At 29.8% G+C, this 105,934-nt stretch overlaps 1 protein-coding gene across 2 annotated transcripts; it reads left to right on the plus strand.

The window, feature by feature from the left end:
• The first annotated feature begins 4,970 nt into the window (after positions 1-4,970).
• On the plus strand, positions 4,971-103,814 carry LOC129960837 (tetratricopeptide repeat protein 21B-like). 2 transcript variants are annotated; one of them, XM_056074506.1, is made up of 37 exons: positions 4,971-5,145; positions 8,861-8,990; positions 9,549-9,659; positions 11,521-11,573; positions 13,178-13,279; positions 14,367-14,455; positions 15,060-15,245; positions 15,849-15,933; positions 16,659-16,757; positions 17,404-17,581; positions 20,671-20,762; positions 21,510-21,617; positions 26,259-26,351; positions 31,904-32,039; positions 37,410-37,567; positions 37,735-37,861; positions 46,694-46,785; positions 48,205-48,443; positions 59,509-59,581; positions 59,661-59,771; positions 64,317-64,369; positions 64,462-64,550; positions 67,443-67,569; positions 68,402-68,464; positions 68,547-68,649; positions 69,620-69,730; positions 71,023-71,104; positions 72,696-72,846; positions 72,944-73,102; positions 73,771-73,831; positions 74,924-75,058; positions 78,250-78,363; positions 78,499-78,552; positions 79,786-79,842; positions 80,018-80,138; positions 103,231-103,298; positions 103,385-103,814. In XM_056074506.1, exons 1-37 carry the CDS (start codon positions 5,119-5,121, stop codon positions 103,460-103,462), a joined length of 3,915 nt encoding a protein of 1,304 aa, XP_055930481.1. In that variant the 5' UTR covers positions 4,971-5,118; the 3' UTR covers positions 103,463-103,814. The 2 variants fall into 2 exon arrangements, with proteins under 2 accessions (XP_055930481.1, XP_055930482.1); XM_056074507.1 differs by lacking the exons at positions 103,231-103,298; positions 103,385-103,814 and adding an exon at positions 102,994-103,184.
• The last annotated feature ends 2,120 nt before the right edge of the window (positions 103,815-105,934 follow it).

The following is a 105,934-nucleotide window of genomic DNA, read 5'->3' on the forward strand; positions in this document are numbered from 1 at the left end:
CGACAAATAATTCAAATTTCGAAAGTAATAAAGTGTTTTTCCGAAATAAAGTTAAAAATTATTCTTAAAATAGCACTATGAATGTAGAAATATCATTGATGTAGAGAAGAAAGTTGAATTTGACTTTTTAGTTATCATTTAACATTTACATTCATTTCAAATATAACCTTGTAAATCTAAAAACAAAGGTCAAATGTTTCACTTACACTTTGAGTAATGGTACAAAAAAAATAATTTGTTCGTATATTTTCCCTTTAGAAGGATTACCAAAAATTAAATATCGACCTACTCAATATTTAATTTTTAGTAATTTCTTTTAATTTTTGATACAATACAATTAACTTAAAAAGTAATAGAAACAATTTGCCAAGTCAACTTAAATTATCAATCAACTTTCAAGATATGTTAAACACTGTTAATTCATTTTTATTTTCACACATTTCTTATTTGATTTCAAAATGTATATATATATATATATATATATATATATATATATATAGATTTTTTGGGGGATGTGAAAATCGAAAGCAGATATAATTAAATATCTATCACTGTCATTTCAAAAGAAACACCAGGAAAATTTTGAATTAAAATATGAAATAAATATCTAACATGTGAAAAAAAAAACGAATTCAAAATTTATTTTTAAAAAATTTCACTAAACATTTTTATAAGTGTCAAAAAAATAAACGACTAACTATTACTCGAAAATTAGCCATGCAACAGAAAAATTTATTTTAACACACAATAATTTTATTTTATGAAATTGTTAAAACACTTCGTTCTGAAAAGAATACTAGAAAGCATTTTTGAAAGTGTAATAACAATTTTCTGATAATTCGTAGTTAGAGTGCCTATCATTTATATTTTTTTCAATAGAATTGCAAAGGTCCGAATTTGATCGCATTTGTATTTTTAGAGAAGGTTTACATTTTTCACTCAACTATTAATTTTGTTTATTTACTTATCTTGAGTAAGTTGTTAATTATATTAATTATTTATAGTTAATTATGCTACATGCTCATATATTCGGATGTGAGAGAAAATTTTTACAACAAATTAGGATTGTTAGTAGAAGAAACTTAAGAAATATCATTTGATTATGCGAATCTAAGTTTTATTCTATCCTCCTAACAGAGATTAACCACTTTTTGTGAAATGGATAAGGAGAGTTTTTTTAAAAAATGTCTTATTTAATGTATAAGCCCAAAAATTCAAAAGGGGGAAAAATGACCCTTTTTATGAAAAAGATGGAAATTCTGCGTATAAAACTGTTACAGATTCAGAGGAAAATTCTATATAATGGTGAACAGTAAAATAATAATAAAATTTCGATACTAATAAAGAATAAAATAAAAATTCTTAAGAGTAATAATTTAATTAGAAAAGTAAACAAATATACTCCCAAAATGAGTCACCTAGATAATTGTATGGCATAACTCACACTATTAGAAAGAAACGAGCCACTGATTCTGAAAAATTTGAAAAACAAACAAACAAAAAACAATCCTTTTAAAATACTTGGGTTACTAAAACAATACATTTAGATTTTAATCAATTATTAAATTAAATGCTGATATTAAATATATTATCTAGTAGAATTTTTTCGGAATATTCAATAACCATAAAACGATACAGAATGGCTATAATAGCAACAACGTCTCACTTTAAAAAGAAATCTTGCACTCCAACTAAAGTAACAAATTTCGGTCAAAGCCAAAATTTTCTGTTGGTCGAGACAAAATGGCGCAAATAGAGTTGTGAGTTAACTTAAGTGTCTGGGCATATAATGTCAAAATGATGAACTGGTTTCTATTGTCCGAATGATGTACTGCTTTTATGCACAACCAGGATTCCCCTTACCTACTCTTCATAGAGCGGTTTCTTTTTTGTGCCTTTTGTAGAAAGCATTCATATACTTTTTTTTTCTATTTTGTGAATCGTACGTGAAAGATGTTATTTATTCGAACCCCCCTCCCCTCTATTCCAAACCCATTCTTTAGCGATTTCCTTGAAATTAGGTATAGGCAAATATGTGGCTCACAATACTCAAGCTTTTGAGGTTCTGTTAGTTATGCTTTTAATATTTGTAAATAGTTTTTAAAATTTAATGAGTATAAAAATAAAGAAAGAGCAAGTACTTACTTCATTTTTTCATTTCTTCTATACACAAGACTGGAATGCTTAGACTCAGAAACCCTCAATTGAACCTCACTCATTAGTTGCTTTTACTTCATACGCGAAACAATTAATATATATATTTGGAATGACTAAATATAATGTGGTCTTGTGACTGTCATTCTCTCAATATTCCCTAAGAGCACAAATGCTATGAATATTTTCTTTTCCCTTTGTCCCCGGACTATTGGAAATAGGCCTGAAATAATATAAGAGTGACCATCATGATAATGCATACAAAATACATGCAATTTACATAAAAAGTAACGAAATAAAGTGCTTAGTAAAAGCTACTCATGGTTTTATGATTACTTTGTTTTTTCATGGTATGAAATTTCATAAAATAAATAACACCAGGTGTTTTGTCCCTAGTCAGAAAAAAAATTCATACTTTTTTTATTTACGTAGTTTACAAAAAAGATTTTAAAAAGAAAAATGATTATTTTTTCAACAATATAAGTGTTCAGTGGTTAGCTAAATATTTATTCTCAATATGACTAATATTGTGCTAAATGCTTAAATATCTTCCATTTGAATGCACAACAGAAAGGGATGGATAATGAACAAGCAAATACCTTCAATTCAAAAATGAATCGAATAAAAATTTGATGTATGTATTATTATTTCATCAAAATTAAGTATAGTACCATTCACCAGACTATTTAATACTTAATTCTCCTTTTGAAACGCTGCCAGTTAAATAATTATCTTTCTTCAAAGTATGCTCAACATAAAAATTATCTCAAATAAAAAAACTCATGATTTCCTTCAACAGTTTTTTTTTTTTTTACTTTGATATATAAAAATTTATGCCCTGTATTTATATAAAAAAAGAGGCGAATGTTCTTGAAGGTATTCACCTCTAATCGTGTCTATTTAATAGGATTGAGATAAACATTTATTATATTTTACCATACAAGTTATGAACTATGCGTAGAAAGAAAAAATAAATTTAGGTTAATTGATTCCATTTAAATGTTTTGATAAATCAAAAGTACAATGTATAATATGGAAAAAAAAAAAAGTATGCTTAAGTGCATTTCGTCATTTTATAAACAACATCACGCATCTAAAATTTTAAAATTGTAGTAAAAAAAATCACAAGGCTATTTCTGATTTTTTTTTTTTAGCATCTTATATGGGCAGAAGATCGCATGCTCAGATCAGATGTGGGAAGGGAAAAAAAAAGTAAAAACCCAGAAGAAATATTTACTATAGGCTGCGAAAAATTTAATTTTTAATTCTTCTTGTAAAATTTTTTAAACTGAGAGAGATGGTGTTACTTGTCAAGCAATGATTTCAGTAGGAAGTATATGCACAAGATTTATAGATATAAAAAATGAGCTAATTTCTTTCAGTTTAAGTATGTGTAACGGGCTGGAAATTTTTGTTTTTTTTCTTTAACTGGAAGGTATTTAACCGAATTTAAATCTTAGCATAAAAGAATCTATTCCAATAATAATTACACAACTGTTTTAGAATTTAACAAAATAGTCTCTGCGAAGCATGATAATTATAACTTAGAAGTACAAATAAGCACAAGGATATACGTATTATTAAGCCCATGTTTTCCTAATTTACTCATTTTCTTAATTGTTAAAGTTTTAGTTTGTTAAAAACTTTAAATTAAAACTTAACGGTATAATTGAGCAATTGCTTATATTTCCATTTATTAGGAGCTGAATGAAAACATAATAATGCTGTTTATAAAAAAATAACTATTAACTATTTCAGTTATTTAACATTAACTTAATCAATTGTTCAGTCATTGTTATTTTAATTCATTTTTATTATTTATAATTAAAAAATATTTCAGTTTTGATATAAGAATTTGTGAATAAGAAGAAATATATATATATATATATATATTTTTGTAAGTAATGGTGCATTTACATTAAGAAAAAGGATTTTTTTAACGGGAAAAAATATCATTTTAGGTCTGAAGCTTGAAATTTAAATGAATACTTAACACTGAAGATGCAGGAGAGACGTTAAGAATATCAACCCATGTACAAATTGCTGGCCTTTCTTGTCTCAATATTATCAGCAATTTTTTATTTATAGTTTATTAATCGAATACGTTAGATTACATTTAATATTGTAAAATATGTGCAACTTATTGTATTTTGGATCATTACATTCTAATGAAATTTCCTAGACTTTATCAAATATCTGGCTTCCGCATATTACAGATGGTGGGTGAGACATGGGTGATAAATTTTGTTAATCCAAGGAGCTAAAATGTGATAGAGCATTCAGCAAAGTTTCAACCAAGTTAAACGAATTTTAGTAGCCGGCTAACTCGTGGCGCCATCTCCTGATACAGTTAGTAAAAAAGGAGTTTCTTTTACTGCAATGAATTTATTAAAATAAATTTAATACGCTCTTAAGAAACTACTAAAATATATACCCATTGTTAATTTCTATAATTTCCATTGCTAACTTTTCAAGCGTATTTAATTACCAAAAATGGAAGGTTTTTTTTTTTTTTTTTACGTTATCAAGCAGCCTCTTAAGAAATCGGTCATCGCTTTTAATGGCCAATCATTCTCCTCCGATCCGACAGTGACTCCAATACTATCATGTAGTTTATTTTTTCAGCCAAGATATATAAAAAAAATTTCTTTAAAATTACCAGAAAAACTAAGCACAGATATTCTCATTTTTTTTTCTCTTGGTCTTCTGTTGAATTCATCTAGAGAAGTTTCTTGCGGTCGTTTAAAATATGGCATCATCAACTTTGTAGCCAATCAAAATCTAAGATTCATCCTATCTTCCTGCGAGTGCGTTGCCTTAGTTACCAGTTTCAAAGCGGTATAATTCTACTGATAAATGTAAACAAAGGATATCCTTAGTTTTACAAGATTATAAATATTTTAGAGGTAGTTAAATCGGTATTTTTTTTCTCCTATTAAAGGGGAAATAGTAAATCTTTCCGAGATGGCTGATCGTTCTGTTTATATTGAAGTAAGTAGTTTAGCCTGATAGATGATCAGAAATATATTTTAATAAATATTGTATTTTATTTTTTATCAGTTGTTTACTTTTAATTTGATAATTTTTTATATCTCAGTTCTAATTTTTAAATGTTCCTGAAAGATGAAAACACTTACACTCACTGAAAGAAATATTGATTAATACTGATTGAAATTAGTGACAATTAGTGAGCAAATTTTTATCTTATATTTTAATCGATAGTAAATTATTGCTCAGATTTTACTTATGGGTATACTTAGTACATAATTAACAGATAGAGATATATATAATTGCTTAACAGGCAACATTATCTATCTCAGTTTTAGTTGAGGAAGCTAAAGCTGTTATTTAAAACTGGATGGATAATAAATAATGAATAAGGCAGATTCTTATTTCACATTTGTATATCATGTGTGGTCATCTATTACTTCCCATTGTGGTAAAATATTTGCCATATTCGTTATTAGTTTTCTTCTTATTGTAAAATTGCTATGTGCGATAAGCTGAAAAACTGATCTATATTTTGGTACGTTGATTTTGTTTTTGAAGATAATTTCAACATTATTAATTTTGAGATTTACCATAACATTGGAAAAAAATAGCAATAAACTAATGTTGAAGCATATTGAGTAATTTAACTGAAATATTTATTCTCTGCTTTCAGAATTATTTCATGAAATGTGTATTTATTTTTTATAATACATAACATGAGCTTTTTATTCTTTAAGCAATGCAAAATTATCTTGAAATTCAAATATTTCTTATTATAAATAATGTGTTAAATGCATATAAATTGCTATGTTACTTTTACTATGTTAAATAAAAACACAATTATTATATTCAATATATTAGTGTTAATTTTGTGTATAATATGTCAATTTTGTTGAGTGAAAGCTTTCATATAAATGCACTTCTTCTTATAACCTTGCGAATCAACCCATTTTTGTTTGTGGATGAATATACAAATTGTTTTTGATGTTTCATCAAACATTTATTGAATTCTTGTAGAAATAGTTACCAAGCTTATTCTTTCATGAATGTGAAATGTTTTATTATATTATAAACTTTTATTCTTGTGAATATTGTGTGAAGTGTAAAGATATGCTTATAGCTTAATAAATACAATCACACAATTTTATATTCAATATATTAATGCATAAAAGTGTTATTTTCAACTATATTTTGTGTATATGCTGTATTTCTTAATATAATATATTTACAATCAAAGATTGCATGAATTTGTTTTAATGTTTCATAAAGTATCTATATTATTATGTTCAGTTGTTAAGTGTTCAGTTTGTTATTCTTCATCTTTACTTAATGTGAAATGTTTCCTCATATTGCTAATTGTTTTTAAAATTTAATGTTGTAGGAAATGCAATGAAATACTTACATAATGTTGAATCAAACATATAGTTTGTAGATCCAACACATAGATGCATATTATTTGGTGAAAAAAGTTATATAATAGATAGTAGTTATATGAAGAATGCTTATTCATTAATCAATGTGTAATGTTACTTTACATTGTAACTGTAGCCTTCTTTTAATATTAATGTTGTGTCTATGTAATGCATTTCATTAATGTGAGTACATTACATAGACACAAAGCATTAAAGTTTCATTATTTATTGATATAACATTCTATGAAATATATTGACATACATATATTGTGTTAAATATAAACATAGCAGCTTATATATTCAACATATGAATTATTAATTCCAGCTGCATCTAATATGTAGGATTTTATTTCGTTATATAACTTTTGCAATCCATCAATGTGTATTCATGAATGCATAGATTGCTTATCATGTTTCATCAAGTTTTTAATTTATTATTAATCTTTATCTTTTATCCATGTGAAATTTTCCTTTATATAACAAGTTTTTTTTTTCTTACAATTAGTGCTGTATGAAATATAGGTACAAATTACTTGTCGAAATATACAAATATATAATAGCTCTGTGCAATGCTTGGTCTTTAATCAATGTGAAATGTTACCCTACATTGTAATTGTCTCTTTTTTTTTCTAATTTTAATAGGAAATACTTATAATCTGCTAAATACAAACATTTAGTTAGTTAGCTCAACATATCAGTGAATATGCTTTTCATAATAATCTTCAATATGAAACTATAGCAGTTATATGTAGGTTCTGCTCATTTAAATAACTCTTAAAAAGTATTAACTCTCCTTGTTATTTAAATAAGAACTCTTAGCTTTTTTTTTTTTTTTTTTTTAAATTCCAAATGTTAATGTATCAAATATTTTTTCTATCCATTTAAGTCATATGTTCAATAATGTCAAGAAGACCAAGGCTAATGTGTTATCTAAATATTATAAAAATCATTTGAATGCTGCATTATTCCCCATCCTCTGTTTGCTTATTTAGGAATTTAAAATTAGATTTGTATATACAAACATTTAGCATATAGTTATGATATTATATAGTTATTTTATATATCTTGACACACAAAGTCATTTTGTTTTCATTATGGAATCTATATGATGTCACTCTCACAAGACTAACTTAACTATGCATGTCATCTAACATCTATTTGCATTTTATTTAGCTTTGCACTGTGATGTCATGCCTAATTTGTTTGTACAGTGTGTTCCAAAATCAAATTGTGTGATATATGTATTACATAAGCATGAGTTGATTCCATTCTGTTACTTGAAATTTCTCTTATTTTTTCCATTTATTCAAATTTTTTCTGCTACTTCATGGATTGTTATTGTTTCATCAAAAATATTAAGTTATGATAGTATTATAGTCAGGTTGAATATCTTAAAGCAGGTCTGTTTATGCTCTTATGCAGTTTGTTTGATGAAACTAAATGAAGTGAAATTATGTGTGATGTGTTGCATGTTTTATTTTATAAAATTCATCATTCATCCATAATATTTCCTGGAAAATACCTTGGCTACCATTTATTATATTGATTTTAAATTATATGTAGATGGGCCAAAGTAAGTGATACCTGAAACATCATCTAATATTTCTGCCCCTTGCTGTTATTATTTGTGTAGCATATGTAAATGACATCCATTCATGGAATTAGTTTTTTTTTTTTTTTTTTTGCCTTTTTATCATATTTGGCTTTAAAAAAATGGCATAAGTGTATTAATGTTTTTTTCTTTATTTTGCTCCCTAAAATTGGCCTCTGTTCATCTGCACCCTTGCTGAATAGTAAATTAAATGCTGTTTTTCCTGTATACCGGAAGTTTTTATTTTTATGACATTAAATTACACTGTTGTACAATGAATGGATGTCATTTACATATGCTTACATAGTTCTTGTAACTCCAAATCAAAGACTAATTTTGTAAAATCAGACAGTCAATGTATTTATATGGCACTGCTTTTATTTTTATCCATGTTATAACTAATGAAAATATATCTAATTTTAAATTGTAGCTATATTCATTCTTTTCAGATTTTAATTCAAATAGAAGTTTTATAATACTATTGGATTTAATAAATGTACACTAGGATATCACAATAAATTTATGTTTTTTAAAAATAACACTTAGTACCATGTCTTTTTATTTAATATCAAATTATGCCAAACTTTCTCTGCATGTAAATGTGTTTTAACTTTTTATTACATTTCATCTCTTACGAGATACGTTATTTACTTATTTTCTGATTATTCATATTCACAAATATTATTTTTATTTATTAATTTTTAATTTTCAGGATTCTTTAATATATTATTGTAGAGCTAGAATGTACCGTACTATGCAGATCGCAGCTGTTGAAGGAATAAAGAGATATCCAGAAGATCCTGTATATAAACTATATTACTGTGTTTCGCTTATATATGAAGGTAATTTTCTGATATTGGAATGTAAAAAAAAAATAGCATTTGTTTTACTTCATTTTCATTAGATATAAATGAAGGTAATTTTCTGGTATTGGAATGTGAAAAAAATACTACAATTTATTTTACTTCATTTTTATTAAAAAAATTATGTTTTGTATCACAAAATACCCACCACTCATTCAAACTTTGTATACTTGATAAACTACTGCATATACAAATGAAGGGTATTTTATTAAATCTTTGTCTTAATACATCTTCATCTGTGATGCTGTCATTTTTTATATACTTATTAATTGTATATTTTATTAAAACCCTTATTATGCCGCATACCTACGTTTAATCTTTAAGTGATAGATGCTGGAATCAATTTCAATTTTAATCATTCAAAGACGAATCATTATTATTCTTAAGTTTCTTGAAAAATATGCATCTTTATATTTTGATAAGTGATGATTTGATTTAAAATTTTATTTATGATAAATTTTTATTTAAATTAAAAAAAAATCACTTTACTATTATTGCTTGCAATTTTCATTATTTTTGAAAAAAAAATCACGACAGATCGAAATGGAGAGGCCGAAGAAGGTTTAAACGAAATTGAAGATTTTCCTGATGTTTCACTGGCCTGCAGCATTCTTCTGGGGCACATTCAACAACCTCAAGAATCATTTGGTATATTATTTATATTGAAGTATTTTACGAAGTTAATTTTATTTATGTGCATTTTAAAATGAATTTATGTTGCTGAGCACAATAAATACATTGTTTAAAAAGTTTTTTTTAAAAAATCTTTTTGTAATTGGAATTTTTCTCATTGTTCTTTTTTTATTAATTTATGCTAAAATAAAGTTATTATATGGAACATTTTGACATTCATTTGAATTTAATTTAGTTTGGGGGATATTTGTAAGTCTTGAGTTGTAATACAATAATAAATCCGAGTAATTTTTTTTTATGATGATACTTATGAAGAATCTCTTATCAAAATTAACTCATACTTGCATGGTACCTAAAGAAAATTGTCTACATAATATTACTACTGGATAAAAAATTTGGCTGAAATGAATAAATTATCGATTTATTTATTATTTTTTAAGCGGACCAAAATTGGACTTTGAATTGTTTTTATTTAATGCAGTTTGAGTTAAATATTTCTAACAAGTACTATGCAGTCATTTTTCTTAGTGGGATCTCAAGCCATTTTCTTTTAGTTAAACCTGCATTCATGTTTTTGTATATTTTGCAAATGAAATTATCAAATCTATATTGGAAGTAAAATTTAATATTTATCGGAAATACTTCTACAGATAATTTTGAACATTCAGGTGCATTGTACAATTCTGTATATAGCAGTGCAACACTATTTCAGATGCCTGTTGGTATGATAAATAAATAAAATAACCTTGATCATATTATAGCATATCTTTTTAAGATTTCAGTGTCTAATATGGACATCATAATTGAATTAGATGTTTATATATTTAAATTATAAAAATGATGTGAATAATAGTTTATTAATTTATGAAGTGCTTGATCCTTAAAAATTATTTTGAAATAACTTGTTTATTTATATTGTATATGTTAACTGTAAAATTTAATTCATGCTTATTTATTTAATTAAACTCAGATTTTGCTAGTCAAACACATATAAATTTGCTTGTCACACATGTATATGTGTATATGCAGAGTGTCATGGGACAAATCATATTTGATGATGTTTACACAAAATTATTTTTACAAAAGAATATGTTACAATTACAATGAGAGGCCACTACTGGAATCTTTTAGATATTAAATAACAGTGGGATTATGATAAAAGACTTTATTCATTTGTGACATCTTTATGCATAGTGACACTTTTAACAGACATGGAAAATTTGTAAAACATTATAAAATGTTTTTCTATTTCTTTTTTGTCTTTATTGGCTGTTTCCCCATTTTTCTTATTTGTTTCTGCTCTATAGCTGGCATTTTTCTTTGTGCTGCAGATACCGTTTTCAAACCATGTTTCTTTAATGTTTTTTATAGTGAGGATTACCAATTAAAAAAAATTAAGAGCATTGCCATTTAAAATTTTGTCATTGTAACCTAAATTGTAAGAATTTAAAAGTTGTTTTTCACATCAATATTGAGTGCATATCTTAAAGCGCACCTAAAATTTCATTCTGTTCTTTAAATGGAATAATCATCAGGAACTCATTTATCAACAAATATATTTATAATCACCTGTAATTTGTTGATCGCCTCTCAAGTGTAGTGGTCGCCCCCTATTGTTTTTGACACCATGTTCTATAGTAAAAAGGACTTATTTCTATATGTTTAACCTATCTTAAAGTGTGTACTCAATAATTAAAAAAAAAAATCCTATATTTAGAATAAGGTGCTTATGAAATTTTTCGAGCTATGGAACCTATTGTAATAAATATTGCTACATGATTTTTCATTCATAGGTGAAAGCATGTATTTTTAGAATTCATTATCGCTATTTTCTTACATTAATGATGCATTTATGCCCATATTTTTTATTTACTAGACAATATACTCAGAGGAAAAGCCAAAGAACATCTTGAGGTGGGTGGTGAAATGGTAAGTTCATGTGATCATTTGGGCATTTCTTATACATTTTCGTTTGTAAGTATCGGTAATGAAATAATTATGAAGAAACATAGAGTTTCCATGATTTATATCTATGCTTTTCTTAGACAAATAGGTTTTCAGTCATTGTTTCTTTCTTTTTAAAGATGGATATTCATTTCTTTTCTTGCTAATTATGTTTTTAAAACTTAACACTTAAATATTTCTAGTCCTCATTTGACATAAAATCATTTTTAATATTTTGTGTATTTCATTGAAAAAACAAAAATTTGAATTCGTTTTCCTAATTATGTGTACTTTTCTAACAAAAAATATGGTTTTAATGTTAAAATAAAATAGATTCTCATTAGGGTTTGACGGCTTTTCAAACCCGGTTTTAAAAAACCGGTTTTCTTAATGTAAATTTGTCACATTTGAAAACCGGTTTTCCAGAACACCTGGATATTCCTATTCTTCTTCTTCTTCTTCAAAGAAAAAAAAAAAAATATTGGTCGAGACCGATTTATCTAGCAGCTGAAGGCTTAGAGCGAAAACATGCCAATTTATTAACAAGTGAAGGTATATTTGAATTTCTGTTAAATGAATTAAAAAATTTAAACAGTGAAATAAGTTTGAAATTATTATATGCTTTAGAAGAACGAATTCAAGAAAGAAGACAAGTAGAATTAGCAACTCTTTTGCTGTGTTTGGAATATCCAGAAAACATTTTCAGTTCAGCGAAGAAGTCTTTTTTAGCTTCAAAAACCGAAATTATTAAGTTATCAGGAAAGATATTGTCTAGAATATTTCCAAATTCTTACGTGGAAAACAATTCTGATGAAGAGTAAATCGAAGAAACTACTCATCAGAGTAATGCTTTTTTAAAAGAAGCCATGGAAAAATCAGCTCATAAATTTCTTGAAGACCCTGAAGAAAAACTTACAAATACAAAGACACTGAAAACTGAATTTTCATTATTTGAGGTAACAAATAAAAGAACAATAAATAAATAGATTCGTTATTTGATGCCATGAAAACTATAAAATCAAGCTTAGTAGCTAGTAAATATTTTCTATTTCAGGCAATATTGTGTCCAAAAGAAGAACAAAACTTAGCCACCGTCCAGTGGATATTTTAAGTTTATTAAAATCCTATTTTCTTAGGAGAAATTAAAATTAGTGAAATAATATAAATATTATTTGAAATTTTTGCTTGAGTTTTCGTCGTTTTGTGTAAATAATATGTATTTGTAATCCTTAATTTTGTTTTTTTATATTTTGACTTTGATATCGATTTCGTTTTTCGTTATTTTATATAAATTAAATAAAATATTTTTCCTTATTTTATTTTTTTGACAAAAAATCGAAAACCGGCTAAAACCGGTTTTTTGGAAATTTTGAATTCGAAAGCCGGTTTTTCAAAAAGTCGGTTTTTGTATAAACCCTAATTCTCATATAATTTGTTTTAAGAATTTATAGTAAGAAAATGATTTATTTTCATGTCAAATATTACCTCTTTTTAATTTATTTCTTCTTGTGTATAAAACTTTCCTTACTAATGAATTCTGTACATATTATTAATATATTAATGAATATTTTGTATATTTTGCTCTTTAGGCTATGTATATTGCTGGCATTCTTTTTGTTCTCTTGAACAAGCCAGAGAAAGCAAAGCAATTTATTAAAAGAGTACTGAAAGTTCCCTCTTTAAGTAAAAAAGTAAGCATTTGATTAAATTTTTGCCTTAGGTGATTTTATTTATATGTGTTATTGTGCTTTTGTTAAGATATAGGTTTGTGTGCTCAAGAATTTTTAGTACACTTTTTTTTTTTTTCAATCAGACATTTTAAGATTTTTTTATTATAAAATTTTTTGAAATTCCTACAAATTTTGATTTACTAAATTTCTTTTTTTTCATATATATATAAAAAGTGATTTTTTAAATTATTGCTTTACATTTTTGATTATTTGCATTATTGCTTTGCACTTTATTTGGTATTTTTTTATATGCCAAATTTAATTTTTAAGCTGAAAAGTATTTCAGACATCCATTTTACTACATTTGATTGACTTCAGTGAATTGCAATTAGAATTTTTTATTACCATTTAATCTCTTTTCTTTTTGATTTTTTCTTTTCTGAAATTTTATTTTTATGAAGTTTTATAACATTGTACAAAACTACGACATTACATTGTACTACGATTTCTTATATTTGATAATGAATTATTTTTCTTATAAAGCTCTCTCCTTTACTTTTCTGTTTTTCCAATAAACATTTTTGAATTTAAATTTATCAAAAATAATCTATTGCTAATCTAATTTTAAAAAATTTGCCTTTTAAAATTTAATTTTCATCATTTTTAGCTGTTAATGTACAATTGCTTTTAAACTCATTACTTCATTATTGGACTTTTACTTCTATTTTTTTTTGATAACTCCCCATGTATTCATATAGATTATTGTCATTTACATACACTTTTATTGTCATTATATTTTTATTGTATATTGTAAATGTTATTCAAGTTTTTTGTTTTGTAATTTTCAGTATCTATGTTATAATTAATTTTTTTTTCCATTTTGTGTTGCTTTATACATATGTCCATGAAATATTCGATGGTTTTAATTTTATATTTCAATATATTATTACAAAAACCTTGTAAGTGTTTTATTGTTTAGGTTCAAATTTCAAATGCGTTGATTTCATTAATTTGAAAAGATATTCCAAAGTCTCATATATTAAAATAATGCTTATATACAAAATAGTTTTAAGTAACTTCCTCGTTTAATTTTTGTATTTAATTAAAGGCTGCAGTTCTAATGGGTTGGATTGATTTACTTACTCATGATGGTTCTCCTTCTAAGGATGTTTGGAAATATTTTGAGAGTTCAGATAAGTAAAGATTCGTTTCATTTCAGTTTTTCTTAGCTTTAAAGAATTATTTCAGAGCTCATGTATTATGAAATAATTCACGTTATGATTATAGACATTTTTATTTTATTATTTTTAAAAATAAAAAATGACTCTTATCTACATTATCATGAATCAATGAACTATGAAATCTCTCTTTAGTATCTGATGTTCGTATTGGTACAGGAATTGCAGGTTTTTTTTAAAGCCTGTTTGCTTACTTCCTTACATAAGATTTCATTAATTGCAAATGTGTAATTCAAAACATTTTTTAACTTATATCAGCAACCCTATCTTTTATCGTGAATTACTTGTCTTTGAAATCAAAATCTTATAACTTCAAATTTATGATGCTTTAAACAATTAAATGTGGAGAATTTTAGCCAAAAGCATTATAGCGTTTTCAATGTTACTAAATAAAAAACTTGTTATCTACGTTTTTCCATATGAAAAGACCACTGTAATATATTAAGGCAATAAAAAATGCATTAAAAATTGTTTTATGCTGTTCTCCATTAAGATGAATTAATTTGATAAATTTCATTGATATTTTAATTAATTTATTTAGTAAACTTTATTTTAAAATATAGCTCATCACCCGAGGCTGTATTTGGTCGTGCTAAATACTATGAAAGACAAGAAAATTACACTAAAGCATTAGAATACTTAAATCAAGCCATTGTTCTTTTTCCAAAATATCCACCAGCATTTGTTGAGAAAATGAAAATCCATTTAGCTCTAGAAGATTGGGATCAAACTTTAGTTGCTGCACAGAGGTAAAGCATTTTCATCCACGTTTCATAAGTTTTTAATCCAAAACCATATTAAGTGTTCTATTCATTTTGTAATGAAAGGAAATAAATATTTCATCTTATAGATTCAGGATGACTTTAGTTTTCAAAATGCATTTTTTATTATTTTCTTCTTATTGAAACATATGTGATAAAGAGAAAGAATGGTTGATACTTATTTTTTAGTATCTTATTTTATTGCTTTCAATATTTTTATTTTTTAAGAATATAATGAATGAAATTCATATCTTTTATTTTATGGAATTCACTTCAATATATTATAAAATATAATGTAAGATTTTGGATATATAAGTAGTTAATTACAGTGTATTGACATTCAGTATTGTTTTTTTTTTATCTTTGAATCACTTATTTATCACTGTGATAGCATTTTAGTTAAAACAATGAGTTGTTTCTAAAGATATTATGCATGTAACTTTATTACTATAACCATCCCATACAGGTTAGATTTTAAAATTATTTCTAAATGTGGGTTTCATATGATCAATAATTTATAAATAAAGATATATTTTATGGAAATTTTAATATAATGAGTTTTTTTTTTCAAATGGTGTTCTTTATTCACAGAGCAATGCTTCTTGATGGGAATAATATAGAAGCTTCAAGGTTCAAACTTATGCACTTATTAACACAAGGAGGCAAGATTGATGAGGTAAGTGCATTTTTAAAAGTTTCTTTATTTTGGAATACAGTTTTAAACATATTTATTTTTCATGCATTTTATTTTTCATGCAATTAAATGTTGTTTAACTATGCGCCTTTTCTAAAAGTATTTTTAGACTAATATTAGACTACACTATTGTCTTTAAGTTATTTATGCGATGCGTTCATACAGTTATATATAAAAAAAAAGAATTGTTCATGTTCCCACTGGAAACATTTGGAAATATTTTTTGATGATGTTAAGTAATATAATATCAATCTATCAATGAAGAATTATTTTTTTAAATATAAAAGATGCATTTCTTTGGGGAAATTCACCTTCCATATGGAGGGAGAATGTTAATAAATAGAAATTTGAGACATGTGTTGCTGTCCATCTGCTTTAGTCAAAGAGTTACCTCGAATACTATTATGAAAAGGCAGTTTTACGGTTCCAATGGTAATCCATGTAAGGGTTGGGTGCATGTGATATTTATAATGCTCTATGTGTCTATTTCATTAGGTTCATAGTCTCTGTATTATTATAAGCAGCAGTCTGATCATGTTGCTTCATTTTGTCCATGTTTGTATCTGATTTTTATCATACTGTTGAATAAAAAGGTAGATGGCACACATTTTTGATATTTGCTCTTTTTTGTTTTTTCTGTTAATAATGCTTTTTTTAATTATTTATTATGTGTAACCATTTCTTTAATGTTATTTTTCTTTTTTTAGATTGAGGAAGCTGTAAAAACATTGTATGTAACCATGATGAAATGCGAACCAAAAAATGCAGAATTATTTTTTGAAACTGCTCAACTTTTATCTAGATTAGTAAGACAAGTTTATTTACTGTAAAAATATTTTCTTCAAAATATTCTTCTTCAATATATTCTTTGAAAATTTCAATACTTAATTCGTTAACTTTGTTAATTCTTTATGCTAATTTAATATTTTATTTTCAAGTTTATGGAAACTCTTTGTATAAGTGCTGAATTGTGTATTTCTTGGACATTAATATTTTAATTTGGAAAGAAACGAAGTATATTTATCTCTGAAAGAATATTGACAATTAAAAATATAGTTTTGAATTTACTTTCTTTTATAGATTTTTTTCCAATCGATAATTTTTTTAAAAGTATTATACAGCATTTATAATTAAGAAAGTCAGTGGTGTGCACAGGGCATTTATTATGTGTTCATTATTGTTTATTTCATTCCTTTATTGTATTTAAAATTTGAAATAGTTACTTAATGTAGTTCTGTATCAATTCTGTTTATAGCTGGTAAATGAATTTTTAAAATTTTTTTGGTCGAGTTTCGGCCTCTCTGAACGTTGCTTATAAATCCTCGACCTTATAAATCCTGCATTAACGTTGCTGTCTTGAACTTCTGTGATGGAACTGAATTGCACAATTTTTTACCAAAGTTTATATCCTGTAATAACACTTCAGGCTTTAATTTTTCCTCTTTCTTTAAGTCTGGATTACAAAAGCAAGTCATCGAAGCAACTTTTTCAATGGCAAAGAAAGCGTCAGAATTGAAACCAAACGATCCTGATATCAATGCAGAATATGGATATCAATATCTCTACTTAGGCAAGGCTGCTAAAGCTCTTTCAGTATTTAAAACTCATGCTTGTGACAGATCTGTTACAGGTAAAATGATTTAATAGGTTTATATATATAGATTTTAAATCGCATAACTTTTCATGTGAAACTGAATTTTAATAACTGAAAATTGAAACTGCAAAAACGTATTAAAATTTAGAAAAAAATTGTCGTTAATTGCCTAGTTGAGGAAATAACTTTTGAATATGATTTGCAGAGTAATATAGAGAATTTTCTGTGTTTTAACAAGTTTGTTCTGAAATGGTGTTCTATTAGATCAATTTCTTCTCTTGAAGATAAAATGTTTAATTTTTTTAAATGCTGTTGTAACAACAAGCAGTTCGTCTTGATTGCTGTAACTGCAAATATTGTAGTTTTTATTAGTAGAAATGCAAGTTAATACAATGCAATGTAAATGCTAAGAAAAAGTACATTTTAATCCATTAAATGACTTTTATATAATCTATAATTAGAATTAGTAACACTTTGTAAGATTAAGTGTACTAACAGAGCCATGCAAAATATTCATTTTTTTTAACGTTGTTTAAAGAAAAGAAGTTAATGCTTAAAAATTTTAAATTTTAATATTGACCATTTATTAAATGGGTTGTATTAAAACTTAGGAGAACACGAAAAAAGTTTAAAAGTGTTGAATTCACAATTAGTGCTGCGAAACTGCCGTCTTATTCCTAGAAATAATTAAAAACATATTAAATAAAACAACTACCATTCTCAGAGAGCCCATGGGAATGCTTTTCTCAAGATTTACTTATGGATTTTGTATTAATTAATCTACACTTTTCGCTGTGCTCAGTTTGATATGTTAATTAATTTTATGGCATGGTTTTTTTTTCCGGAAATTTAGAGTTCAGATAAAAAATGCGTTGAAATTCCTACAAAAAGTTTGCCATTTAACTTCAAACTCTTGCAAAAATTGTTATTTTTTTTTTGCAAGAACTAAATTTTTTAACTAAAACACATAGTCGATTATTCATCAGCTGGTAACGTTTCCTCTTTCTCCTCACATGGCAATTTTCATTCCAGCCAGAGGTAACGTCATCCGTTTTCCCACACATAGTTAAGTGCCTACGAACCGCCAGATGTGGATCCTTTTCACTAGTCGGAGTCATTGTGTCTGGTCATTTGTTACTATCCAGATACGGCAAAACAGATGTGTAGCCCATCGTTTCAAATAGATCCATCATGGCTTCAAAGAAAAGGAACGTCAAAACATCCAGATTTTTTTTCCATTGTGAAGAGACTACTCAAGACATCAAGAAAGGATCAATCACCAGCAACCGTTGTCCTTAAGTGACGAACTCAGGTGAACTTCCGCTGGTGTTAGTTGTGAATTAATTATAACTAACATGTGTTTGGGAGGAGTGAGCTACAAAGATGGTTCTGTAACATCCCCAAGATCAATGGAGACCATTTAGGAAGCATTACTGAGTAGCTATTGGGTAATAGTGAACTCAAGGTCACCAATGAGAAAATAAAAGAGATCTGACAGAAATAAAATACAGTATTTTTGTTTGTTTTGAGAGCAGAGAGAAGAGAGGAGAGCAGTGAGAGGCTTCGAATTGAAATTCAGAGAGACGTTGGTGTCCGAAGTTGTTCCTGATTTTTTTTAGCTCTTCGTGATTCGGGTTTCTGTGTTAGGATACACCCGATAAAGATCGGTGGATTTCTGGAGCGCCCTTGGACTAGCTGTTTAAGGCTAATAGTCTGTCAGAGTCTTTTTGTTCTCCGGTGACTTATTCTCCGATTTGATCGAGGAACTAGTTCTTGGTTCAATTTTCATCTGTTATGTGATTTTTATAAATAATTTTAACTTAGATGAGAACAAGTTGTTTTTTGTACATATATAACGCTGTAAATAAAAAAAAAATGCTTTGTTACACTACTGTCTTATTTGATTGATCTGGATCAAGATATTACAGTCTATATCGTTTGAACATCATTACAACATCGATTATTTTAGAAGCGAATTAAATGCAATGTTTACAGATTAACTTTTTCAATCCAATGGTTATTAAATACATCTGCATCTGATTTAATATGCATCTGATTAAAAGTATTCTAAATTTTGATTTTTATTCAACATTATGAATTAAAAGTAATTTTAAAATGTCGGCGAATAAAAGGTATGTATAGATGTAACGCTTTTTTAGAAATGGAACAAGATGTTTTGGGTTGTTTATGAGTTATATTTCTGAAGTCTTCTTATAAAATTTGCTTCAACTTTCCTTTACCACATTCTAATTTCATAAATTAAGTGATTTAATATTCTTACTAGCTAAATTTTCATGACAAAAGAAATTTAATATTATTGTTTTAGTTATTTAGATCTCAAAACATCAATTATAATTGTGAACTCAGTACATTCAAAATATGTTTAACCGTAGTGTACAGCATAGTAATCTTGTATCAATCAATATAATAAAGGTCCAGGTAGAAGCTGATGATGTGTATTAAAACAGCTATAAATTTGATACTGAAATCTGAATTTAATTATTTCATTTGAGATAACAATTTTACAGTTTAGTTTAGTTATATTAACGTCCTGTTTTAAAGAAACACCAGGGCTATTTTGGGACGGACCTCGTAATTTTGAATCGCGGTCAGATGACGAGAACGATACCTGAGCTGGCATCCCTCCTCTTCACACCACACCAACGGGAGGAGGTTTGGCCCTTGCAGATTTAACTTGCACCAGACTCGCTTACACGACGACGGTTCTTCGGTGGAATCGGGTCTCGAACTTGAAACCCACCATTTCCGAAGCCGAGACCTTGCCACCAGGCCACCGCGGGCCAACAATTTTGCCAATCCTCTGTGGGGATCACTGTTTTTGTTTAAGTTGGTGATTTAATGAGATATCGTATAACGAAGTATATGAACGCAAGTTGTGGATATACAGTGTACTACATTGCCTAAGGCATATATTTGTAATTATATCCTTTTATGTGAAATAATAAAAAGGCATAATTACAAACCTTATATTTCACAGAAGAATTCGCTATTCCTTACTTCTCCTCTAGATCTGAATGATTAATTGAGAATCATTTTGCATATATTACATTTTGTTTATTTTTTGTTTTTGATTTTAAACTTTTGTAAACATTTACTTTATTTAGGTTCTATACAGTGTCTTATATCACAGGGAGAGTATATTCGGGCTAGTGAACAAGTACAAGTTTTCGAAGAATGTGGAACTGATTTTTCACCGGTACGAATTTATATTCAGTTTTTTCTTCCACATAGTTTTAATATTTCTGTAATATAAGAAAATTTATTTTGTTACAGACAACAAAATGTTGCCTTTGTAATGCATGAAACTCATATCTTTATTTTTGTTTTGAATATATTTAGTAAAAACGTAATTTCCAAATATATTTTTGCTTATTTAACAAATCTATGTGCTTATTTTCTAATATGTGGAAACAAATTACAGGATCTTGAGAAAAAGTTAAAAATTATGTTTTTGAAATAATAATTTGCTTAAAATTATTGAAAACCGTGGCCTTGTTTATTGAATAGAAGTTAAAACAATACCCAGGTGATAAGATGGTATAAAATAATAATAATAATAAAAATAAATTGAAAATTGTTGTATAATTAGTAAACAGTAGTTACAAAATTAATTTGTATTTGTTAGTTGATTAAATTGTATATTATTTAATAACTACTGCCAAACATATATGATTTTTAAAATTTTATCAAAGAAGGATTTATTTAAAAGATACTTATTATGAATTTGTTCGCATAAGATGTACTTATTAATGTTATAGAGTATTTCCTTTCATTCTTTTTTATAAAGTGTATAACTGTTTTATAATTGGAAATGGAATTTTTCTTGTTAAGAGTATTGATTCTGCATACTTTGCATGTAATTGCATTCTTTTTTCGTTTTAGTTTTCATTGTTTGCTACACATACACACACATATATATATATATATATTTCTACTCTTTCAGGAAACTTTATATTTATCAGCTTTCCTGTCAGACTACATGACGAGTTCTTCAGAAACTGTTATTAATTACTTAAATAATGCCGTGAAACTACATTTAAATGCTTTAAAGGTATTTGTTTATCATTAAAATTACTTAAAGTTTGTTTAAAAACAAAAAAATGTCTAAGGTTTTAATGTCTTATGTATGACATATATAATGTATTTTGATCAATTAACAGGTATTTTAGTTATGAAAGCTGAGATTTTAGTATATATTTTCTTGGTGGCACAGAATAAAGATTTTTTTCGCCCTTATCATGCAATATTTTAAGATGTTCAGTTTAATTAGTTTCCTGAGGTTTCTAATTTTAGGAAGATTATAAAATTATATTAATTATACTCTAGTGTGTTGTGTGGAGTATTTTTAACATTGAAAATCTTAACAGGATTTGGTAAGAAGTATCATTCTTTATGTATAAGCAATGAAACAATTTATGCAACAAAAATGTAATTATCTTTTTTTTTCTCTTCATGTAATGATTCTTTTTATATTTAGAATTATAGTTGCTATTATTCTAAATAATGTTCATGCATTAATATAGAATATTTATTAAACGTAAAATAATGTTGTACCATCCTCAGAAAACGCCCAATAAAAAGCATTTTTATTATTGTTATTGCTAGATTGTATTCAGAAATGCATGTATCTTGTTTATAAGATACTTTCAACCAGACTGTTAATCTTCCATGTATGAAATTTTTGTATGCAAAATAATGCCAATTAGTTTTCATTATCTTCTGTACATAATACATTTTTTATCTCTCAATTAAATGCAACATCTTCAAGTATCTGCTGGCAACTTTTACATATTCACTAAAACATTCAAGAAACTTTTAAAGTGACACTTCAAGAATAAATACATGCTTTTCATTGAAATAAAATATAACTCTAAAATTTAGGTTCTTTATACTAAAAATAATTATTTTGATTTTAGATGTATTTAAATATTGATGAATGACAGATGTTTCGAGATTGAGATACTTTCATTCTTATCTACAGAATATTTATTATTTGTAGATCAAATGATTATTTGTTGATTAGAAGTAATCTTATTATAACAAGAATTTTTTGACATATTCACAAATGAATTGCATTTGAAGTGTTTTAATTACACATATTTTCGGAACTTTCATATAAGGCTAATCATCGCTAGTAAACGATCTGATAGGATTTAGAAATAGAAATTGAAGAAATATGTATGTAAGAAAATTACTTTTCCTATTAATTATGTTCTCGAAAATGAAATCTTCATCTTGTGACAGTTGCTTAAATTAATCCAGTAAAATGCCATATGTGGCAATTTTTTAATTTCAATTTAATATTAGGTCACAAATATGATTTCAAATTATACTGTTTGTCATCACTGAAATCTGCAAAGTTTCTTCAAAAGAGAAATTTTAAAAGCCAATTAGCTGGATTTGAATTTATTTCTTGTTACCAAAAAGCAATATCAAATTGAAACATATGTATGATCTATCAAAGATTTTCTATGGTAATATGTCCATTCAAAATCCAAGTACTACAAAAGATATTTCTGGAGGCATGAAATACTCTTCCCCTATTTCTAAAACATACTATTAAATTTTATTAAACAAAAATTCTTATTTCAGTGTAGAATGTATAATTTTTTCTTTTTCATTTTCGTAAATATGAACATATAAAATATTGTAATTGTTAAAATATTGAATTCGAAGATTTTGTTGAATTACGTCTTTTAAGAAGACGTTTTTGGAATTTTATCTCCCTGTGCGTAAGTGAATAAGATAACTTAAAGAACATGCAAAGTTCAAGAGGAATGAATGTTTGCATTTGCTCATATGTCCAAAATCATAGATCTGTATCAAATTTTGATTATAAGTGGAAGACAACTTCCAAACACCTACTCTACTTTCCCCACTACAGTATAAAAGTGTAAAAAAAGACCATAGGTACAAAAATTATGCGTTGCCATCTATTATGAATCAAAATTTTGTGTACATTTTTAATTACAGCATTTATCTGACTAGGCAATGAAAATACTATGTATTTTAGGCATTGCACATATATTTACATGTGCGATGTTATTCCATCCAGTTAAAATATGAAATACATTTATTTGTATGTAAATAATGATAAATAAAATGCTGAAAAATGTAGAACCTAGGAAGAAATTGTTCAGTAATTAACACTTATATCCTTTAACAAATAATTAAGATGATGTAAATATTGCTTTCTTTGGATAATTTTTTCTGTATTTTCTGCTCGATAACAATAAGTTACAAAATCAGGTCCAAAAGTGAAACAATCCATCAACTCACAAGATAATTTAGAATGTTTTTTCAACGATTTTTTTCGTACCATATTTGAACGTTTGATTGCATTATACATGGGGACAGTAATTTCGCATCATACTTCGTAAGTGATATCCTTATCTTGGACTATGCGCGAAAGTTAAGTTTATAGTTCTTATGATATAAAGTATTTGAGAAGCATTTGAGCCATGTTTAATCCAGTCACTCTGAAAGAGAATTATATTTAAGTGAGCATATTGTAAAGATAATAATTGTTGCGTATAAATCATAGAGCGAGTTCGCGATTAAAGCAACAAGGTGAATATACAAAGATACTTCAAAATGAGCTTTTACCGACAATATAAAAATCCATTTATCTGAATAATTGTTTGATAAAAAGAACATTTGAATAACTTATGCCAAGTAAGAAATGATATGATTATTGAGATAATAATGTGATTATTATCTGCATGTGATTATTAACGGGATAATAATAAATGAAACTAAGGAAAGGGATTAAATATGAGATAGAGGAAAAAAAGAATTAAGAGAATCTGTGTGTGAATAGAAAATGTATGTAACTATGCTCTGTGATGAGGCGAAGTCTACTAGTGGCTCCTGCAAAATTTACTAGAGGTACAAAAGTATAATATTTTCCTGAATGTAATATTTTTCCATGACTACTAAGCGTTTTTGGACAGAGATTCCACGTCATTCAATGGCGTATATCCTACAACCAACATTTTAAATTTTCATTCGCGTTTGAGCGGCAATTTGTTTTTATATTTCAATCGCTGTTTCAAAATTTAATTGATAAATGATTTTGCATGTACTAGGTGTTCTGAGAATAACAGCAAAAGTAAAAATCTATCTATTTGAAATGTATAAGCAGGGACATGAGTCAGTTTTCACTAAAATGCGAGTACGCACGCGCAGACACTCACTCATACATTCATTTAGGATTACAAATATACAATATGATAATCATTCGACATGTCACGACAGTCTGTGCAGCACTTTAGAACTTCAGCTCTAATTCCTACCTTATGATAGCAAATAGAGCGGTGAATGATCACGGCTGACTTCTGTACACTTGTGCCTTCAGATAATCTCATAACAAAATGTCATCAAGCCTCATACTTTCCTAAACCAGAACTTTTATGGACGGAGGAAGTCGTTATCTATGGCATTTGCTATATTGAAAGAACTGTTTGCCATCATGTGACTGATGGCAAACTGACATGGGTCACATAATGGCTTCAAGGAATCCTGTTACAAAAAGCCCCATAATGAAAAGTTAACCGCTGTTATCGACAATGTAGAAAACAGCTGGTTGTCTTTATTTTCTTGGAGTTATAGAGAAAATTCTTCTATGTTGAATAGTGTCATTCCACTTCTAATGATCATCATATTGTGTACTTTGCTTTTCTACAATCCAAACACAGATAAATAGTTCCTTTCCAATGAAAAATATAACCTTGGTGCTATTTTTTTAAAAAAAAATTCTTAAGTGAAATGAGCTTTGTTTGATATATGATCATTTACTTTTTCTGTCAATAGTCTTCACCAATTTCCTATGGCTAATGTGTGTTTTAAAATTATGGCAGTTTTTACCAGATAGATCATACCTTCAGTTGATCTCTTATAGGGTTTCTGATTTTCAAAACTCTCTTGACTGTCTTCAGTCAAGCATTAGAAAAAATAATCGTAACAATATTTTCCTCTACTGATGCGAAATTAGTTTTCTCTTTTAGGGTTTCTGGATTAGTAACTTCTGTTCATTTGTTGGTACAATTGATTTGCCTTGTAATTCTAAGATTCATCCTAAATTTATTTGAAGGATATTTCAATCTATGTAATGGATGCAATACATCATGAGCTACTTTAAATAAATATGATTGTTAGATATTCTCTTCTTGCATTATGGGCAATAATTATTGTTCAGAACTGAATAATAGTACTTATTATTTATGTTAGATTATTTTTCTCCTTTTTATTTCTAAAATAACATTTCTGATTCCTTAAACAATGCGGCGAAATTTGTATTCCAGTCGGAGAATTTCTGCTATGCTGTTCATGATTAGAAATCAAAATGTTCTTGAAATATTAAAGTCTGCTTCTATTCTAAAAACTTTGAACGGTCTTTCAATGATGTTTGGAGAAGTCGAGTTTGGTACTAGAAATTCTTGGAATGAAAATATCACATTTAAATATCTAAAACACAGAGTGGTTTAATTTTCTTCTTAATCTTTGGGATTCAAAATTCTCACAGTTTGGATTTTTTTTTGTTTTAATATTACATATTTACTTATAAAGCAACTTATTCATATTATAGGTGAAATATTAAAATTATATGAACTTTGTGTTAATGCAAAACAGCATCGACATTAAAGTATTTTAAACCTCTGTTCCTTATTTAATTCATCATTCGATTTTTTAGGGAATTCCATGGAGTGTCCAGTTTTACATATCACTGCAACCTCTTTTAGTTCGTGATATTTGTCAATTAATAATTTTACATGCTCCCAGCCAGGTAATTAGCTTTTTTGTATTCTTAACTTTTTTTCACGCACTTTTAACAATGTTTTGTTCTTCTAAATTTTTAATATTAATTCTCTTTGCTTAATATATTGCGAAAAAGTTTTAAACTCAATATTTATACTCAGTGATTTTTGCACACTGCTCAAAACAATAAGGGGATATTGTGATTTTGGAGATAAACTGCGGACGAGGAAATGTTTTCGTGACTAATTGATTATGTATAGATGTTGTAAGGTATGAGAAAAGGAAAAGGAACAACAATCAAGGAATAATTAAATTTTATTGATGATATTTAGCGTTAAAATAAAAAAAAAAAATGCACAATTCGTGCAAAATATACAAAGAAACAAAATGGATAGAAATGAGTTTTAATAAGGGGTCTGGTTTCCCTTGACCGAAAGCAATGTGGCACACCTATGAGGCATCAATGAGGTTATTAATAAGGGATGGGGTATACTGTTCCAGTACTGTTGAAGAGAGCTTTCTAGCTGCTGTATTGCTTCTGGAAATGATGAGCGACTAACAACCCTTCTCCACAGAATGTCCCAAATGTGTTCTATTGGGTTTATATCTGGGGAATATGCTGGCCAATCCATTCAAAGAATTCCTTCGGCGGAAAGGAAATTGTTCACCAGCCAGCCCGATATGGCCTGGCGTAATCATTCATGATTTCGACAGCGTAAAAGACCACAGCATGTCAGAGAATCTCATTCCTATATCTCTGAGCCGTTGGGGCTCCATTTCTGATGATGTACAGGTCGGTGCGGCCACTGATTAAAATACTGGCCCAGACCATCACTCCGCCTCCACCAAATCGGACTCTTTCATGCAAAAATGCAGGATTATACCTCGTTCCAATTTTTCTCCATATGAGAATCCGCCTATTGTCAGGTTATACACTAAAATGGAACTCGTCCTTGAAGAGTACATTGCTTCACTCATCTCGTCCCCTTCAGAGATGTTTCTATACCCACAACACTGCAGGCAGCACGGTGCGCCACTGTTAACGAAACGGAAAACATAGGTCTGCGAGCATATAAGCCCACATTCCGAAGTCGGTTTCAAATAGTTTGAGTCGAAACGCTGGTGCCAGTAGCGCTCTGAAGGTGCTGTTGCAATAAAGTGGTATTCATAGCGCGGTTTCTTCAGGCCGTTAATTTTACATATAGATTTTCCTTTTGTGTTTTAGCAGGAGTCCGACTTACCTTAATCTTTGGTGAACACTTCCAAAAACCGATTCCGTTGTCTTGTTATCACACTTTGAGGAACTCCTAACGCTTGCGCTACAACGGATTGTATTTGACCCGCCTCTAAACGTCCGATAGCCTTCTAAGCTACTGAATTGTCTAAGTTATGTTGATGGGACATAACATTCACTGTTACAAAACATTCAGCACATATCAATTGTTTTTAATCACCTCTTACTGAAGGAATACCACAGGTCACTATTCACTCCTAATCTAAAATGCGTAGTTTTCTACGTCACAGAAATAAATTTGCATATTCCCAAATTCGTAAACATTATAAATTTCCTTTTGAACCTGTTCTTTTTCAGTTTTGTTAAAAAGAGTTGTAGTATATGTAGTTCATTCATATTGAACTCGCAATATCCCCTAATATTTTGAGCAGTGTATGATCGTATGAAAATCGATTTGTTTCATAATTTACCTTGCTTCTTTAGACTATTCATCTGAATGTTTGTTACCAATTTCATTGCTCTTGAAAATGGTCTTTCTTGTAATAACTGCTAGTTTGAAGTTTCGTTAAAACAATTTGCATAATTTCTTTTACTAAAATTTTATTTCGATTTAAACTTATTCGTTCAAAAGTCGGAATGAGGATAAATATAGTAATAGCAAATAGGTAAACTTGTAAAATTCAGAATTTTACTTTATTTAATTAATTAATTACTAGAAAATTGGAAGCTGTATAACTTTTCATGATGCCAATGAATTTACAGATTTAACTTTTTCATTATGTTATCAGATAACTTTACATTGCATTGGAACAATATTTCTATTTTATTAATTTTGGATTTAATGAGAAAAATCGAAAAGCCCTTTTTCTTCGATTTTTATGTCTCGAAAATACTTTGAAAACAAATAAATTCGAGAAATTCTGTATTGCAATGATGATCGTTTTTTTTTTTTTTTTCTTAGCGACGTATAAAACTATATTTAATGTGCGTTGATGCATAGTGCTATTGAGTTTTTTAGTTAATCTGTTAATGAAATTAACAGACCAGATGAACGTCACTTAAAAAAGATTACAGAATTTGAACTTTTTTGTAAAGGAGATGAAAATGATTTTAATGTTTCGCTCGAAATTAAAATCAAATATATTTGATGATAACTTAAATTAGAATGCTTCTGTATTTAGCTGCTGATAACGAAATAGAAAACTCGTGCGTTTATTTGTATATTAATTAATTCAGAGAAGAGTATGAAAAAAAAAAAAAAAAGGCACGAGGAATGATTCATCCTCTATTTCACTGCATACATTGAATTAATGATATCATAATTAATCTATATTTTATGCAGTACAAAGGTGATTAATATTTGTCATTCTAGAAATAGACTGCAAATACTTCCCGTCCACGTTTTTTCTTCAGACTTTCCCCTATTTACAGGAAGATAGAATAAAAATAATTTTTATGAAAGCATTATGAAGTTATTCTGTGAAACTGAAATTTCACGATTAATTTAAAATTATAACTTTTATGCTTTATTTTTTTGCAAAACAGTTTTAAGCGTGTTGTTTGTAAATAATTATTGTAATGCATGAAAAGGAGCTAAAATCGATTCGTGATCTTATGATACACGTAAAGGGCGTCATGTCATTTCAAATAAAAAATTCATTGTACTGTTCCCCCCCCCCCAAAAAAAAAAAAAAAGAAATCACACTAGCTTTATTCTGTTGTCGACTATCTAACATTAGTTGTGAGATCTAAAAATACTATTTTAATGGTAATAATGTGTGCTAAAAGTTGGCATGTCTAAAATTTTCGTAGAGGTAAAAATATTACTCTATATTTAATAATACTCTATATTTAAAATTGTACATACTTTGAAATTTCCTATTTCAACACACTTTTTTTATATCCTAAATAGATTTCACATGAAAAAATTATTTAGAGTAAAAATTTTAGTTAATACACCATGATTAAGCGGAAGATATTTTGACATTTTCTATTAAGGGATCATTTCCATATGTAGATATATAAGATTTGGATATTATCTTCACGCCGGTAATAGTATTTTTATTCTATACTTTAAAAACATCTGTAAAATTACAATCTACATCTTAAAATTGTCTACTATTTCATGCATGACAAAATATTTAATAGGAAAATTTCTGGGAGAAGTTTGATTCTTTTCTGCAATGAAACATTCTAGAGCACTGAAAGTTTTGTTTAAATTGCATCTGATACTGAATTGTCATTATACTGGAAGTCACAAAATGGAAAGTTTTATTATAAAAAAGAAGAAAAAATAATAAAATTCACTATTTTTTATTGTGTAAAAGAAATACTAATTATAGTTAAAAATAATATCTTATCGATTAAACAGAGAAAAATTTAATTTTTTGCGCTTTATTTTTGCATTAATTTATTCTTATATACTGTTTTATCGTCATTGGTTACTATTCATAAATAAGTATAATACTACTCATAGATTGAAATGATATTTTATTTTACGAGCACCTAAAGAACACTTGGACATTTCATTCACTGATAAATGTAAATTATTTTACCGTCAACTTAGTACTATACTGTATAAATGCTTTTTGATTGTGACAGATTTTATTGTATGAAAACATGTGTACAGGATGTGCGTGTTACAGATGTGGAAAGCAAATCGCAGAATATCTCTAAATGTTCACTAACTTATTCTACATAGCATTACTTTTCATTATTGTTGCACTTTTTTAAGCCATTATTCATCATATATTTTAATATATTCATCATATACTTTTTTAATGAATAGAAATCTGAAAGCAGGTATAATTATAGGAATAATTGTTATGTATATAATTAGGAGAATAATTATTCCATAGGATGTCTTTAAGAAGTAACTAGCTTACTTATCGCAAAATTATATTAGAACGCTTTTGATGAAACATAACAATGTTAATTTAATTAAATTTGCACAGCATTTTTGCATTTATCAACCAAATATATAAAATGAAGTAATAAAATCAATAAAAGTATTACAAATCGTAATAATATATCTAAATGTAATTTATATAAAAATGTCATTTATGTATAAAAGTTTGAAAATATAAAGGATTAATTTTTACATTCGTTCTTAAAAATTTGAATTATTAAAAAAAAAAGGATATAAGAGCAATGTTATTTAACAACATTATTTAACATTCACGATTGTTTACATAACTGAGGCCAAAGAGAAAATAACTTCAAATATTTTAAAAGTCAATTTTAATCTCTCTTCTACTCTGTAAGTATCAAGTTTTTAATATAACTAATAATTTAAAATGATTTTTATTCGAAATTTCCATCAATATTTTGTAATAAACATTTTTATCAGAAGAAACTCTTACAAAACTTTATTTTCCAGTTATTTCATTTCGTTCTCCCATTTTTAAGTTTATTCATTTCTATAATAGATTGAAATTCATTTATTTGTTTTTAAAAAATTATTTGATCTGCCTCTACCCTTCATATAAATATTAAATAATAAATGCATAATATTATACTGAAAAAAATATTAGTAAACTGAAATATTAATCAATACTTCATGAATGATTGAAATTCTTTAAAATTCTTGCATCCAAAAATTAATTCTAAATGCTTTATCGAAAAATGTTTTGATGTCTAATTTTTTTATTCCAGTGATTATATAAAGTATTATAATAACTGAAATTGTGACAACTTAATTTTTAAAAATTTGTAACATTTGTACTGGCTAGAAAAAATTAATGTGTTATGCTGTATTTGTAATTAAGTTATAAGAAACCTAAACCAAAACTCACCCCAACAACTACCGATGGAAGAACAGGAAATACCATTTCCGCTAACGGCTTTTATTTGACTCATCACTGACACACAGACACAACTCGAATGATACATTTCTAAAAATCGGGATTATATGGGAGACGACGCAGCGCCCTCTTTCGGAAAAAGAATAATTCTTAACATATGCGCAGAAAAAAAAAAAAAGGAGAAATTATTACAAGACAACAATTTTTGTTCAAAGGATGGAATTGTTATTTAGAAAAATGTTTTATTCATAATTACATTGAATAATTTTTTTTTGTTTTTCATCATAAAATATAACTTTTTATACACGGTTCATTTGACTTGTGGTAGAATAGATGTAGATGAAATTTCGGTAGGTTTAGTGTAAAAATATGCTATATATTGCCATTATTATGTATTTAGATGACAAGCAAATTGTGTTTGTCGTATGATTCTGATGTCGCATGCATTGGCGACTTCCAAAATGAATGATACAGTAAATATGTTTGCAGCATGACTCTTTCACTTTATAAATGTATGCTTAATTATAATGAATTCATTTTTAGGCCCCAAATTCTAAATCTGTGTTTGGGGAGTGCTTGAAATTATGTAAAACAGTTGTTCAGACTATTCACACATCTTGTCCTGGTTTTCGTGGATTTTCAACTGCTGTGATGTTAGCTAACTTAAAAATGCTTGAAGGTAATGAATAGCTTTTCTTTATTACCATCTGATTTTTTAAAAAAGTTAGAAACATTTCAAATAAATCTTATTTTTATAAAAATATTGTGAGAAAGTACTATATATTCTCGATGAGAAGTTTCAAGGTAGATTTATCACTCGCAGAAATTTACAATTATCGTGCTTAGTTACACTTTAATTTTACTCTTTTTTTTTGGCTGTGTTAGATTTCCTTATTTGCTAATTATTCAGTGTTTTCTTTTTCTTTATGGGTCTTTGGGATCATTTCCTCAATGATTAATATTTTCAATATTGAAAAATCTACAATATCTGCTTTGACAGTCTTTATAATTTCCTTTTTCGTTGAACTAATTTGACATCTAGACTTCTTTGCTTTCAACACTGCCATCAATGCATTATTTTTCTCGATTAATTTCCATATTTTTTCGATGTTATTTCTTGAACTTTTGCAACACTTGTAATCATACTAACCCAGCTTCACCAATGATAATAATTACAATGATGGAAACTTCAACTGAAGTCTGTAGTAGTTGGATTTAATTCATTTAAAATCTGTTGTTAACATAAATGCTATATTTGCAGTTTATAATAATGATTTACAATTAGATTTTATTGTTGCTACCATAGTTAATTTTTTAGACTAAATATATATATAGACTATATATATATATATATATATATATACAAATTCAAAAAGGTGGCAGTAGGCATCAAGAGGATAAAAAATCACCATACAACATAGTGTCCCAAACGACGTTTAGTAGGTAAAAATCACAAAAATATAGAGTGTTCGAGAATTGTTTGAAACTGTAAAAAAATTAATAAAAAAATAACAAATGATGTTGCAACTACGAATTTTTTTTTAAGTGAAAGCATATTCTTAAAAGTTTATTTATTTATTTTTTTCATGTAGGTAACATGCCGATTTGAGATCGAGAGAATCGTAAATTACTGAAAACGAAAAAGTAGTTTGGAACTCTTATATACAAAAGTATTAAAAATTTAAGAAAAATAAAAGCATGAAAATGTTAAGAATTTTATTCTCTTTAATTTGATATAAACATATAGTGTGAAAACTGAAGAGTTTATAAGATATTCAAGAAAAACTAAAATGGGCAGCAGAAAACACGAATTGGCGTCTGCTGATCGGTAGCAACATCGCTAGCGATGTTTCCAGAGGGTGTTGTAAAATTCGAAAGATAAAATCAAAGAGGTGATAGTAGGCATTAAGAAGATGAAAAATTACCATAAAATATAGGATCGCAGGTGACGTTTATTCGATGAAAATCGCAAATATAGACATCTAGAAGACAATAGGCGTGGCGAATAGAATGGCCCTATGAATGCGAGGATTAGGAATAAAGTAGTCGAGAAGAAGAAGCCTTCTCGTATGTAAATTTTCCATGCGTTCAAGGAAAATAAAAGTGGCGAGCAAGTATTAAGATTCATTCGTGAACAACATGTCAGATTTCACGAATGACTGTTCATATTTCACTCGGATATGTTACTTACAGCCGTGCGGAGGGCAATGGACTCCCAATACAAAGAACATACGAAGAACAATATCCGAGGAGGCGTTGTCTTCACCATACGACCTTTGCAAACATCGATGGACCCCTGCGGGAGACAGAATTCTTCAAAACAACGAAGCCAAATGCTGGGCAAGAACACAGTGTGCGCACACTTAATACAGAAAAAAGAGTTTTGCAGCACTTGGCCGATATCCCATCGACAAGCACAGGATCAGTTTCAGCTGAACTGGGTATTCGGCACGAAACGGTGTGGATGCTTGTGGAAAACATCAGCCCCTTCCACTTGCAGAAAGTCCTACTCTTTTGCGATGATGATTAGTCATGTCGGGTGGAGTTCGCACGCTGGATGCTTGATGCCACACAAGATGATGCAAAATTTCCTGTGAGAGTTCGAGAGATGGCAACACGCATAATGCGCATATTTCGTCATCCTAAAATCCCCACATCACTATCACCTTCGAACGTACAACACAAGTTTAATATTAACATTTGGGTAGAGATTCTCGGAAATCATCTGTTGGGACCTTATCTCCCACCTGTAGGCCTCAGTGGCTCAAAGCATCTTGTTTTCTTGCAGCACGCCCTTCTGGATTTGCTGCAGGGAATACCGACCATTGTACACCAGAACATATGTTTAATGCATGATGCTGCACCAGCGCATTTTTCAATCATTACATGTTACTGCCTCCATGTTACATATCCTGGGAGGTGGAGTGGACGCGGCGGAACCTGTTGTTTGCCCTCCATGTTCTCTGGATCTCAATTTCTTGGATTTCTTCTCACGGATCGTCGTCGCTGATGGAGATAACGCAAGAACACCTAGCATGTTTGAACGCGTTCGGCTATCCTTTAAATGTCAATGACCTTCGCGGTCGCGGTTTTATAAAAGCTTTTCATCATCTTATTTGTGACGTTAAAATGTCTGTCCTATAATTGTATATGTAGTATCTGTATTATGATCTGCACCAAATAAGCGTCGCTTGTAACCTTATGTTCGTTGGAAATTCTTATCTCCTTGATGCTCCTCTGAATTTTTCTGTAGAATTCGGCAGCACCCTCTGGATGCATCGGTAGCAATGTTGCTTTCGATCAGCAGACGCCATGTTTTCTGTTGCCAATTTTAATTTTTCTTGAATATCTCAAAAACTCTTCAGTTTTCACTGTACATGTTTATATCAAATTAAAGAGAGTAAAATTTCTGACATTTTCATGTTTTTTTTTCATGTTTTAATATTTTTGCGTATAAATGTTCCAAACTACATTTTTGTTTGCAGTAATTTATGACCCCCTAAATCATCAAATCGGCATATAACATACATGAAAAAAAAAAAAAAAAAAGAAGAAGAAGAAGAATTTTCACCAAAGACAAAATTCGTAATTGAAACCTTGTTATTTTTCTATTAATTTTTTTTCAGTTACCAACAATTTTCGGACACCTTATATTTTTGCGATTTTTGCCAATTAAACGTCGTTTGGGGCCCTATGTTGTATGATGTCTTTTTGTACTCTTGATCTTGTCCTACTGTCCTACCTCTTTGAATTTGCGGCCGAATTCGGCAACATTCTGTTTATATAATGATATTTTAAATTCTTAATTTAATCCAAATTAATTTCCAAAGCTTTATCTTAATTTAGCCCATAGTAATTTCATTCTCTTATTTCCTGATCCAATTCCACTTTCTCTACTTAATTAATTCAAGGGAAGCTTTATAAAATTGCTGCATCGGCTAAACGCCGACATTTTCACACGCTCCGCGTGAAGAGCTAGAAAAATGTCCAATAAGCATATTCTTTTTTAAAAGATCTCTTTGTTTCCCTTACTTGTGATTGACATGCTTTAGAAATCCCTATCAGAATCTTAACAATATATTAGTACTGTAATAATACATAAGCACTCGTCTTATATATCTCATGTTATATAAGACGGGGGATAATTTATTTCCCTCTCTTCTCCACTTCTTGTCTAATCTGTTACTGTGGGCGGACGTGCCTTGTCCGTGCTTGTAAATAATTATGCCTTCCCGGGATGGATTAAAGCGAATTTAAAAATTTCAAAGTCTTTTCAATGTCTTCGAAACTGCATTCTGCTTCAAACAAAATAATGCTTACATATTATTTAGTCGACAGGATAGTTTCCTGTGCAAAATTGTCAAATGAATGAAAAGAATTAAAATTAAATACACGGGTGAGGCTTCGACGTTGCATTGCGCCTCCGCAGCTCGCCGTGCTCCAAAGACGCACTGTCTCACTCGACGTTGAAAGTCCATGCAGCCGATGCAAAATCCTCTGTCGTCCGTACTCCAGGGTCCGGTGCAGTTCCCGTTGAATTACCCTGCTGCTCATCGCTATGCCTTCTGATTAAAAAATTATATATATATATACTGCATGGTATGATTAATCCGAGCATATTTCGCAATGATTGCATGCAATGGAAATATGTTTACAGTGTAATAAAGTTGTAATATCTTAATCCAGATCGATTAAATAAGAGAGTTGCTTAACAAAACAATTTAATTTACAGATTTATATATATACCAAAAACAACTTGTTCTAGTCTAGATTAATATTATTTACAAAAATCGCATAACAATTGAAAGTTTAATCATGAAATAGTTCCTTGATCAAATCGGAGAATAAATAAATAAATAAATAAATAATAATAAAAAACGCTAACAGGCTGTAACAGAGGTTTCGAATCCCAATTCGAAACCTCTCACTGCTCTCCTCTCTTCTGTCTGTTCTCAAAACAAACAAAAATACCGCATTTTTTCCGTCAGATATCCTCCCCCGAGTTTCTCATTGGTGAAATTGATTTCCCTTTTACCCTATAGTTGCTCAACCATTCTTCCTGAATGGTCTCCAGGTGATTGTGGGATGTCTGTTAAGGATCCATCTTTGTAGCCGACCCCTCCCAAATACATGTTAATTATAATCAATTCTCCGCTAACACCGGCGGAAGTCCACCTGAGTTCGACACTTCATGATAACGGTAGCTGGTGATTGATCGTTTCTTGAAGATCTGAGGAGTTTCTTGATAAAGGGAAAAAATTTTACCTCTGGATATTTTGACGTTCTTCTCTTTTGAAGACATAATGGATCTATTTGAAACGAGGAGACACACATATGTGGCCCTTCATTGGATATAACAAATGGTCAGACACAATGACTCTACTATTGAAAAGAATCCACATCTGACGGTCCGTAGGCACATAACTATGTGTAGGAAAACGAGTGATGTTACATCTGGCCGGAATGACAATTACCATGTGAGGAGAAAGGGGAAACGTTACAGCAAGTTGTCAGATGGAATCTTTTTTTTTCTTCCATGTTTTACCTTAGACATTTTGCTAATGTGAAAAAAGAAACTACCGAGTACCGAAATAAGAATCCTAGCTTTAGCTTTTGTTTAATAAAATGTAAAAGAAATGTGAGAAATTTCTTCGAGTTTAAAATGCGTAGTAAACTGGATACAATTATACAATTAGGAAACAACTCTAAAATGCATTTATGCTTTTAAAGCATGACAGGAAAAATTCAAAGGCTGTATCGTTTCTAAATTAATCATTATTTTATAAGTAATTTGCTTCGCAATTTGTAAAGTTAGCTTTGCGTAAGAAAATGCACACACTTAGATACAATTTAACATTGAGGGCATCTTACATCTAATGCTATTTAAAAAATCTATAAAGTTTTCATAGCTAATTTTTATAACTTATTTGTCTCGATTATAATCTAAAAACATTTTGAACCTCTATTAATTCTCTTATCTCGATGTACCAGATAAATTCTACCTTGTTTAACGGCATATTTATTATTATTATTATCTATTTATTTAAAGGTGATTATTCCACTGCAAAATCTCTTTTATACCAGTCAGTGGATAAAGAAGATAGCAATCCAGAAGGACGAATAGTCATGGCTGAACTACATTTAAAAGAAGGAAATTTATATGCTGCCAGTCACTGTTTGGAAGTAGCATTGAGTTTTAATTTTGAAGTAAGTTTTTTTTGGGGGGGGGGGAGGGGGGGATTGCAATGATTGAAATTTATGAATAGAATACGCTCAATTTTAGTTTTCCAAATAGTTTCGTGATGTCATCTTTACGTTTAAATGATATTTTTGTTATTTGTAATTTATGGACGATTTTAATTCATTTTTTTTAGGTTAGAGAAAATTTTGATTATCTGATGATAAAAGCAGAGATTCAAAGACAGCAAGGATTATTGACGGATGCAGCTGAAACATTGAATTTTGCCAAAACCGTAGCTTTTCCTGTAAATAAAAAAGAAGGTAAGCTATTTTTTCACTATTAAAAGTTTGAATTTAATCGTGAAATATGACTTTCGGTATTTAAATCTTTGTAAGATGCCACTGCAAGGTTTCAAAAAGTCGTGCTTTAAAGTTATTTGTTATTGCACATAGCACTGATGTTTCTGTGTCAGTAAGATTTATGTTGATAGCGAAAAATAACAGTTTAAATTTTAAATTCTAAAAAATAAGTTTAAATAAAAAAATAAAAAAAAACTTTATCTAATCTTTAATAACAATTGATTAGATGTCTACTTGCATGTTTATTTTAAAATTTATTATATTTTCCAATATTTTGTGCATACGAGGCAAAAGAGTAAGAAGATATATATATATATATATATATATATATATATATATATATATATATGTTATATATATATATATATATAACATTTTTAATATATAACATTTTTTGTTGTGAAGCAGGATGCAGTTTGAAGACAGTGAAGAGATTTTTTACATTTTTAAATTCTTTTTAATCCATCCGGAAAGCATAATTATTTACAAGCAGAAACGCGGACAACACGTCCGCCACAGCGCAAACAAAAGCGGAAGTCGGGAAAAAGGTCCCTCGGGAAAAGGAAAAGGTCGGGAAAAAGGAAGTTGGGAAATAAATTATCCCTCGCCTTATATAACCTTAGATTTTGATAGGGAAAATATTTCTTCATTGTGCTAATATATTATGAGATTTTGATAGGGATTTTCGTTATACGGGTGGACAAGGTAGGGGAAACACAGGGAGATTTTAAAAAAGAATTTGCTTGATCAGCGGTATGTTATCTCTTCACGCGTAGTGTGGGAAAGTTAGGTTTTAGCTGACTAAGCAATTTTATAAAGCTTCTCTTGACTTAATTAAGTAGAGAAAGTGGAATTGGATCACGAAATAAGAGAATGAACTTACTATGGGCTAAATTAAGATAAAATCTTAGAAATTAATTAAATTGAAATTAGAGTTAAAATATCATTACATATATATAGGACTCAGAAATCACTACTATTTTAGAACGCACATTTAATTACATTTAGGATATATATACATTAACATAAAAGAATTGAACATTCAGTAGATTTCGTCGAATACGTCGCTTCTCGTCTCGTCTTTACTTTCCTCCAGATCCGTCTGATCTGACTCGTCTTTACTCTCGTCTAGATCCGTCTGATCTGACACGTCTTTACTCTCGTCCAGATCCGTCTGATCTGCTCTCCGTCTAACAACCAGCAGATGGCGCTCGCCAACAGGCGCTCGTCACTACATTCGGCGATCCTGACGTCTCTTTCGTCCTCAAAAGTTATATCAAAGTAGAGAAATCTGAAAGAATAAAAAAAAAAGAAAGAAAAGAAAACAGTATATGGATAAACCAATAAACATTTTTTTTTCTTTTAATCTGAAGACCATGCTTTCATGAAATGAGCTGCTGTTGAAGTTGTATTTGGTCCGTCATAACATCCAACTTTTTCAACGTCATACCGATCCTTAGGTTTAACCTTGACAATCCGATACGGTCCATGAAACTTTGGTCTTAGTTTGAGTCCAGTTCCAAACTGCGTCCGTTGTATGGCCACTAATTCACCCAGTTTGTAGATGCGCGCCACTTTTTTTCGTTTGTTGAAACTTTTGCGATTCTCTTCTTGCATCTTCAAAATGTTTTCCCTTGCTTCTTCTCTCATATTATTTCGATCTTCCATCATTGCTTTTGTGTATTCTTCCAATATTTCCTTTAAATGTAAATCAGTTGTATCTTTTAATTGTACTCCAGTTAAAAGCTAAAACTGGGTAAACTTTGTACTCCTCGAGACAGTACTATTGATTATTTTTTGCACTGATGCAACATGTTTATACCATTTGGTAGGGCCTGATATTGAGAGTTTTGATAGAATGGGTATTAAAATTTTATGCATTATTTCAATTTGCCCATTTCCGCGAGGAATTCCAGTGCTAATTTTGAAATGTTCAATATTTTCATCCTGACAGTATGTTTCAAATTCTTTTGAGGTAAAAGCTGAACCTCTGTATGTTATTATTCTCGTCGGATTTCCAAAAGTAAATTGTTGAAGTTTAAGTTTAGTTATTGCATCCTGAGTAGATGTTGATTTAACCGGATACAACCAGACAAATTTTGTAAAAGCGTCGACTATTGAAAAAATATGCTGATAGTTCTTATTTGTAGAAGGCATAGGGCCAATGAAATCTATGTGATATGTACTTAAAGGCAAATTTTCTTTTGGGATGGGGTTAAGGAAACCTTCACCTTTCCCACGTTTCTTATTACAAAGAATACACTCCACGCAATTGGCAATCACACTTTCTATTTTTGACCTCAACTTTGGTATGTAAAATTCCTGTTTTAAAATTTCTTCCGTTTTAGCCACAGCGTAATGTCCTTTATTGTGAATTTCTCGAATAATTTCTCTTTGTAATGCTTCTGGGACTATGAGCAATTCTCTACCATTATCGTATTTGTATAAAACTCCATTTCTCACAATGTGTTCACCGTCTTCTTGCTTATCTATCAAAGCTTTTAATTTCTTAAGGATTTCGTCCTGATTTTGAGCATTGGCTATTTTAGTGGTCACTTCACTATATGAACGAGTAACAACAAGTACTGCGTTTCGACTAAGAGAATCTACGTGTGCCATTTATTTTCCTGATCTGTGAACAATTTGGTAATCAAATTCCTCTAACTGTAAAGCCCATCTCGCGACTTTTGGTGTAAGATCTCCTTTACTCATAGTTTGTTGAAAAGCGGAACAATCAGTCACAATTTTAAATTTAGAACCCAGTAAATAATGTCTAAATTTTTTCAATGCTTCGATTACAGCCAAAACTTCTAACTCATAGCTACTATATTTTTCTTGTTGTGGAGATGTTTTTCGACTAAAATAATGAATAGGATAAAACTTATTGTCGGTGCCCTGTTGCAGCAGCACTGCTCCGAATCCCTGACTGCTAGCATCTGTATGAAGTTCTAAAACTGATCCCTGTTGATAGAGATGAAAATTGGCTCCTGAGTTAAAATATCTTTAAGTTTTTGAAAAGCTTCCTTTTGTTCAGATTCAAACTTAAATGCAATGTCTTTTCTTAGTAGATCCCTAAGCGGTTTTGCGATTTTTGAATAGTGGGGTATGAATTTCCGAAAATAACTAGTAAGGCCTAAAAAGCTTTGTACTTGTTTAACAGTTTGTGGTTGTGGAAATTTTTGTACAGCTACCGTTTTAGATACAGAGGGCTGTATAGTTCCGTTTTGGATTCTATAGCTTAAAAATTCTATTTGTGGTTTTAAAAACTGACACTTCTTAAAATTAAACTCCAAACCATACTCTGATGCAACCTGTAGAACACGTTGCAATTTTTCTAGTCCTTCTTCCTCGGTTTTGGATGGTACAATAATGTCATCCATATAAATCAGTACAGTTCCATCTAGCATCAAATTCCTGAATATCACATTAATATAACGCTGAAATACACTCGGACTATTGGAAAGTCCAAATGGTACTTTAAGAAATTCCCACTGGCCATGATGTGTTACAAAAGACGTAAATTTTGTGCTATCTTTCTCTACGTCTACATGAAAAAATCCGTTTTTCAAGTCCAAAGTAGTAAATATTTTTGATTGCTCAAGTTTGTCGATCAAATCTTCTATGAGGGGTAAAGGGTACCGATCTTTAATCATCTTTTTATTTAGCTTACGATAATCAATGCATAACCTATAACTGTCATCCTTCTTCTTACATAAAACCACAGGTGAAGAGAAATTTGAACAACTGGGTTTTATTATCCCTTCCTGTAACCATTTATCAATCTGAGTTTCAACGAATTTTTGTTCTTTAAAAAGCAGCCTTCGAGGGTTATGACTAATCGGAATATCATCGCTCAATATTATTTTCATTTGCAAATCCGTACTTTTTATTTTGTTTGGCCAATACTTATTTAATAGACGATTTATTTCCTGTCTCAACGGTTTTTTTACATGATTCATGTCGATTTCATCATAGTTTATCGAATCCGCTAAATGAATGAAGTATGGGAGAGGATGTGTATTTATTTTATTGCAAGTCTCAGCAAAAATAGGTGCCTGACTGTCTCTTTTCAGCTCCGAGGAACGTAGTGATACGACCTTGACCTCGTTTCTCACCAGCCGTGTGTAATTTATTTGGGCTCTTTTTTCATGAATGATAATTTGATTTTCTTGGAATGAAAAGCTTAGGTTATTTAATACCTCCATGCCGATGATTATTTCGTTCGGCATTATTTCTAACACATACACATTAGTTGATATTACATATTCATCAATTAATATATCACAATAAAAAAAACCTAGAGAAGTAATGCTATCTCCACTTATACCAGCTAATTTCACATTATCAGTCGTTAAATTAGGTTTACCAATTTTCAAATAAAAATCATAATTAATCATAGTAATATCACTTCCAGTATCAATTAATGCATCACAATTTACACCATTTATTTCAACATTTTTACTAAGCTTATTTACAGTTTTTGGAGAGTTACGAGTATATACTTTATTAGAGAGAGACACTTTAAAATCTCTTTGCGGGCAGTTACTGGCTTTGTGGCCAAAGTTACCACATTGGAAACATTTCAATCCTTTGTTTTTAAACTTGCAATTAATTGATTTATGGCCAGTCTCATTACAATGAAAACATTTATTATTACTCTTGTTATAGTAATTATCATCATCATAATTCTTTTGAGCACGAACGAACGGCAATGGTGAATTTTTAGCTTCTTTCGCGATATCAAATTTACTTCTGTTTTCGGAAACACGCCAATTTCTGTTTGTTTCCTTTTTAAGGTGACTTCGTGCAGCTTCATATTCGTCCAGTTTATTAACCAAATCTTCTATTTTCTTTATTTTGGGCAAATCATCGAGAAAATGATCGCGTACGTCATTTGGTATTTTACTCTTTAACTGGTCAACGACCATTAGCTGCTTTAAATCTTCAAAATCGGTTATTTCTAAACAATTTATCCATTCCTCAAAAAAGTTATTCAGTTCAAAACCGAAATCCCGCCATGATGAAGAAGAATCTCGTTTGTGAGTAAAGAACTTCTGCCTGAGATGTTCGGAAGTTAATTTAAATCTTTTAAGCAACAGTTTTTTTATGTAATCATAGTCATTAGCTGATGGATCAGGTTCGCGAGCAATTAAATTGACTATATCCAATGGTAATAACCCGAATAAATAAGAAATCCAGTTTTCTTTTGCAATGTTAGCCCTACTTATTTGTTTCTCAAATAACGGAAGGTAAACACTTATGTCTCCGCTATTATCATAATTCTTTAGAAATTTTAATATATCAGTCTTAGGCATATCTGATACAGTTAAAGTATTTTCTCTACTTTTTAACTCAAGTTCTAACTTTTTCAAAGTATATTCACGCTCATTCTTTTCGGCTTCTGCCTTGGCCTTTTCGGCTTTTCAGCATCTAACCTTTCGCGCTCCTGAGTGATAGTTAAAAGTAAGTTTTTTACGAACTCTTCGTCATAGTCTTTCGACTCTGTTATCATTGTAACTAACTGTCGCACTTTGGCATCCTGTGGTGCCGTAGTTCTAATTCGTCTACTAAAGTTAGTAAGTCGCTCTTTCGTGCTCGTGTAAGAAATGCCATACTTGAGAATAAATCAAAATTGTACTCACAATTTCTTCAACGTCGATCCACACTGCGTCAGTCCACAAGGAGGTGGTATCCAAAAGGTTTATTGTAGCACGTCAAATTTGACTCCTGTTTGGCTCTTCTTTCGTCTGTGTGCCGGTCTTCATTAATATCTCGGCCGAACCCCCATATTTGTAGGACTCAGAAATCACTACTATTTTAGAACGCACATTTAATTACATTTAGGACGATTAGGACATTTAGGATATATATACATTAACATAAAAGAATTGAACATTCAGTAGATTTCGTCGAATACGTCGCTTCTCGTCTCGTCTTTACTTTCGTCCAGATCCGTCTGATCTGACTCGTCTTTACTCTCGTCCAGATCCGTCTGATCTGACACGTCTTTACTCTCGTCCAGATCCGTCTGATCTGCTCTCCGTCTGATCTGCTCTCCGTCTAACCAGCGTCAACTCCGTCTAACAACCAGCAGATGGCGCTCGCCAACAGGCGCTCGTCACTACATATATATACAGTGGTGGCCAAAAGTGTGGACATTTTTTGAAAGTTTCATTTTTTTCAACTTTGCGTGCTTCTAGAATATATTAATTTTCACTTAAATATAAATGTTTATATATCAAATTGAAGGTAATTTAATGTAGAATTTAATAACAATAACAGTATTACAATATCTGTATTACAAAAAATGTTGCGCTCATTTTAGTAGAACAAACAAACACAAATCGTTTTGAATAATAACGTGTTTTGTAATAAAAGCGTACTAGCCAATCACAAACACTGTTCTGAGGATCCATCAAATGTCTGTAACTATAGTTTAGGTTATTTGGATGGTAAAAGAGTTATTGTTGTGGAAATATTTTGCGGAATGATGTATACTAGTACAATTAAATAGAGTATTGTTGTTTTTGAATATTTTAAGTCCTTTTGTTTTAATTAAACTAACTTTAAACAATGTCACCAACAAGAAGAACTGATTGGACATCTACAAAAAGAAGTCGAATTGTCATATTGAGAGAAAATGGCCTCTCTTATGCTGAAATTGCAAGACAAGTTGCTGGTTCAGTGACTTGTTCTGGTGTACGAAAGTTCTGTTTACGTAATGAAAAAACGAAATCAGTGGAAAATAAGGCCAAATCAGGCCGAAAAAAATGCACAAGTGCTACTGCCGATAGAAAAATTAAACGGCTATGCCTTCAAGATAGAAAAATTTCATCAGATGCTATTAGATGTTAAACGAATGCAGCGGGTATTGCAGTAAGTTCAATAACAATAAGAAGAAGGTTATCAGGATTTGGACTACAAGCTAGAATTCCAAGGAAAAAACCATATTTAAATCAAAAGCAACGCGAAAAACGAGTTAAGTGGGCAAAAGAACACATTAAATGGACAGAAAATCAATGGAAGCAAGTAATCTGGAGCGATGAGACTAAAATATCGCTCTTTGGTAGTGATGGTAGAAAATACGTGAGACGTAGAGTAGGTGAAGCGCTTCATCCTGATTGCATTGAAGCAACTATAAATACAACAACAAATGCCATGATTTGGGCATGTATGTCTGCAGATGGTGTGGGCCGAATTCAAGTGATTGATGGCATCCCGAATGCCAAAAAATACATCGAAACTGTCCTGGAACCAAAATTGATACCTTCCATCGGGGATTTCTTCCCCAACAAATCACCATTTATTTTTCAGCAGGATTCAGCTCCATGCCACACAGCAAAAGTATGCAAAGCATGGTTTCAAAATAAAGGCATAGATGTATTACCATGGCCAGGAAACAGCCCTGATCCCAAGCCAATTGAAAATTTGTGGCAACGTTTGAAAATTCTACGTCCATCCAATAAAAGACAACTTATTGAATCTATAATTGATTCTTGGCACCATGTGATTACGAAAGATGAACTCCAAACACTCGTTCACTCGATGAAAAGACGCTGTGAAGCTGTCTTAAAAAACAAGAGTTATCCTACTAAGTACTGATCGTGTAAGTATCACTTTAAAAAAATGCAAATCTAAGATAGATCTTACTAAAATGAGCGTAACTTTTTTTTTGTAATACAGATATTGTAATACTGTTTTTGTTTTTAAATTTTACATTAAATTACCTTCAATTTGATATATAAACATTTGTATTTAAGTGAAAATTAATATATTCTACAAGCACGCAAAGTTGAAAAACATGAAACTTTCAAAAAATGTCCACACTTTTGGCCACCACTGTATATATATATATGCACATGTATGTGTGTGATCCATTGAAAATTCTGTTTTTATTTTAACGACTCAAACCTTTTTTTTTTCCAGTAGATTACTTTTCAATATTTAAATAACTGAATATAACTCTTTATCATTGCTTTTCAATGTATCTGTTTTAGGAATTAATATTCTTTCTCTTTTCTTAACTTACTAACTACATAGTTTGTATTTACTATTAATTTTATTGAATATAGCTTTATCCCACTATTAAATTCATATAATTATTTATTTCTTGTTTACAAACCACCAAGCAATTAAAAAGAGGTTGCAAATTGAAATATATTGGCGTCATAATTAAATGGAAAACGCTTCGAGTAATCACGGTGTCATCTGTGGAAAGGGGTGAAATAATTTCGGTGATCTTTATGCACCTGAAAGTCAAATAGAGGGCAAAAGGAATAAGAGTTGCAAACAAAATTTTAATATTTCATGCAGAGGAGGATAATTTATTACATTTGGTTAATTCCATACCTGTTTTATGAAAGAAAACCAAATTAAAACAATATACTGCACAAAATATTAACTTTCTTGTCAATGGATAAACACAATTACAAAAGAACAGTAATATTTCCGATCAGTTTTTGGTAAATATTTGAGTTAAATGCTTGGAATATGAACATATTAATGATAAATATTAACAATGGGCAGTTTGAAGCATTTACCTCTTTTCTTGATCAATTTAACCTCTGTTCCCTTTAAAAGTATAAAAATGGAGTTATATTGTATATTCATTTTTGAACGATTTTATTTTGTTTCGCCAAACTTGAGGAAAGGGTACTTAAATACATTTAGTGAAAGTATCTGTATAACAAAATTTTTCTTTTACTAGAATTACATTCATTTTACTCTTCTACTCTTGATTTATGTTTTAAATTAATAGCGTCTTTTCATTGAATCTTTTTGCATCGTTTTCAGATGATTTGAAAAATGAAAAAAGAATACCACTTTCTAAAAAGATAAACTTATATGTTCAACTTATTAAAATATATTGTGATCTGAACAAGCAAGTAAGTTATTTTTAATTCTGAATTTTTCTTAATTATATTTAAAACTACAACCGAATGTTTTCTGTTATAGATGACGATATCTGAGATAACATGTGGGATACCGGATGAGGTATCATCCATTTCTTTCGATATTGGTTCAAAATTGTGCCATTCATTTCAAAATATCCTTCGTATGGCTTCCACGAATTCAACCAAATTAGATTGAATTAAAGTGCAAAAGCAATTACGCACTTTATCTCTCAGTAAAATAATTTTTAGCACAATGATCAAATATTGAAATTAGGAAAACAAAAATTTAATATTTTAAATATTATTTTCTTTTTAAATAGATGAATTTTGCCATCTCTCAGAGCTGGTATAGTTTAATAAAATTAGAATGTTTTGTTGTTTTTAGTTATTACTGTAATATATCAAGTTTCTGTTCTTTTGTTATTTTTAGAAATTTTTTATAATTGATGTGACATCCTCAGAAATAATTTTCTTCTACCTCAAAAAAGTTAAAAGTTTTCGTTAAAAATAAGTTTAAGATCGTATTTAGGAAAAGTATTTTTTTATTGACATATAAGTACTCTTGTGAAAATTGTTAATATTCTTAAAACTTCATGTGGAATCATTGATTATTCCTTTTTTTAACAACAAAAAATGTCAATGTGCATCATTAACGAGCATATTATTTGGAAAGTAAAAATGTAAGAAGTATACATCTTTTGATTTATAATGAAATGAAGTACTGCCCTGGTGACTAGAAGCCGGTCAGAAAATTAGTCCTTTAAGATTTAAATGAATTTTTTTTCTATATATAGTTCATTTTAAATAAAGCTAAGAGTACAATGGAATAAATTATTTGAGGAATTGGTTTTCAGTTAAATCTTATATATCTGGTATTGGAATTTCTTGATATTGTCTGGATAGGATATTAAATTATTTCATTTATATCGGATTATTTTTTCTGTTATGCACATATGATTGAAATCAAAAGTGCATTGTGTAATAAACAAAATATTTCAGTACTAGATATTATTTTGTCCATTCATTTTGCATTTAAACAAAAGATACCCTTTAAAAGGAAAAAAGTTCTCTAAAGTTTGAATAATAAAAATTTAAGGGGCATTTTGCATGTTGAGAAATATACTAAAAATGTGATTGTTTCAAAGGCAGTTTTTATCCTTTTTTGGAAGCATTAATCTTGTAATAATAGCATAAAAAGAATAATTTCATTTCAAATATAATCTTTAAATCATTTTTGCATTGTTTTGAATTTTTATAATTACAATTGTATTATCTGCTTGTGAGATATATCTATGAATTTTACAAATTTATTTTAGATTGTTTGTTTCTTTCATTATTGTTGATGAATTGAATTTTAATGTAGTAAAGAATTCAATTTTTGTTAGCATATTAAAGCTGTTCATTTTGTAGGATGCTGCAAATGCTGCTATACATGAAGCTAACACGATTTTCCGTGACACTCCAGAGTTTGATCGCCTTCGATTTGCAGTTGCTTATTTTGCATTATCTCGTAATGATATCAATTGTGCATTAAAGATTTTAGAAGAGATTAAGCCGGACAAAGCATGTTACTTTGAAGCTTTACAGCAAAGAGCAGAAATACATCTAAATCAACGAAAAAATCGAATAAAATACATTAATTGCTATAAGTATGTTCAATATATTTTTCTTAAATATTTAATAATCTTCATCTGTATATATCTGTTTGAGTAATATTGTTATTTTTTTCATGTCACATCTAAGTTGCTTAACATATTTCGTATATCAAAGATCAGAACCGGCCTTCTCTACAAAAGGGCCTCGATGCAAGAAACCATTTAGAGCCCTAAATTTTTTGTAAAATAAAAGAAAAAAATAATTATAAATATGAACATATTACAGATATGAATATATATTACTATTGCATGTTTATTTATTACGTGATTTTCTTTTTGCTACTTATTACTTCATAATTTTTTTATTTTTTTTCGATGTTTAGTATAGCATGCGCTTTTAAGCGTTCTGCACACATGCTTGACCAAAGACAATTCTTTGTTAGTTTTAATTCGTTGAAAGAGGGCTCAGCTTTTGCTATGGTAACTGGCAACGTAACAAAAGGTTTTAATGCTGTTAATACATTTAGAAATAACTCATCATAATTATAATTTAGTAAGTATTGCAGTATGTCTTGTACGTTATTTCCATCCCTTTCATTCAAAATCAAATCCGATAGCAAACCAATTTCTTAGATTAGGTTTTCATCTACATTTTTGTTATAAAAATGTACAAAGTTTATGGAACATTTTTCTAATTCATGTTTTTCAGATTCAAAGTTTTTATATCAGTGATTAATTTGAAATACTTTTAAATCTATCTTCTATCTCTATAATAACAATATCAATTCTAGTGTTATAAAATAACATCTAAATTTCTCTGCCGGTTTTTTTATAACTTCGGGACAGCTTGATATTTCGGAATATTATCTTTTTCTTTTTCGAATACATTTTGTTGGAAAATGTTCTGAAATATTCAAATTACGTTTTATCACTTTTGCTTCGTCTAAAAATGTATTAAATTTTGTTCTTAAATTTTGGATTTCAGTTTTAACTTTATTGATTAAATTAAAAGCAGAGTCAGGAGCATTTGTTTTTGCTTGAAATGGTTTATTGATAGCATTAATTTTGGACAATATTGCAGACCCTACTATTAAACATAAAATAAATGGCATTTCTTGTATTGCATCCAATAGAATTTTAGCTTCGGATACCATCGTATTTTCGTTATTTGGGTTAATAAATTCTTCTAGGGCATTACAAATTTTTTCAAACTATGCATACACTGCTTTAACCGAATCTATATTTTGTCCTTCTAAAGAGTATCGGATAAAGGTTTAAGAGTAATGTTAAAATGTTTTTGCAGAATTTCCCATCTTATTCTAGATGTAGAAAATAGGCAATATAAACGTTGCAATATCAAAAAAAAAAAAAGACCTTCAATCATGTTGTTCCGGTGCATAGCAGCCTCTGCACCCCCCAGATGGCCGGTACTATCAAAGATATTACGAAATGTATTAAGATTTCCGCTTTGAATTGTCATAAATTTAAAACATAGGATGTCCATAATTAAAACTTCTATTCAGTGCTGCCTACAGCTGTAAAAATGAGCAATAGGGTGGAACGAAAAAACGAACTTTTGATTTTTAATTTGGAATAACGCGGAAAAGTTGCCTTATGGTGTAGATAAAATAAATCATAAATATGAACAATATTAGAGTACGTCTTGAGGTCGCAAGTGCCGCAAGAGCGTTAAAGTTTCATAAAATTGAAATTTTTGCTACATTTTAAAGTTTTTTTACGAAATAATCAACTTTTGATTTTTAATTTGTAATAGCGTGGAAAAGATGTCTTTTGGTATAGATAAGATAAATAAAAATTATAAAAAAAATATTGGTGTACATCTTGTGGTGCCACAAGGACGTTAAATTTTCATAAAAACACATTTTTTGCAACTTTTTAAAGATTTTTGCGAGCCGCGATTAGGAAATAAAAAGTTTTAAATAGGCTTTATAATATGAATAGAAATATAAAAACAATTTTGTCTTGCATTGGTATGACATCCAGGAAAATGAGTCATCACTGATGTAGATGCTATTGAGGGGAGGCGGATTTTTGTCTGATGGTGAGTGAACTGTTCATTTGGTGGTGACATCAGAACTGGTGCTGAATTCTGTTAAGTTTGAATCTCCGCTCCGTCTGTTATGTAATGATTAACATAACTGATTTGTGAATTTATGCGCTTGCGTACTTTGTAGTTAGTAAAAATGGCTCAAGTTAAGTTAGTGAAGACAAGACAAATGTCAGAATGTCATATTTTTGGTAAATTTAGCGATTTGCTTGAACTGCCTACTTAAGAATCTGTTATGAAGTGCTATTGTTACATTAGACATAACCTCAAAATTGCTTCAGAGAAGGATCCTACTCTAAGCGAAGTATTTGACACTTTAGTTCGCAAAATAGAACAAATATGGTCCAGAACTTCTATTCCCGTTATTTCTAGCAAAGGAATTTTACACATGAGAAAATCTTTTCATGCTAAATACAAGAATTTATTAAAGTCTGAAAGCAGGAAAGGTTCTAATAAGTTTGATTCCAACCTCAGAAAATTTAGAGGAGAAGCTAAACGTTTATTTGATATTACTGCCTGTAAATGTGTACATTTTAATACTTGCACTTGCATAAAAGAAAGCATAGTACCAGTTATGAAAAAAGAGTTTCTAAACGATCAATGCTCTAAAAAGAAAATGGTTACAGGCAACATTGATGTAGCTACCACAAGTGCTTTGCCGAAGAGAGAATGAAGAAGATGTAAATAACTACAGAGAATAGTTAAGTTTAATCAAGAACGGGTAAAAATTACTAGGGTGCCAGAAAGGGTTATTGACAGAACTGAAGAACAACAGTGTTCCTTAAGAGAGCACACACAAGAAGAGACAGACCAACCAGGTCCATCAAATAGATAAGAAGAGATAAAACTACCAGACCCTTCGAATCTGAACGAAGAGAAAAGCTCTCAAATGCGTATTAAATTGTCATCTGTAGCTTCCATTGCTGACCGTATCGGAATATCAGATAGAGTTGCTGCAGCTATAGCTAGTGCTTCTTTACAGGACTTGGGTGTAATCACAGAAGAAGACAAAACCTATGTAATTGACAGGATGAAAATTAGAGCAGCTAGATCAACAAATCGAAGAATTCTCATTAACGACAATCAATATACTCAGATAACTGAAAATAGAGGATTGTTTTTTGATGGGAGAAAAGACATAACAATTGTTTAAGAAAAGAGAGGTAGTAAGTTGTATAAAAAAATTTATTTCAGAAGTCACGTTTTACTAATAGAGGAACCAAACTCAAAGTTTTTAGGCCATGTAACATCTAAATCTGACACCGGAGAAGACACAGCAGACAGTATACTGGAATTTCTTAAAGATAGAGAACACAACAAACAACTTTTGAACTTTACCGCTGTTGGGTGCGATGGAACCTTTGTAAACACTGGGTATAATAATGGTGTGATTCCTTTGATGGAAAAGGAAATAGGAAGACCTTTACAATGGTTAATCGGTTTGTTCCATTGTAATGAGCTACCATTGTGAAATCTTTTTTGTCATTTAGATGGTAAAACGAAAGGACCCAATGAGTTTAAAGGCGAAATAGGTGAGCGGCTAGAAAACTGTGCTAGCCTTCCTGTGGTTACCTTTTTGCCAATTGAAAATAACTTCCTCTTCTGGAAGACAAAAATGATTTAAGTACAGATCAAAAATATTTATTGAATATGAGTATCGCTGTATCAAGTGGAAATTACTGCTAGATTTATTAGAGATTTATCTTTAAGAAACCCTGGAAAATTTGCTATACTCCAGGTGATTGGCATTAGCCAATCGCTTGCTTTGATTGTATGTGGCAACTGAAAATCTTAAGATTCTGGCTGAGTACATTTTGAAAGTGTATGTGCCTGTGTGGTTTAATATTAAGTTAAAACCAGCATGTACGTATGTTTCCAGACATCTGTTTAATCTTATCTCATATACACGCTATCTCTCTGATGATCTTAAGAACGTTATAGACCCGATTATTCAAAGAAATTGGACTTTGTTGCTCCAGAAAATATCCTTTTATCCATGCGAAGTGATGAACGTAAAATTCAAATAGAACTTGGTTTACAACCTGTTTTAAAAGCAAGAACAGAAAATCGAGACATAGTTAGGAAGTTCAAATTTCCAAAGATAAACTTCGATGCAAAGGATTACATGAACATGATCTCATGATCTAAAATGACTAATAGAGACCCCTTGTTAAAACATGTTTCCAGTGACTCTCTCAAAGAGTTTATACTGAAGGCATCTAAAGTTGAACCAAATAATATAGTGGAATTAGTTATCGACTTTCTCCGGCTTCCTTGTCACCCGCACGCTGTGGAAATAACTGTAAGCCTGGTGACCGAATCGGCCCAGAATGTCTGCAGTTCAGTTGCAAGAGAAGGATACATAAGAGCAAAAATTGAGTCAAGTGTGAATATTCCAAAATTTAATACAAAAACAAACAAACACCCAGTTTAATGTGGCAATGAAGTAGAAGAAAAGATTTTGAACTGTAGCATTTGTAATTATTAAGGATACAAAAGTAAGAAACAAAATTTAACATTCAATATATTTTCTTATTATTATATTTTGTAATTAAGAATGTTTCGAGTTGTAGTGCTTATATATATATTTAAAACCATCTTTTGTAACATCATATCCACGAAAAATTCATAAAATTCTTTTTATTAAAGTTTATAATTTTTCAATTTTTTACAAACTGTAAGTTCTTTGCGGCACCTGAAGATGTTATAGTATTGAAACCAAACTGAAAAAAAAAAAAAATGAACCTGAAAGGCACCTTTTTCTCTCTATTACCAAACTGAAATCGAAAAAATAAATTTAAAGGCCCATTTTAAAATTTGTCAGTTTTTTCAATTTTTTTTTTCAAATTTCAAGGTTTTTGAAGCACCTCAAGATGTTGCAATATTGCAACCAAATTTTCAATTATTCTTTATGAACCTAAAAGGCAACTTTTCCCCATTATTTCCAAACTAAAATCGAAAAAAAAAAAAAAAAAATTTTTTTAAGGCCGTTTTCGTTTCACCATAGTGTGCAACTTTATGGATGATTTAATACAAAATTGAGAAAAACATTCGGTGAAAAAAGAATTTTAAATGTGTCTTCAAGAAAAACTTTTCGTTTACTACTTTTTTTTACATGTACAATTTTGATTACAGCAAAACATATTTCACATCATAGCCGTCATTGTCAGCTATCATCTGAAATTGCAAGACGTCACGTTTCACAACTGACCGAAGTGTGTGTGAACATGACGTCTTGCAAGTTAGAATACTGAGTTGTCAAAACTCGCTAGATGCTTGAAATTCGTAAAGCAAAAAAAAAAAAAAAAAAAAAAAAAAGACTGATAGATTAAAGTCTGCAGATTCAGATGGTCATACAAGATGAAAGGGCCGGCTAATGGCTTCTTATTTTTTTAAAAATGTCTTTCCGTAGCAAACGTAATACAACATATAATGTTCGGAGGAGCCCGGTGCTGCATAAAAATTGTGGATCCAAGACATTGCCATGCAGAGGCAATTTTCCAACAGGGAAGCAAGACATCTGAGATGGGGGACAAGCAAAATTTCTTCAGATTAGTTTCAAAATACCATTTAATAATTAATTCTGTGATAAAATCATTGTAATTAAGTATTTAAGAGCTAATTTAATTATAATCAATTAAAATGATAATTACTCTTTTATAATTAATAATTATTTACAATAATTAGCTATTTGTATGATGTCGAAAAATAAGAATTGCACGACTAAATGACAAAAAATAATAAAAAATTAAGAATCAGTAACCTATTCTCAAATGCCATGTAGGTACCACTCTGATTATGTAAAATAACATTATTATTTAAATTGTATCACAAAATAAAATAATAGCCGAAACAAAAGAAGATAATTATTAACTTATTATTATAGATTGTTGAACAATATATAACGCTAATTCTATTAAATTTATCTTAATTAAATAGATGTTTCATGAAACGAAATCAATCAAATCAAATATTTAAAATTTTCTAAATCAAATTTGTTTTGTTCACCAAAGTATAAATTATAGTTATTACTGCCATTTTTGGTGAGGTATATAAATATTTATTTAAAATAATGTTAAAAATAAAATAATGTTATCAAGAAACATTTTAATAATAATGAAACAATCATAATGTTTAAAATAATGTTATCAATAAAAATAAATTATTTTTTTAAAATTAAAAATAATTTTTGGAAGAATATTACTTCTGATCAATTTCTTATTGGAAAAGTATTTTTAACCCTTTCTAGGGTCGTGGGAAGTATGCTTCCCACCAAATTTATCAATCTTTGTATGAAATTATGTAGATTGGCATAAGTTCTGACAAATCTTTTTAGTAAGTCAGAAACTTAGATGCTTCAGTTCTTTATCTCAGACAAAATGATGTGTCTTGATATGTTACTTAATTATTAATTAACCAAATTAATTAATTAATAAAATTAAATTTATCTAATAAGCTAAATGAATCCCTTTTCTTATTCTAATTTCAAGCCTAAAAATATTTTAACATAATATGACTAGAAAAAAATGGTCCTTTAAAGGGTTAACTAAAGCATCATATTTTTCAATTCTTCAAAAACAAAAAAAAAAAAAAAAACATCCTTATAAATTTTAAGAAATAAGAATTATGTTGAACAACACGGATAGGTATTCATATACTGTAAAATTCATGCGAAACTTAAACATTCTAACTGTTTAAAAATATTTTTCCACAAATTTGACGTGCGTTGACAAGAAACAGTAGAAATTGTTTAGTTTAAAAACATAAACTTCAGTGCTGACATTAAATTATGTAATACAAAAATAGTTTCAATTAAAATTTTTAAACATGAAGAAACTTAAAATTGACTTGAACTATAATTACTCACTTTAGGTTGTCCCTTTCTTTTAACCGAAAAAGTGTGTTCAAGTGTATCTGGAGCAATACACGCTTTAAGCGTTGTTAATATAAATTTTTTTTTTTGCCATTTGTTGTATTTAAGAATCGGAAATTTAGAGCTCTCTGAGAAATTATCGACTTCTTGTCCACTTGATACACTAGTTACTTTTTTAAACGGATCTTTAATAAAAATTTTCAAAACCAGAAAGACTCTTAATGTACTTTTTTAGAAAAATAATTAATATTTATATCTTTATTTTGCAATGATATTTTATATAAAGTTGATTAAAATGATTAAAAAAATTTTAACTGGAAAATTTGAATTTATTGAATTATTATTCTATAATAAATTTATTCAAAAACATGAAATCTGTTCTTGAATTCAAACTTGTCAGCCTTCATTATTTAAATGTAAGGGTTGATTTTCAAGAACTTTTTTCTTGGATCTATTGAAAGCTTGAATTTCTGCAAAAATCCTGAGTTTTTGCTCACTTTTAAGCACTGATTTTTCTCAATGTGGTAAATACTTATATTAATATTCTGTCTGCAGTAAATATAGTTTTAAAATTGATCATCATTTTAACACTTTTATCCATATGCCTTTAAAGCAACTATGTGGGTGAATATATTTTTTGTATTGAAATAAGTGGCAGAAGTGTGAAAAAAATAGCATTCCGATTTCATATTTATAATGTTGAATATGGTACCTGAATAATTTTAGTTTGAATTCATTCAACAAGTTTGGTACGTTCTTGGATATATTCTTTGATTGTGGATAATAGTTTACCATATTATATATATATTTACTTTTTGTTTACCAAATTATAATTGGTAATATTTTATTAGTGAAATAATTATAGCTTAAAAAATTAAATCGCAAAAAATATACTTTAAATTTCAGTAATTTTAACTTCCATTTACGTATTTTACTAACACCACCGTTTGAAGTTGAATTCATATCATTTGTCTGATACAGCGCGTGTTTTCTGGGCAAACCTATATTACAAGAGAGGGGTGGTAGCAATGGTAGCAACTGTCTTTATTTTTACTAGATTGATATTAACCCTTCACCAAACGAGGAGATATCACGAAGAAGTAAAATGTTATAAATAAAAAAATCTTGACATTTATTGCTGCTAAAAAAACTATTGAATAAATAAAATGTTTTTTTAAGTGTTTAGTGAAATGTGAACTAAATATTTGAGAAAACAAGCCGAAAGGCGCTCATTCATTCTCTATATTAGCCTAATGTGCCAATCTTATATAATACTGATATTTTCATTTTCTCTAACAACTTCACTGACAAGAGATCAAAGCAATCGGTGGAAGTAGCAGTCCATGCAATTTTTCCTCCTTCGTGTTGATTTCTTAGCTGACCGACCAAAAAAAAAAAAAAAGTCGGCAAAACGCAATATCTGATTTACTTATCACCATGTCGGTTATTCTGCCAAATGAAATGCAAACGACAGGCCGGATGGACGACAACAGAATCAGATGTCCGACATTCTGCTGACTTAACTGTTGTTAACAGAATAGTCAAATTTGGACAAAACTCCCTATATTTTGCTTATTTGCTATGTAATAACTTTAAGATAGGACAGATTATCATATTTGTTGATATTTAGCACTCTACAATTTTTTCTCTAAACAGTAAAGAGTTTTGGCGACGAAACGCTTTATTTTTCGGTGATGGAAGGAGAAGTGCACAAGCAGTCGAGGCACAAGCAGTCAGGCACAAGCAATTATTCCTCCTCCCTAGCCGCCGTTACTGCTATGCTTTCAGAATCCGGGGAAATTCATTCTTAAATAGTGATGCATATCACTCCTCGGTGAGTGAATATATCGTTAAACCTATTGAAGAAAATAGAAGATACTGCTCTAGATAGAAGATACTCTTAGAAGTAAGATACTGCTGAGTATCCAAATCATACTATCACTTTCAAGGAATGGGGCGGAGCATATAGAATCGAGCGCGGATTGTGAAAATTGATAGTTGTGGTATTCACTGAATCATCCATACGAATGCTTTGTCTGCCCAAGTGTTCCAAGTCCATTCTGAATCGTACTCGCACTGTAGAAAAAACTGTAATGAAAATTGAAATCGTGCGTGAGAATAATGTAGGAATAACTATTGCACAAGTGAAAGTTTCTACCGATAATATCGGAACAAATTCCACAAAATGTTATCTAGAAATCATATCATGACCTACTCAAGGCTACAGAGCGGGCATAAGTGCTGGTTTAAATATTTGGATTTTTGTTATCCTATTCTACCTTTACAGAAATAATTTTCCCTCTTCCAACAAGGGGAAGGGCACGAGGTTGAAAATTGAGTTCGGGATGAGATTTAGTATAATGGTAGTATACATTTAGAATGCTATATTAATCGAGTGCTCGGCAATGGTGACACATTATTAGCATATAAATCATCTTGTATATGGAATGTGTTTTGTTGAATTTTCTGTGTTCCATTTAAATATGTTTTTGAGAAGCAAATTTTGTGCGTTAAAGATGTTTAAGATTTGCAAAAGAGCTGAATTCTTAGACTTGCAGAAGAGTTAAGGGTATAGATTATAGATTCCATGTATAATTGTTTTAAATATGCACTTTTTTTTTTTTAGATAAGCGATATGACTAATGGAAATTAAAATGAGCAACAATGGAGCGTCAAATAATTAATTTTGAGAGATTCATGTATAAATATCTATATGCTGAAAGCATTGGATTTTACATTTAAATTTCGCTCCTTTAAACCCTTATGTTCATTTTGTATAGTATAACATACATACAACTTTATAAAAATATACTACCACTATAAAATAATTTTTAACTTAGTTTTATTAAACACATGACATTTCTAGACGTTTATTTATACTTCAAAAATAAAAAGAAGAATAAAGAAGCTACCTATATACATGTTTTTTTTGCTTTTCTTCAAAAAAGCAATATTGCCATGATAAGGGTTAAAATACTACGACGGTTAAACAATACTTGCAATTAATACTAATTAATTTGTTTCTATGGTCCATATTTTTTTTAATATGCACGATCCAAATGCTTTACATGCATTGACATATTTCTGAATTGGATTTTAATTAGCTATATTTTTTTGTTTATTTATTATGCATTAGATTTTATCTAATAACTGTTAGTTGTATAAAAATAATATTCATTATACAGTATGATTGCTTTTTACTCTAACATCTAGTTTTCTAAATACTTTTTTTGATCTTCAATATTTGATTATAATTTTTTCCCTTGTAATATTTGCCTTTTTATATTTTCACTTATACCAAACATAGAGGAAACATTGTTATCGTCAAAAAATTCGAACTTGAGATTTTGACGAATCTTCATTGTGCAGACTTCCCTAAGTCTGAAAAATACATTTTTGACATGATGCCTGTTACACAAACAGTCAAAAAAACATTTGACTGTCAAACTATTTGACTGTGTGACTACACACAGTCAAAAACACATTTTGGTTGTTTGTGAACACAATAACTCAAAAACGCTTTGCGAATGATGATTAAAATTTGTATATGAAATTATGACCAAATGTTTTGATTCATATGAAGTTTTGAACGAAATCCATTCACAGGAAGTCTGTCTGGCCGGCTGTTTGAGTACAAATGAACTCGATAACTACAAAACACAAAGAGCTAGTTGAATAAAATTTGATGCACATATTTGGCATTTAATATATAGATACTTATTAAATTTTGAACCAACTTCAATAAAGCAATAACTTATGAACGAAATGTTTTAAATCAATGAAATTCAGTTTGTGATTTTATGACTACAGCTGTAGTTTCACGTCAAATTTTGGTGTTAATTGGTAGGTAAAAAGACTTCCAAAATAGATACTCTCGCGATACAATCAGTAAAAATATTAGATTCAATCCAGAGATCTATATTTCGTAACTTCACCAATGTCGTGCAAGGCATTCGCGATCTTATCCAAGGTCCACAATTTTATGTGGAAGAAGGGGGATAAGACCTTTATTGAAGAGTACACGAGAAAGTTTAGAGAAGACCACTTCCGCTGTTTCATATATGTAATGTTAGTTTGAGATTTAAAAATATATATATAATCTTCTTTCTTGTTGTTCTGTAATAGCATGCTTTTCTAAAATGTATTCAGTATGTAATTATATTTATGTACGCTTTTAGAGAAGCTGTGAAAGAAATGAATACTCCAGAAACGCTGAACCTACTAGGAGATGCATATATGAAAATTCAAGAAGTATGATTTATTGCATTAATAATTTTTTTTAAATGTGGTTCTCCAAATTATATATTTTCTGGAACCATTTTTTTATTAGCCTGAAAAAGCAGTTGAGTCTTATGAACAAGCTCTTAAACAGAATCCAAAAGATAGTGATTTAGCAAGCAAAATAGGTACAGCTTTAGTCAAAACGCACAATTATGAAAAGGTGAGTAGCTTGTTTTATGCCTTTTTTGTACACATCTTCATGTTTGTATTTGAATTTATTAAAAAGTGACATTTAAATTTGCAGGGTTAATCTAATTGTAATAATTTTTTTTTAATTGCGCTAAAATAATCTTTTTTATGAAGTTATTTCTAATGGATGGCTATGACAAAACTAAGACATTCAAATTTATATGAGAAATAGATTGGTTGGGTGTTGTTGAGGAAGGAGCCATGCTTGGTCATATTGTCCCAAGCTTATAGTGATGAATAGGATCATAGTGTTAAAATATATGGTGATGTAGTATAAAAATAGGTAAAATTCTAAAAACATTTTGAAATTACTCAAGTTGAAATTTAAACATAATAAAATATATTTTATCAAAACTAAGAATAAACCGTAAAGGAAGATTGCAATTACAAATTATAAAATTTTAGATTTAAAATATATCTAAAACAGCAAGTAAAAGAAAGAATAATCTATTAACAGAGACATAAATGATCTAGATAAAATGCTAAAACACTGTAAAAGTTAACTAGTTAGAATTTTATTTTAAAAATTTACTCAACTTTTTTTAAAATTGAAAATCACAGGAAATAACAAGAAATAAGAAATTTAATTTTGAAAAGAAAAGGTAAACAAATAAAAAGATGTAAGATTGCTGCATGTTTTTATATTTTGCAAGAAGAATATATTTATTTACTTTTTTCCCTTTTACGTTTTGTAGAGGGAGGATATCTATTAACTTCTTGCGAGTCTTCTAAGCCCTCAGACATGTATTATAATGCGTTCTCTTTCGATGCTGAGGAAGAACTCGTCTCGACGTCAGCAACATATTTCTGAGATAGTTGCGTCCTGAAGAGAAAACAGCAATAGATTGCAGCGCAATTCAGCAGAAGAAAGTAATTTAACTTGAGCCAAGGTATTTGGCTTAGTTTTCGGTGTTGACTGCACAGTGAAGACAATATATTTGCAATGAAACTGTGGTGGGAATTTAACGAGATGAGATAATATAAAATTTCGAAATTTTTTCAGCATTAATAATTTTTTTTTTTTAACCGAAGAGGCCTTTCGCATGTATCACATGTTGAAAATTAGTTAAGTCAGATAAAGCAAAGCATCTTCACATACTGGTGCATTAGATAGATTTGGCAAGTTAACTGGACTAGATATTACTATAATGGATTCAGAAGGTTTCAAACTAATACCAGTTGAAATATCAACTAAGACCCATTGCTTGAATATAGTAGTAGATTTTTTAATTTGGTTTTTGGATTTTGTTCAGACAATTTTTATTTCCTCTTCCAGGCTGGAGAATTTTAGGAGAATAAAGTTTGTTCGTCCTTGCGATTAGCACACTTCTCTTTAGCAGTGCAGTTAGTCTTATTATGAACGACTTCTGCACAGCGGGCGAATGCCAGCATCCCAAAGGATACATTATATATATTCTAATAGATAGATGCATATATTCTGCTTTAATGTTCTCCAGCAATATATCGGAACTGAAAGTTAAAACAAGATGTTTAGTGTTCAGAAACTGGCCATCCCTCTGTATAGTAATAAGCCGCACATTCCCGACTTTTTAGCTTTTTAATAATTTCTTCAAATGGAGTATTGATTATTTTACCAAAGGGTATACACTCCTTTAGCATATATTATTGGGTAGGGACTAACTAAAATAGGAATTGTTAACAATAATTTCAGATTTAAAATTAGTTTCACTTGTTTAAAAGATTCAATTCGACAAGCAGATAATCAGATCAAAGTTTCTTTGTGGATTTCATCTCGTCAGTAATTTTAGAAATTGCCATGAAATGATTCTTTAGTATCTGATATTCTTTGAATTAGAAAAAACGTTGGAAATTTCTGTTGAAAGATTGATGCATTGTGTTGCCCCACATAAGGAAGCACGTTCGGATTTGCATGTATGACATTGCTGGAATTTCAGGTTCGACGTGTCCTTTCACCATGGAGCCCAACAAGGAAGGCATCCACTTGCTCTGTACATTTTCAGCCTCGGCACTTTCCTTAATGCTAGCCTGAATTTATACATTCGGTGTCACCCTTAAAGCCAAACCTAAGAGTGTGACTTTTTCGCTTTATCCTTAGTAGATTAACCATTCATATGGCTAATTAACGACCGAATGGATACGCCGAGGACCACAATGCACCACACGTCTAATGACATGCAGGGTCAACATGTTTTTGCTGTCCATGAAAAGCGATAAGGAAACAAAATGGTAACAGCTTCTCCTAGAGAGCTCCCTCTCTTGCCGTCAAAGGATGAAAGAATCCAGCGAAAAGGAGAAATTGAAAGGGAGGTTAAACCAAAAGAGAATAAAAATCCTTGGGAACTTCGGGATTGTGGCATCCGTATCACTCTGACGATACCTACCCCTAAAAGGTATGTGTGAGTGGATCAAACTTTTTGAAGCATTAACCCTTGTTCTGAAAGGTTCAAAGAGAGATTCTTAAAGGAATTAAACAAAAAAAAAATGACCTGGAAGTAACAACGCACTATCTAATAATAACGAAAGTCACGTTTAAAGGTATAATATATTTTACTTTCAGTGTATCATTTGTTACATAAATAAATATTTCACAGGTACCAGAGGTAAAATCACTATGAGTTGTGCAATGACCTGAAAGATTCATAATAAGATTCTAAAGGGGGGGGGAAGAGAGAAATTACTACTAAGACGCAACAAAGAACAGTCAGACAGTAGTGAGAGGCACATTTTAACATGTAATAAATTCTACTTTTAATATATCAGTTGTACAACGTACGATAGGCACAACGTATCTATCGGGCATTTTAGACTGTCAGCGATATACACATCCATCTGAATTAATTGGCGACATTCTCAGATGAACGAGAAAAGCAAATGGTTATTTCCACCACACCTCAAGCGAATGCTTGGTCTCGGGGAGGAATAAAAAGTCCGAATTGAGTCTCCACAGTGCTCACGTTCCGTCACGTTACCAATTCACTTTAATGAAGAAAATAATATTATATCTTTGTATTTATTCAGTTTATGTAAAATATATTTAAGAAATTCTTACTAGATCGAAGAAATATTCGAATAAGGTTACAATAACAAAAAAATATTTCACAAATTGGATTATTTATTTGAAAGAAATTAATATATTTGGTTCCTAAAAAGGAAAGAAATTTTACTCGAAATAAGTGGGTTGATTAATTTCATTAAAAGAATCTATTCACATCTTGGAAAAATTCTTAAATGGGAAAGATAAGTTTATGAAAATGAATATAAAGATATTCCGACAGTACCAAATGGATAGCTTCCTGTCATAGAATAGTGATACAAAATAAATAAATGATGTAATAAAATGACTAATTAAACTAATCAAAGAATTAAGGTTTTTTTTTTTTCGCTTCTCGGTTTTATGAATGTGAAAAGTTTCATGCCATTTTTTTTTTATTTTTTTACTTAAATTGTGCTTTTGACTTTTCGTTCGGCGCAGTATATATCGGATCATCAGCCAGATTAAGTTGATGCATTTTTTTTTTTTTTTCATTTTTAATGCATTGCCAGTTTTCTTACAAAATACTCGCTTGTTTTCTTCTTAGGACTAATCATTATTGCTCTGAAAGAAAAATTATCGAAATTGAATGGATACACTATAGAATAGTTTTTTTATCAGTTGCAGCCATTTAAAGATGATAAATAATTTTAACTGATGATAAACAAGAGGAGTGTTAAATTATTATTATTTGAAGTCATACTGATATTCGCAGCTTTCCTTTCTGTTTTTTCCGAAAATTTTTAGAAAAGAATTGAGAATTGACTCAGTTCATGAGAACTGCAGTTTTCTTGTAAGTCATTTATCAATCTATTTTTCACTGTATAGCAAAGTTGTCTTTTTGGCTACAAAACTGATATGATCATTGTCGCTTCGACAGTACTTTATACTTGTTCCCATTTCTAAGAATTCGGTTTCCTTTTTTGGATCCATATTTTAGTTTAATTTCATATTTAAAAATTGATTTTTATTTCCCTGAAAGCAACAGAACCTATTTCCATTCTTAATTATTGTCAAGCAATTACTAGGGTTGACATAGTTTAATCTCTCAAATGCCTTAACTATATTCAGATGTTGTTGATTCCTAACTGAATGTTTTATAAGTTTTATTATTTCTAATCAAATATTCGCTTGTGTTTTGAAGTATTAACTGTCGTATTATTAATTCGCAACCTCCAAGTTAAATTGTTTTCAGGATTTTCTTTGAATTTTAATCTCTTCAGGCATTTGGAATATTTTCAAGTGTATATCGCATCCAAAATTGCTGCATTTATTTTCTCCTTTACTTTAAAATAGTGTAACTCATTCTTTCTCTGATGTAGTTTCTATATAACTGTTTTATTGAATGAAAAAACAAATCAGTTCTAATTTATGTTTTGAATGACCTTCCGAAATGACACTTAACTCATGTGTGAAAGAGTGGAGATATTTAAAGGTCCGAAATTGTATTTCTGTTGCTTACCTTATAGACATATTCCAATTCATTACTGATTTTTTTTTCAGGCTGTAACTTACTATAAAGCAGCTATTAAGAGTGGTGGACAAGAAAATTTAAGGTAAAATGAATGTAATTTAATTAAAGTATCAGTTTTATTGAATTGCCAGTCAAAAATTTAAAGAAACGTATTTTTATTAAAAAACTTTGTAGGTTTGATTTGTGTTCCTTATTGTGTGTGATAAAGCGCTACAAAGAAGCTGAGGAGCTGATTAATGCTGCTCTCGAGAGTGGCCGTGGAGGTTTGTTTTTTATTCCACTTAATCACTATTTTTACCTTTATGTTTGTTTCCATGAACCAATAGAATTTCTTATTGTGGTGAGATGGGATGAAAGATAATTTTCAAAGTCAGGTTTTAGAAGACGTTGAAAAATGTATACCTTATTAGAGAATTGTGGAGTGTGAGAGTGTGTGGAATTATTAGAATTTGAAGTCAAGTCCTACTACAAGATCTTAATTAATGTTAACTATAACTTCTGCAACTACACTGAGGTGACACAAGTCATGGAATACCTCTTAATAACTTGTTGAACCTCCTTTTGCCCGGCGAAGTGCAGTAACTCGACGTGGTCGACCTGTTGAAATAGTAAACCATGCTACCTCAATAGACTCCCATAATTGTGAAAGTATTGCCGGTGCAGGATTTTGTGCACGAATTAAACTCTGGATTACGTCCTATAAATGTTCGATGGAATTCATGGTGGGCGAACTAGATGATCAAATCATTCGCTGAAATTGCACAGGATGTTCTTAACATCAATCAGCTGTACCCCGATGAAATGGCGCATTGTCATCCATAAAAAAAATCCATCACTGAACATGAAGTCCATGAATGGCTGCAAATGATCTCCAAGTAAATGAACATAACCATTTTCAGTCAATGATCGATTCATTTAGACCAGAGGACCCAGTCTATTTCATTCAAAAACGGTCCACGCTATTATGGAGCCGCCACCAGCTTGCACAATACCTTGTAGACAAATTGGGTTCATTGTTTCGTGGGGTCTGCTCTACACTTGAACCCTGCCAGCAGCTCTTACCAACTAAAATTGTGACTCATCTGACTAAGCCACGGTTTTCGAATCGTCTAGGTCCAACCGATATAGTCACGATCCGAGGAGAGGTGCTACAGGCGTTGTCGTGCCATTAATAAAGGTACTCGAATGGGTCTTCTGCTACTATAGCCCGTTAAAGCCAAATTTCATCGCATTGTCCTAACATAACGTCCTTTGTATGTCCCACATTGATTCCTGCGGTTATTTCACTCTGTGTTGCCTGTCTGTTAAACAGACAATTCTATGCTATGCTTCTATGCTGTCTCGGTCATTAAGTGTAAACGGTTGGCCGTTTTCCATGGTGGGAGGTTGTTGGATATTCTCGGGACACTCTTGACACTATGGATCTCGGATATGGATCCCCAACGATTTCTGAAATGGAATGTCCCATGCGTCTAGCTCCAACTATCACTCCGCGTTCAAAGTCGTGCTGCCATAATCACATCAGAAACCTTTTCACATGAATCACTTGAGTACAAATGAAAGCCCTGCCAATACCCTGCTCATTTATACATTTTGCACGCGATACTACTGCTATGTGCGTATTTGCATATTGCTATCCCATGACTTGTCATCTAGAGTATTTCATTAGCTGCACATAATATTTATTAAAAATTTTCAGGAAAGGAATTAAACTACATTACTTGGTTAGATTAAACTACATTATCGGGTACATTTCTTAGCATTATTTATTATTTTTTAATTAGATATGATATACGTATGTTATCTGGCAAGTCTTTTTATTTTTGTGCAAAGTCAGTTAAAATCCATCATGGATATACTGATAGCGTTAAGATTTTTTTTTTTAGTAAAAATATTGCGTTTAGCGATGACTTGTGATCTTAGGTCGAAACCATATGAAGAACAATTATTTTTTATCGTCTTTAAGAAAACTATTAGACAGCTCTTGGCAAACGTAATAAAGTTACTTCCCTAAGCCAGAATTGTTGTAAATAGACTTTGGCTGCAATGTCAAAGCTGAAGCAGTTTTTTCGAATAACTTGTAACAAGGTGTTGAGTAACTTGTTGAAGATGTTGTTAAAGTGTAACAAGATGTTGTTTTTGTTTTATAAATTGCTTTTCTTTATATGAGACAAAAAGATGGTATATCAGCAACTGGTATGGGATCGATTTAAAGTAGAAGTATAGCATACTTCTACTCTAATGGGAAACATTTTTTACTATCATAACACAATATATATATTAATATCACAGCAACATAGGGCCTTTCATATAAAGACACCAGATTTAATATGCACCAGAAAGTATAATGTTGTGTGGAAAGTTGAAAAGTGAGGTGCCATCTCATATATCGTCCTTGCTTTCTAACCATGGATTATATTATTCACCCACACTGTTGGCTCTATCATACTGAAAATATTATTTTCAATATTACGTCCTTCTTTGAATATTTTTTTCTGTATTATTAATACGAGAGTATATAGACATCGATTAATTGTTTTGCTAACAAACTCTGAAAATCCTTGTTATTCCCTTCCTGATTTCAAATGTAGGTAACGATTTAGAAGTGGAGTCATGATGAATGTGTATTTGAGATTAAGTATTACAATAATCTGCTTTGTTTTTTAGGTTTAGTGTGAGTAGTCTCATGTCATTTGATAAAATGCCTATATTGTTCTGATGTGGAAATTCGGAGAGTGTCAGTACACATATCGTTCTTGCGTTTGATAATGAATTAGAATAACGACGTTTGTACCTAATATCTCTTGTTTAGCTTCAAAAGGAACGTTATTCTAACAAATCAAATGATAGCCAAATGCCACTTAGTCACCTTGCGCACTATTTCAACGTACATATTTTCTTATAACCATATAAATTATATCAGGTATACGTCGATCTGCTTGTTAAGTAATTGTCTGAAAACTGTCACAATCAGGATTTTTACTTTTGGTATTGGGGAAGCTTTGGATTTGGGGGAATTTGAAAAAATTTAATTTAAGCATAATTAATACACGAAAAATGTTAAAAAAGTAAAGAGTATTTCATGCTATTTTTCAGCTCTCTTATTGATTTTTTGCATATATATGTAAACGAATTAAAGACCTTTTTCTTTGTAGCTGATAATCTCAATTGGTTAGCTATGGAATCCAAATATTTGTGCCTCTTATCCGAAGTTTATTCCAAAATGGAAATGGAAGATCAGGCTATGAGTACACTTCAAAAAGCATGGGGTGTCCAAACTCGGTAATTTAAAATTATAAATAATTAATTTGTTAACAATCTTTACATGTGTATAATACTGCAAGAAACAAATTCTCGACTTTAGTGGGGAAATTTCATATTTATCATGAAATTTAAAATTAATAAAACAATAGATTTTGCGGAAGATTTTCTACATTATAGTTTTTTTTAAAATTCATTAATTTTATTTAAATTTTAAAGGTTAAAATATAAAATCACTTCTGAATTTTTATTTTATTTAAATTATAATTTAATTATTTATTTTAAAATGGGAATTCGAAATGGAATCTCTAATTATTTGGCAATATATCAAATTTTTGCATTGTCGAAAAAGCAAGGCTGAATTTGTTTACCGCCTCATAATTTGCTCGACCATACTTCTGATCGAATTTGTTTCTTTGATGACTTAGTATAAAGATCTTTAGATATTTAGATGATTTTTTGGTACTTATTTTGTATCATTTAATACCTAAGTTAACCAGCATTAGGAATCAGAGAAACAGCCAGTTACTGTTTGTAGCATCTAAAGTAATCTAAATTATAGGATAAGATGATTTACTGCCCTTTCCGAATAATTCGCCGTATCTTGTAATTTGAAAAATTAATTTTTAAGATGAAATTTCATTATATGTTGCATTCTGAATTCTCATTAGCACAGTTGTCCAATTGCAAACTTATTTTCAAAAACATCTTTCTAGATAAGTTATGTACTAAGCCTTTTTTCAATTCTATAACCTTTTGAAGGAAATCCGAAGCGAAAAGGAAAATTTATTTTAAATTCAAATTAATGTTAAAGATAATGTTGAAGATCTTTCGTTTTTTATTTTTATTATAGAGTGTTAAGAAAAGTTCATATGGAACAAGCAGATGCTGATGAACACCGGAAAAAAGCCAAAGAGTTAGTTACAAATTTTATATTTAAGATTTTTTCTTGTTTATTAGAAAGAAAAAACATGACTGATTATTTATATTCATTTCAGGATTTGTTGCCAGTTAGCAATTCATGCATCAAGAAAAAAAGACTATGGTAGTGCCGTACAATTTTACAGGGAAGCTCTTACCTTTGATGAAAGTGATACAGAGGTATTTGGTTTTTTATAATTTTTATATTGAATGTTTTCGTCAATAGTTTTCAATATTTGAAACAAATAACATGAAGCGTAGCTTTAATTCTTGTGTAATTTTTTGACGGTTATTTTTTTTTTTGTGTGCTAAACGCATTAAGTATTCATTTAGAAAAGTAAATACACATTCAGGATTTTTTGGGGAATATCTATTGTTTCTAATAATTGTTTTTTGTTTAGACTTATTCAGTAATTTAGGTGATCCCTTTGTTTTTTAATTGGAAATTGCCCTTCCTACTTTTGACTTATTTTATTGTTTAAAATGTCATCCAAATTTGATAGATTCTTTTTAGTTTTAATTTTTGTAATTCGCTTTAATGTTCTAATGATTATTTGCTCGAAATTTGCAGGACTTTAACTGTCGTACTATTTTTGACGGTTTTCGTAATTTCAATGTGCAATATTTTTTGTGGCAATTTTTATAGTTTATTATTTTTTTAAAAAGCTAAAGAGCGCATATTTTAGTTTACATACAAATTAATTTATTGTCAATTTTTCAACATATTAAATGATGTTACGAATGTTATAAAATATTTTAATATTAAGCGTAATATAATTTTGACTAAAGCATCAGTAAAAATGTAATACGTCCTTTCATAAAATTCTTTTAAATTTGTAATTGTATTCATATTCAGTCTTTAATTTTTTTTTCCTTTTCACTTCTGAACGATAGTATTTATAAAATTTACAATTACTTAGAATCAGCAGATGTAGAGATTGGAAAAGGCACATATGATTTGATTTTTTTCATCTGGCAAAAAAAAAAAAAAAAAAAAAAAAAACGAAAAAGGAATTGTACTTTGATTTCAGATCTTTGAAAAATTAAATGAAGAATGTTTTTATCCTTATGAAGCAAATAAGTCTGTATGAAAATTCATCTAATTTTTTTCGAAATATATTTATAACTGTTTTTAACTGATTCATTTAAGATTCTTCTCGCTTTGGCAAGATTGCATATTGAATCACATGATATAGACGCTGCTCGTCAGTATTGTGCAACCGTTTTAAGTAAGGACAGTGAAAATGTACCTGCAGCTGTTGTAAGTTTTTCATTTTAATTTACTTAATTTTTAATTAACCTTTTTAATTTATCAAATTTAATTAGCAAGCAATAGGTTTTCTTTATCTTACTTATTCTGTTTTATAAGTTTGAGCGTTTTTTAATGCCCATCTTATTAATAGTATTGTTGATATTTATATTAATTGTAAATACTGTTTGGAATATACAATAATTATGGACTCTAAAACTGTTTTAACGTTTTTCTTTATAATAACTTTTTTATCTATTTATTGTAAATTTACTTAAATTATATACGTCTGCAAGATTGTCCCTGTCCGATTTCTTTCTTTCTTTCTTTTTTTTTTTTTTTTGTAACATAAATTTACCTAAATTATGTATGTGAATAAGAACCCATTCAAAGTTGTGGAATTAAGGATTATTACTAGTATAGTTCTGTTTAAAGTTTCTGTTCCAAAAAGATAAAATGTATTAGTATTCAAGCAAGTATTTTTTTCTACTTCAGTAGTATGTTGTATTTACGTTATGTATTTGAGTTAAAATTTTCCATATTTATTATAATCTTTTCCATATTCTTATATATTTATAGATAATAGTTTGTTACAAACTCTGACAGATTTTAGACATTCCATGATATACTGTCTTTATTGAGATCTGATAATAAACAATAATTTGACAACGAAAATAGAGGAAATATGAAGATTTTGAAATCACTGTCTCATGCTACTTTTAGAAACGTTCTTAGGTTTATTATAAAGTAAAGCAAGTTAACTAAGAATAATATTAATTAAATAAGTAACATAATTATTGAGTTATTTAATTAAAAAAATTATGTAAAATTGATGTGAAATAATTTTTTAATTTGAAAAAGCTCAGAAAGAATTGGAAACATTCTCACATTCACATTTTACGCCTTTTTGTATTTTTCCAAGGCATCTTGTTTTTATTAACTGGTTTGTGAGCGTATCAATAAATGGTCGTAGTATGACCTAAAATATTGGCACTGTCATGGTAGAATATTAGAAATAAAACATTTCAGTAAAGATAATTCAATAAATTTAAGATGCAGCCTTTTTTTCTTGTCACCTGCTGCAACATACAGTTTTTATTCGTTTATGAGCAGAGTATGCTTGAGTGTCGTTGAATGATAAGACTAAATGAAAGTGTCGGTATAAATAAATAATGTGAATTATAACTCATTTTTGTTACTTTTTTAAGGCTGATTTGTCACCTTTCAAGATATTTTAAGAATGGTGTGCTTTCATTTTCTTTTATTTTGAATTTTTTTCAACATTTAAAAATTTATTTATTTAGATGTTGGCTGATATGATGTTTGAAGCTGGCGATCTGCAATCAGCTAAATTTCAGTTTCAAAAGTTATTAGATATTAAACCAGGTAATCGTTTTTGAAATCTAAGTAGTTTATGGATTTGTTAACTGTTTTGTAGCGTATGTCTTTGTTGTATGCATATGGTGGCAAACATTACATGATATGTTCTGCTAACCTGAACTTGATATGTTCTTAAAGTTAACCTGAACTGTAACCATTTTAATGAAAGCAATAAAGTAGGAACTGGGCTTTTCTAAAGAAAGAATAATGTATCTAAATCCATCTTTGTAATACATTTTGATGGAAAAAAAAGGAGAGAGAGAGAGAGAGATATTAAATGTATGCATAACATCAGAATGAAACAATAAATATAAAAGCCTCAAATAATATGTTAAAAAAATTAATGTTAATTCAAATGCTGCTCAGTATGACTATAATTTTGTTGTAATAGCTCTGTATGCTACACAGCATTTCTACTGCAGGTTGGAGTATATTATCATTCATTTGTTTGATTTGAAATATTGTTTATTCTTCTAAATTTGAAATATCGTGGACATGTACCAGCCCCTTCCATTCGTGTTAATTTTGAGAGAGAAACCAATTTGTGTTGTCAGATATCTCATCTAGAGGAAACAAGTTTTGTTCAATAAGGCTTTTATAGGGACAAAATTTTCTAATATTTCCTCTGGTATTTTTCACACTTTTGAATAAAAAATAGCCATTAAAAGTAATATCATTTATGTATTAAGGATACGCTGCTGTTGTATAATGGCAGTTGCAACTTCGTCATGTTGCTGCTTGCTCACTTTGCTTCCCTAGCCTTGTTGCACTGGTAGAGATCCAGCAGACTGAAGTTGTTCAGTCATTTTATGCTCTTATGTGCTCTTTATAGCAATTTTAACCAGGTAGATTTCTTTTCTTTTATGTCTTTTTTACGAACTTTTCCATTATCTTTATAATCGCACCACACGGAATGTAATTTTTCAAATCTATTCATTTTCCATTTCAAACTAGATCCAAATTTCCCCTGAAGGTTTTGAAGGTTCCCCTGAAGGTACTTTTTTTTAGAAATTGATGCCCCATGCTTTGCAGAATTAGGTACAGCACATGTGTACCTAATTTTGTTACGTTTCGCTTAGTAGATTATCAAATAGAGGATCCAGAATATTTCAGATTATTTTGGTCACCCTGTATATATGAGAATCTTACATCATATTAGAGAAGTTCATAAATTTGCAGTAATTAATTTAACGTATTTCTATTTGTATGACGCAATAATATAAATTATTTACTGATACTTTTATAATGAAACATTTTGCAGAGATCCTATCCTGTAAAATGCTAATAACTGCGGACATATTTATTATGTATAATTAATATTTTTTTAAAAAAAATGATCTTACTCTAATAGTAACAGTGTGAGGAGGGGGAAGAAGGAGAATTTGGTCTTTAAAAATTATTCATGCACAGATGTTTTGCTACATTTTTTTTAAATGGGCTTCTTCAAATGTCATTTAAAAGTGATATTAATTCGGGAAAATCATTTTTAGGTTTGCTTAGCAAGAATATTTTAGATATGCTTAGTAAGAATTTTTATCACGTAATGTACGAATGCTGGACCTATATATATGATTCATTTATATTTTTTTCTTTGTAGATTTCTATGAAGCAATTGCTAGGTATATAGAAGTTGTCCGTAGATTGGGAAAACTGGAGTACGCTGAAATGTGTTTAAAGAAAGCAGAAGCGATTTCTAGCAACTTAAATATCGATCCTGGTTATTATTATTGTAAAGGTCTCTATGAATGGTAAGTTGTGAAAAATATTCTTTTTCAATAAATTTTTAACTCTTATTTTATTAATATCTATCCATATTATAACTATTTTTTTGTATTTTATAATTAGGTATACAGGGAATACTTCAGATGCATTAAAATGTTTCAATAAAACACGCAGCATTCCTTTGTGGGGACAAATATCTTTGTGTCACATGATTGAAATTTGTATTAATCCTGAAAATGAAAATTTTGCTGGAGAAAATGTTGACATGGATGGCGATTTAATGTAAGATACATTTCTGCATAGGCATAGACATTTTAAAAAATTGATGTAATCTTTAAGTTTTTTTTTACATTGGAATAGAAATTTTTTAAAAAAGAAGAAAGCAACAATTGTATTTTTTTGACATAATAGTAATTAGTTAAATACAAAACCTTAAAAAAAAAAAAAAAAAAAAAAACTTTTAAATTTTTGGATTCTATATGCATCTATGCGTTTCTAGAGTAACAGTGTCATGTGTTACAAAGAATATCTGCATTGGAGCCTATAATTTTATTTCTTGGTAATATTTGTAATTTTAAATAAAATTCTAAGTTTTTTGAGAAAATTCGAGATATAAAAAACGGTGTTTTATATTAAATAAAATGTATTTCTTTATGCGATACTGTTATTCTATATCTGTACAATCTTTCACTGTTGCATTTAGAAATATATGTTTTAGATCCCCAACAACTTTTAAAAAGTCTGGTAATTAATATTACTGAGTTACATTTTACTTGAATTAGATTTTTCATAAATGAGTCGAAAGATTTTAAATAAGAGATGTATGCATATATATCTGAAACATTCTATGTTTGTCGTAGTTTTGATATAGTCTTATTTAAAAATTACTTAATTTTGCTATTCATTCTTCATCCTCAATGTGTACATTTTTTTTTTTTATTTGAACATAGAATGAAAGAGAAAGCGAATTCACAAGAAGGAAATATACGTACTGCAGAAAAGTTACTTTTGGTAAATAAATCTCGATTTTTTTTAAAATTGCTTTCAATGAAGTAAATTAAGGTGAAATTTTTTATAAAAATTAATTTGATATTTATGCTTTCTATAATATACTTAAAATTATCCTTATGCATTGATTTTATTGACTCGGTTATTCGTGGTCGACATCTTAAAACTTTAAAATTTTCATTTAGAAGTTAAAAAAGAATCGTTGCACCACCAAAAATCAAAAGCAAATTACCGCTTTTATTGATAAAAAGCGGCAATTTGCTTTGGAAAAATTAACGCTTCTCCACTTTGGAGAAGCGTTATGGAGAAATTACTGTTTATTAAGTTGTATGTGTGGGTTCCCTTACTGTAAACAAATATTTTTCAAAAGTGTTAATATTATTTGCTTTTTTGTGTTCATTTTGGGGATTTTCAGCATAATTTACTTATTCTCAGTTGGCATGCTCCACAGGTAATCAAGAGTTTACTGCATTTTTTAAAAAAAATTCATTTGATTGATTTATTTAAATTGGGAAAGATAATCATAATAGATCATAAAAGATTATTTGAGATTTTACCGTTGAAGCAGAAATAAAATATGCGAGGGCTTTTAAATTAGTGAAAGAGAAAAGTTATTTAATAGACTGTATTCTTTATGTTTCTTTTTTCTTTTAAATTATGCTGTTTGTAGTTTTGCTAACAGTTTTATATAATTCTTCAGCATCATTTTTGTTAACTTTTAATTGATTGAGATTTGAAAATTTACGTCATTGTTTAATATTTAATTTTCTTGCCGATTGAAATCTACTAATTTGGAGAACTTTCATTGAAGAATCCTGTAAACTCCTTTTCTGAAGGACGCAATAATTTTTTATGTAAGAACTAAAAGTATTTTTCTTGTGAAACTTTACTTATAAATATTGGTTTGAAAAGGAATACTAAAAGCAGTGAGTTTTTTTATTGATTTCTTATATAAACGTTATTTTCCAAGTAATGTTATAAAATGAACTGCTTTTTATGATTTACGATGAGAATAATTTTTTTCATTGTATTTCTCTGTAACATTTTAGATAGGAAATAATATGAATTTGAAAATTATCAAGAATTTATTTTTAGGAGTTGAAATCCAAATATGGTGCGAATTTGAATACTCGAATTTTCAGCAATTTAATTCGACTTGCTAAGCGAACGAAATTAGAGGCAGAAGCGGCTTTAAATGATTTCATTGAAATTCTAACAGATGAAAGATATGTAAGTATGAGTATTTTAAATGTATGGTAAAATTTAATCTTATACTTTTTCATAAGCAGTATAATTTTGTAGCTGATAGTCCAATTTATTGATTTTTTTTTCGAAAAAGGAGCTTACCCGTAAAACAGCATTTCTTTTTTCAATGAATCAAGAAAAAAGGATCAGAGTGATATATCTCATACGGATATACAAGTGGTTATCAAAATAATGGAAACACCTGTGAATAAAAGTGACATTTTTGAATGCGCTTCGTAAGCATTAAAATATAATAATAGCTACCATTTTTTCTTATAAATAGCAGTGTATATATTCTGATACTAAGTGCTAGCTTTATAGAAGTTCTGTAAATCTTGATTTTTTTTTTTTTTTTTCAAAAGCGTAAAATGTCGGACCTTTCAGATTTTGAAACTGGCCAAACTATAGAAGCCCGTGTAGCTGGAGCAAGTGTGATCGAAACCTCGCAACTTTTAGGCTTTTCTAGAGGTACGGTGTCTAAAATCATGACAGCATCATACAGCGTGGCAAGACAAGCTCGGCAAAGCAAAATAGTGGGCGGAAAGAGAAGCTCAGTGAAAGATGTATTGAACGGGTATTGAAGCGGATTGTAATGTCTGAAAAGCAAACAGCCAAAAAAGTGGAAAGTGAACAGAAAAAGTGACCGCGGAGCTCAATCCCTATCTGGTTTCTCCAGTGTCAGTGATTACAGTTAGAAGACATTTTCATAAACAGAACATTTATGGCAGAGCAGCAATTCCCAAGCCACTTCTCGCAGATGTTAATGGTAAACGTCGTTTACAGTGGTGTCACACTCACAAGACCTGGTCGATTGATGAGTGGAAGAACGTAACATCGTCTGACGAATCGAGTTTCACACATTACCCTACAACAGGGCGGGTGCACGTTTGGAGATGCACAAGCGTATGTTCGAGTTTACATTCTTCCAACTATCATGCATGGGGATGGATCTGTCATGATATGGGCAGCAGTGTCGTGGTTTTCTGCTGGACCAATCGTAACCCTGAAAGGAAGGATCACTGGGGAGAGGTTATAGAGAAATTTTAGCTGATCAAGTCCATCCTATGTCGCAAACTTTGTTTCCTAAAAGAGATGGAATTTTCCAGGATGACAATGCACCTACCCATACAGCGATGCTTGTCCAATCATTGTTAGATGAACACGAGGAGGAAGTTAAACATCTACCGTGGCCTACACAGTCACCCTACCTCAATATAATTGAACCGTTATGGTCTGTTTTAGAGCCTTCAATACGGAATCGATATCCTCCACTGGCATCTCTCCCAGGACTTGCATAATATCTCCAGGAAGAATGGTACAATATTCCTCTAAACACTATTCAACACTTTTATGAATTGATTCCAATGCTAACTCAAGCTGTATTACAAGTCAAAGGTCCTATACTATACAAGTCCTCTACCATACTAATAAACGATTTTTGTTTTATAAATCTAAAGTGTTTCCGTTATTTTGATAACCACCTGTATTTCATACGAATATGTTCAACAGCAAATATATTAAACATTCATTCATTTTTCATATCAATTAAACATATGTCCTTTTTATGGATTTACTTAATGAATTTTCTCTTAACATTGCATTAGAAATTTTTTTTTCTATTACATTAGAAATTATTTACCATGTATAGTGTTTGTTATGGTGGTTATTCTATACGAAAGTTGTATTTAACATCCTTAATCTCGTGAAAACTTGAGCTAATATTAATAAGTTGATGAATTTTATCTAATTTTTTAGTTGTAATGTAAACACTAAAATTCCAGGCATTAATGAAGAATAACATACATTAAATGTAATAACTTAATTTGCAGATATCATTTATTTGAAGTAGAAATGTTACAAAACATGGAATAAAAATTGCACTTTATTGTATTATTCAATATTTTAGTTGCATTTTAATAGATAAACTAAAGAAAATTAATATTTTATTGTCATTGTTAAATAAATAGGCTTTGGTTACTAATATGATGCATAACGTCATTAAAAATCTTTAAAAATTGCTTATTTTTGATGGTCCTTATATAAAGACCTTAAAAGTGCTTATTTATTTGTTTATCTAGGTGCTTATGTTGGATCTTTCAACGTTTAATGGATTTAATGAAAAAGGTTTTATCTAAGTTTAGGAACATACTAATAGAATGGGGAAAATATATCCTTTTCATGTACTTGACTCTTCTTTCATATTCTTTTACTTCTTTAGATAAGAGGGGAAATCCTTTCTTTCTTGATTTCTTTAGGGAAAAAGTAATTACTCTTGGAAAAAGAGACTGCTGAAATTGAATTTAAAGCTAAATGCACTTACTTGTTCGACTAGTCAGAAACTTTTCATTACTAACAAAATTAATTAGTAGGGAAAAGTTATTAATGAAAAAATTGAACGAATTGAAAGTGTTTGGAAAAATCTCTGAAGAGAAATTTTTATTCACATATTTAATAATATTAGCATGATTTTTATTTCCTTGTCTTATTTACTTATGTTCTTAACCGTTTTCGAGGAATTGAAAATTACTGAAGTAACAGCATAATCTCCCCCCTTCCCTTATACTACTAACTACAGTGTAATTAAATTATTTGATATGCGATGATCGTCTCTAAATAAGGTTTTCCAAATGGAACTTTGTAAAACAAACTTTTTAAATAACTTGGTTTTAATGTTGGGAGGAAATATTCAGTGATTCCTTGTAGTATTTTATGTGTGTATTTGTATAAAGCTGGGCACATATTTAATTAATACCCAACTTAATTTATTTAATTTGAACTTATAGTTCCATAAAAAAATATTAAGTTGAAGTTACTTTTTATTTTTTTCTCTAAAGGTGCTTAGAAAGTATTTATTAAGTGCTTTTTTTTAGATAAAATTAGTCTACGAACCCTGTCTAATTTTTTTTTATCAACATAGCATAGATTCCACTACAAAGATCTTGAAACAGAACCTATTTACACATTCCACGATTAGTTTAGGCTAATAATTGCAAAATTCAAGTTATCATATCTCCTAATATTGTTTCCTTTCCCTTTTTCCCGTGCGTTCTTTGATAAGGTTTTTGCGAATTTTACGTGTAATTTCGATACTTCATTTTCAATTAATTTTTGGGCTCATACAAATTTATTGTATTTTATGTTATGTTTATTGGATAATTTCCCATCCATTATTTTAGAAAGATCATGCCGGCGCAATTCTTGGCTCAGCGATGGCTTATCTAGTGTTGAAACAAACCCCTAGAGCTCGTAATCAGCTGAAAAGAATAGCCAAAACAACATGGAACTTTAGTGTAAGTGAGTCATTACATGACTGTGAAACAATAAATTGATTTGTGTGTAGTTATTTGCATATCTTCTTTTCTTGAAGAAAATTATAAAACATCATTCTTATTATATTATTTCAATCTGTTTCTTTTCCTTTAAAGGACGCAGAGTACCTTGAAAAGGCATGGCTGCTTTTAGCGGACATTTACATAAAGGTAATTTTTTATTTTGTTTATCACTTAGAATTAACTTTATTTTATTTGATTTTGTTCAATTTAACATCCCGATTCGAATTTATAACTCTACCTAATGTGGATAGCATTAATTCTTTTGAAATTATGTAAATGATTTCTTAAACACCATCCCACTTTTTAAATTTCTATATAAATACATCATAATTGATTTGGCATTTATGGAGATTTAGTTTGCAGTCTCTTTTTAAAAGGAGTAGAACGGTTATGATTCTGTGGAATGGGCTCTAAAATTCACGACTTTTTAACAATAAAACTTCATTATTTAACCAATATTTTAGTTACTTTTCCTAGAGCTGAATCAACTGTGTAAAGAGTAGTATGGAAAACGGCATTTTTTTTTAACAATTTAAACTCATATAAAAATATCTTTAACTTTAATTAATCTTGATTTCTTAATTTGCCTGGCATAAAAGTTGGTACATTTAAAAAAATTAGATTTTAAGTGTTGGATATTTGTTGAATCCTAGTTCAATTAAAATAAAATTTCGTGCGATGTCGACACTTAGTATTCATGTCAAGTCTAAAAATTTATCCTGATCCATGCTTACTCTTTATATGAATAATTTTTTACCTTTGAAAAACTTATTCATAAAAAATAGAAACAAAAGAAAAAAAATTAGGTAATGGGAAATATGTAGAAAATAAAGCTAAGGAAAACAAAAAAAGTCCTTAAATGAGTTAGAAAAAGGGAGAAGAATGAAAACGAATTAGTGTAATGGCAATTAGAGATATTCCTTCAATAATTTGTGAATTTTGCGGTTCAGTTTAGAAAATAGAAACTTCAACTTTTTACTTTTTATATATCATTTTCCTATATGCTCTAAACTATTCACTTGTTATTTGGATGTATTTGTTTTAGTAGCCTTTACAGTACAAGTAATGATAGTTTTTATTTTTTAAAATTTTACGGAAGGACAAATCAGTTTCTTATTTACATTGTGGTTGTAAAATGCCACTTAGGAAAGGTTGTCATATCGAATGTTTGGTATGTAAAATTCTATAGGTGTAAAAAGAAAGCGAAACTAAGTTTTTACTACAAATACTGCATGTATCGTGGATCTGCAGCTTCAATGATAATCCACTAATAATTAGTAATATGCTTTTTAAAAAATTGTTTTAAAATATTTCTTGCCACTTTTCAAATATTACTAAGTTTATCAGAAATATATATATTTCATTTAAATTTTTTTTCAGGCTGGAAAGTTTCCATCAGCATCTGAAATGCTTGATAAAGTGTTGCTATACAACAAGGTCTGTTAATATATAAAAATTTAAAATTTACTTTTGAAATAAGCTTAATGCAATTTGAAAAGTAAAATATATATGGACAGTATATTCTGCTTTCCATTTTATTTTGTATTCATATTTTTGAAAAAATATGGCAATTCAAGGTAATTTGTTTAAACTAATTAATATTTTATTACAGTCATGCACTAAAGCCTATGATTTATACGGGTACATCGCTGAAAAGGAGCAAAATTACAGAGATGCCGTGAAAAATTTTGAAAAGGCTTGGCTACTTACTAGTAAACTAAATCCTGTTATTGGTAAGTAAATAAAATTTAAAAAAGAAAATGTTGTATAGAAATTTTAGAAGACTAGAATTTTGAGATCTATTAAATTGGTCCTTTACCCGACAGTTTATGCTGTTGAAAACTGAAAATATCAGTCTATTAAACATTTTTTTTTGTTTTTATTAATATGCTATTGATATTCTTTATTTTATATACAATTTTAAACAAACCAAAAGGTTTAATTTTTGTTTAAATCATTATTTTAAATTTAAAGTAATAAACTTTTAAAACTATTCGAAATGCATTAATATCCCGTGAGAATATATGTGTCTAAATTTTGGCACAAAAATGAAAAACTCTTTAGTGACCTGATTGAAATACACTACTGGTCAAAAGTAGTGCAAGTTTGAGAAATTTCACGTTTTTTCAAGAATAAATCCCCAAAAGTAATTTTTTTAAATTTAAAGTTGCATATTCTAGTATAAATGGGATAGAGAAGTTACAAGCTATTGCATCATCCATTGTGAAGCAATCGTCTGCAGCGATTGGGTCATCCTTGTAGTTGATTATAAAATTGCTCCGACTGCGAAGGATTTCCTTTTGTTTGTTACGCTGTCGAAGTGCGTCCGCTGTACATTGCTTTTCAATTTAAATTGTTCATTTCTTTTTTAAAATGTGTAAATTAACTTGTGAGAAGCTCTAGGCTCTTATTTTAATGCATCAAAAAGTCGTTTCAAATGTTAGGATTGCTCATCAGTGCGTCAGCAATGAATTGATTGTTTCACGTCTCATAAAGGGATTCAAAACCGAAGGAACCGTGGATAAATGGTCTAGAAGTGATCGTCCTAAGTTATCTTCTAAGCATGCTGATGCGACATTGATACGAATATACCGTAAAAATAGATTTGCAAGTTATGCTGCAATTGCAAGAGAATGGAATGAGTCTACTTCATGTCATTGTCAGTCCCAGAGCAGTTCGCAGGAAGCTCTTTGAAGCTGGTTACAAGGCACAAGTAAAAAGAAAAACCAGTACTGATGAAAGCAATGCGGAAAAAACGATTGGAGTGGGCCACGGTGCACAAAAATCGGTGTATTTGGTGATCAGACAAGTTATATTCAGCGATGAAAGCCGCTTTTCTTTAATGTTTGACAAGCCTGGCCATGTTTGCCGTAATGCAAAGGAGAGCATGAGGCCAGAATGCCAGATTCGTTCATCAAAACACCCAGAAAGCGTAATGGAGTAGGGGTGCATGTTATATCAGTCTACCGGATGGTTTCATTTTGTACAGGGAACTATGAATGGTGACAAGAATGTTGGTGTGCTGAAGGATCAATTGCTTCGTAGCATTTTCCCAAAGCAAAAATGAATATTTCAGCAAGATCTAGCACCTTGCCATACACCGAAAAAGCTAAGACAAACTTTACAATTAATTTTAAATTTCATTTCAGTTCAGTTCTGACCTCTAAATCGAAACATTCGTTATTTCAGGTTAAGGCTGCATTTGCAAAAAATGGCATTAATGTTCTCGCATGGACAGGAAACTCGGCAGATTTAAACCCCATTGATAATTTATGAAGTATAATGGGAAAGAAAATAACTGAGAGTGATCCCAGAACAAAACGAGAACTTCAGGAAACAATAATTAAAATTTGGCACCATGAAATACCGAAAGAAGTGCTGCAAAACCTTGTGGATTTCATACCTAACAGAGTAGCTGCTGTGATCGAAGCCAGAGGCGGCCCGACCAAATATTAAATAATTTTCAGTTAACTTGAGCTCTTTTATTATCTTTTCCAATCAAAAGAACTTGAAATTATTTTTTTACTTCAATTTATTGCGGGGAATCAAAATGGATTCCGATACTAAGAACATGTACATTTTGCTTCTATTTTATTCTTTTTAAAATTAAATCATTTTTTTGTTCAGTAACTTTATTATATCTTGCCTTTAGATTAATTTAACATATTGACATAAAAAAATATCACTTTAAATGAAAAAAAAAAAAATTATTTTTTAAGGGCTTATTCTTGAAAAAGGTTGAAATTTCTCAAACTTGCAATACTTTTGACCAGTAGTGTACAAGTCTTCTAAAATCTTTATGACAAGTAACACTTTTACAGTTGAAATCAGAAAATTTCAAAATTGATTGAGATGTACATGGTGTTCTATAAATTTGCGAATGCTTTAAATTATCATTAAATTGGCATATTTAATGTTTCTTGCGCTGTAAAAACAACTATAGTTTGAGAAATAAACGTCTAGAGTGGTCTCAGATTTTATTTATTATTATTATTTTTTTTTATAGAGAGAGGATATCAGGGCTATGCTTTTTTATGAAACCTTGTAGCTCGATTGCAGACGATTTGATACCATCTACATTCTAGAAACATAATTCTAAGCCCAAATGTAATAAAAAAGAGGGGTCTTCACAATGTGCAATGCATAGGGGCGCTAAATGCCTGAATCCCCTTATTACCATTATTTTTCTTCTGGATACCAACTGTGAGATTTAATAATACTTCGAATACATCAAAGAATTGTTTGGATATTTTTTAAAAAATTCTCTCATGTTCTGGAATAGGTCTGTTATTCCATTCATCCTGGTTACTGCATTGGAGTTGTTACAGTGGCCGTCTCTTATTGTGATCTTGGTTAATGCTATCATTCGTGTTATGTTATTAAAATCCCGAACCGACGTATTCAAATGTATCCAAAAATATTCGTTTAGTGCGATCACTATACCGCTTAATGTTATCAATTTTGAAATAGAGAATTGACTGATTTATTATTTTAGACTAACATTAGCGAGTGCTGTTAAATGAGTTTTTTGCTCCATTTGTAAAGAAACATCTGGGAGGGATTTTCCCTTAGGATGGAGTTCACATTCTTTTATATGAACCAGAGCAGTCTGGACTGTATTGAAAGGACAACTAGGCTGTCTGGTCTGGCTTGAAATCTGGTGAATAGCCGTAAACCATAATTGTTTGCCATTGAATTATGAAAGCAAAATGGAAGAGGAGGGTGAGGGTGATTTGAGTGTTAAAGACAAAGTTGCAGATCTTAACATTGTGAAAGTTTATCTAAAATAGGTCAATACAAAGCTGCAGTGCAATTGAAAATTTCACAACCTCAGCTTTGTAAAATTAAAAAAATTCGCGAGCTTTTTATGAAGAAGAGCAAGCTCAATAAAGGTTGACGATCCCGACGGAATCGAATGTGTTAACATAGAAATAAGTGAAGCACCTGATATTTTTATACTTGGTGTGTAGCATGATTAAAAAATTTCGAATGAATAAAATGGGACCGAACAATATATAAAAAAACTGTTAAAGATTAATTTTTAATAAGCATTAATTAATGAGTTTTTTAATTTTTGTTTTTGATATAAATTACAGATAGCCTTGAGATGACGCAAGAACTTTTTACCTTTTCCTTTTTTAATTTGTTAAAAACGTTGGAGATTTTATCCAATTCCGTCATTGTTATCAAGTGGTTAATGTTATCAAAATTCATAAATCCCTAAGTGATCACATTAAACAGCAGCTACCTGTATTTCATGATTTAGCTGACCGAACGTGTTGTGGTGCCATCTGTGGTTCAGCATTTGAATTTAAATCCATAATAGTATTTTGCTGATTATTGCTCGAATATTTGGATCAAAGCTAGTTCAATTGAAAATTGGTTGTAGGTATGATTGTTTAAATTCAGTTTAGGGAAGCGCTTGCGTCCTTTCCAAGACGTTATATGTCCAATTTTTGTCTCAATTTATGCATTTTGACTTCTCTTTAAATCGATGCTCGTTTCACATTTCAGTAAGCTTCGCTTTGGCATGTACTGGATGCTTCGTGATGTAATAACATTTCCGAACTTGCATAAAGTGTAGTCTTTTTCTAATTTTTTTTATTGTTATTCTCAGATATATTAATGACTCTAATTTGTAGATTTGTTCTGCCTGATTTCTTATGATTTCTATAAGATAAACTCGTTGAGGTGCTTGTTTTCTTTATAGCCTAAGTTTTGCTACTTTAATAATCCGAAATCTTAAAGCTTCTAATTCAGTTTTTATATCTGATTTAAGGGTTTCAGTTGAGAGATCTTTGATCATTACATTAACAATTCTTGCATAGCTGGTTAAATGATGTGAAAGTCAGTGTTCCTGCGCCTAAGTTGATCAATTATTACTTTATGTGTGGTGCCATTTGTTGAACGGATTTTAACGTAGCAGATAGCTAAATCAAAAGTAATTCTTTTGAATTGTCTATTTTCTAAAAGTGTAATTTATAATCTTTGGTTATGTGTAGCATAACATGCATTGATTTAGGAATGTTTTCAATCTCAAGTGAATCAATTTCGTTTATAAGTGTCTTTATTTTTAGTTGTTATTGCGTGTTTATGCTCATTTTTTTTCCGACTAAAGTTTGCTATAGCCCATATTTAACTAGGTGATTTTATTTTTGAATATTTGAGGGGTGGAATTTGGGGAGGGGAAGATCTTGCTTAATTGACTCTGCACGAAAATGGTAATAAGAAGTCAGAGTAAGAGCAAACTTACTTTTCCTTTCTCCAGCTGGTAACTGATGTTCTCCATTACCGAATATCTTGCTTTGAAAAATACTATGACGGATCTGATCAACAGAATTCTCTCCCAGAATTCTTACTGTAATTTTCCGATTCATTTAAGTTGGTAAAGACTCTTTTGAATAAATGTTTCCAAATATTGTAGAATGCGGATGGTGTATTCTGCTCTTTGTGCAAATGCTAGTTGCACATAGTTAGGCTTTTTCGGCAAGCATCTAGGCTTAAGGAGTTTTTTTGTTTCTATACAATTAACTTCGGTTGATCTGGTATCGCTGTCATTAAATGAGAGTGGGGAAATAATATCCCCTCAAACACAGTTTGCGCTTCAGTGCGGGAGCTTTTTTGAAATTCGTTTAAAGAATAGCTGGGAAAAAAATCGTCTTTATTAACAGCTCAACTGGCACAGTATAGTTCTCATGCTAGCTACCGTCATCAACAGTACCGATTTTAAGGAGTTGATGAAGTGGCTATGGACGCTCAGTATGAATGTTGAAGAAAGTAAAAACATTTCGACACATTGGCAACTCCTGACAAACAAACTACTACAAAAATTTTCGTGCGACAACGAAGTGTCGAAGTCAAAGTAGAAAGATTTATGGAGATTTATTCCAAATAATGTTTACTTCTAAAAGATATTTCAAACCCTGGAACACGATATATCCATGGCAGTGGCAAGTTCAGCTCACTTAACAGGGGGGCTGAATAATCTTTTTCTTTCTCCAATTAAAAAACAAATAAAAAATTACTGACGATTCAGATTTCATCACCACTGCTAAAAAAAGAATAACAAATGCCAATCGAAAATCTTAATGAAGTAAAAGCCCCCCCCCCCCCCGGGAAAAAATGGTGAGAATTGCTTCAAATTGCTGCTTCATTACTGCAAGCAATAAACCGTAAATTTACAGGTACTGAAAACTTCTACTCTACATCCATCCCCCCTCTCCCTAAAAAAAAAGTCGAAAATAATTAGCGTATCATAATTAATTTGTCAAAATATAAAATATGATTACTATACTATCAAATCAGAGGAAGAAAGACTATTTAAAATTGTTAAAAAAGGCATTTCCATCAACATTAACGGTGAAGATATAAAACCAAACTTAAGCAACAAAACATCTGCGTCAAAAAAGAATTTTAAGTTAAACAGAGAACTAAATTGCTTCTGCCCATGAGCAGTTGCTGCTAGCTTGATAGCAAACTGCAGGGGAATTGTATCTATAGTCGTAAACAAAAATAATAGGACACCTCTGTAACTTCGCTATTTATTATCGCATCTCAACAAAAGTAGTGTCGATGGAAATGGCTCAAGAGGGCAGATTTGTTTAGATGGATAAATTGATTAACTAGGCTAATTAATATATTTAATTAATTAGTATCTCGAAAATTTCCCATTACGACTACCAGTTTTTTTTTTTTTCGCTTAATCGATTCTGGTCATGAAACTAGCGGCATCTCGGAAGCTATAACATATTTCTCAATTTTTTTTTGCTTTATTCAAAAAACATAACTTTAAAATACAAATGAGTAAAATAAATTTTTAAATTTTTAGAAGTTTATATTTAAAAATTTTTAAGCTTGACTGTAATAAAAAACCGATTAGAACATAGTAAAATTTTTATAGGACTGCAAAGCAAGGATACTAAAACATTGGAAACCCAAAAATTGTGTGCATATCTATAAATTAAAAAAAAAACAACCTGAGAAATTCCCACTGCTATTTGGTAACGCCTTTGGTAACTACTTGTTGAAGGACTTTATATTATTTCTAAGTGCTTTTATCGATTTACTCTTTGTGATATATCAATTTTTAACGATTATTTTAAAATTAAATCTGATGACTTTATATAAAAGGGACTTTATATTTGAATTTCTTTTCTTATCAAAAGTAAATATATTTAATAAGTTGATATAAAAGGTGTAGAACATTAAGAAAAAAAATTCTTATTAGAAGAAAAAACACCAATGTCACTGGATTACTTGAGGCTGATTCAGCCATATATTCTTCTTAAATCTCTCTTTTTATATTTGAAAAAAACAACCTTTTTGTTCTTCCATGTTAATTCCGTTATGTATGATTAGCAATAGCAACTTCAATGCCATTCTCATTCGAACTAGACAATAAATCACTTGTTCTCATCACATAACCTTATTGCATGAAGATAATTAAAATAAAATTTAAAATTTAAAAAGAACGAAAGTTATATAGCCTTAACACAAAAGTATATTTTAAAAAGTCCGGTGATCTATTCGCAGATCATATTTGATACAATCCTGCTAATTGCATTTTCATGCTTCTTTCTATGGGCTCTGTAATAGGAATCGAATGGAATCGAAAATTGATATTTCAGTTATTTTACTGTAATAAAACACGTCTTTTGAACATTAATTCATTTAATCGGAAATTCAACACATGGTTACAGTTTTAGTGCCAATACTACAAACCAAATTTTATGCATCGAGCTTGTATCTTTATGCAATCTCGTTTCACACACGGGCCTTGGTGGCCTAATGGTAAGCTCTCGGCTTCGGAACCGGAGGATTTCAGGTTTGAGACCCGATTCCACCAAAGAACCGTCGTGTAAGCCGGTTTGGTGCACGTTAAATCTGTGGGGGGTCAAGCGTTTTCCCGTTGGTGTGGTGTGGAATTTTGGAGAGGGGTTGTCAGCTCAGGGTGTGGTCCTCGTCATCTGACGAACGCGGTTCAAAATTATGAGGTCCGTTCCAAAATAGCCCCAGTGTTGCTTTAAAACGAGAAATTAATATAATTAAAAATTAAAAAAAACTTTCGTTTGCCACACTTAGGAATCGACAGATATATAGATAATCAACAATTTTTTAGATTTGATCCAAATTTCGATACCGATCTTTAAGCTTGATGATAAAGATGGTGATGAAAGATTTCATCCATCTAGCCTTTTTAGAGCTATCGTATTTTCATTCACATGATCGGATAGGCAAATATAATAGTTTGCCTTTTTTTTTTTTAGTCACTTTATATTTCATACACGAGAAAATAAAAAATAAAATTGTAATTCTAGCGAGATAAAGGAGAAAAAAAAAATTGATTATGAATCATTTTATTACCATAAGTATCACTCGTATGAAGTTATTTTAACCAAAATTAGCATTGAATTTTATTCTGTGAATTAACTTTTATTTCTGTAATTTTAAATTATAAATTTACTTATTCTATTTATCTAATTAAAATATTCTTGAAATCTGTTTGAAACCAAAGTGTCATATCTTCATTATAAAAAAGTACTTCCTATCTGATTTCCTATTTTCCTTTAATGAATTTCCTGTCTGATTAACAATCGCTTCGACATGAAAATAAAATTTCCTCCTTTATATAAAGACTGATAAATTAATGTACTGAAAATACCATTATGCAAATCATTTTGTTACCAATGAAATAAACTTACGCTTAAAATTATTGGAAATAATGCATTTCATTCACAATAAAAAATTCTTATTGGTATTGAAATATTTAAGACCGTATCAACCAAGGAGGCGGATTCAAAAATATTTTGAAAGGTAATGAAATGTTTAAATTTCCAATAAAAAATCACATATTAGCTGTATTTTGAAACTGAATGATCGTCCTAAAGATAATTCTGAATCATGTTTGATTAATTTCATGGAATCTTCGTGAAATAAAAGGAAAGAAATGCACATTTTGCTTTTAGTAGTCTGAAGTTTACTGAATATACGGTTCTTAGTGGGTTGGCTAATTTCAGGCTGGGTTTTAAGCAAGCAACATTAATAATTGGAATTTTGGAACGAAGTTTGATACACATATGTGAAAAGGTATACCGGATCGAATTATTCAAAAATCTTGATTTCTGTAATGGGAACATTCGGAAATACTAATTCATTAACTATTTAACACGGTTAATCGTTTTTTAAATATAATTAAATCCGCCTTCTTGAAAAATTTTCAACGACACCAATTTTGTGAAGATGCAATAAGAAATAACAAAGATACCAAAGTGTCCTATTATTTTTGTTGACGACTGTACCACCGAATGAAGATAGAAAGTTTTTAGAAACGTCCATGATTCATTCAGTGCTGAAATTTCCACCACAGTTCAGCTAAAAGCGGTGGGCAGATGAGATGTTGAAAATGCGGTGAAAGTCATCGAAAATCATCCTAATTTTTGAAAAATTTCAAACTCTTGTGTGCACATTAACTATGGACAAACCTGACTATTCGGACACGTAGCCTTATAGAAAGGGTGCAAAAAATTCCCCTAGCCTAAACTTACAGTAGCAAACAAAAGCATACCAAACCTTTCAATAATAACTTTAGAAACTTCATATTACGTGCAAGTATATCGTAAACCGCACTAAGTTCATTCCAAGATTCCAGAAGCTATTTTTAATTCCTTCTTGTTGCACTAGATGGCGGCTCGTTTCCGACAGTCAATAAAACGACTAAAGTCTTCATGATTTAATAGATAGATAAATCTATTGATGGCACAAAATGAACTACGAAAGATCCTGTATACTTATCCTGACTTTCTAAATATGCTAAGACGGAACAAAAATTTAAACGCCAATTATAATAAACTCGAAACAGTTCTTAAATCCGCCCGATACGCAAATAAAGAATGAGTATTACTGCTCTTTATTTAAGGATTGTGTTCTGGAACGCCACCGACGTTAGATCTCGGATTTACAAACTTCGATTTTATAAATTAGTACAGCTCCGGTGTATTATTATTTCAAGATACTCACTTGAGGTTTCCCCAAATAATTCGAAATACCAACTATGAATAAACCAGGTAAATCTAGCGGCGGCATAACCATACTATTCAAAAAAGCTCACTTCCCCATCACGAAATACCTAATTCCACTAACTTAAACTAAATCCGCAATTACTGCGCTTAATATATATATATATATAAAACTTTTTTAGAAATTTGTCTTTTTATCTGCAAGAGTCGAAATTCAAAAATGAAACGATATAGAGAAAGAAGTCAGAGTTGAAATTTCATGTTTAGTCTTTACTGAATAAGTTGTATTGTATTAAGTTTCAATTAAATTTGAATAAGGAAAGTTATTATGGTTGTCTAATCTCTCGCGTGTACGCGAATACGGTAACTTAAAAAAGGCTACAAGTATGATATCGGGTGTTTAAAAAATGACCGGTATATTTCAAAAATCAATAAAAACTAAATGGGCAGTGATAGAAATATACCGTTTGTTTCAATATGCTTGGGACAACAGTAAATTTTCAAGCATACAAACTTGCGAAATTAGTTACAATTTACAACAACAGATGGCGCTGTAGGTGATTTGAAAGATATAGAAGAAAACGCAGTGTGTGTGTTCGCCATTCTGTAAATCGTCTTTCTGCTTTAAGCGTGTGCTGTTCACAGATTGCAAGTTTGTTGTGAAAAAATGGTTTATTCCTTAGAACAGAGAATTTTTCTGGTGTTGGAATTCCACCGCCTAGAACACAGTGTTGTTGCAACAAGACGAAGTTTTCAACGAACGTTTAATGTAACCAAAGGACCGAAAAGCGATACAATAAAGGATATGTTTGAAAAGTTTCAAACATATCCTTTATTGTATCGCTTTTCGCGTGCTTGAAGATAGAGCGACCGCGTACGGCAACCACAGAGGGCAATACTCAGCTTGTGCAACAGCGGCCTCGGGTTTCCATTCACCGTGTTGCAACTGCGGTCCAAATAAAGCCAACGTCCACGTATCGTATCGTGCGCCAGAGTTTACACCTCTATCCATACAAAATTCAAACTCGACAACCCCTCAGCGCTGTTTCCATGAATGCACGTGAGACATTCGCTAACGATATGGTGCAAAGGATTGATGGCGGCGATATCCATGCGGGCAGCATTTGGTTTACTGACGAAGCTTATTTTTACCTGGACGGCTTCGTCAATAAACAGAACTGGTGCATATGGGGAACAGAAAACCCCCATGTTACAGTTCCTTCGTCCCTGCATCCGAAAAAAGTAATGGTTTGGGCCACCATTTCTTCCAAAGGACTCATTGTTCCATTTTTCAGATCCGCAATGATTACTGCACCACACTATCTGGACATTCTTCTTGAATTTGTGGCGGTACAAAATGCCTTAGAGGACATTGCGAACACCTCGGTTTATGCAAGATGGTGCCCGGTCACATCGCACGGCCGACGTCTTTAATTTCCTTAACGAACATTTCGATGATCGTGCGATTGCTTTGGACTATACCACATATACAGAAAGCGGCGTAGATTGCCTCTCTATACACCAGACATGAACCTCTGTGACTTCTTTCTCTGGGGACACTTGAAAGACTAGGTAAACCGCCACAATCCAGAAACAATTGAACAACTGAGGCAATACATCTGTTCTGCATGTGAAGCCATCCCGCCAGAGACGTTTACACGGGTTTCTTTTCATTTCATTCTGAGACTATGCCATGTTATTACTGCGCATGGTGGATATTTGGAAAATATCGTAGTTTAGATTTTTTCCAGACTGCAGCGCCATCTGTTGTTGAAAATTGTAACAAATTTTGCTAGTTTGTCTGCCTGAAAATTTACTGTTGTTCCAAGCATATTACAACAAACTGTGTATTTATATCGCTGCCTTTTTAGTTTTTATTGATTTTTCAAATATACCAGTCATTTTTGAAACACCCGGTACTTGGTATAAGGTTTTATCATAAGACTAAAAGTTCTGAATCAAATTTTGGGCCATCCCTGTCAAACGGCAGATTGCCAGTTAATCTGTTGATTCTTGAGTGGTCAAACGAGATTGCTCATAGATGCAATGTTAGATATGTGAAATATGGTTTGTAGTTGTGGCACTAAAACTGTAGTCATGTGTTGATTCTTCGACTTAATCAGTTAATGTCTAGAAGACGTGTTTTTATTAGTATAAAGTAACAAAAACGCCAGTTGCATATTTGAACATTTTCAGTAACATTATTCAACTGCAATGCATATTTGATCATTTTCAGTAACAGTAATTTTGTGCATTTTTAGTAACAGCATATTTGAGCATTTTCAGTAACAGTATTCAACTGCAATACAGATTTAATATATATACAGCCATGTGGGCAATTACAGTAAAAATCAATAAAAAGATGACCATTAATTCAAAGTTTTAAATTTATTTATTTATTTTTTTATTCATATTAATTTTTTATATTACGTTATATATTTTAATTAAATCTCACAAAAATTGTCCTTTGTGCTTTAATTTATCTACTAAATATTATTTACTTGGCTAATTTTTATAAAGGATTCTAATTTAATTATAAATAAATGGAATAAAATTTTTAATTGGATGGTCGATTTTTATAAATTATGAAAATTCTTCTGAAATCGAATAATACTTGACAGATATTTTAGAAAATTGTCAAGAAGTGAATAAAGGATTTTAATTTGTATGTTGGCTTGTAAGGAATTCAAATCCATAGTACAGACTTTATTGTAGTATGCTGTGTCTGTCATTAAGCAATTTTTGTGGAGAAATGTATGAGCAAAAGTGACTCCTTGAAGCATAAACACAAGAAATAGGTTTTAAAGAAGGTCATTTTAGCTTTGATATGCATAATCACCTGAGTGCCACTTTTGGAACACTATACATTGGTTGAAGCGAACCAGGCCGTTGGCTACCTCGATCACTTGATTTATCGAGCTGCCACTGCTTCTTATTGGAATTATTAAAGACCTTCTAAGACCAAATTGATAGAAATTTGAACCTTGAAATATCCAAATTTTAGACTTTTCAATGAATACTCAGGAATATCTACTAATCGATGGATTCCGTTTCCTCTCAATGGTCGTTGATTATTACTCAAAAATAATGAAATTACAAGCTTCATATTTCCATCAGCTTTGATCGCAGAATATTTTATTAAAAAAAATTAAGTAAGCACAGCATATTGAACTGTTTTTGTTTCTAATGGCACTTGCCATGGGCAAGCTCGCTGACGAAGTCAGCAATTGATTTTAAGCCAAGAGAGCGTCTCTTGTTTTTAGTAGCGCCAACTAGGGCTAAGAGTACGTCCTAGCTACTCACGCATCACATTTGTTTCCATGCCCGAACCGGGACTCGAACCCAGGACGCCCAGATCACGGGGAAGATGCTCTACCCCTATGCCAAGACGCCGGCGCATGTTGCACTACATATGACTAATGGCACATGAGGAGTGTATAAGATTTTAGATTCCGTAATTTTTTTTCATCAATGTATTTATTGATTTGAACAATTTCAAGCATTATTACTTACGTCAGTTAAAGCATTTTTTCCATCTGTAAATACAAGCCTGTCTAACTGCTCAGAAATTAGTTATTAGGCTACGATCAGAGTGGATACCCCATATATTCTTAGAAAGACTTGTTGTGTAGATAGTATGGTTCAATTCTCTATTAAAGGCAAATATTTCTTTTAAATTATACAATCAAACAGATTTGTAGAAATTTATAAAATCGACGTTAATCGGAGAATTCAGTGTATTTAAGTTAATCATCGAATGTAAACGTCATTTCTTAGAAATGACATTTAAACGAAATTATTTAGTTTATACCTATTTATTAGTTTTTCTCATTTTAGTTCTAAACCGTGCAGATATGAATATAGATGTACACCTCGCATTGTACAGTAGCGAACAAAAATAATGGGACACTTTTGTAAATTTGTTATTTATTATCATAGCTTCACAAAATTGATGTCGACAGAAATTTCTCGAGAGGGTAGATATTTTTTAGAAAAAAATATAATCAAGTGATTTAATTAACATGACTAATTAATATCTCGGAATTTTCTCATTATGGAAATCGAGACCTTTTGACCCAGTATGTCTTTTTATATATGCGTATTCAAGTTTGTTTAAAAATTCGGAGTTGTTCTTCGGTTATTATTTATTTTAATTGCTTAAAACTCTGCCTGGAAAGAGTCAACCCACTCTAGACCATATATTAATTAAATCTGGGATTTCTAAAAGCAAAAAGTGCATTTCATTCTTTTATTTCACTGAGATTCCAAAAACAACCAAACGCGACTCATATGGATCTTTAGCATGAACTAATATGATTTTGTTATTGGAAATTTAAGCATTTCATTGCCTTTTAAATTATTTTTGAGTCCTCCTCTATGATTGATCCTGCCCTATATATTTCAATGCCACCCACAAATTTTTATTGTCACTGAAATGCATTGGTTCCAATATTTTTTAGTGAAATTTTATTTCACTGATAAAAAAAAAAACTAATTAGTATAATGACATTTTAGGCAAATTATTAATCAAAAAGGAAATTCATTAAGCCAATAAGAATTTTTTTTCTAATAAACTACAATTTGGTTTTAAATAGATTTAAACAATATTTTAATTAAATCAAAAGAACAAGTAAGTTTTTGACATCTCGCATTTTAAATTAAAGAAATAAAGATTGATATCCAGAAGAAAATTGAATTTACTTCTTCTGATTAAAATAACTACAGACGGATTATATTTATGATATTGATATATTTCATTGCCGGAATTAACATTTTTTTTCTTTATTTCACTATATTTAATTTTTATTTTTTCGTAAACGAAATGTAGAAGACAATATGTTGCAATCGTCTAATAATTTGACCCCTCAAATTTACTGAAACTTCCTGTTTTAGACTTCCCTGAAATAATTAATGAATAAATAAATTAGAAAAATTTTATTTGGTATTGCATTTGTTTCCCTGCGAAGTTCGAGTTCGAGTTATTGAAATTTCGTATTTGATCTTTATACCAAAAATGCAGTATTGTATCAATTTTTGTCTAAATTTGAATGAGGGAAGTTACTGTGTCTGCCTATCCTACCATGTACATGTGAACACGATAACTCAAAAAATGTGAGATGTCTGAAATTTTGTATAAGGTTTTGTCATAAAATTTTAAGATCTGTGTTGAATTTTAGATCTGTTAGTTGGCTAAAGGTTGGCTGCCTATTATCCTGTCAATTCTTGAGTGTTCAAACGATATTACTATAATATGCAACAAGTTAGATATATGAGATTTGGTATGTAATTTCGGCATTAAACTGCAATTATGTGCCGAATTTTCGATTCAATCAGTTAATATGCAATAAACGTGTTTTTATTATAATAAATATCCTTTGCATTTTTGAATATTTCAGTAAGAGCATTAATCTGCAAAACAAGCATAATTATATTCAGCAATCACAGTAAGAAAGCAATAAAAAGAAAGCTGCCGAGTGACCATTCATTTGCATATGAACTTTATGATATTGCAGTTGTCCATTTGAAACCTACCCATTGAAAGAGGCGTGAGGACGCAAACAGCATGACTGTATCATATATGAACAACGAATATATCACCAGGTTTTTTAAAACATACTTTTGTGTTAAGGCTATGTAACTTTCCTCATTTTTAAATTTTATTTCAGTTATTTTCATGCAATAAGGTTATGTGATGAGAACAAGTGATTTGTTGTCTAGTTGGAATGAGAATGACATTGAAATTGCTATTGCTAATCACAATAACGAAATTTACATGAAAGAATAAGGAGTAGCTTTTTAGCAGTATAAAACGAGAGATTCAGTCAGAATAAATGGCTGCATTACCTTATAAAGGAAAATAAACGTGAATACAACTTGAAAGAAAGAAGTCCACTTTAGTGTCATTAGAAAGGAAAAATATCATAAAACCGGTAATTCAATATCGTAACCAAATGACAGTGCAAATTTCTCAAGGTTTTTTTTTTTTTTTTTTTTTTTTTTGTTAAATATTTCAAAAATTATTATTGATATGCACACAATTTTCGGGATTATAGTGTTTTATTATCTCAGCTTTACTGTCATGTAAAAATTTGAATGCTACTATTCACATATATATATATATATACTAGCCGCCTTTGGCGACCAGCCGGTTCACCAATCTTAATGCTCGTTAAAATTTTAATAGTTAAATATTTTATGTAATTCCTACTTTAATAGCTTCTTCATTAAAATATTTCAAAATTTCAAATTTGAATTCACTTATAATATTATAAAGACCTTCAGTCATAACGTAATCTGTATCTCTCTAATTTTCTGTTAGCTCCCGTAGAATTTATGCTTTACATTAAATTAAAGTGTAAATGATTAATCTGCAATTAATATAATAATATTTTTTACTGAAACAAAGCATTTTTTTTAATAACGTGATTACTGATAATAGAGTCACTGAGCGTTTAAACTTTATGGGCACTAAAGAATATCTTTCTTAATTTATGTATTATCTCAAGAATTTGTCAACAAAATTTTCTCAGATTCATCATGAACAGATCGATTCATTAACAATGTTTAATTTTAAATGCATCAAGCACTAAGAAAATAAAATGAATCGTTTAAAATAATCGGTCGAAAACAGGTTTAAAAAAACTACTTAAAAAACGATGTACTTAAAACTATAAGCATATACAAAAAATATATAACATAAATACAATTTACTTACAAAAGCATGCAACTAACTTAAAAATAATTTAAATCGTCCGTTCATAATGGTTGGCATGGCAACAATCGGAACAGAATGCGCATGCGTGAATTTTCTTCGCCAATTACGGTAACGCAAATGCGTGAATTTTTCTACGCCAGTTGGGGTAACGCTATGCAGATTATACATTTTTAATTTCCTGTATTCTGTGTTATTTTAATTCAAAAGTATTTCAGAATGAATCTGAAACATGGATTCATTAACAATGTTTAATTTTAAATGCATAAAACATTAAGAAAATAAACAGAATCGTTTGAAATAATCCGACGAAAAAAGTTAACCCTAGCCTCATTTCTGTTGGGAGAAAAAAAAAAAAAAAAACTGAACTCTTACTCATTTGGCGGTGGGAAAAATGGAAGATTTTTTTGGCGGAAAAGTTGGCGGTGGGGAAAATGGAAGATTTTTTTGGCGGGAAAGTTAGTTTTTAATTAATAATTAAAATTTCAAAAAAAGGGACCCCAGGTGCACATTCCCGACCTCTAAGGTATGCATGTACCAAATTTGATAGCTGTATGTCAAATGACCTTGCCTGTAGAGCGCCAACACACACACACACACACACATTGAGCTTTATTATAAGTATAGATATATATATTTATATTATCAAAGTCATGTTTAAGAATTAATAAAAATATGAACTTAAAAAAATTTTAAAATTTATTTTATTCATTTGTATTTTAAAAACCATGCTCTTTAAATGAACCAAAAAATTTGAGAAATATGTTATAATTTCCGAGATATCACCAAAAGCTTTTATGATTCATTAAGATTGGAGGCACCGTTTTTCAAAATTTTACAACTTTCGAAATTTTTATAAGAAGCCCCCAAAATGTTTTTTTGGTGTCTAATTTCATGACAAGGAATAGGGTGAGAAAAAATTTCAATCTTAATGGTAAAATTTTGAGATAATAATTAATGAACTATGTTAATTAGCCCAGTTAATCAGAAGTTAAGAAGTTTAGTTTAAGAAGAAGTTAGAAGTTTAGTTTAAGTTACAGAAGTGTCCCATATTTTTGTTGACGACTGTACAAAAATCTTTTTGTGCTATAAGATGCTTTTAAGTAATTGAGGGAAAACGTTAATCGATTAATTTTTAATTAAAAATCTAACTAAAATTTAAAAAAAAATTCTTTTTTTTGAGCACCTGATACATGTAAGAAGTAATTACTTGCTGAATGTGTTGCTCTAGGTCTAATGATTTTGATAGTGCATTTTGAATTATTTTATTATTATAGTTATTGCTATTTACCGATAATGTGCCAACCTGTAAACATCACTTTAAAAGAAATCTTTATTGTCTTTTTTAGCTTAAAAACAACATAGCAACATGTTTCTGTTTTTCGCGTACAATTATGACATCTGTATTCTCCGAAACGCTCCAGTATATTTGAGCAATTGCATTTTCAAATGTATTTGAGCAAATGCGCAATGTCATTTTTTTCCCTGCGTTGTTTGCCCTGCCCTTCTCAGACCTCAACTACTTCGAGTAACTCAACGTGCGCATTAGCTTAACACGTTAATCGCCAACGCACACATAATTGTTTGGGCCTGAGAAACAGCTGTTTCATTATGCATGCAAAATCATAAAGATATTGACATAGTAATTATTAACAAAATTAATTTCGATAAGGCTATCAAAAGTAAAGCTTTTGAACGGGAAGCAGGTGTGTCTCACACACTTTTTAGAACAAAACTATTAAGCACATCGGGTGAAGGTTGCGCGATTTAAAACACGAATGTGTCTTTTCTTGTTGTTTCTTTACTGTTACATTCATTCGCTGTTACCTATAGTGAAAGACAAAATAATACAGTGTAAAATGTTTCATGCCACAAATTTTATGATGAAATCTGATTTCAACAACAAGAACAAAAAAAAAAAAAAAAATGTATATATTTTTTAGCAATCTTTTGTTATTTTTTCTTGCGATTAATCGCCGGCATTAATTTAATACAAAAGTACAAGAACATCGAATATGTATTCCGAATGCCATTCTTCCGGCCGATTGATACAAAAATGTGAAATAAAATTGCAATTATAGTCACAAGATCATATAACAAATATTGCTTATTCTGAGTTATATGCACGCAAAAGTACAGACCGACAGACGGTCAATTCCTTGATACATTTATTTCAAAACTTGAGAATATGCAATTTAGGCGGAAAAACTGTGTACCAAATTTTATCTGTCTAACTCTTAACGTTTTCTAGTTGTATTGTTCACTTGTACTCGCGCAGCTGGACAGACGGACTTCTTCTGATCGGATTTTATTCAATATTTTTTTAGAAATCTACAAATTTGTTGCGGAATCCATAACTAAATTTTATCTATTTACCTCAAAGCAGGAAGGTTTAAAACGTGGAGATTCGTTGAAGTCACGATTTTGACTTTTTTTTGACGATTTCAATACTTTTTTTCATACACGAGGAAATGTAAAAAAATAAATAAAAAATAATAATAAAAAAAATCTTGTCATAAACATAAGGTTAATCATCTTGTTGTGTTCGATGAGCTATGCTTTATTATTTATTTGCATGCCAGTTATCATGTATTTCCATGGTCATTATGAGTAGTTGTTGAACTATGGATGAAAAAAAAAAAGAAAAAAAGGATGATTTCACGTGAAGCATTTATCTTTCATGTCATCCGAACAACGACATTACCTGTGAGACACACTTGTTCCATGTAGAGATTAACGTGTTAAAATAAGTTTACTGTGTTTTTAGCTTTAAAACAACAAGTCTTTGTAATCCCTATACAAATACCATTTTTGCATTAGTCGAATTGCCGCGCGAAGGTTTTCTTTGCTATATTTGGAGAAATGCAAAACTGTTTTTCTCCCCCTTGCTGCCTGTCCTGCTTTGCTTGCCTCGCCTCAACTTCTTCGGGCTACTTCTTCAATGAGCGCTTTAAATTGGGGTTGGTCTTTGCACCGCTTTTTTACACTTCAACGATTTCATTATTTTCTTGGATGTGCGTCCTGCTCATATACGTTCTTGCATTTGCATGTAACCCTGGCTTCTTCGTTTGTAAGATGTGCGGAGGATCGGTTGAGTGAGGTGAAAGTGCACAAGACCTCATTTGTGAGTTATTTTTCAAAAAGAAAATATACTTTCTTTCTTTTTTTCTTTTCTTTTTTTGCTCTAATTCGAATATTTGTACATTTGAACATAATCACGCAATTTGTTCTTATTTCAAATTTTCCAACCTAGTGCAAGTTTGGAGGCGTTTAGTCTCATCATTCTTGCAGACAGCTTGTGTCAACGACATAATTCTCGTCATAATTAAAAATGCTTTTATTTCATGTTATAAAATGTTTGAAATTTATCCCGAACATGAAAAATTACATGTTTTTCTTAAAGAATTCGGAAAATCTTTACATTCTGACTGAAGATGATCTTATTAAATGTTACAAAGATTTAGATGTGACTATATAAAACGATGTTAGCTGCAATGACTTATTCTCGTAATAAATTTGTTTATCTTCGAGCTTGTTTTTTTCCAGGAACATTATAATAGAAATATTACAGTGCTTATTTAAAATAATTTATTTGAATTGTAACTAAATGTTGTTACTTTTCTAAATATCAGGGGGGTTACCCAGCATTTAACTATCTTATCATCCTTGGCTTTACCATTTATGGTCACATCTACATAAAAATATTTCTCATAATAATAATCATAATGATATTATCAAGGAATTTTCTATAAAATATGTGATAAAAGAAGTAAAAATTACATATCGTAATTTATATCGTACATATCGTAGTAATGAATTATAGTTTATGAAATAATTATCTTTGATTTATTAATACGTGATTAAATGTTAATAAAAATAGCTTAGTTGTTGAAAAATAATCTGATTATTTATATTTTTCCTGTGTTTCTGATGCCTTCACTACACAAATTTGTGCAATTTGTTAAACACCAAAGTGTAATAAATTATTATTTTGTTGAATTAAATTTTTTTTGAGGCCTTACAAATCAACTTTGCATCAGACTCTGCTTTTATTTCGGCAGCCGCTGCTATTTTACCACGGGCGAAGAACAGTATTTTGTGGTAGTGGTCGTTTCACTTTGGAGAAAGTTTATGAAAATCATCCAATGATTGCAAAAGAATGTTACCATCAATTTGTTGCATAACTTGGAAAATCATAGCTTCTTTCTATACCCAGATCCAGAATGCCTCCATTCAGGAATTGCTTAGAGTAAATTTTTAAACATTATGACTCACATTTTAGAACTGAATCTATCGCTATTTAATTCATTCTTGGTGCTTTGTATTTGTTTAGAGACGAACAGCACATGTTTTTTCCGAAAAAAATTTAGGACATTTGTGAAGAAAAAGAAAGCATTTATTATTAGGTGTAATAAATATTTATAGAAATGCCAACGAACTGCTTCGAAATTAATACATACACAAATTAAATTGTACATTCATAGCGAAGAAGATTAGGTGAGCGGGATCTGAAGTACTGCATGGAAACGTAACTTCGAGCGAAGTCGCAAATTGAAGCAACAGACGACGCGACGCTTGTTTTTTTTTCTGGACAAAAATAAAAAAAAAAGTTTTATCGCTTGCAAAAGCAAAGTTTTTAATATGCATCATTTTCACGATGCTTTTGTTTCTTCATTTCTTCTCACTCAACATGAATTGGTTGTTTATGTATTGTGCTGTTTCTTTTGTCGTGTTTCTACCATGCAACTTTATAAAGATTTGAAGTCCTGATCATATTTTTGCATACTGTAGAAATATACATTGACATTCAAGATACCGGTATATAACTACTAACTTGGTTTGATGGAACTTGTGGCTCATCAACTTGCCCAAAAGGGATTGTTTACATGGCTCAACTAAAATTGCCTGACACTTTGTAGGATTATAGATGCTTATGAAATATTTATTGCTATGAATATTAATATGAAATATTATTATTATTTATTCATAGAACACGAATGCCAATGCTGGACAAGGTCTTACCTTTCTGGATATACATTCAAGATCTTATGCGACTCACAATTAATTGTCTCACAATCCACAATTTCAGAGCTCCTGGCTCGGAGTAATTAAATTGCGTATTAGTAGCAAGGTTTTAAACTGATCAACCATGTTAACTAACAGGAAACATCAAGAAATAAACATTATTTATGGTAGAAGTGGGAAGTGACCAGTGCTGTAGACAACGTTTTATTTCTCTTATCGAGCTATTTTGGACTGTATGCTAGTTTTGAAGGATCTATGTATGTACTAAAAAAGACAAAAATTATTCAACGAGTAGGTTTGGATTTATCTTCATTATATGACTATCTTTATTTCTGAATATCTTTCTAATAAATTAGGTACCATGAAAACTGGATTGCTTCTTCCGAACGATAGATGACAGAACCGAAGGTATTTTAAAGCAAGTTACATAAAACTTTTTCATCTTGCAGTAGACTACTTTCGCCATCATGATATCTAAAAGTGTTAATTTCCATTAGTCTTCATTCTGTTTGGTTTATAGATATACTATTTCCCGATTTCCGTGTAAATAAAAAGACATTTTCTTACTTATGAAATCAAGAATACTCAACAATCAAAAGTTATAATTATGTCTGTACCGTTTTTCGATTTATCGAAAAAAAAATCGATTATTTTATGACAGTTTTCAAAAAGTATCGATCTATCGGTATCATGATCATGAATAATAGTTCACGATAAATCGCGATGCAATAAATCGATACGCAGTTAATTTGAGTTTTTGATTTCGTTTTGTTATCGGTTAGTGTTTATTTTTGTTGTTCATTCTTTTCCACCTTCATATATAATTTTTGTTAATATTTCTATAAATACTGCCATGTTCTAATATATAAAAATTCTTATTTTAAGCATGTCAATTTGGAATAAATTGTTTTCTGTTCCCTATCTCTGTGATACCATTATGGAAAAATAATTGCGGTTATCAGAAAGTTGTCAACTGATAACCGCCTTTGTTTAATCGCCTTGATTTAATCGGCCTTTGTTTAATGGCTAAATATTCATCTTCAGAAGTAAAAGCAAGAGATTAAATCCACAGTTTTATTCGCAGCTCTGATTTTCACACTTAAGCGTACTCGCATAAAAAAAAAAAGAAATTCCATTATACTTCCGCTTTCACCTGGCGCTCACGATAAATTGCGATGTAATAAATCAATATTCACAATTAATTTGCGTTTTTGATTTCTTTTTCTTTAACGGTTAGTGTTTATTTTTGTTGCTGTTCATTCTTATTGACCTTCATACAGAACTTTTATTAATATTTTTACAAATACTATCATATTCTAATATATATATAAAATACTTGTTTTAAGCATGTCATTGTGGAATAAATTGTTTTCTGTTCCCTAACTGAATGATACCATTATGGTAACATAATTGCTGTTATCAGAAGGTTGTTGATTGTCCATTAATTAATTGCTAAATATTCATCTTCAGAAATAAAAGTAAAAAGAATTAATTCAGATTAAATCCACAATTTTATTAGCAGCTCTCATTTTAACCCTCAAATGTACTCGCATAAAAAAGAAAAGAAGTTCCGTTATACCTCAAGTTTCGCTTGGCGGCTGAATTGCTTGCTGAATTCCTTTCAAAACTAGTTTGAGTACTCTATCGATCTTGATCGAACTCCGATACTTATCGAATCTCCAATACATATCGGATTCCCGATCGAATTTTCGATATCTGTTGTATTTTCGATATTTATCAAATTTTGGGTAATTTCGGGATTTCTATAGTGATCGAATATGCATGATTATTGAGAATCAGTTCCAGTAATGTTTTACATTTTTTTTTTATTTCAAGGCATTGTTTTGCATATCGGTGGAAAATATGTGTTGTTCTTCTTTTCTAATCCGCATGCTTTTCTGGAAGCATATGCCAATCCCTAACGGCGTACAAATGAACTACTAGGTAAAGATTAGAGTAGACACTTTGTATAACTTTGTATATTCATTTCTCAGTGCTACTGAATATGTAAATGAAAATATTGTTTAGGTTTCATATTTTAATTTAATTATGGGATGATTTTTCTTTGCTTAGGTTACAAATTAGCATTTAATAATATGAAAGCTAAGAGATATGCCGAAGCTATAGATGTCTGTCAGACAGTAAGTATATTAATCGTTAAATTTTTTCAACTTTTTTTCTTTTATTTTTTATTTGATATAAATTATCACTTTATTTTATTCCTTAGGTTCTAGGTAAATATCCAAATTATCCAAAGATAAGAAAAGAAATTTTAGAGAGAAGTCGAACATACCTAAGAACATAAGCAAATAAGTTTTGCTTTCCGCAAGGCATGTAAAATGTTGCACTTTTCCTCAAAATTTTATCTCTCTTTCATCCTACACAATAAATGAAAGGTTGAAATAAAGATAGCATCTGGAATTAAAGCTTTTATTTTCTTGTCAAATGTAAAATTAAAAGTTAAAATTTATTGATTGTAAAAAATATTTATTATGTTTATATTTGAAGTATTTTTCTGAATAAATGATATGTAATTGTAATACTGGTAAATAATAGCCTGTGTAATAATAATAATAATAAAGACTTAATTTATTTTGTGATTAATAATTCCTTATTATAAATTTTACTGGTTAAGACATATTCTTCTTTAATACACTCATTTATGTGTTTGAATATTTTGATAAATATTTGTTATAAAAGATAAAGTTTATTTTAATTTTAAAGAGAGAATTTTCTTGTGGCATAACTTCTTTCGAATTTTTTCTGTTTTAATAAATTAAATTTTTTTCATTTTTAAATTAGCAAAAAAAATAAATTATGATGATTATTATTGCTTTTTTTTTTTTTTTTTTTTTTTTTGCAAAAATAAAAATGATGACTTAAAATGATTTATCTTGCTTTGTTATACCATATATGCATTTATTGTGTCTGTTTCTTGTATAATTCTTATTTTTATTTGAAGTGTATTATTTATGATTCTTTAATTTGTTGTAACAATGTAAATAAAGATATATTTTTAATTTTTTTTGTTCCATATTTTTTTAATTTTTTTATTCAGCTGTATTCGCCATTTACCATACAAATGCTGCTATTGAATCATTTAAATGTAAAAAAATGTAAATATCATTCGTAGTAAAGTAAAAGTAAATTTGTTATTTGTATTAATGGTGATAATGATGATAATAACAATGATTAGTTAGTATTTGAAATTGACTGATAAGCATCATCAACATTATATCCATATTAATTATTTATTGAATTAAATAATAGTTCTGCTTTCTTTTTATTCTTAAATTCCAGTTATTTGCATTCAATTACTTTTAATACTGAAATATACTTTTATCTTTCAGTTATAAACCTTAATATAGCTTGCGTTAAAGTGGCTATTTTGTTATTAAACTCTGTTTTATAATTATTTTCAATGTTTTATAATTATTTTCATATCCAATGTTTTATTAGCAATAATTTTTTCTCTTAGAATTGAAATAGTTAATTTATTACAATGTAATTATTTGAGGAATAAATTCTTTGATATGAGATTAAATTTCGAAAATTAAAATTCATTCAGTTTTGTTTTGCTTGGTTAGGAATTTAAAAAGAATCTAGGAATCATTATCATGTGTTTGTGACGAGAATATTTTTAATATGACAAATTTGCTTATGTTTGTGATAAAATTTAAATGGTAGCAGAATGATTTTCAGAAATAATTGAGGAATGATTTTATTTTTGGAAAGATTATAGTAAGTTCATTAAAAAATACTTTTTGTTTTAAAAAATACTATTTGTACAAACGTTTTCCGAGCTAAATTTCAACTAATAATTTTCTAATTTAAATGGAATTAAATAGTTCTCTTTCAGAAAAGAATGCGATTGATAATGATGTTTCTGTATAGTACAGATATGGAACTGTAGTTTGAACAATGAAAGCGAAAATTTGAAACTATTTTATTTGAAAGCTGACTTTGCTCTGTCTTTCTATTTCAAAAGTATTAGTTGTATATATAACCTCAAAATACTGACTGGGATAAAAAAGAAAAATATAAAATCTTCTCTAATTATACAAAATATATATAAAAAAATTAAATGGACATAATTTTTTTTATTTTTCAGAAAAGCTGTCCGTCGAGTTGAAGGTAAGTTTAAATTTGTATGATTAAATATTAAGATTATATGCATCATAGGAAAGGAGAAATGATTACAAATAAACTGTGAAATTACTCAAATTTTCTTCTAAAATTAGCATACAATATTACATAATCTCGTGAGAACGTCATAAATTAGAACATTGAAAAGTTTAATAAATTCTTCAAAATACATAAATGTTGTTAAAAATTGTTTACTGCATTTCTGGCGAAATCTTGAAGATGGAGTTTTTAAAAAGGAAAAATCTCAATTTTACCGCGCTCATCTGCTAGAAAATCCTTTGTTGTTGTAATTTTTAAATTTATTTGTGCAAAAGGACAACTATATAATTTCAAATACAATCATGGAGGGAACTTTTATATTTTCTCGCTAATTTACTCATACAATTGAGTAGCTATGGATTAAACTAAATATTCTTAGAATCTTGAATTTGTTTGTAGTCTGAGAGAACATTCAAACAATTTATGATGTTGGAATAATTAAAAATGTTGTTTTCAAATTATATAATTTAATACTAGAAAAGGAAAATTATTGGATTAAACAAGGAAGAGAATAGTAACAGAATCTGAGGTTCTGCTTTTATGGCTGGCACGTATGATTGTTTTTTTGGCTTTTGTCATGATTATGAAATAT

Source organism: Argiope bruennichi, chromosome X2, assembly GCF_947563725.1.
Source record: "Argiope bruennichi chromosome X2, qqArgBrue1.1, whole genome shotgun sequence".
NCBI lineage: Eukaryota > Metazoa > Arthropoda > Arachnida > Araneae > Araneidae > Argiope > Argiope bruennichi.

Bases quoted from the DNA above. Each gene is read 5' to 3' on its own strand.
- LOC129960837 (XM_056074506.1), top strand. From the start codon at position 5,119: ATGGCTGATCGTTCTGTTTATATTGAA. The intron at 21,618-26,258 runs GTATTTGTTTAT...TCGATTTTTTAG, and splicing joins TACATTTAAATGCTTTAAAG to GGAATTCCATGGAGTGTCCA. The intron at 73,103-73,770 runs GTAAGATACATT...ATTTGAACATAG, and splicing joins GACATGGATGGCGATTTAAT to AATGAAAGAGAAAGCGAATT.